Genomic DNA, 127,343 nt, shown 5'->3' with positions numbered 1-127,343 from the left:
CATCTGGGCTTTACTCTATAAATAGTTTTTGCCATTGGCTTCTGAGCAACTGCATTTGAAAGCTGATGGTTGTGGCTGATTGACAGGTGTGGCTGTGTTTTGAGCCTAGGATCCTTTCCAAGAATGATCTGGTCGGAAATATCCTTAAAGGCCAGCTTCTCAACACTTAGGAAAATAACCTGTCTTAATATAGAGGAAAGAGTATGGACATTTCTGTTTTCACCACTAAATTAGAGATTCGTGTGATATATAAGGTTAAACTATAGGAGTTGATAAAATGTTTCAGAAAAGGCTTTCTCTTTTGCTAGTTGAAAAATGAATGGGGCCTTGGGCAGGTATGTCAGTTTGTAGAGTGACATCCTGATATGTAAAGGTCATAGGCTCCACCTCCAGTCAGGTCACATATAAGAAACAACCAATGAATGCATAAATAAGTGGAACAGCAAGTCAGTGTTTCTCTCTCTCTCTCTCTCTCTCTCTCTCTCTCTCCCCCCTCCCTCTCTCTTGTTCTCTAAAATCAATAAACACAAAAAATATATAAGTGGGTTTCCAACCTTCCTGAAATTTGTACAGTATACAAATGTGGTTTGTGGAGAACTGAAACAATGTTTAATGAAACATTGAACATAACATCGAACATGTTTAATGAAACATTGAAACAATGAACATAAATTTAATGAGTTCATTTTTATTTTAGAAGTATTTGGCCTTAGTATTTCAAATAAAAACCTCATGTCCTCTTCCTTTTGTTTCTCCAGAAAATAAAGAAACAGTGAAAGAAAAAAAAATCATGAGTTCTGAAGAATTCATGAAAAACTTAAACACTTGCGATCCAATTTTCCTTTTACAGAAAAGTGAAATAGCCTTAGCCTCCAGATAAAAAGGTAATAATAACAATTGGCCTGGGGGTTAATCCCTCCCATTGACATGCCAAAAGTTATCAAGGTCCAACTACAACAGAAGAGTGCACACAGCCTACATGTGTATGGGGGGGTGCACCCAGAGTGCCCAGCTTGGGTGACCAGTGAGGTTGTACTGCTGGGCCCTATAGGATGACAGCTACTCTACCAAGACTGGGAGACATAGCATACCTATCTAGTACCTAGAAACAAACACAGGGAGGCAGTCAGAATGAGGAAACAAAGAAACATGTACAAAATGAAAGAACAGGAGACATCTTCCAGAATAAGAACAAAATAAATGGAGTCAAAGAAATTACCAAATACCAAGTTCAAAGCAATGGTTATAAGATTGCTCAAGGAACCTAGTGAGAACTTCAACAGCATGAAAAAGGACATAGAACAGTTGTTTAAAAACCATTCATAAATGAAGAATACCATAACTGAAATGAAGAATTCAGTAGAAGGAATCAACTGTAGATTAGAAGAAACAGATGATCAAATCTGCAACTTGGAAGGCAAGATAGCAGAAAGCAACCAGTCAGAGCAGCAAAAAGAGAAAAAAATCCAAAAACATGAGGATAGTTTAAGGGACCTCTGGGACATCATCAAGTGTAACATCTGTAGAAGGAGAAAAGAGACAATAAAGAATTGAGAAACTATTAAGAAATAATGACTGAAAAAAGTCCTGAACATTGTAAAGAAAAAAGACCACACAAGTCCAAGATGTGCAGAGTCCCAAACAAAACAAACCCAAAGAGGTTCATACCAAGGCACATAATTAAAATGCTGTCAACTTATGGTCATTGGTGCCAAATCAATACCAACAGGAATTCCCAATTTTGGATGCAGTGAAGAAGCAAACTTTATTCAGTGTAAAACAGTTCTATTGTGATACAATAGCATGGCTATGAGGCGATCCTGGGGACAGGCCACTCTGTAGCCAGATTGCTGTGCTCTGCTCTATTCTTGTCTACCTTGCACTGTGTTGGTCTGCTCCCCTCTCTTCTGGTGAGACATCTTCAGTGTTCCAATTCAGCCAGGGAGACACAGTCTTCAATCTTCCGTGGAAAGTGCACTCTCTGAACCAGAGAAGAGCTGGCTTATATAGACAGAGAGGACTCCAAATTCTCACTGTTTGATTGGTCCAAACTGCACTGTTTTGATTGGTTAGAATAAACCACTCTGATTGGTCAGAGTTGTGCAGCTCTGATTGAATGTGGAAAGCCTCAGTCCTGTTGGTTGAAATACATTCTAGGAATTCCTTATTAAGGACTGGCTCAGATGGCAGAAACACAGTACAGGCAACTGACTGCAGAAGTAGGCAGTCCAGCACCAGCTTTTCCATGAAGTGCAGTTTGTGTGGGAGAATCCTGGGCAGAAATGGCTGGTAGGCTCAGTTTTCTAAAAATTTGAGCCTAGTTAGCCACTAGGGGCCCTTCTTAGTAGGTGTATTTTTTTCCTCAGGGTTCACAAAGATTAAAGACAAAGAAAGAATCTTAAAAGTAGCAAGAGAAAGGCAGTTAGCTACCTACAGGGGAGCTCCCATAAGAATGTCAGCTGATTTCTCAACAGAAATTTTGCAGGCCAGAGGGGACTGGCATGAAATATTCAAAGTCATGAGAAACAAAGACTTACAGTCAAGAATACTCTGCCCATAAAACCATCATTTAGAATCAAAGGACAGATAAAGAGCTTCCCTGACAAGAAAAATCTAAGGAAGTTTATCACCACCAAACCTGTATTACAAGGAATGCTATGTGTCTCCTTTAAAAAAGGAAAAAAAAAGATAAAAGGTATGAATAATAAAATGGCAACAATACAAATCTATCAACAATTACTTTAAATGCAAATGGACTAAATGCTCCAACAAAAAGATATAGGGTGGCTGAATGGATAATATAACAAGACCTTTACATGTGCTGCCCACAAGAGACTGAATTCAAATGGAAAGACACACACAGACTGAAAGTAAAGGGATACAAAAATATAATTCATAAAAATGAAGAAAAAACTGGAGTAGCAATACTTATACCAGACAAAATAAACTTTAAAACATAGGCTACAACAAGAGACAAAGAAAGACCCACCAATTCCACTTCTTGATATTTATCCAAAGAAACTCAAAACACTAAATTGAAAAGACAAATACATCCATATATTTATTGCAACATTATTTACAATAGGAAAGATATGGAAGCAACCTAAGTGGCAATCAGTAGATGAATGGATAATGAAGTAGTGCATATATGCAAAGGAATATGATTCATCCATAAAAAAGAATGAAATCTTGCCATCTGCAACAACATAGATGGAACTGGAGGGTACTACACTGAATGACATTAGCCAGACAGGGAAAGACAAATACCATTTGATTTCACCTACCTTCTGCAGAATCTTAAAAATGAAATAAATGAACAAGCAAAATAAAAACAGACTCATAGAAACACAGAACGTTTTGATGATTTCCAAATGGGAGGGGAATTGGGGGGATGGGTGAAAAAGGTGAAGGAATTAAGAAGTTTACGTTGGTAGATATAGGAGTTCCAGCCAGGATGGAGGCATAGGCAGAAACCCTTCACTTCCTTGCACAAATAAAAGGAGGATAACAACCAATCTAAAAATCAATAAACAACCAGAAGTGCCAGAAAAGTCAAACTGCATGGAACTCTGACAACCACGGAATTAAAAAAAAAAGTCAACCAGAACAACCAGATTGGTAAAGCTGTGGACAAAGAGAAACTATGGTAAGGTGGCAGACTGTGGGGCAGGGCGGGCTATAGCAAGGTGGCAGGATGTCAGGAAGGGGCTGACTCAAAGGGAAACTGAGACTCAGAAGTGGCTGTGGGCTACAGCAGTTGCCATGGAGGGAGATACTTCCAGTCTCACAGGAGAGTTCATTGAAAAGAGCGAGAGACCAGCAGGCAAGCTGCATTGTTCCCTCTCTGGCCCCTCCTCTACAGGCAGCACTGCAGTGCAGCAAGGAGAGTGGCCCTGCTGGGCGAATACCTAAGTCCCCACCCCCTTACAATTTACCAGAGGCCCTGAACAAAGAAATAGGGGCAAAATGAAAAATAGAGCAAAACCTCAGAAAGAGAGCTGAGTGAGGAGGACACAGCCAATCTAGCTGATGGAGAATTTAAAGCCCTGGTAATCCAAATGCTCACACAACTTATTGAGCTTTGTCAAAAAAGTGAAAGAACAAATGAAAGATACCAAAAATGAAATAAAGCAAAATATCCAGGGAACCAACAGTGACAGGAAGGAAACCCAGACTCAAATCAATGGCTTGGAACAAAAGGAAGAAATAAACATTCAACTGGAACAGAATGAAGAAACAAGAATTCAAAAAAGTGAAGAGAGTCTTACAAACCTCTGGGACAACCTGAAATGTTCTGATATTTAAAATATAGGGGTGCCAGAAAAGGAAGAACAACAGCAAGAAATTGAAAACTTATTTGAACAAATAATGAAGGAAAACTTCCCTAATCTGGTGAAGGAAATAGACTTCCAGGAAGGCCAGGAGGGCCAGAGAATCCCAAAGAAGTTGGACCCAAAGAGGAACACACTGAGGTACATCATCACTAAGTTACCAAGATTAAAGACAAAGAGAGAATCTTAAAAGCAGCAAGAGGAAAGGAGAGAGTTACCTACAAAGGAGTTCCCATCAGACTGTCAAGCTGATTTCTCAAAAGAAACCTTACAGGCAAGAAGAGGCTGGAAAGAAGCATTTGAAGCCATGAAAGGCAAGGACCTACATCCAAGATTGCTTTATCCAGCAAAGCTATCATTTAGAATGGAAGGGCAGACAAGGTGCTTCCCAGATAAGGTCAAGTTAAAGGAGTTTACCATCACCCAGCCCTTATTATATGAAATGTTAAAGGAACTTATCTAAGAAAAGAAAGATCAAAACTATGAACAGTAAAATGAAAACAAACTCACAACTATCAACAAATGAACCTAAAAATAAGAAAGAAAAACAACAAAAACAAGAACTAAGCAAACAATCAGAACAGAAACAATCAGAGAAATAGATATCACATGGAAGGTTTTCTGTGGGGACGGGGAGGGGAGGAATAAGGGTGATAAGATACAGGAAAGAAGAAGTATAATTGGTAGGCATTAAATAGATGGGGAGAGGTAAGACATGGTGTAGGAAACAGAACTTAAAGAACTTAAATATACAACCCACGGACATGAACTAAGGCAGGGGGATGCTGGAGGGTTGGGGAAGCAGTAAGGAGGGGGGATAAAGAAAGAAAATTAGGAAAACTGTAATAGCATAATCAATAAAATATACTTTAAAAAATAAATAAATTGGTAGTTACAGAATAGTCACAGGAATGTAAAGTACAGATAGGGAATGTAGCCAATAATGTTGCAGTAATTATGTATGGTGATGGATGCATGCTGGAAATATCGAGGTGATCATTTCGTAGGTTATATAAATGTCTAATCACTAGGTTGGACTCCTGAAACTAACATAATATTCTACATCAACTTTAATTGAACAATAAAAAGGTATTTTTAAAAAGATAATAATAAAGTAGAGAACTAGAAATAAAACCATTTTTGCAACCTTGATTTTTAACAAAGGAGCATTGAGGACTGGTGGGGATGAGGATGGACTTTTAATAAGTGGTGTTCAGAGTGGTAGTTATCCACATAAATATTAATTTTGGATTCTTACCTTACATCATAAACAGAAATCAATTTATGTATATTAAAGACTTAAATGCAAAGAAAGCAGTGTAAAAAAATTGTGAAACATCTTTGGAGAATCCTATGCTTTGGGGTAAGGGATATTTCTTAAACCAGACACAAAAAGCACACTCTATAAAAAAATAGATTGATAACTTCAATTATGTTAAAATTAGAAATTTCTCTTCATTAAAAGAAATAATAAACCATAAGAAAAATAAAACTATCCAGACACTGAGAAAAAGTTTTGTAACACATATAACTGATAATATTAGTATCTAGAACACTTTCTCAACTTTGGTACTATTAATTTGTTGGACCAGATAATTTTTTGTTTTGGTCCCTATCCTTTGTATTGTAGGATGTTTTAGCATCACCTCTGGCCTTTACCTTTTAGATGTCAGTAGCTCTCTCCTACCCAGTTGTGACCATTAAATATATCTCCGGACATTGCCAAATATTTTGTAAGAGGCAAAGTACCCACCTGTTGAGAACCACTGATTTAAAGTAGGTGAAACACTCTTAAAAATTAAAAGAAAAACACAATGCAATTCTAAAAAATGGCCAAAGGCTTAAGCAGGCACTTCACAGAAAAGAATCCGAAGTGTATGAAAAGGTGTGAAACACACTGGTAATTAAGAACACCTGAATCAAAACCACAATCATAGCATTTTATGCATACAATTTGCAAACTTTTTAAAAATATTTTATTTCTTTTTAAAATTTTTTAGAGAGAGGGGAAGGGAAGGAGAAAGAGAGTGAGAGAAACATCAGTGTGTGGTTGCCTCTCACATGGCCCCCAGTGGGAACCTGGCCCGCAACCCAGGCATATATATCTGGGAATCGAACCACAACCCTTTGGTCCACAGCCTGCACTCAATCCACTGAGCTACACCAGCCAGGGCTGCAAACTTTTAAAAATACCACAATAACATGTTGGTGAGAATGTGGAGCAACAGGAGGACATATACACTGTTTGGTAGTATAAATTAGCACAACCACTTTAGAAAACAATTAATATAACTTCTAAAATTTGAAGTTGTACATGCTTCATGGCAAACAATTCCTCTCTGAAATAGTATCCTAGAATTTTTTTACCAGGATATATATATATATATATATATATATATATATATATATACACACACACACATATGTATATATATACACATATATAAATGTTCATTAACACTTTTAAGAGCAGACAAAATGAGAAAGAAACTAAATCTATCAACAATAAAATAGATCAATTTTTTGTATAGTCATTTAATAAAACATTATACAGCAGTGAAATGAATTACAGCTGTGCAATACCATGGACAAGTCTCAGGAACATAGTGTTGTGGGATAAAAAGCAAACCAAAGAACATAATATATAACATAATTCCTTGATACAAATTACAAAAACAGTATTAAATAATATATTGTGTAGGGAGATAAACATATGGTTAAACTACAAATAAAAGCAAGAATGTTATAAACACAAAATTCTGAGGGAAGGGAAGAAATGGGGCAAGGGCATATAGGAATTCACAGTTATTGGTAATATCCTATTTTCATAAATCAGGTGGTATGTTTTATATCCTTTTTTTCATAAAAAGTTTATAAGGGTGCATTATATCCTTTTACATAGATGTTAAAACTACTTAATAAAACAAAAGATCAAAATAACACTCTTCTAATAACACAGATTAAAAATATACCATCTTCACTCTCTAACATTTTTGTACCCACTAAAGATACTGAGAAGTATAGTTTCTTCAGTTTACAGAAGATAACTCTTATGCCGGCTGATACATGAGGTAAAGATTTAACATTCTCTCCTAATAACTAGAAATTATGATTTTACTGTCATCAAGATAAAAGCAAATGAAAAATATCATTTCATTTTATGCAGTGTGACAAAAATCCAGATTTTAGATGATGTGCAAGGAGTTTTTGAAGTCTATTTTGCAGAATATTTCTTTTAGCTCTCATAATTTAGGAAAAGATTTCTATAGAAGCCTCCTACGGAAACCAAAAACATGACTTTGGATGAAAACCAGAAAGCTACCCAAGAAAGCACATAGAAACTTATATAATGCTGCAAGTACTGGAACATAAATTGGGACACCAGGTGATTTAATTTTTTCACCCAGGACAGCGTAGAAGTAAAAAATCTTCCTCCTCAAAATTTGAAAGAATAGATGAAGAAAAAAAATAAATAAAACAAAATAAAAATAAAAAGCTACCATATTTTTAGGACTATAAGACGTACCCCCATTTTCCTTCCAAATTTGGGGGGAGGAAGGTGGGTCTTATAGTACAAGAAATACGGTAATAAAAAACTTGCCTTTAGAAATGCAAATGTTTTTACTGGGGTTTTATAGATTCTGATATTTGAATCTAGAAAAAAACAGGGCATGTTTAGAGAATGTAATAGCTAACATTACTGAGCACTTAGCAGCTAAGTAGTGTTCTGGGTGCTTTTCACGTATGAACTAATTTTGTCCTCACGGTAAACTGGAAAGTGATAAAATCTATGGCTGAGACCTTAATCTGATCATAATCAATTAGAGAGACTGTAAAAAAAGATCGTTTACCCTGTGTCTGGAAAAGCCCTATGTATAGGAAGAAATCTACGTTTACAACAGAACTCTATCACCATGGCAGCCCCTTCCGTTACACTCCTCTTTCCCTCTATGAAGTACCTTCTTCTTCCTTATCCCACAGTGGCCCACCCTAGCTGTGGGCACTGGATTGCAATCTTTTCTAGTTCCTAAATAAATTATTTTTGGTAGTGCAATATCTAATCAATTCCCTTTTATGGTCAACAGAAGTAAGTGCTGCTTTGCAAATGAGTAAATGACCACAGACAGGTTAAGTAACTTGCCTAAGGTCTTTCTACTGATAAAGGTAGAGCCAGGTTTCTAAGGCAAGCAATCCGGCTCTATCTGCAGTTTGAGGTACAAGATAAGAAGATTCTCGTTCAGAGAAACTCTCACTGGGGAAGATAAATAATTAGAGAAGGAGCCTGTAATGACTATTCTGAGATGCCACTTGCACTGGGTAGAGAAAGACAAGGAAAGCTAAGAGAAAGACAATGGGAGTCTTGGTGTTACAGAACAGATGGCGGGGTGTGGTGAATGATATACTACTACTGAAAGAAGCCCCCTTTTTCTCTGGGGGTTCCCCCACACCGTACTAGGTTCGCTTTGCCCATCACCAGAGGAAAGACATCTCTCAATGCCAGAGATTGGTGAAAAGGAAAGGAATCATTTATTTAAAAGTTATAGAAACAAGGGGACAGTGACCAGAGGGGAGAGGGAATGAAATTTAAGGGGAAAAAGGGGGAGGGATTTGGAGGAACAAGTATGAAGGACACAAGGACAGGAACTAAGGGGGGTGGAAATGGGAGGGAGGTGGGGTGCATGGGGGAGGGGTGAGCTGGAATGGGAGAAATAGACAGAAAAATGTACTTGAAAAATAAGTAAATAAAAAATTTTTTAAAGTTATACAGACTTAGAGTAGTGACTTAATGATCTCATTAATATACTAAAGTCCTTTAGAATACCCACAAGTGCTCACAGTCCTTCCTTCTCCCCTTTACCCAGTCCAGGGTACTGTAACTCAGGAAAAGAAGTAGAAGTCCGTGATAAGGCTCCCAGCACCATCAGTTGTGCCACTGCCACGATCTCCAGCTAATCCAAAGCCATGTGGCACCTTCTCATGGGCCATCAGCAAGGGTTTTAACCCCTTTTCTTCCAGGCAAAGTCTCTCCTGCTTCCTAAGCCATGTGGCAAAAGGGAGCACCCCAGAGCCTCCTGGTCCTAACTCCTCCACAGCCACGTGGTCCTGACCTCTGCCTGACCCACATGGTGATTCCAGTCATGGCTGCCACATCTGGGTTTAATTCCCTGTGCCAGTCTTCCTCTGCAGCCCCATTTCCAACTGCTCCTACAATCAGTTACACCTGCCAGAATTCCTGTATCCTTCCAGCCTTACTGGGCAGCCATAGTAAGTCCTAGCAGGCATGGACCCAAGGCATGGAGCCAATCATCTCCAAGCTCTCACGCAGGGGCTGTAACCAAGAAGAGTTGCTTCCCAGTTACATCCTGGGTTCAAGTCACTCCCATCCCCCTGGCTCAAAGTATAGCCACAGTTATTCAACATCTGTGAAACCACTTTAAGGTTATAAATATGTTAAGACCATGCCAGAGGTTAGCTGCAAAGCTGTTGGTGTACAAAACAGCTCTCAATGGCCCTGCTCCATGTGTCCCATCCCCCAGCTCAGACTGGTGGGGATGAGGACATCATATATATATTTTTTTCTCTAATATTTCCTGAACACCCTGAGTTCTGGGCCCCATTACAAATCCCTATTTGGGTACCCCTTCCCAGCCTGCTTGGCTGCATCCTGTTACATTGGCACTCAGTAAGAAGACTAGTTGTACTCAGAACAGTCGCAGGTCCCAAAGTGCCTGCAGCAATTCTTGTTTATCCCTGTTTTTCCAGTGCCATTATTAGTAGCTCCCCTTTTTTCAAACTTCCAGGTTTGGCTAGCATATTATATGGCCAACCTACTTACAGAGTAGTTCATCTTGAATTTAAGAAAGATTTCTAATTTCCCAAAGTCTTTCAGATACAGATAAAATGCAGACCCCCCCCAGCCAAATTTGATAAGCATCCATTATTTTAAAATTGGTTAATCTGTTTCTAAAAACATAGAGGTGATGTTACCAAACAGGGGTCCAAGGGGGCAATATTTGGCTCACCCAGGGATGCCAAAAAAACTGTTACAGAACAGATACACCTCCCGGACTCCAGAGGATGGTATACTAACACCGTCCAGACCCCTTACTGCCGCCAATTGGAAAGACATCTCTCAATGCCAGCGATTTGTGAAAAGGAAACAAAATGTTTATTTAATGCTATTCAGACTTAACGTCTTCATTAAAATATTAAAGTCCTTCAGAATATCTACCTACGCACACAGTGCTCCCTTCTCCCCCTGTCTTAAGTCCGGGTACCATAAGTCAGGAAAAGGGCACAAATCAGTATTTAACCATACTTAGAAAAGCTAAGATACACCTTTTGCCTTTTCCACTTGTTTCAAGTTAGATGGAAAAAAATGAAACTTGACTTAAATCTTACATCATATATAACAACTAATTCAAGAGTGGATATATATAAATGTAAAACTAAAATTTTAATTCTCGTAGAGACAAGACGACATGAGATTATCTTCCCTACCTAGATATATGAGACAAAGATTAGTTTCATAGGACATAAAGTACACTAAACATAAATAAATAAGAAATTGATAAATTGGCTTTTTAAGAATTTAAAAATTATGCCCTTCAAAAGAGTGTTAATAAAATGAAAAGGTAATCCATAGACTGGGAGAAAATATAACAGATAACCTGAGAAAATTATACAACCAGGGGTATAAAGCACTCCTATGAATCGTTAAGAAGAAGATAGCTCACTTTTAAAATGGGCAAAATACTTTAACAGATACTTTACAAAGTAAGATAGATAAATGACCAGTACATCATTAGCCATCATGGAAATGCAAATTTAAACTATAATGTGATAATACTACACACCAATTAGAATGAATAAAATATAAAAGTCTTTATAAAGTGTTAGGATGTGCAGCAATCAAACCCACATACACTGCTAGTAGGAATGTAAAATGGTAAAATCACTTTGGAAAACTTTTAGTTTCTTAAATGTTGAGCATACACATCTAATATCTAGCAATCCATCCCTAGCTTTTTACCCAGGAGCAAGGAAAGTGTGCATCCATGGGAAGACTTGCTCCAGAATATCCATAGTGTCTTTCTTTATAATAGTCCCAAATTCAACATGACCCAAATGTCCAATAAGCGATTAGACAAGCAAATTGCATAATATTCATATTATTCAGCAATCAAAGTCAAAGGATTATTGGTACACATAGCAACATATGTGAATTTCCAAAACCTTGCATTGAAAGGAAGAAGCCTGACAGGAAAGGTACATACCGAATATGATTCTAATTATAGGATATTCTAAAACAGGCAAAGAAAATGAAGGAACTTTTTGAAAATGTACCATATCTTGATAGGGATGAATTTATACACATTTCATAAACTCATCAGACTGCACATTTAAGATCTGTGCATTTTTAATTATTACCTCCTTTGAACAGCAATGCAAGAAGGCACAAAATAGAAGAAAATAAGTTTAAAAAGTACAAGAATTAAAAAGTAAGCTGGCCAAACTTAGAATGAAAGCTAGAGTAAAAGTCTTTAAAAAACTGTTTTCAAAAATCACATGATCATATGAATAAATGCCAAAAAGGCATTTGACAAAATCCAATGTCCACTCATGATAAAAACTGTCAGTAAACTAGGAACAGAGAGGGACTCCCTCAACTTGATAAGGAATGATCAATTCCTTATTAAGGAAATGGCAAAACCCTACAGTTAACCATATACTTAATAGTGAGGAACTCTAAGCTTTCCCACTAAGATCAGGTAGAAGGCAAGGATGATCCATTCTTTTTCAACACATTAGCTAGAAGTTCTAGCTAATGCATTAAGACAAGAAAAGGAAACAAAAGGTATTGAAATGAGGAGGTAGAAATAAAGCTGTCTTTGTTCACAGATGACATGACCATCTATGTAGAAAAACCAAAACAATTGACCAAAAAACCCCCAAAACCCCAACCTGGAACTAATAAGTAATAAATACTTATTTGCCATAAAGGCAAAGGTGTAGGACACAAGGCTGATATACGAAGGTCAATTACTGTCCCATGCACCAAAATGAAGAAGAGGAATTTAAAATCATAAACATAAAACCCTGTATATTACTCCCCTCCATAAAATACTTAGATATAAATCAAACAAAACATGTACAAAATCTATATGACGAAAACTGTAAAACTGTAATGAGTGAAACCAAACAAGTAAATAAATGGAGAGAAACTAAGACAAAATATTGGTTGTAAGCTGTAATTGAAAAATCAAAGTTAAAAAATGAATAAATGGAGAGATATCCCATGTTTGTGGATAGGAAGCTCCATGTTGTCAAGTTGTCAGTTATTCTCAACTAGATCTATGGGTTCAATGCAATTCCAACCAAAATCTCAGCAAGTTACTCTGTGGATATCAACAAACTGACTCTAAAATGTATGTGGGGGGCCGAAAGACCCGGAACAGCCAACACAATATTGAAGAACAAGTGGGAGGACTGACGTCACTCAGCCTTCCACTTTCTACAAAGCTACAGGAATCAACACAGTGTGGCACTAACAAAAGAACAAACAGAAAAATGCAGAAGTAGACCCACATACATAATTAGCTGATCATCCACAAACAAGCAAAGGTAATACAATGGAGCAAAGATAGTCCTTTCAATAAATGGTGCTGGAACAACTGGACGTACACATGCAGAGAAAATTAATCCTAACACATAGTGTATACCCTTCACAAAAATTAACTCAAAATGTAATACAGACATAAATGTAAAACACGACACTATAAAATTCCAGATGACTTTGGGTGTTTTGATTTTTTTTAGATAACAACACTAAAGTCGCAATCCATGAATGATAGAAAGGATAAACTAGATTTCATTAAAGGTAAAGCTGCTGTTCTGTGAAAGACAATTTCGAGAGAGTAAGAAAATGAACCATAGACTTGAAAAATATGTTTATAAAAGACATTTGATAAAGGACTGTTATCCAAAATCTAAAAAGAATTCTTAAAACTCAACAATAAGAAAATGAACAACTTGGTCAAAAAATGAGCCAAACGCCTTAACAGACCCCTCACCAAAGAAGGTAAAGAGAAGGCAAATAAGCATATGAAGAGATTCCACATCACTTGTCATCAGGGAAATTAAACAATTAAAACAATGATCAGGTACCAGTACACACCTACTGGAATGGCCAAAAATACCTGCAGCTCTAACCCTGGGGAGGATGTGGAGCAACAGGAATTCTCCTCCCTTGCTGGTGGGGATGAAAAATGGTGCAGCAGTTTGGAGCACTGTTTGGCAGTTTCTTACAAAACTCAACATCCTCTTACTATGTGATCCCCAAATGATGCCCGTTGGTATTTGACCAAAGGGGTTGAAAACTTATATCCGTGCTACAACTTGTACATGGCTGTTTATAGCAGCTTTATTCATAATTGCCAAAACTTGGAAGCAACCAAGATGTACTTCAATAGGGGAGTGGATAAATAAACTGTGGTACATCCAAACAATAGAATATTATTCAGCACTAAAGAAATGAGATATAAAGTCAGGAAAAGACATAGAGGAAACTTAATAAGTGAAAAAGCCAATTTAAAATTTCTCACTTAAATTACATAACATTCTGGAAAAGGTAACACTATAGAAACACTACAGAGATCTGTGGTTGCTAAGAATTCTGAGGGGAGGACGGATGGACTAGAGAATTGTTAGGACAGTGAAAATACTCTGTGTGGTACCATAGTGACAGACACAGGTCATTACACTTGTTTTAAAAACCATAGAATGAGCTGTAGTGTAAAAATGGTTTTGGGTAATAACAATGTGTCAATGTAGTCTTATCAGTTGTAACAAACATATCACTCTGGTGGGGGATGTCAATACCAGAGGAGGCTCTCCATGTGTCGGAGCAGGGTGTACGTGAGAAATTTTTGTACCTTTCCCTCAATTTTGCTGTGAACCCAAAACTGCTCTAAAAAATAAGGTAAATTATAAAGAATGAAAATACATCAAAATTTTAAAAACTGTACCCATTCTAGCTTTGGTAATAAAATGTGCGCTGGAAACTTACCTATTTTTGTAAGTTTGTAGCCTTACATTTCCTCCAAGGGGTTAATTATGTAATTTGGAGTAACTGAATCTATAAGATTCTTTGAAAGTTATAAACTGAGAATATGAAATAATTGGCACATTTAGCAATGACGGAACACCCAACAGTCTTTAGTTTGGAGGATTACACTAGGTCTGTTTCACTGCAGTCAATACAAATGTGTGCAATAGCCCTGGCTGGTATGGCTCACTTGGTTGGAGTGTTGTCCTATAAGCTGAAAGGTCAGGGTTTTGTCCCTGCTCTGGGCACATGCCTGGGTTGCCAGTTTGATTCCCCATTGGGACTCAGCAGCTAATCAACGATTCTCTCTCAGATTGATGTTTCTCTCTCTCTCTCTCTGTCTCCCTCCCTTTCTCTCTCTCTAAAATCAATGAACATGTCCTCAGGTAAGGATAAAAAAATAAAACTATGGCGCTGGCTGGCATAGCTCAGTGGATTGACTGCAGGCTGCAAACCAAAGGGTTGCAGGTTCGATTCCCAGTCAGGGCACGTGCCTGGGTTGTGGGCCAGGTCCCCAGTAGGGGCCACATGAGAGGCAACCACACATTGATGTTTCTTTCTCTCTCTTTCTCCTTCCCTTCCCCTCTCTAAAAATAAATAAATAAAAATCTTTAAAATTTTTTAAATGAATAAAACTATGTGGAATAAATAAATGAATGAACATGCATTTTTATAGGGCTATATTTGCAGATAAAGCCTGTAAAGAGGTAATTAAGTTAAAATGGGGTCATCAAGGGTGGTACTTAGTCCAGTATGACTGGGAGTCCCTACAAGAAGAGATTAGGACGAAGAAATACACAGACCAAGGGGCAACCACATGAAGATGCAGAAAAAAGAGAGCCATCTGCAGGACCAAGGAACAAGGCCTCAGAAGAAACCAACCCTGTAGACACCTTCATCTTGAACTTCAATGAGAAAATAAATTACTGTTGTTTACGCCACCCAGCGTGTGGTATTTTATTATGCCAGCCCTAGCAAACCAATGCAGACATATTGTATTTGACAAGCCTAGAAACTGAATTCAACATTTATTTATTTATTTATTTAAATCTTCACCCAAGGACTTTTTTTTCAATACACAGCTTTTATTGCATCTTTAAAATTACACAAATAAATGTAAGGAATATCTCAAGTAAGTGTGAGAAATTATTCGGCATCTTGCTGTTTCTGTAGCTGGACAACTTAGATCTTATTCATCAGCCTGCTGAACTGTTCCTTTTTCAGAAACATAGATACCAGCCATAAATGTTCTGATACCCTTGTTTTTAACTGCTGTGGCTTGCTGAGTCAAAGCAGCTGAATTTGATACAAGTTCAATGTCATTTCCTTCTAGGATCAACTCGTCTTTCTGGGCCTGAGATACTGAACAAGCAACACCTGATCTCATCTGAACCCTGCGGATATATTTTTTGCCCAAGAAATTTCTGATTTCAACAAGAGAACCATTCTCCTAAATAATGACATTGATGGGAAGGGTGGAGGCAGACAGACCTCATCTGGCAACAGAAGCCCAGTGTAACACCCTGGATCACATTCTGTACTTGACTGCAGACTGTGCGAGCAGCAGCCAGATCCTTTCTATTTCCCCACCATCTGTCAACTCAGAGCCCCTTCTTTTTCTTTCCAAGGAGACTGAGCTCTATGCTGATGCGGTTGAAGTCCCTCCGCAGGGTGCCTCTGGGGCCCTTCACAATAACTGTGCACCCCTTCAGAGCGACGTTGACATTTTCAGGGATGTTGACAGTCTGATTGCTGAGAATGGTCTTCATCCTCGCAGTAGAAGTGGCAAAGAGCTCAAGGACTATTGTTTCATTGCTTTTTGAGAGAGGAAGTGAGAGAAACACCAATGTAGGAGAGAAACATCGATTGGTTGCCTCCTGTATACCTCTAGATAGGCCAGGGATCGTATGTACCTGGACCCGGGATCAAATCCACAACCTAGGTATATGCCCTGACCAGGAATCGAACTTACAACCTTTCGGTTATGGGACAGTGCTCCAACCAGCTGAGCCACACCAGCCAGTGGAACAATTATTTATTGAACATCTGCTATACCACTGTACCGTACTAGATGATAGCTGGATGATTAAGTGACCTCTAGTGAGGCAGACAAGCATGATGCTGAGGAATGATTTCTGCATAGGCTCAGAAATGTATATGCACTATTGTTTACATTCCTCTACATATTTTCCCTAACAGAACGCTATTTTTGGCACAAATGTAGTACCTGGTCAAAGTATCATTGTTTTAACAAAGGCTTTTTAGTTGCAAGTAAGAGAAATCAGCACAAAGTAGCTCCAAGTAAAAAAAGTATAAGGAGGGTGATTTTTTAATTATTTTTTAATTTTTTAATTTTTATTTTTAGAGATCACAGAGCAGTCTCTTGGTAATGCAGCCGGGCCACATAAGCTCTGAGACCAAGAGAATCTGATGATTCTCAAAGAATCATCAGAATCAAAATTACTCCTCTCGTGACTGCCACCCCCTGTGGTTTCTCATCTTCAGTCTCTACAGGTTTGTTTTCTCCTCATTTTCTGCAGCCCAGCATTCTGTGCTTCTCTGTGGACGTGGTAGAAACTGACATTACTCCAGCCGTGGGTCCACACTACTTCCCCAGTCCCAGCACCACTTATCTTCTGGCTAGTGACCTATTGTCCTGAGTTCAAGTTCTAGGAGAGAGTCTAGTGGTCCACCTGGACTGAATTCCGTGTCCATCCCTTGTCCTGCGGCTTTGGTCAGAGATGGTGAGATAAAAGGACACACACAGCTACTGGAGCTGGAGAAAAGAGTTCTCCAGCACAGGGAGTGTCAGTTGTGCAGATATTCCAACAGTTTCCTTTTATAAGCATCAAAACAGAATTTAATAATAATTGAAGGAAGGGAAATGTATTCCATTCATCTACAAGAGAGTCTATCTGCATTGATTTAAACTTGTGGTTTTCACACCTAGCTGCATATCAGAGTCACCCGTGAAGTTTAAGAAATATGCCTGGTGTCCACCTTATATCATAACATCAGAATCTGTGGAGGTGGAGCCCAGGTAATTTTTTTAAAGGTTTTTGAACATTCAAGATGATCCTAATGTTCTGTTAGGATTACAAATTACTTGTTTAGACATCATATCAGTATAACTTGAAACTTAAGATTTTATGATTTTGTATCTTATTGTTTTTTAAATATATAATCTTTATTATATTTTTTCCATTACCATTTCATCCCCTTGTAACTCCCTTCTCCCAGCAGTCACCACACTGCTGTCCATGTTGTATCTTATTCTTTAAAAATGTGATCATTCCCTGGCTGGTGTGGCTCAGTGCACTGTATGCTGGCCTGTGAACCAAAGGGTCACAGTTCAATTCCCAGTCAGGATACAGGCCTGGGTTACAGGCCCAGTGGGGGGCGTGCTAAAGGCAACCACACATTGATATTTCTTTCCCTCTCTTCCTTCCTGTCCCTCTGTCTAAAAATAAATAAATTGTTGTTAAAAATGTGATCAAATTAGGAATCATGTTCCTTTGCAAAAATTTATGGCAAAATCATCACTATCATTGAGTATTTTGAAGAGAGAAGAGCTTCCTTCAAGAGGAATAGTATTAATTTGAAAATAGCCATATATATATATATATATATATATATATATATATATATATATATATATATGGTCATCTAAGGTTCTGAAAAAATTGATCATCAGGATCCTTAGAAAGTAATGTCTTCTAGAGAAATAAGAAACTTGGAAGCTCTCCTAAGTCTCTGCTGTCTCTGCAGTGGGCACCTCGATGATCTTCCCAGGTCTCCTCAGACCCCTCACAGTGTTTCTGTGCTCCCTCTCTAGGCTTCCGTGTATGGTGGCTTACAAAGGCTTACACTTACAGTTGTTCTTCTGGGCTACTAAAAGTTTTGCCTACCCAGGTAAAGAGCAGAAAATGGCTGAAAATTCATTACCTGCCACCCTGCCCCTGACAGGTATGAGTGAGGGTATGACAGCCAGGCTCCCTTCACTGATAACAAACTCTTAGTAAAGGTTTCACTGTCAAGTTGCCTTCAGGGTTAGGCTAAAACCATTTTTTTTCTTGGCTTTTTTTTTTTTTTTTAGCCCTTCTACAAAAAGCACGCATACACAAATCCTTATCTCAGGTATGCTTCAGAAAAACTGGGTCTAAGACAGTCAACTTTCTGGAATTTTATTTCTATCTAATACTAAAATTCTACGTGGATTTTAATAATATTGTTTATTACTTTTCAGAGGTGGACAACCAAGGCTTTATTTATTGTCGCTCTTAGGGAAAGAGTGGAGCAGATAGCCCCTGAGAAGTTGCTCAGTCACTGGGAAACTTGGGAGACCCTGCGGACAAAGAGTTTGGAAGAACGAGAGTAAGAAGTAAGCAGGGAGGCAGTTACTGACAGTTGTGAGCAGAGGAGAGGTAAAGCAGGCTGGTTGATGAGTTGGTGTTGGGGAACCTGAGGACGGGTATTTAGAACAAAGAAAAAAGAGTGGTGATATGAACGGAGGCATGACACGACTTTCAAGTCATGTGAAAGTGCACAATATAATACAGCGATTTTCACCTTTTTCATCTCATGGCACACATAAACTAAGTACTAAAACTCTGACACTTACCAAAAACCACATTTTTGCCAATCTGAGGAAAAAAATAGGTATAATTTTGATTCCTTTACATCAAACGGCTATTGTTGTGTTGACTGTTGTTATTTTTTAATTTGACAATCTAAGGGGAAAGAGGTCAGTTCTCCTGACTAAATAGCCAGGTATGGCATGCTTTAAAAATTCTGGAAAATCACTGCTATAATAAAATGTAAAATAGGTTGGAGTTTTCTGGAGCTGCAGGCATGACAGCTGTCACAAGGTGGCGCTCTGATTACATTCACTTTTGTTTCCACTGAACTTTCCATTTCCCGGCTCTTTGCGGGTAGTCTTGAAGGGCTCTAACTAGAGGTCTGTCACACTCCAGCCATAGTCGGCCAACCTGTTATTAGTGCCATGCCTTCCTCCTGGAGCAATGACAGTGTAAATCTCAGCAATGGCAGAAAGGGGACAAATACAGCTGTTGTGCATTTTAGAATAATTGCTGCAAGCATTTGGAGATTGCTTTACAATTGCAGCACATACGCAAACTTACACAACATTTTTCATTGTATTTTCCTCAACACTTAGTTACTCAACACTTGTTAATCCACTCAACTCTTGTTAATCTAGAGTCATCTGCACAAACCCTCCTCCCACTCCCCCCTACCCCCTCCTACACCTTTAAAAAGTGATGCTTGCCAGCCTCCTGGAAGGTCCTAGGCTCTCTCATCTCACCTTCCTGCCTTTTCACATGCTATTTCTTCTGCTGGGAGCTCCATTCCTCCTCCTCACCTAGTTTACTGTCTTTACCAGGACAAATGCTGTCTGTGAAAACTCCTCCTCATCCCACCCCAAGTCTGGGCTCATTTTCTTTTATCTTCATCTTCCTCAGTTCACTCACCTGCTGGCATTTATTATAAGTGTTTCCTATCTGTCACCTCCGCCCCAAGTTCCTCGAGCTTCCTTATCATTATGTATCCCCAGTGTCTACCACAATTCTCCACATAGTGAGCAGACGAATGCATAAATACATTAAACAGGCTCAAAAAGATCTAAAACCTTGCCCCATCTTGAGTCCACAGTACACATGGAAATACTCCAGAACTTTAGAATTGAACCAGAATATTTTCCCTCCGATTTTATTTGTTTTTAGAGAGAGGGGAATGGTGGGGAGAAAGAGAGAGAGAAACATCAATGTGTGGTTACCTTTTGTGCACCCCCAACTGGGGACCTGGCCTGCAACCCAGGCATGTGCCCTGACTGGGAATCAAACCAGTGATCCTTTAGTTCACAGCAAGACTTCAAGGCCCGTAAGCTGTACAAAAGGCCTGGATGGACAGCATGGTTTACTGTGTAAGACTACTGGCCTTGGGTTGCAGCCTCAGCACTTTGCTGGAACTGGTACGTAGCTGTGGGCATACATAGAAGCAGCAAGCCCACAGTTCTATGTTCCTCTGCATTTTAGGAGGGACACCTCACTCCTGGTAACTGAGACTGCTGAATTTTAGGTACCCTCTGAGAAAATTAAAGAGAGGCGTGAACTACCTGTAGCTGGGTCCCAAGTTTATCGTTTGCATTGTTTGCTAGCTGGGTTTGCAACAAACCATAAAAATATAAAGCAATCTCTCTCTGAATCCAGCTTGTCGTTCTCACTCAGCCTTTGTAAGATGGGTTGTGAAAGGAAAGCATATTGTATGTGGTTGTGACAAAACTAGACCCTCCTTGCTGTCATCTTTCATGCATAAACCAAAGTTCTTTTCTGCCCACTTAATTATTCCATCCCTCTCTTCTATTCTTCTCAAATATTCAATGAGCTCTCATGAACTACCAAGCTCTGTGCTGCAGATACCAAGATGAAGAAGATACATTGCTCTGCCCCGGCTGGTGTGGCTCTGTTGGTTGGAGCATTGTCCTATAAACCAAAAGGTTGCCAGTTTGATTTGTCAGGGCACATGCTTGAGTTGTATCTTCGGTCCCCAGTTGGCACACATGTAACTTTGGTCCCTGGTCGGGATGCATGTGAGAGGCAACTGATGGATGTTTCCCATATCACTGTTTCTCTCTCTCTCTCCCCACTGTCCCTTCCCCTTCTCTCTAAAATCAATAAGCATGTCCTCAGGTAAAGATAAAAAAAGGTACACGGCTCTATCTTTAAGGAATTCACAGAACTGTGGAAGAGATGGGAAGGTAAATAGTCACAATACAGTTGAGTAAGTGTGATCACCACCGTGGTTTCTGCCTTGGGAGGTCCTGTGCAGGGAACCCACCTACGCTGCTCCCTGGCTTCTGACCTACAGAACTCTTAGCTCATACTTGAGTTTTGTTTCAAGCTGCTAAGTGTGTGGTAATTTGTTATGCAGTCATAGAAAACTAAACAGAGCTTTTGGCACTCTTGTTACAGACGTGAAAACTAAGGCTTTGAAACAGTAAGCGATTTGTCCAAGGCCATGAGCATCTATCTAACAGTGAGCTGGGAGGCAAAATAAGGTGTGTCTGATTTTAAAGCCTGTAACCATAGCTTATGTGTTCTGTGAATTCCCATAAAAAACATGTCATGTAAATCATTAGGGCCAGACTCATGGGCAACGGGCATTCTGTCTCTTTGTTTACTTTTATTTTTTCAGGGACCAGAAAAATGTGCATTGTTGTTATTAATGAAATTCTGAGCCAAAAGAAAATCAAATATTGAGTGTGGCTTTGGATTGAAGTGGTGCCCCACTGGTTACCTTGATAATTATTTCAGAGGGCAATGCTTTAGAGTAAAAGAAATTTCACACTGGAATCTCCTCATTAAATAGCTGAGTTTGGCCAGAGTGTCCATTTCTGCTTTTCTCCTCTAGCCTGACCAGATGTGCTCAGAAAATTTGGTTCCCTCTGAATATATACATTTGTCAAAATTGCTGTCACTTTTAGCAAAACTGCCAAGGGAGCAAACAAAGAGAGTTGGTGATTAACTTCAAAGAACTTTGTTGGAGAGGAATAAAGATATTTAAAGGCCTATTTTGTGAACTAATTGCATTTGCATATTTATGGGATTTACTGATATAGCAGTAATTAAAAACTATTTAGTAGTCTTAAAGGACACGTAACTCAGTTGCTGTTTGCATAATAAACACTTCCTTATTATATTTGCATAATAAACCCTCTTCCCCTGCTTCCTCAAAAAGATACTTGTCCATCTAAAAGGTGCCATACCTTATGTGGAAATAATGGAGAAACAAGTACCCAGGCTCCTGGGAATGTGGAGAGGAGAGCTCAGAAAGAAGAGGATTTCTACAGACCCTCTTAATAATAGGCCTGTCCTGAACTGCTGTCAGAGAATGGCAGATTCAGACCTCAGATTAAAGTCTTTCTTTCTCCCAGGTGATATTTAAGAAACCTGAATGCTTAGCCCCTGACAATTCTGATATTTGATTTAAACACTAATCTGCTTGAAGGGCCTGAATAAAATTCCCCCTACCCCAAATATTCATCCTTCCTAAGGAGATATGAAAGTGGGGTGAAATCCTTGACTAATGGATTATAAGAAATAGTGTGAGTAAAAAGTACAGTATTTAAGAAGCGAGAAGCAATTTCTTTTTTTATTCAAATTACAGGTTGGGCAGAGGAGAGATAGCAAATCGAAAGGCACCAAGTAAACAAACTAAATGTAGACAGGGCAGTAGAGTTGGAAAAAAGAAATATCTAAGCTGCCTGGGTGTGCAGGGCAGAGCGGTCAAGGAGCATCTGTATATGAACAGCTTAGAAGACAAGTCGCTCACACAAAACCTTTCCCATCTTGCCAGAATTCATCAGCCAATAAAGAGCTGTAATGGGCAGGATCACCAGACTATTGTTAAATTAGCTAATGAAGGTCGTAATGTACCCGTATTATACATCATTAGCAAAGTCCTTCCAGTAACAGATGGGTATATCAGAAAATGAGAAGAAAAGGGAGAGGTAGCATGTCCCAGAAGGTCTGACTTAGAGTCATGGCTACTACTGTAAAATGTGGGGTAAAATATAATGTCAATCATCATCTCAATTAAATCATTTCATAAAAGGCAAGGTTTCTGTGTTCATTTCTTATAAAAAGCGCTACCTACATAGATATGCGGCCTGCAGCTTGCCTTCCTCTTGTCCAAATTCATCTCGTAGGTAAAAGATGACAATTCGGAGAACTGATGGGAAGTGCTGGGACTTTCAAGGCCGGAGCAATTTGTGATGATCTTGTCTCTCAATGAAGCTTCATTTTTCTGGTCACTAGATAAATAAATCTACAGATAAATATCTCTGAAGAATATTTCTCCAATAAACTTTCTGTAACTTTGTATCAGAATTCCTCTATCAGTTAACATGTCATTATTTTTTCCCACAAAAGTATTTTCAAATGCATGGCAAATTGGAAGAATAGTAGAAACCCCCCAACCCCCTGCCACCCATTTAAGGCTAAGTTGCCAACATGATGTCTTTTTACCTCTGATTACTTAGTGTTTTATTCTTGCAAAGAAGAATATTCTTTTTTAAAATATATTTTATTGATTATGCTATCAGAGTTGTCCCATTAATTCCTCCTCTTTATTCCCCTCCACTATGCACCCCTTCTTCCACCAGCATTCCCCGACCTTAGTCCATGTCCATGGGTCATACATATAAGTTCTTTGGCTTCTCCATTTCCCTGTCTATTTTGTACCTACCATTTATGCTTCTTGTTCCCTGTACATTTTCCCCACTCCCCCTCCCCACTGATAACCCTCCACATAATCTCCATTTCTGTGATTCCATTACTGTTCCAGTTGTTTGCTTAATTTGTTTTTTAGGTTCAGTTGTTGATAGTTGTGATTTTTTGTCATTTTACTGTTCATATTTTTTATCATCTTATTTTTCTTAGATAAGTCCCTTGAACATTTCATATAATAAGGGCTTGGTGATCATGAACTCCTTGAACTTGACCTTAACTGGGAAGCACTTTATTTGCCCTTGCATTCTAAATGATAGCTTTGCTGGATAGAGTAATTTTGGATGTAGATCCTTGCCTTTCATGACTTGGAATATTTTCTTCCAGCCCCTTCTTTACTGAAATGTTTCTTTTGAGAAATCAGCTGCTAGACTTTTGGGAACTCCTTTGTAGGCAACTGTCTCCTTTCTCTTGCTGCTTTTAAGATTCTCTTCTCTTTAATCTTGGCTAATATAATTATGATGTGCCTTGGTGTGTTCCTCCTTGGGTCCAACTTCTTTGGGACTCTCTTGAGCTTCCTGGACTTCCTGGAAGTCTATTTCCTTCACCATATTGGGGAAGTTTTTCTTCATTATTTGTTCAAATAAGTTTTCAATTTCTTGCTGTTCCTCTTCTCCTTCTGGCACCTTTATGATTCAGATGTTGGAATGTTTAGAGTTGTCCTGGAGGTTCCTAAGCCTCTCTTCATTTTTTTTTTTTGAATTCTTGTTTCTTCATTCTGTTCTGGTTGAATGTTTATTTCTTCCTTCTACTCCAAATCATTGATTTGAGTCCCGGTTTCCTTGCCTTCACTGTTGGTTCCCTATATATTTTTCTCTATTTCACTGTGTAGAGCCTTCACTTTTCCCTCTATTTTGTGACCATACTCAACCATTTCTGTCAGCATCTTGATTACTAGTGTTTTGAATTGTGCATGTGATAGGTTAACTATGTCTTCATCCTTGGTTCCATTTTTGGAGCTTTGATCTGTTCTTTCATTTGAGCCATATTTTTTGTCTCGGTGTGCCAATTACATTGTAAGGGGCAGAACCTTAGGTATTTTCCAGGGCAGGGCAACCATGTCTCTGTGTTGTGGCACTGTATGTAAAGGAGGGGTCTGAGAGGGGACAATGCTGCTTGCTGGGCTCTCAGCTGGCTTTCAGTCACTTCCCCCAGTACCCACAAGCAACTGGGCCCTCCTGGTGCCAATTTCCAGGTGGGTGGATTTACGTACATTCTAGGACCCTGTGGGTTTCTCCAATGGACTCTCCTGTGAGTCTGGAAGTTTCCCCAACTGCTGCAACCCCCACAGATTTTGACATTTAGAGATTTTGAGGCTTTGTTTCCCCATGCTAGAACCCTGGGTTGTGCAGTCTGTCTCACTCCCCAGTTTATCCTCACACAAATGTGGGACTGCCCAGTCCACTAGCTACTGCCTCACCCACCCTGGTTCCTCCAGCCACTGCCTTGCCACGAATCCTCTCTGCCCTGGCTGCCCATCTCTACCCTCCCACCAGTCTGGGTGAATATTTCTTCTTTAACTCCTTGGCTGTCAGACTCCCATACAGTTTGATTTTCTGGCAGTTCTGGTTATTTTTTTGTTTTTAAATTTGTTGTTGTCCTTTTGGTTGTGCAATGAGGCAAAGTATACCTACCTGTGCCTCCATCTTGGCCAGAAGTCTGAGGGTCAAGAATATTTTTTATATAATCTCAAATAATCAAAATCAGAATACCAACATTAGTACATTACTACTATCTCATCCACAGACTTCATCTGAGTTTCACCAATTCTCCCCAAAATGTTCTTTATAATGAAAGGATCGAATTCAGGATTACACATTGCATTGACTTATCATGTACCTTTAATCTGATTTTGTTTGATGCAGTTTCTTTGTTTGTTTGTTCCCTTCATCCTCACCCAAAAACATTTTTTTCATTGCTTTTTAGCAAGAGAGAGAAAGGGAGAGAGAGAAACATTGATGCAAGAGAGACACACTGATCAGTTACCCCTCCTGAGCTCCCTGGCTGGAACTGAACTGGCAACCCAGGCATGTACCCTGACCGAGAATTGAACCCACAACCTTTTGGTCACAGGACAACACCACAACTAACTGAGCCATACCAGCCAGGGCTGATGCAGTTTCTCAGTCTTTCCTTGACTTTCATAACTTTGATTCTTTTGAAGATTACGTACCTGCTATTTTGTAGAATGTCCCACAATATGGGGTTGTCTGGTATTTCTTTTTGGGTAGATTCAAGTAGTGGATTTTTGGCAGGATAACAGAAATAATGCTATGTCTTCCACCTGGTGGCACACAGTTCTCATGATTGGTGATGTTAACTTTCACTACTTGATTTAGGCACTGTGTGCCAGGTTTCCACACTGGAAGTTTTTTTTCAATCTTTGTAATTACTATCTGGTATAAATAGTAATACTATTGTGTTCCTTATCAAACTTTCACTGACTAGTTTTTAACACCCATTGATGTGTCTTGGGTGAATTACTCCTATGAAGATTCCATCAGTCCTTCTACACTTATTAGTTGGCATTCTAATTTAGAATGAAAAAGGGAAGAAAAGCCTTTCATTTATTTATTTACATCAGTAGGACATGTGAATTATGACTTATGTAGTGGGTCATAATTTTTCACAACCATTATTGATTTTGATGCTTGACTTGCTCCAGATTTGACAACAGGGAGCCCCGTCAAGATGGCTTCTAGGTCCTTTTATCATGTCCCCATTATTATTCCAGCATTTCTTTACTTTATGATACAGCAAGATGTTCTAGGCTCTTATGCCATCTCAGCCCTGGCATTTGTCATTTCTTCAGTTCTTCCTCTTAGGCGATGCAGTATTTATAAACTAAGATCTGGGTACTGGATACACTCATTGATATCGGGGTGACCCTACTTCCAGTCCATCTAGTAGACAAAGCTAGAGATATGGCTGTGTACAATCATGTGTACACACACATTTACATTTGTATTGATTTCGATATTGAGCTACATATATTGAAAATCCTGAGTTCACACTGATATCCCCCAAACCAACTTAACACCACAGGGGTCATCTTCATTTCCTCTTTTTCCACATTTGTTACTCTCTTCACCAAGAGTAAGAAACCAATCCTGGCTACATTTTATTGGTAGATAAAAATTAGGAAGCGAACTTCATGGATTCTAAACAAAAGGACTGGATAATTAGGAGAACAGGAATCAGGTATATACTTTTCCCCTCTCAATTTGCTTTGTGAAAACTTATCTCACAATTGTGCCTCTATAATCCAATTTACAGTAAAAAAGAAGGGAGTTATTGGAAATGGTACGCAATGTAGTTTTTGTTTCTAGAGCATATGGGAGTCTACCAATGGAAGATAGAGTTATTATACAAAATTGTGCATTTTTTAAAAATATGGAATGCTTCACGAATTTGCGTGTCATCCTTGCTCAGGATTGGCCATGCCAATCTTCCCTGTATCATTCCAATTTTAGTATATGTGCTGCCAAAGCGAGCACATGCATCTTTTTTTAAATAATGAAGAGTGAATGGGTACTCAATGAAAAAGTGAAAAAAATTACTACATGATGTTAAACATTGGTAGTTCTCATGTTCAGTAAGTGTGGAGGATCCTCTCTTGTGTAGTTTTTATTGTCCCCAATAAAAATTTAAAAAGCCCTCCTGTTTATCAAAAATCACTGTTTCTTTTCATTAGAGGGGCTTAGGAAAAACAAAAAAGCACTTTTACCACTGTGTTGTTAGCAGTTGTTCTTTGTTAGGCAATACCAGGTTTCCATTTGCTTTGTCTAATTCAAGTCCAATAACCATTGTGAAATGCTGGAGATGTTACTGCATATTTAGGACAGCTATTTGGATCTCAATTATTAATGAAATTAGTGTCCTGAATGTTAGCAAGAGTATTGCCTTAGGTAAAGGCTATAAAGGAAATCATATTAGTGTGGAATTTCCTCTCCTTGAGGGCGCCTCTTAGATTACATTATTTACTTAGATATCTCCTGTCAGGAAAATTGAAATGTTGGCCATAATCTGACCCTGGGGCAGAACCAAATGCAGAAGTTAAGGGACATTGAGATGGTATGAATTCCAAAACACTTCTCTAGTGTTGGTATTGCCTTAGGTTTCCATTTAGTGCTCACAAAATAGCACTAGCAAGAACATAAACTGGCAAACAGAGAAGAACCAAGTGAAGATAATACAAGCCCTTTTAGAAAAAATTAAGTGGCATTCCATCTGATAGGCAAGTTTGCATTTCTCCTTTTTGTTCAGAAACATTGGCAAGTGCAATGGCTCCTCTGTGGCCCTTCATCCTGGTGGCTGCCTCAGGTGAGTTCTCTAAATGATTTCACTAGACATTGAATATTAACTCTTAGGAAGTAGAGACAATATTTTTTCTACAGTATGCTATATATATAACTAACTCCTCGTGAGTGTTCGTGTTTACTCATCTGTACAATGCCGGTCCTGTGAAGCTTACAAGGAGATCAATGATTTGTTATGACTTTGCTCCTACAATTACAGATACATACACATACTACACAGTGAAGCTTTTATGCATAGCTGAAAATAGGTTCTGAAATGTTATCATTGTTTGCTAAATCTCTGCTGTTCTAGGAACCACTCTCGTTGTTGTGATTTTCATTGAGAGTATGAGCATTCTTTTTCAGGTTTGCTTTTGTGTCTGAATTATATATTTTTTATTATCAAAAAATAGTCTTGGCTTGATCATAAGCTTTTGGTAATCCAGAGAAAGAGTCCCTTGGATGCATCATGGCTAGAGACACCTGAATACTGTTTTGGCATTAGGAGCTTTACATCAAGCCACAGTCTGTGTAGGTGAATATTTCTCTAAAAACCAGTATTGTCAACTTGCATGTTCTGGGTATACAATTCTTCTAAAAAATACTTTATAAGCCAATATATTTTTCTTTAATTTTTGGAACTAAATTGCTGGTATTAAGTCTACTGAATTGAACCATTTAAGATACAATTGATTCTTAGAAAACACGCACAAATCAAGAATCTATCTTTACGCTGGTATTCCTCAATATCCCCCTTTCTCTAGGGTTCTCCTAGAGCCCATATCTGACTATCCATGTTTTAAAATATAACTGGAAATGAAATGAGTCAATTATGGAGATGAGGAAGGAATTCAGTAGTCAGGAAACTGAATTTTTTTCTCTTAAATTTTATTTATTTATTTTAGAGAGAGGGGAAGAGAGAAGGGAGGGTAAGAAACATCAATGTGTGGTTGCCTCTTGCATACCCCCTACTGGGGACCTGGCCTGAAACCCAGGCAAGTGCCCTAAATGGAAATTGAACCAAGGACCCTTTGGCTTTGGAGGCCAGCACTCATTCCACTGAGCCACACAAACCAGGGCTGAAAATGATTTTTTATTTGAGTGAAGGAAAAAATAGCCACTTAACATTAAAATATAAAAATTCTGGGTATTGAACATAAAGGATAAAAGCCTATCTTAATTATAAAAATGAAAACAGAGGAAATTTCATTAAATGCCAAATGGGTTCCTTAGGAGAAAATAATTATGAACATTAAACTAAGATAAAATAGATAAATGAAGGTAAGGAAACAGAAGAAATTCTTCTTAACAACATCTCTCTATTGTTTTGTATTATGCTTGATTTTTATTTTAAATGTGGCAGAAAAAGTATTTTTAAAAGTTTCTAGTAATCTGTGCCTAGAGGTAAATTGTATTGAATACATGTGTTGCAGAAAAATCCATCCTTTGGAATTTTACCTGGGTTAGTACCAAATCGATATGTAAATATAAGATCACTGAACTGACCCAGTCCATGGCTGCTCTAGGGAGACAGTGTGCTGGGGTGGAAAGCCTGGATTAAGAGCACCATTTAGTTCCTGCTCCACTACTGCCAGGCAGGTGACCCTGGACGAGTCAATTAATCTCTCAGAGATTCAGTTTCTCTGTAAGTTAACTATTTTGTACACCCAGGAAGATCAAATAAGCATGGTGAAATTGTAAGGTGCAATACAAATATAACATATGCTTATTATTGACCTGAAAGTACATATACTCAGAAAATAATGATGAACTATTTCTGCCCAGTAATGTACAGCATATGATGTGTCAATATTTCTTTTGAAAGGTTACTCACTGCTGTTCCTAATATTTTCAGGGAGCCAGGTCACAGATCACTCGTGTTTACGTTCCAGCCTCTTTACTTACAAGCTGTATGACGTTAGGTGGTACTAACCTCATTAAGTCTATAGTCCTTCACCTATAATAATAGTGACTCATAGGACTGTAGAGTGTCTATCTCATAGGCTGTAGTAAAAGTTAAATGAGTTAATTCATGTAAAGGGCTTTTAGCCTATTGCCTGACATATGGCAAGTTTTCATCAGTAGTACCACATGCTTAAACTTATATTTCTTTGTAACCTCTTAGATGTATGTATAACTCTCTTAATCCTAAAGATAGATAGTATATTCACTGAAGCCAGAGGAGCTCTTTTAATCAAAGTGCTCAGAACATTTTAAGATGGGTGTGTGAAGAGAAACTTATTTAAATAAGGAAAACAAAGGAATAATTCTATTGCATTCTTATCTTTTCTAAAAAAATCTCTCTTCACCTAATAGTGATTCATATCTCAGGTCCTAACACATTCTACTTTCCAGAAATTTTACGAGTGAATCATTTGAAGCTGATTATCAGAGGGCAGTGCTAGTGAGGAATGTTCCCTGGGTCTGTTGATAGCTTCCATCAGTGTCTGTTGAAACATCACTTAACTGTGAGTCATTTAGTGCTTGTGTGAATGTCACATTAGCTTTCAAGGGGCATAATTTACTGCTAATTAATGGTCACTTAAATCCTTAATCTCTCTCCTATAATAGATCTGTCTCTTCAGGCAAATTTGCATTCATAGTAGAAATGTAATTTATTATTTCTTCCCATTTTAAACAAAGAACTCTTTCCCCCTATAGTTTAACTTAAGCCTACTTCTTTTTGCTTTTTATTTTCTCCTATCATTGCTTGATTTTTTTTTGTTCCTAGTTCTAGCTTCCAGAACTTTCTCTGTTAACCCAAAGACTTTGACATGTTCTAGGAAATATGTGTTTATCCATAGGGTACTTATCAATTGTTTCCTAGAAAAGATAGTAGAGGGGAATCTGTGTCTTTATGAGCAGAGGGTATAGGGAACACAGGTTCATTTCTCAGAATTAAGTTTTAACTCTGTCTGAGGCAGTTTCTGGTATTGAAACATGAAGTTTCAGCATTTCCCCAACTGGGACTTGAATTGGGAGCTTCCAAGCGAAGTAAAAGCAAAGTTGCCCGAAGCAAGTTGCAGAGAAAGCACCAGACAAGCTTTGCTTTGTGCTTCTGACTTCTCACCCCTGGGGTACACCAGCAAGAAGTGATCTCAGGTAGAGAGATTTACAGCACATTTTCTGACAATCATCGTTCACAAAACACCCTAAAAATGATGCCTGATTCAAGCCACCCACCTTAGTCTTGCACGCCTGAATAGCTGATGCCACTTTAGGCATCTTCTCGGGTGAACAGTTAGGAAGTTAATATTCTCATTAGGCTCCCAGTTTTGATGGTAATGAAAGTGAATATTCCACTGCCCACAATGAGTCTGGAATTGCTACTCCAGCATTGTTGTTAGCATTTTGGTCACAATGACATTGATAAATCATAGAAATTGCTGCCTGTGGCGGCAAGTGACATGACATCATTCATAAAGAAATGGGTATAAACAGGATTGTCGCAGAGGGAGAAGATATCTCATTTACAGTTTCCTGCTGAATCCTGCATACCTTCAGCAGCTCATCAAAATAACCATCAAAACCACTGAGAGCCCCGATGAATTCATGCACAGGATACCACAGACAGATTTCACTCATGCACTGTGGCAGGAGGTGTGCAATTTGCTTCAGTCCAATGACTTAGCGAAGCTTTGAATTCCCCAAGGGCTGGCAAAGCTTGTGAACAAAATATCTTTTTGCAACTCAGAGAAAACGCTCACAAATTTGTCACTTCCAATTGTTGATGCTCATTTCTCTTGCTTCTTTCCCCCTGGCCTCCCCTCCCTCAACACCTATCACTGCTCCTCTACAAATCAAGATTCCTGGATCTGAGGAAATGGTTGTTCCCTGGAACCAAAAAGAATTTTCCCAAAATGAAGATCTCATTTTTCTGACAAGTGTATTTTATGTAAAGATATACCAAGTGAGAAAATTGATTTTTTTAGGAGAAAAGTAAGAATTGGAATCTCATTAACCCCATTATTTAGAAATCCACAAAGATCTTTGCTTTTGTTGGTTTGTCCATGTTTTTGCCTGGGTTTTCTATTTAACTGTTGAATTACAAATGGGAAATCAAAAGAAAAATTCAATGGGAAAGTTAAGTTTGGCTAAGTGGGTAGGAAGGTTTCTCCATGTACCAGGAGAAGGTGATATAGGAACAAAGAAAGGATCTGTCCTCCAGATGCATGGTTGCTGCAAAAATGAAATCGTGGGTGTAGTTTGGCATCCTTAGAGATGGGGGTGATTTATTTATTTTTGCAGTGAGATGGCTCTTTTGGGCACTTGGGCCATCAGTTTATTTACATCAGTTATTTAAAACTGCTGAAAACCCTACCAGCTAGCTGTGAACTTAAGCAAATTAGAGTAAGCCACCAAGTCTGGAAGAGTCCGAAATCTCCTAAAGATGCTAAGTTCCTCTTATTTTCATCTTCACGATGATAGTTTCCTTTTCCAGGAATCCTAGCCATAGATACACCTCATCCCAGGAATTCTGCTCTGTATCATCTCACCAAGCAGCTATTACAGAAATATCACAAGGAAGTGAGGCCAGTTCATGATTGGACAGAGGCCACCACTGTGCACCTGGACGTATCTCTCCGTGCTGTACTGGATGTGGTAAGGACCATCTTACCCTTTTGTAACACTACCTGCTGTTACATAGGAGCTTAAGAGTAGTTTTCTTTTTCAGATTCTAGTTGAGATGGTAGGGAAGTTGTACTAGGCTCATTTTAGCAGTGAGCAGGGGGTAGAATATTTATTAGGCAAACCATGCTTTCTAGCCCCCAATTTATATTGTGAGGGGCACATAGTCTAGTAATATGAATTTCACAGAATTAAAATGTTTTGATAATTCTAGTCATAGATTTGGGGCATATTTTATGAGTATTACTGAAACAAAAAAAAAAGGTAATAGTCATTTTTTCCCTATGGTTCACTTTTCTTAGTGGTAGTAGATTTAAGAAAACATCTGCCAATTATTGCTTGAAAATTTAAAGAGAGAAGAAAGTGGTATTGAGTTTATAAAGAACCTTCTACCTAAGTTTTTAGCTAAGGATAGTGAGGGGGAACATTTGTTTACCAAAGCATGTTTTTCCTACTGTATCTGAAAAGTAGGTCATTGTGGAAATTAAATGAGAAATATTCATGTGAAGCAGTTAGCAGAGATTTTAGTAAGCCCTCAATAAACAATGGCCCTGATGACCATCCCTGCTTCCTCTTTCTCCTTTTTCTTAATTACAAAGTCTTCAATACCAATAATAGGTCCCAGATTTATTTTGACTTCTCTTATTTTAGTTTATTTTTCAACACAGTTGACATACAGTATTATACTAGTTCCAAGGGTATAACGTAGTGATTAGGCATTTGTATACCTTATAAAGTGTTCTCCCTACCATAAATCACCATACCCATCTGGCAGCATACATTGATTTTTCTTATAAGCAGACTTTACTGAACTTGTTTTGTTAAAGTAGTTTAATGATTATTTTTCAATTTACTTCTCAAAACTATTTTTTTCTAATTGAGGTACACAGTACATATATAGAAATGCATGGATAAAGTTTTATAAGTGTGTAATACATATAACCCATTCTTATCAATATATCAAACATTTTCATCACCCTAGTAGGAGTTCTCATTTCCTTCCAAGTCAATCCCATCCCATCCATCCATAGATACAACCCCTGTCCTGATTTCTTTCATCATAGATTATGTTTGCCAATTCTAGAATTATATGAATGAAATTTTATTGTATGTCCTCTACAGTGTCTGGATTTTCACTCAGTATAATGTATCTGAGGTTCACTCATGTCGTTGAATGTGTCAGTAACTTTTTTTTTTTTTACAATAAGTAGTATTTATTTAGCTATGGCTATATCACGATTTCTTTGTCCACTCTCCTTTTGATAAGATTTGGGTTGTTTCCAGTTTTAGGATTTATTAATAAAGCTGGTATGGATATTTCTGTCCAAGTCTTTTGTGTATACATGTTTTCATTTTTCTTAGGTAAAACCTAGAGGTGGAATAACTGAGAAACTGCTAGACTGATTTACCCAGTGGTTGTAATTGTACACTCCCACCAGCCAGCTATGCGGGTTCCCACTGCTCCACATCCTCATCAGCATTTGACATTATCAGATTTGTAACTTTTAGCCATTCTGGTAAGGGTGTAGTGGTATATTATCGTGGTTCTACTTTACACTTCCTCGATGGCTAATGATTTGGAGCCCTTTGTTGTGTGCTTATTGGCTACTAACGTAGCTTCTTTGTGAAGTAGCTATTTAAGTATTTTCCTTTTAAAAAAAATTGGGTGTCGGTCTTTTGATTATAGATTTATGAGTTGCTTATATACAAGTCTTTTGTCAGATATGTATTGTGAATGTTTACTCCCAGTCTGTAGTTTGTCTGCTCATCTCTTAGTAGGTTTTATGATGATCAGAAAGTTTTAAATTTAGTGAAATCCATTTTTATCAATTCTTCATTCATGGTTAGTGCTTTCTGGGTACTAAGAAACCTTTGTTATTCCAAGTTCACAAAAATATTTTCCAGTATTTTCTGTTAGAAGATTTATAGTTTTTAGTTCCTTAGATTTAGTTCTGTGATCTATTCAGAATTAATTTTTTTGATGGTATGAGTTATGGGTCAAGGTTTTTGTTGTTGTTTTTGTGGGGGGACTGTTTTTTTGTTTGTTAATTTTTTTGAAAAGGTTTTTCTCTCTCCATCGAATTGCTTTGGTGCCTTGGTTGAAAATTAAATTAACTGATAGCTGTTGGTTTATTTCTTTTGAAATGAGGCAGTATAAACTCTTGGATTTTCTTCTTCATTTTTAGGATAGTTGGGCTTTTTATGACCTTAGTATTTCTTCATATGTTCTATGATCATCTTGTCTATTTCTATTTTTATCTTTTTTATTTTTTTTAATAAGAGAAAGTTTATTTAGAAAATCACAGAGAGGTAATAAAGGTGAGTCAGTTGGATTGCATGGACTTAGGAAATGAGTTACAGAGGCAAAAGAAGGGTCCTTGGAGCTTAGGAGAAAAAATGGCTCCTCAGAAGAAAATGAGCCTGGGGAAGGAAAGGGGGAAAGGCCTGAGCATGTGAGAGAGAGAGTAGGAGAGAGAGAGAGGAGAGGAGAGAGCTACAGTCCATTTCTATTTTTAAAAGGACTGCTCAGAGGTTTTTTTTAAATATTGTGGGATCTATAGAGATATTTGGGGGAGATTGACATCTTAACAATATTGAGTTTTCTAGTTCTTGAATGTGGTATGTGTCTCCATTTATTTGGGCCTTCAGTAGTGTTTTATAACCTTAATGTAGAAGTTTTATACACATTCCTATTAAATTTATCTCAAAGTATTTTAGATGTTACTATAAATATCATTTTAAATTTTTTACTTAATTTTTTCTTTTCTAGTTGTTTGTTGTTATTATAGAGAAATATGATTAATTTTGTATATTGATGCTGTGATTCTACAGCCTTAGTAAATTCACTTATTCATTCTAGTAGCTTTTTTTGTAGGTTAATATTATCTACATACACAATCATGTCATTTGCAAAGAGTTTTACTTCTTCCTTTCCAATCTCTATGCTCTGTATTTATTTATTTATTTTGTCTTATTGTCTTGCTTAAGATCTGTCCTGCAATGTCAATACAAGTAGAGAGAGCTACTATCGTTATTTGTTCCCATTCTTAGGGGAAAATCTTTCATGATCAAGTATGATGCTAGCTGTTGGGTTGTTTTTTTTAATATGGTCTTTATCAGGTTGAAAAAGTTTTCTCTATTTTTTGTATAATGAGAGATTATTCTAAATTATGAATTGATGTTGAATTACATCAGATTTTTAAAAATCTATTTAGATGATCACATGATTTTTTCTGTTTATGCAGTTGATAGAGTAAATTATTTTGATTTATTTTCAAATGTTAAACTACCTCTGAATTCTTAGGATAAACTTCATTTGATCTTGATATAGTATCCTTTTTATGTATTTCTAGATTTCAATCTCTACTTGATACAGATTACATTTATGTTGATGAGGGGTTTCAGGCTATAGTTTTCATTTCTTGTAATGTATGTCTGGTTTTGGTATTAGAGTTGTGTTGACCTTATAAAATTAGTTAAAAGTGTTCCTCACTTCCAAATAGAAATTTTTTGAAGGAGTTGTGTAATGTGAATATTTTCCTTCCTTAATATTTGATGGAATTCACCAGTAAAACCATCTGAGACTGGACTTTTCTTTGTGGGAAGATATTAAAATGTAAATTTTATTTCATTAACATATAGGAATGTTCAAATTTTCTGTTCCTTCTTGTTTCAGCTTTGGTATTCTGTATTTTTCAAGGGATTTGTATATTTCATCCAAGTTGTCAAATTTATTTGTTCATAATATTGCTTTTTAAATTTTTTTTAGTGTCCAGAGGATCTCTAGTGATACTGTCTTTTACGTTACGTTTCTAATATCAGTACTTTGTGTCTTCCCTTATTTTCCCTTGGCTAATATTGCCAAGGTTTATCAATTTTCTCTATTTTTTTCATAATATCAAATATTGATTTTTAAATTCTCTCTATTCTTTTATTTCACTGATATCTTGTCAGACTTTTCTTCTCTTTGCATTTAATTTTTCTTCTTTATGTATTTTATAGAGCAGAAATTTACATTATTGATTTTTATTTTTCTTTTCTAATTATAGCATAAAAAGTTATAAATTCTCCTTTAAGCACCGCTTTTGCTTCATCTTACAAAACTTTGAGACATTTTTTAAATTGGGGTATAAATTACACAAAATGAAATTCTTCTTTCTTAAGCCAATCTCTTCCTTCTATCCTCACTGGAAGCCACTGAGCTTATTTTTCTTACCATAACTTTGACTTACAAGAATGCTGTATAAGGGAAATCATATAGTATTTTGCCCTTAGTTTTTGGCTTCTTTCACTTAGCTTAATGCTGTTGAGATTCATCCCTGTTCAGTGGTGGTATTCCACTGTAGAGATGGACTGCAGTTTGTTCATGTATTTAACAGTTGTGGGATATGTGGGTTGGATGTCGGTTATTGGATGTGTTTTTACTTTGTGTCTATTATGAATATACCCACTATAAACATTTGCACATATTTTCACTTCTCTAGGATAAATCTCAGTATGGGATTGCTGAGTTGCGTGTTTAACTTTATAAAGGACTGAAAACTGTTTCCCAAAGTTACTTTACCATTTCGAATTCCACCTGCAATGTATTAAAGTTTCAGTTCCTCAACATGATCATGTTACATCCCATCCTTGCGAGCAAGAAGGTCGGAGACTGCTGGGTAGTCAGAGGTGTTTTATTGGCCAAAGTTTCAAAGTTTTACCTGCGCAGGGGCGAACTCTCGGGGTGCCTCCGGAGACACACGAGTGCCAAAATGGCTGCAAATGAGAGTCGCGCCTGGCGCTTACAGCCTGGGGTTTTTATTGGGGTGAGCAAGCAAGCAAGCAAGCAATACAGAAGCAGAGGTAGCTGTTAGCAATTGGCTATTTTGAGAGGACACACACACATCTCTGCTTATTACAATGGATACTTTTCTTCAAAGACAAGGCCATGTCTTGAGATACTTCAAGGCCTTGGCTAAACTCCCTGGAACATCTGCCCACGGCCAGGTGTGGTTTTCTGCCTAAGTCTAAAAATAAACATCTAGTTTAAGCAAACATCTCGGCTCTTCTCCTCACCCCCTAACAATCACCCGCATTAGATATTGTCATATTTTAAAATTTTAACCATTCTAGTAGATTTGTGGTGGTGGCTCACTTGGTTCTTAACTTTTATTTTACTGCAGACTAATAATACTGAACATCTTTTTGTGAGCTAATTTGCCAATTGTGTGTCTTTTGGAGTAAAATATTTATTAAATTTTTTTACCCATTTAAAAAATAGGATTCTCTACTATCTTACTGAGTCGCCAGAGTTTGCATATACTGTGAGTTTATTTCTGAACTGTACTCCATCCAACAGTTCAACATTTCTCCTTACACCAGTACACTGTCTCAATTACTATAGTATTATGGAAGTCTTGAAATTAGATAGTGTGTCTTCCAACCTTGTTCTTCTGTTTCAAAATTCTTTTCACTCTTCTAGATCCTTTGTATTTCTATATAAACTTTGGAATCAATTTATCAATTTCCAGTAGGAAAAATCTGATGAAATTTTTATTGGAATTACATTAAATTTACAGATTAATTTGAGAATTGACATCTTAATAGTGTTTCAATCTATGAATGCAGTGCATCCATCAATTTGTTTAGTTCTATAATATCTGGTAGTATTGTGCATTTTTAAGGGTTTTGCATGTATTTTGTTAAGTTTATCACTAAGCACTTCACATATTTGATGCTATTATAATCAGTATTTTAAACAGAATGCCTGTGCATGGCTAGCACACAAAAATGCAATTGATCTGTACCTATTAGCCTTGGATCCTGTGAATTCTACCATTTCTTATTAGTTTCAGGGGCTTTTTTGTAGATCCTTTTAAATTTTCTATGTAGAAGATCATGTTGTCTGTGAATAAAGATAGATTTACATCTTTATTTCCACTCTTTTCCTTTACTTTTTTTTATTGCCTATTGTGCTGGCTTGAACCTCCAGTATAGTGCTGAATAAAAGTGTATACTGTTGTATAAATTTCAATTTGGTATGTTTTATTGTGTTGTTAAAAATCTTCCCTAACTTTTTATATTTTTTGTTGTTTGATTAGTTTTATAGTGAGGAGTGTAACTGTGGTTTGTCTGTTTCTCAGCTCTGCTGTTAGGTGCATACCCGTACAGGATTTCACGTGTTCTTGATGAACAGATCCTTTTATCATTATGAAATGCCCCTATTCATCTCTAGTAATATTCCTTTTTCTTCAAGTTTTTTTTATGCTACCTTTATACGTGGTATATATATTGCCATTCTTTTATTTTCCATCTTTCTGTGGTGTATTCAAATTCATTTCTTGGAGACAACATGTCTCCAAGACTCCAACTTGTAGTTGGGTCTTGATTTTTTCCAACTTTTTAATTTTCAAATAATTATAAATTTACAGGAAGTTACAAATAAATTTACAGGGTGATTCTGTGCACCCTTCACCCAATGTCTCTCAATATTAACATCTTACATTAATATAGTAAAGTATTGATACTATAAAAATAACATTGGTGCAGTCCACAGAGTTCATCCAGGTTTCTTTAGTTCGACATGTATTCAGATTTGTCTGTGAGCTTCCATGCGATTTTGTCATATATGTAGCTTTGTGTAACCACCGCCACCAGCATGTCAAGCTATCTGGTGATCACCACAAGGCTTCCTGGTATTGCTGCTTTTCAGCTATGACTGTTTCTCCTCCCAATCCTTAACTACTGGCAACCCATCAATCACATCTCCGCTTTGTAGTTGTACTTTCAAGACTATTTTTTAAATTATATTTTACTGATTATGCTATTACAATAGTCCTGATTGGTCCCCCTTTGTCCCTCCTCCACACAGCATCCCCCCACTCCCTCAGGCACTCCCAGCACCATTGTTCCACCCATGGGTCATGCATATAAGTTCTTTGGCTACTCCATTTCCTATAATGCACCTTACATCCCTGTGGCTATTCTATAACTACCTATTTTCACTTCTTGATCCCCTCACCTCTTCACCCATTCCTCCACAGCCCCCTCCCATCCGGCAACCATCAAAATGCTCTCTGTATCCATGACTCTGTCCCTTTTTTCTTGTTTGCTTGGTTGGTTTTTAGATTCCTTTGTTGATAGATGTGTATTTTTGCCATTTTATTGTTCATAATTTTGATCTTCTTTTTCTAAAATAAGTCTCTTTAACATTTTATATAATAATGGAGGAGTAAGGGGAAGCCACACTAACCTCCTCCTAGGATCAATCTGGGATTACAACTAAATTGTAGAGAAATCATCCAGAATAACCAACTGAACACTACCTGGAGAGAAGCATTATAACCAAGGACAGACAGAAGGAACCATTTCACCACAACATGACTGGTAGCCAGTGCAAAGGAGGTGCAAGAGGGCTGGCTAGGCTCCCATGGGTGACTGCTAAAGTCCTGGAGGGATATTTCAGTGGCCAGGGTTTCCCTCGAGAAGTGTGGGGTCTAAAACCAGAGCTGGGCTCCTCAGCCTACAGCACCAGAGCTGGAAAAAAAAACCCAGATAACATTTAGCTGTGAAAAGCAGCAGGGTTTCTGTCTATCAGAGTGAGATGGCTGGAGAATCAGAGAGACTCTTAAGGGACCCACACACAAAATTCTGTTTGTAGCCACTGGCATAGGGAAGGCAGAGTGGAATAAAGACACTTGAGGAGAGCCTGCGGGGTGGGGGTGTTATGTGGCTCTGGGCAGAGACCTGAAGGAACAGTTACCAGGATCCCTATACTGAATCATTTCCCGTACTGCAGAAGCCATTTTGTTCAGGCGCAGCACTCCCCTCCAAATGGAATCAGCCTGAGGGGAAGCAATAGCACCACCCACAGGAATTGCCCTGCTGCGCCCTGTGGTGCTTGAAACAGGCTATGGATTACAGCTTGATTAAGTTAAAAGCTGAGCAGGTGAGTGGCTGATTAACTTAACATCTGGGGCAGAAAATACAAAGCAGCCAAAATGGGAAGACAAAGAAACAGACCTTAAGTGAAAGAACAAGAGAATTCTCCAGAAGAACTAGATGAAATGCACACAAGCAATTTATCAGATAGTTTAAAGTAATGATTATAAGGATACCCAACAGCATAAAAAAAAAGTCCTAGAAACCATAAAAAATGACCAATCAGAAATAAAGAATAAAATATCTGAAAAAAATAATACACTGGAAGGAAAAAAAGAAGGTTACATGAAGCAGAATGTAGAATCAGTGTTTTGGAAGGCAAGGTAGGAAAAAAAAAAACCCACCCAGACAGAGCAGAAAAAAAGAAAAAAGAATTTTTAAAAAAGGAAGAGAGCTTGTGAAACATTTTGGACAACTTGAAGCATAACTACATCCACATTATGGGAATATTAGAAGGACAAGAAAGTGAGCAAGGGATCAAGACCCATTTGAAGAAATAATGACCAAAAACTTTCCTAATATAGTTAAAGAAAAAGTGATACATGTCCAGAGAGCTCAGAGAGTCCCAAACAAGTTGGATCCAGTGAGGCCTACAGTGAGACACATCATAATTAAAATGACAAGGCTTAAAGACAAGGAGAAAATTCTAAAAGCTGCAAGAGAAAAGCAGGTAGTTACACACACAAGAGCACCAATTAGACTGGCATCTGGTTACTCAACAGAAACATTTCCAGCCAGAAGGGAGTGACATGAAATATTCAAGGTGATGAAAAGCAAAGACCTACAACCAAGGTGATTTTACCCAGCAAGGCTATCATTTGAAATCAAAGGAGAAACAAGTAGCTTCCCAGACCAGAAAAAGCTAAAGGAGTTTGTTAACATGAAACCAGTGTTAACAAATTGACCAGAAATATTACAGGGTTTGTAGTAAGAAGGACAAGGAGGAGAAGAAGAGGAAGTACAACAACAACAGTGACAATGAGGAGGAGGAGGAGGAGAACAAGAAGAAAGAAAGAAAGAAAGAAAGAAAGAAAGAAAGAAAGAAAGAAAGAAAGAAAGAAAGAAAGAAAGAAAGAAAGAAAGAAAGAAAGAAAGAAAACAGTCTAATAATAAAATAGCACTACATATGCACCTATCAACAATCACTTTAAATGTAAATGGTTTAAATGCTCCAAGCAAAAGATACAAGGTAGCTGAATGGGTAAGGAAACAAGACCCATATATATACTGTCTCCAAGAGACCATTCTCAGATCAAAAGATACACAGAGACTAAAAGTAAAGGGTTGGAAAAAAGACATTTCATGCAAATGGAAAAGAAAAAAGCTGGGGTAGCAGTTTTTATATCTGACAAAATAGACTTTAAAACCAAGGTTACAGTAAGAGACCTGAACTTCCTGGAGTCTATTCCTTTACCAGATTGGGGCAGTTCTCCTTCATTATGTTTTCAAATAAGTTTTTAATTTCTTGCTCTTCCTAACCTCCTTCTGGTGCCTATTTGATCCCAACATTGGAATGTTTAAAGTTGTCCCAGAGGTTCCTCAGCAGGCTTTCAGTCACTTCCCCTGCTACCCTCAAGCAAATTGGACCCTTGTGGTGCTGATTACTGTATGGGTGTGTTTGTGCACATTCTAGGATCCCACTGGTTTCTCCAACAAACTCTCCAGTGAGGCTGAGAGTTTCTCTTCTGGCCTTAACCCCCACAGGTTTTTTCAGTCAGAGGTTTGAGGCTTTATTTTCTGTGTTAGAAACCTGGGTGCATGGTGTGTCTCACTCCCTAGTTTTTCCTGCTGGTTTACTTGCATGCAAATGTGGGACTTCCTGGTCCGCCAGCTGCTGCCTCCTCCCGCCCCTGCAGTCCATTTCTCAGCCACTGCCTTGCTGCAAGCCTTCTCCACCCAGGCTGCCCATCTCCACCCCTCCTACCAGTCTCAATGAATGGTTTGGTTTTTTTTTTTTAACTTTTTCATTGTCAGATTTCCATACACTTCAATCTTCTGGCAGTTGTGGTTATTTTTTGCTTTTAAATTTGTTGTTGACCTTCTTTTGGTTGTGTGAGGAGGCAAAGTGTATCTACCTTTGCCTCCATCTTGTCTGGAAGTCTAAAAATTCACATGGAACCACGAAAGGTCTCACATAGCAATAGTGATCCTGGGAAACAAGAACAAAATTGGAGGAATGACAGTGCTTAATATCAAACTACACTACAAGGCGATGGTAATCAAAACAGCTTGGTACTAGCCTAAAAACAGACACATAGATCAATGGAACAGAGTAGAGAGAGCTCAGAAATAAACCCACACATTTATAGTCAATTAGTATTAGACAGGAGCAAACACATAAAATGGGCTAAAGATAGTTTTAGCTAATAAATGGTGTTGGGAAAATGGGATAGATAAGTGCAGAAAAATGAATACATCACCCATAAGAATTAATTCAAAATGGATTAAAAACTTAAATGTTAGACCCAAAACCATAAAAATCCTAGGAGAAAACATACGAAGCAAAATCTCACATTGCTCAGAACAATATTTTATCACAAATATCTTTCAAAGTAAGGGAAACAAAAGAAAAATAAACAAATGGGTCTACATCAAAATAAACAGTTTTTGCATAGCAAGGAAATAATCAATAAAATAAAAAGATAACCCACAGAATGGGAGAACATATTTGCTGATAATTTCAATAAGGGGTTAAAATCCAAAATTTATAAAATACTTATAAAACTCAGCACCAAAAAAACAAACAATCCAATTAAAAAATGGGCAAAAGACCTGACTAGAGACTTCCCCATAGAGGACATAGAGATGGCCAATAAACAGATGAAAAGATGCTCAATGTCACTAATCATCAGAGAAATGCAAATTAAAACCATAATGAGATACCATCTGACACCTGCCAGAATGACTATCATCATAAACCAATAAACAACCAGTGCTGGTGAGAGTGTGGAGAAAGGAGATCCCTTTTGCAATTTTGGTGGGGATGTAGACTAGTGCAGCCACTAATGGAAAGCAGTATGGAGATACCTCAAAAAATTAAAAATGGATCTGCTGAGTTCCAGCCAAGATTGAGGCATAGGTAGAAACCCTTTGCTTCCTTTTACAACCAAAGAGAGGATAACAACAAATTTAAAATCAATAAACAACCAGAAGTGCCAGAAAATCAAACTGTATGGAACTCTGGCAACAAAAGAATTAAAGAAACAGTCAACCAGAACAACCAGAGTAACCAGACCAGTAAGATGGGCTGATGGAGAGAACCTGGGGCAAGGTGGGGGGCCATGCAGGCGGGGCTGTCTGAATAGGAAACTGAGACTCAGAGCTGACTGTGGGTGACAATGGGGGTTGCCATGGAGGGAGAAATCCCCAGTCACACGAGGGTTCATTGGAAAGTGGGGCTAGAGCCAAGCAGGCAAGCTGCATTGTTCCCTCTCTGACCCACCCCCTACAGACAGCACTGCAGCACAGCAAGAAGGGTTGCCCTGCCCTGGTGAGTACCTAAGGCCCCACCCCCTTACAACTTAACAGGTGCATGGAGACAAAGAACTATGCCCCAAATGAAAAAACAGAGCAAACCTTCAGAAAGAGAGCTAAGTTATGAGGAGATGTCCAACCTATCCAATAGAGAGTTCAAAGCCCTGGTAATCAAAATGCTCACATAACTTATTGAGCTTGATTGAAAAATGAAAAAACAAATGAAGGATACCCAAAGTGAAATAAAGCAGAATATTCAGGGAACCGTCAGTGACAGGAAGGAAACCAGGACTCAAAGCAACAATGTGTAACAAAAGGAAGAAATAAACACCCAACTGAAACAGAATGAAGAAATGAGTTCAAAAAACTGAAAAGAAGCTTAGAAAACTCTGGGACAACCTGAAATGTTCCAATATCAAAATTATAGGCATGCCGGAAGGAGAAGAACAACAGTAAGACATTGAGAACTTACTTGAACAAATAATGAAGGAAAACTTCCCTAATCTGGTGAGGGAAATAGACTTCTAGGAAGTTAAGGAAGCTCAAGAGAGTCCGAAGGAAGTTGAATCCAAAGAACACACAAAGGCACATCACGATTAAGTCATCCAAGATTACAGCTAAAGAAAAAATCTTAAAAACAGCAAGAGGAAAGGAGACAGTTGCCTACAAAGGAGAGCCCATAAGACTATCAGCTGATTTCTCAAAAGAAACCTTGCAGGCAAGAAGGGGCTGGAAAGAAGTATTCCAACTCATGAAAGGCAAGGACCTGCATCCAAGATGACTCTATCCAGCAAAGCTTTCATTTAGGATGCAAGGGCAGATAAAGTGCTTCCTAGATAAGGTCAAGTTAAAGGAGTTCATCATTGCCAAGCCTTTATTATATGAAATGTTAAAAGAGTTTATCCAAGAAAAAGAAAATGATCAAAACTATGATCCGTAAAATGATGACAAACTCACAACTGTCAACAACTGAACCTAAAAAACAAAAAGTAAAACTAAGCAAACAACTAGAACAGGAACAGAACCAGAGAAATGGAGATCACACTGAGGATTTTCAGTGGGGGTGGGAGGGGAAGAATGGGGGAGAAAGATACAGGGACTAAGAAGCAAAATTGGTAGGCATAAAATAGATGAGGAGAGGCCAAAAATTGTATAGGAAACAGATAATTCAAAGAACTTATGTGTACAACCCATGGACATGAACTAAGGGTGGGAAATGCTGGAGGGGGGATAAAGGAGGAAAAATTGGTACAACTGTAATAGCATAATCAATAAAATGTACTTTAAAAATAAATGAAGAATGAATAAATAAATAAATGCGTTTTTAAAAATTTCAAAAAAAAAAAAAAGATTTGCCTTTTGATCCAGCTATCCCACTTCTGGAATGTATCCAAAGGAACCCAAAATATGAATTCAAAAGAACATAAGCATACCTATGTTCATTGCAGCATTATTTACAATTGCCAAGATATGGAAGCTGCCCAAATGTCCACCAGTACAATTATGAGACAATTACACAATGGAATACTATCCTGCCATAAAAAAGAAGAAAAGTTTACCCTTCATGTCAGTATGGATGGACCTGAAGAAAATTATGCTAAGTGAAATAAGCCAGTCAGAGAAAGACAAATATCATAAGATTTCACTCACATGTGGAATCTAATGAACAAACTGAACTAACAAGCAGAACAGAGACAGACTCGTAAATGGAGAACAGATGGCAGCTCTTGGGGGAGGGGGACTAGAAGGTGGAGAGATTGAGCAAAAAGGAAAAAAGACTCATGGGTATGGACAAAAGTGTAGTGATTTCTTGGGGGAGTACAATATAAGGGAACTAAATGGTAATGGAAAAAATACAATAAGGATCAAATATAAATACATACATACATACATAAATATATAATTATTTGGTCATGATTAACTCTTTTAGTTTTCTTTGTCTGGTAAGCTCTTTATCTGTCCTTCCATTCTAAATGATATCCTTTTTGGGGTAGAGCAATCTTGGCTGTAGGTACCTGCTTTGTGACTTGAAATATTTCTTTTCGATCCCTTCTAGCCTGGAATGTTTCTTTTCAGAAATCAGCTCATAGTCTTATGGCAACTCCTCTGTAGGTACCTAACTTCTTTTCTCTTGCTGCTTTTAAGATTCTTTATTTTAACCTTTGCATTTTATTGTGATGTGTCGTGGTGTGGACCTCTTTGTATCATCCTGTTTGGGATTCTTTGGGCTCACTTGACTTGCATGTTTATTTCCTTCACCAAATTAGGGAAGTTTTCTTTCATTATTTTTTCAAATATATTTCCAATTTCTTGCTCTTTCTCTTCTCCTTTTGGCATGCCTATGATGCGAGTGTTGGACCTCTTGAAGTTGTCCCAGAGGCTGATATACTATCCTCATTTTTTGTATTCTTGTTGTTCTGCATGGTTGTTTTTTGCTTCCTTGTGTTTCAAATCATTGATTTGATTCTTGGCTTCATCCACTCTACTGTTGTTTCCCTGTAAATTGTTCTTTATTGCAATCAGTGTATTCTTCATTTCTGACTGGATCTTTTTTATACTGCTGAGGTCCTTACTAAATTCTCTGAGCATCCTGATAACCCATGCTTTAAACTCTGTATCTGATAGATTGCTTATTTCCATTTTCTGTATAGCTCTTTTTCTGGAGTTTTGATGTGTACTTTCATTTGGGTCATGTTTCTTTGTCTCCTCTTTTTGACAGCCTTCCTGTATTTGTTTCTATGTATTAGGTAGAGCTGCTTTTACTCTGTGTCTTGCTAGTATGGCCTAATGTAGTACATGTCCTGTAGGGTCCAGTGGCACAGCTTCCTCTATCCCCCAAACTGGGTACTAGATGTGCACCCTCTGTGTGGGCTGAGCACACCCTCCTCTTGTAGCTGAGCCTTGGTTCTTATTGGCAGATCAGTGGAAGGGATTTACCCAGGCCAGTCAGCTGTGCAAGGATTGGCTGTTACTACCAACCATCAACCTCCACCACTATGGAGGATCAGTGGCGCAGTGGCAGAGTAGTGGTGCTCTGACGTGGTTTTTAGCCATACACTGGTGTGCTGGCTCTGGGGTTTCCCAGGTGATGGAGGCCAAGGTCAGCTCCCACCTGTGTTTTGCCCAGGGTTACCCTTCCTGAGCTATAAAGCAATCTGAGATGGCTGCTACTTGTGCTGGGCTTGGTAGCAAGATTCCCAAGCTGTGAATCTAGGCTGGCTGCTGCTAATTCCAGGCCTGGGGCTCAATGAAGCCAGCTGCTGCTTGTTTAGTAGGATTTGGGAAGTTGTGAAGCATGAGCCAAAACCAGTCATTCATATGTAAAAGCAGCTTCAGACTGTAAGTTGGGTGGGGCACAGTCTTTGAGTATCTCCAAAGTGGGTCAAACAGTGTTAGCCAGGTTGATGGAATGTCAGATATGGCACTAGCTTGCCAGATCTGTGGGGGTTGGGTTTAGCAAAGGGAGAGTGGCCTTTACTCACCTTGATGGCAGACACTTCAGCTCTTCTCTGTGTGCCACTGGTGCCTTACAAGGTGCTGCCACAGTGTCAAGGCTCAGAGGGAGTGAGTCTGAGTAGACAAGTTCATGTGTGGGTTCTTTAAGAAGAACACCTTGGGACTAGAGGTTTCTTCCACTGATTCAATTCCTGCTGGTTTTTGCAGCCAGAACTTGTGAGGACTTATCTTCCTGGCACTGGAACCTTGGGCTGGGGGCCCAGGTATGGGGCTGGGACTCCTGGCTCCCAGATATCCCTCCCAAATTTTTATATTCTACCCATGGGTATGGGGCTAGCAGATTTCTGCCGGTGCACCTCCTACCAATCTGGATGGGTGTGGTTTCTTTAATTCCATAGTTGTCAGACTTTCAGTCAACTTAATTCTTGATGGTTCTGAGTGATGGCTATTCTATACTTTAGTTGTAATTTTGATGTAGTTGTGTAAAGAGGTGAGCCATGTCTGCTTACACCACCATCTTGACCAGAAGTCCTCAAGACTATTTTATGATCTCATCTAAAAGTGGAACCTAATCAATAAAACAAACATGCAAGGAAAATATAACCAGAGACATTGAAATAAAGAACAAACTGACAGTAATCAGAGAGTAGGGAGGGGCATAATGGGGGGGAAAAGGAGAAGGGTTGTCAAACAATATGTATAAAGGATACATGGACAAAGCCAAAGGCAGGTAGGAATGAAAGTGGAAGGTGGTGATGGGTAGGGTAGGGGAGGAGTGGGGGTGGAAGTGGAGACAATTGTATTTGAACAACAACAGAAAAAAAGCTAGGGTGAGGGGGTGGTCAGGGGAAAATACAGACAACTGTACTTGAACAACAATAAAAATGTGAAAAAAAGAAAGAAAAATCACTATTTTATAAATGGAACCATTCAGTATGAAACTTTTGAGATAGATCATTTTTCATTTAGTAAAATTCCCTTCTTGTTCCTCAAAGCTGTTATGTATATGAACAGTTCATTCTTTTTTGTTGCAGAGCAGTAGTCCAGGGTATTGCTTTTTAGACCAGACAATCTATGCATTTTAATTAAAGTTTTTTGTCCATTTACTAATACCATCTTCTTATTTATTTCCTAGTTGCCCCATTTGTTTTGCATTCTTCTTTTCCTCTTATTTTAGGTAAATTAAATTTTTTAACATTTACTTTTAGTTCTTTTAATGGCTTTTAACATCCCCCTGTATATTTTTTTAATGTTGTTTTAGGGATTTCCCTATCCATTATTCAATTAATACAATGTACTTAGAATTCACATTATTATACTTCACATAAAATGTATGAATCTTACAGCAGTAAAATTTCATTTACCTGCTCCTCATCCTTTGTACTACTTTTGTCCTCAATTTTAAATTTACATACCTAATATATCCCACAAAACAATGTTATTATTTTAATGTACTTAAATTGAATTAAGTTAAAATAACAATAATTTCACTATAATTTATTTTAATGTGTTTTTCTTCCTTTTTTAAATTTTATTTTTCAATTATAGTTTACATTTAATATTATTTTGTACGAGTTTCAAGTGTAACAGCATAGTGGTTAGACAATCATATACTCTGCAGAGGTTCCCCTGATATTTCCAGCCTCTACCTGACACCATACATAGTTATTACAATATTAATAACAATTTTAATGTATTCCCTATGCATTACTTCCCATTCTGATGACTATTCCATATCCACCAGTTCATACTTCATAATCCCTTCACCTTTTTCATCCAATCCTCCAACAGTCCCCCTTTCCTCAGTCAACCATTAATCTGTTCTCTGTGAGTATGTCTTTCTTTTGTATGTTCATCTATTTTGCTCCCTAGATTCCACTTATAAATGAAATCGTGTGGTATTTGTCTTTCTTTGTCTGGCTCATTTCATTTGGCACAATACCCTCCAGGTCTATCCATTCATCTATTGACAGGCACTTGGGTTGCTTCCATATCTTGGCTATTGTAAATAATGCTACAATGAACATAAGTTCATATATTCTTTCAAATTAGTGTTCTGGAATTCTTCATATATATTCTGAGAAGTGGGGTTGCTGAATCATAAAGCAGTTCCATTTTTAATTTTTTGAGGAACCAGTAAAGGTGTTTTTCTATATTGATATCTTATAACTATGCTATGAATCATAGACTCTGATTTTCTGATTAAGAATTAGGCATTGAGTATTTCTGGCCAAGATGGAGGCATAGGTAGACATGTTTTGCCCCCTCATACAACCATAATAAGGTTTACAACTAACCTCGAAACAAAATGCAACCAGAACTGCCAGAAAATCAAACTGTATGGAAGTCCTACAACCAAGGATTTAAAGAAGAAATATTCATTCAGGCAAGTAGGAGGGGCAGAGATAGGGAACCAGGGTGAAGAGGACGTTGTGGCAGAACAGGTGATTCCACATTCATGTATGGTGGATAAAATCAGGAGGAGCACTTGGAGAGCAAGCCAAGACATCCCAGCCCCAGGCCAGACCACTTGCAACCCAGGGTTCCAGCACTGGGAAAATAAAACCTCACAACTTCTGGCTGTAAAAACCAGTGGAGGTTGGGGCAGTGGAATAAATTGCCAGTCTCTCAGAAGAGTCCATTTAAAGGAACTGTACAGCACTAGGGTATATGTAAACCCACCCACTCTGGGATTCAGAAGCAGCAGCTAGAAGAGTGCTGGTTGCACACCAGAAGTGGTGTAAGTGACAGGAAATAGGGCAAGAGCCTAGCAAGTGGCATTGTTCTTTTTCTGACCCCTCCCCCACATACAGTGCCACAAAGCACCAAAGTAGGTTTTCCCACCCTGGCAAATACCTAAGGCTTCACCCCTTACAATGTAACAAGTGGTCCAAGATGGAGTCAAAGAAGCTATACCTAATACACAGAAACAAATACCAGGAGGACTGCCAAACACCAGGAGACAAAGAAATATGGCCCAAATGAAAAAAAAAACAAAACAGATCAAAACTCCAGAAAAGAACTAAGAAATAAAGAGCTAGCCAACCTATCAGATGCAGAGATCAAAACGCTGATGATAAGAATGCCTAGAGATCTCACTGAGTACAGCAAATGCATAAGAGAAGACATGAAGACTACACTAAGTGAATTAAAGAAAAATCCACAGGGAACCAACAGTGAAGAGAACGAAGCCAGAGTTCAAATCAACAATTTGGAACATAAGGAAGAAATAAAGAGTCAACCAGTACAGAATTTTTTTTAAAAGAATTTTTAAAAAATGAGGAGACTATAAGAAGACTCTGGGACATCTCCAAAACTGCCAATATCCAAATCATAGGGATGCCAGAAGGAGAAGAGAAAGATCAGGAAGTTGAAAACTTATTTGAAAAAATAATGAAAGAAAACTTCCCCAATTTGGCAAAGGAAATAGACATCCAAGTCCAGGAAGCTCAGAAAGTCCCAAAGGAGTTGAACCCAAGGAGGACCACACCAAGGCACATGATTTGAATTTCCCTTAGAACAACTATATGATAAAGAGAGAATCTTAAAAGCAGCGAGAGAAAGGAAGAGAGTCACCTACAAAGAAGTTCCCATAAGACTATCAGCTGATTTCTCAAAAGAAACCTTGCAGGCAACAAGGGACTGGAAAGAAGTATTCAAAGTGATAAAAATCAAGGACTTACAATCAAGATTACTCTATCCAGCAAAGCTGTCATTTAGAATGGAAGGACAGATAAAGTGCTTCCCAGACAAGGTAAAGCTAATGGAGTTCATTATCACCAAGCCATTTTTATATGAAATGTTAAAGGAACTTATTAAAGAATAAGATCAAAACCATGAAAAGTAAAATGACAACAAACTCAACTATCAACAAATGAATCTAAAGCAAAAGCAAACTAAGCAAACAACTAGAACAGGAACAGAATCGCAGAAATGGAGATCATATGGAGGGTATCAGCAAGGAAGGGGAAGGAGAAAATGAGGGAAAAGGTACAGGGAATAAGAAGCCTGATTGGTATATACAAAATAGACAGGGGGATTTAAAAATAGCATAGGAAATGGAGAAGCCAAAGAAATTATATTCATTACCCATGGACATGAACTAAACAAAGGGCAGGGGGAGTATCAGGTGGAGAGGGGCAAAGGGGAAAAAACTGGGAAAAGTATAATAGCATAATCAATAAAATATACTTAAAAAAATTAGACATTGAAATTTATTTAAAAATTTAAAAGTGAAATATAATTGATATTTATAACAAGGTTTAAATTGATTTTTTGTCTGATATGTTATTTTATAATGATTTTTCTTCAGCTTAAATAAATCCCTAATCATTATATTTTTGTAAACAGGAAAACTTAAATAATAACCAAAAATTCCTCTTTTAGTAATCAACTTTACTCTTCCCAGTTTTGTTTTCTCACTCACACCAGTAAAAATACTAGATCTAAGATTCTAGAAAATATCGTTTAATTAAATGCTAGGAAATACCCACCTCTACTCCAAAAAGCTTACTTTTACACAACACTCCAATAGAAAACTCCTTTAAGTCTCTTTTCTAATGGGATATGAAACTAGAATTTTGGAGGCAATTTCCTGTGTCTGTGTCTTTACCTACTTAAGATATGCGAGTCCTTGATGCTTAGTTGTCAGTGAGTTATTAGCAGACACGGTAAAATGGAAAGAGCATGATTTGAATAAAGACACATTGTATGAACCATGTCATGTGGTTCCTCAGGGCAGAGGAATAATCAGCCTTGAGTAAGGGATTAAGACTTCCTTTTAGGTGTCTCCTCATCCTTCCACTGTTTAACTTCAAATTGATTAATATAAACCATAATTGTTTAGGCTTTCATTTAGAGGCCTTTTGGAGATAACTATAGAAAAGAAGTGAGGTCTTTACATCAGTATTTTCCCTTAGAACAAGTACATCAAGTTGAAAACCTTTATCTAACTCTTTCTTCCTACCTTAATAAAAAAATAAATACAATTAGACTCCTTATGGTAAGTAAGGAGAACACTATTTTTTCCAAAGGTATGCTCTTTTTACTGTTGTGGAATATCCTAATTTTTACTAGAATATGTGAGACATATTATATTATTGGATCAAACTTTCCTTGAGAAATCTGCAAACATCTTATATTCCATTCCTCTTTTTTAATCTCTATCTGCTGTCTTAACATGTCTTATTGTCTATGTGTGCCCAATACTCCACTGCAATGGAACCCCTTGTTGTTTTCCTTCTTGTATGTCATTCATTCTGCCCTTTCCTCCACTGAATATCTTCCTTTTCATTCCCCATGTGCAAAATATTATAGTCCTTTACATCCCAGCTCGTAGTATAATTCCCCTCAATTTTCCAAGCTGACAGCAATGTCACCTTTCTTTAAATACACTGAAGTCTATATATTTCTCAATGCATGTAATTATATGTTAAAATGTCACATACCCTAATTTATTAATAAGCTACTTGAGGGAATGACTTTATTACTCATATTTCTCTCAATATGTAACACACTATGTCTTGCTTCAAAGATATTCGTGTAACAAACGAATTAGTTAATTAAAATACATAACTCCAAATCATAGGATTATCTTTATGAGTAACTTAGTCTAATATGCTTTGTGAAAGTAATACATTCAGGTGAGCCAAACCTAAAGTTCTTTCCAGAGGCAAGGCCAGTGTTGAAAGTCTTGATCAAATCACTCATAGACTCTACTCAGACAAGGACACTCCCAATGTGAATAAATAACTTGTTGGATTCATTTGCCAGCAGCTTGTGTTGGTGACTTTTGTTTGGGGCGAAGAGCTTCCAGTCCAGCGTTCATCACTGCACCTCACTTCCATTATAATGTTTTGCCTCTTGTTTTGTTTATACAAAAGACTACAGTCTTGTCTTAGAATTTCTGGGTATTATGAGTACCTTAGGGAAATCTGATTATAGAGATAATCTACTCAACAGTGAAAAGTTTCAATTTGTTCCTCGTCAGTTTTGTCAATTTGGAATCCTAGATACCTTTGTATTCCAGTACATTGACTAGAGCCTCCCAGCCAGACGTTGAGGCATCTGTTTCTATAGTTTTCAGAAATGGGAGAGATAAACAAGAATGTACGGGAATTATCTGTGTATTTGCTAACCACCAATTTAGATCTAAATAGACTCCCTCTGTTAGGAAGACTAATGAATTCCAATTCTCTGAAATATCCTTTGCTTTTAACAAGCAAGATGGAAGGTATCTAAAGAAAAAACAGGGGGAGAGAGATATACACAGAGAGAAAAGCTGTGAATAATGCCACTAGAGAACCAATTATGTTTGCCAGCTGGCATTGAGAAACTTGCTTCCCTTGACAAGAAAAAAAAAGATTTCAGTTTTAGCCTCAGACTCCTTCTTGACGTTGTGTTCTTTAGGGCTGAATAACGAATCCTCCCAGACACCCCCATAAGACATTAGAAAAGAAATTCTTAACATTATTATCACATATAATATCACGAAGCAATGGGTAAGAAGAGAAAAATGAGCTACGGCTTCAACATGCCACTTAATAAGAACCAGTTGGTAACAACCCAGAGGTCATTTTCCAATCTTTATTTTTTTAAATTATTTTATTGTTTTAATTTTTTCACTGAGATTTACCTCTTTTTGTTATACTTTAAGGGTTATAAAATAAATAAGAATAAATATATTGAAAAAGAAAAAAGAATCGACTGAATAAAAATGAAGTGAAAATAAAGCATTATAACAAAGAGACCTTCTCCCAGCCACACGACTGAGTCGACAAGATACATTCCTGACTTGGCATGGTGGTGACAAAGAAACTGGTCAAGGCATTTCCTAGATGTAAGAAGTATATCTGTTGTGAAAGAGTAGTGAACACCTATATTTCCTGGTAACATAAACTGCAACTGGACTTGTTTTTTTTCCCCCTATTTGTGGGGAACTCTCATTGATTGCAGCTAAACCTGGAACCAAAGCTTTTGTGCTCTTGTGGGGAGACATGACTTATTTCAGCAACTCTCAGCTGCTACCTTGAAAGTAAGTGGTGTCACCTATCCTGGCGCTCTCAGTAGAGGCCTTTTCCCACTGCATTGCTGATCTTGGCTGGGCATCCCCTCTGATCCCCTCTGATCCCCATGCAGGAAATACTTGTGAACTCAGTCTTTTCACTTTGAATACTACTTTAAAACCCGCCTTTCCCACACGTTCATGAGAAGTCCACAGAAATCTGTAATTCAAGTTCACTCCAACTAGCCCCTGTCGAGCCACTGACACATAACTGTTTACAATCCGTTTTTATTTTTTAAGTATATTTTATTGATTGTGTTATTACAGTTGTCCCAATTTTTCCCCTTTTGTCACCCTCTGCCTGGTACCCCCATTCCCTCCAGTAATCCCCCCCTTGGTTCATGTCCATTGGTTGTACATATAAGTTCTTTGGCTCCTCCATTTCCTATACTGTTCTTACCCCCACCCTGTCTAATTTGTACCTACCAATTATGTTTCTTATTCCTTATAACTTTCCCCCCTTTCTCCCCTTTTTCAGTGATCACGATTTCTCTGATTCTGTTCCTGCCGTTCGCTTAGTCGGTTGTTTGTTTTTTTAGATTCAGTGGTTGGTAGTTGTGAGTTTGTTGTCATTTTACTGTTCATGGTTTTGATCTTCTCTATCTTAGATAAATCCCTTTAACATTTCAGTTAGTAAGGGCTTGGTGATGATGAACTCCTTCAGCTTTACCTTGTCTGGGAAGTCTTTTATCTGCCCTTCAATTCTAAATGGATCCTCTTTGGGTCCAACTTGTTTGGAAATCTCTGAACTCCCTGAACTTGTATGTCTATTTCCTTTGCCAAATTGGGGAAGTTTTCTTTAATTATTTTTTCAAATAAGTTTTCAATTTCTTGCTCTTTCTCTTCTCTTTCTAGCACTCCTATGATTTGGACATTGGTATGTTTAAAATTGTCCCAGAGGTTCCTAAGCGTCTTATCATTTTTTTTGGATTCTTATTTCTTCTTTTTATTCAGAGTGAATATTTATTTCTTCCTTTTGTTATAAATCATTGATTTGAGTCTCAGCTTCCTTTTATTCACTGTTGGTTGCCTATGTATTTTTTTTAAATTTCACTTTGTATAGCCTTCACTTGTTCCTTTGTTTTGATGTCATGCTCAATCATTTCTCTGAGCATCTTGATTACCAGTGTTCCAAACTCTCCATCTAATAGGTTGGCCATCTCTTCCATTATTTAGTTCACTTTCTGGAGTTTTGATCTGTTCTTTCATTTGGGCCATATTTCTTTGTCTCCTCTATTTGTCAGTGTACTTGTTACATTGTAAGGGGCAGAGCCTTATGTATTCACCAGGGTGGGGCAACCCACTACATGGCATTGTGTCACTGTATGTAGGAGAGGGGTTAGAGAGGGCATAGTGCCTCTTGCTCTGCTCTTGCCCCACTTTCAGTCACTTCCCCACTTCCCCTAAGTGACTGGCACCCTTCCAGCTGCTGCCTTGTTGATGATTTCCCCAGTGAGTGGGCTTGTGTATGTTCTGGGACCCTGTGGGCCCCTCAGACTCTCCTGAGAGACCAGCAGTTTTTTCACCACTGCAGCTCCCACAGTTTTTATAGCCAGAGGTTATAAGGTTGTTTTTTTGGTTTTTTTTTCCTCCTGCTCTGGAACCCTGAGTTGTGTGGTCTGTCCTGGGGCTGGAAATGCTTGCTCCCCAGTTGCCCCTCCCAGGTTCTATCTGCATGTGAATGTGGGATCACCCATTCTGCTGGCCATCTTTCTGCATTTTCTCTCCTCCCTGGCTGCCCATCTCTGCCCCTCCTACTCCTCTGGATGAATGTTTCTTCTTTAACTCCTTGTAAGACTTCCATACAGTTCAATTTTCTGGCAGATCTTGTTGATTTTATTTTTGGATTGGTTGTTACTTTCTTATGGCTATGTGAGAGGCAAAGCATCCTATCTATACCTCAAACTTAGCCAGAAGTCCACTTATTCTTTCTCAAGAAACCTGAAATGCTTATTCACTCATGACTTGCTTTCTTGATTACAAAAAGAAAGAGCTTTAATCTAAACAGTTTATTGTTATTCTTTCAAATGATATCATCATGTGCATGTCTGTGTACTGCACAATTCCAGGTGAACCATCCAAATGGACTAAGTACCAAGAGTATCTCTTTACCCCCCCACCCAACCTGGATTGAAGAGAGGGGTAGTCTTGACCTAATGTAGAAAAATGATACATTTTTGATGTTGTTGAGTAATTGACTGGATAATTAATTTAACATACCTTGTTCTGGAAGGAAAATGGAGTTGTGATTTGCTTTCATACCTTCAACTCCCCAAACTATATTATTTTATTAGTCATCAAGGCATACATTTTACATATTCTATTTGACATGTCTTCATCTTAAATTTCCCATTTCTTTTTTTCTTCTTCCAAGGATGCAATTTTTATACATGGAAAAGAATAGAAAATATGAGTTTAAGGTGATGTCATTAACAGTTTGTGTCAGCTTTCTTACTTACAAATTCCCTGGAAATGTCTTAAAAAGGGTTTCCTTTGTCTTTATTAATATAATTTAGCAGCTGTTAAAATTAGCAGCTTTACAATTCAGGGGTTTTTAATATATTTAGAGTTGAATAACTATCATCACCAATTTCAGAATATTTTATCACTTCAGAAAGAACAATATACCATTAGCAGTCACACCCCATGCCCCACCCCTACCAGGCATAGGCAAATACTAGCCTATTTTCTATCTATATAGCTTTGCCTGTCATAAACATTTTATTTAGATTTGCCTATATTAGACATTCATATAAATGGAATCATACAATCAATGTTTTTTTGTGACTGACTTCTTTTACTTAGCATGTCTTTTTTCTTACTTTAAATCACTTTTTTTTTATTACAGTTGACATACAACACTCTATTGTTGCATCCGCCGTCACGAGAAACAGAGGTTCGGAGACTTTCAGCATTTTCAAGATGTCACTTTATTGGCCAAGTTTTACCTGCGCAGGGGCGAGCTCTCTGAGTGTCCGAGGACACTATGCTCAGGAGAGCTGCAGATGAGAGCCGCACCCTGGCACTTACAGCTATGTCCTTATATAGGGGTATGCAAGCAAGCTTTGAACAGAAGCAGATGTGGCTGTTAGCTATTGGCTAGCTCTAAACAGCTGATTGCCATTGGCTCATTAGGGATATTCAAAAGGCTCTTTGTGCAGTTGGCGGTTAGCCCTTTTAGGAAGTAAAAATTTCCCTGTTCCTGGTCAGCCTAACTTTATCCGGGGCTCGTTTGGGATTGTCCCTTTTCAACATCTGTTTTGGACCTCAACATATTAGTTTCAGGTACACAACTCAATAATTAGACATATAACTTACTAGGCTATCACTTTGATTAGTCTAGTACCCATCTAGCACCTTGCACAGTTATTATATTATTGATTATATTCCCTATGCTGTACTTTACATCCCCATGACTATTCTGTAACTACCAATTTCATTTTTTAAAAGACTTTATTTATCTTTAGACAGAGGGGAAGGGAGAGAGGGAGAGAAATATCAATGTGCAATTGCCTCTCACATGATCCCTACTGGGGACCTTGGCCCACAAGCCAAGCATGCACCCTGACTTGGGATCAAACCTGCAACCCTTTGGTTTACAAGCCAGTGCTCAATCCACTGAGCCACACCAGCCAGGGCCCAATTTCATTTTTTAAACATTTTTAAAAATCCTCACCTGAGAACATGTTTATTGATTTTAGAGAGAGAGGAAAGGGGTGGAGGGAGAGAGAAAGAGAGAGAGAGAGGTGAGAGAGATAAACATTGATTGGTTGCCTCCCATCCTTCCATACTTGCCTGAGCCTGCAACCTAGGTATGTGCCCTGACTGGAAATCAAACTCACAACATTTTCTGTATGGGATGATGCTCCAACCAGCTAAGCCACCCAGCCAGGACACGTAACTACCAATCTGCACTTCTTAATCCTTTCATGTTTTCCACCCATGCCCCCTTCCATTTTAAGATTCTTTAATATTTCTTGTAATACTGGTTACGTAGTGATGAACTCCTTTAGCTTTTTCTTCTCTGGGAAACTCTTTACCTGTCCTTTCATTGTAAATGATAGTTTTGCTGGGTAGAGTAATCTTAGTTGTAGGTCCTTGCTTTTCATCACTTTGAATATTTCTTTCTAATCCCTCTTGGCTGCAAAGAATCTGTTGAGGAATGAGACTTACGGGAGCTCCCTTGTAGATAGCTAACCGCATTTCTTTTGCTGCTTTTAAGATTCTCTCTTTGTCTTTAACCTTTGACATTTTAATTATGATGTGTCTTGGTGTGGGTCTTTTTGGGTTTATGTTGTTTGAGACTTTTTGCACTTCCTGGACTTGTATGTCTGTTTTCTTCAGCAGGTTAAGGAAGTTTTTGTCATTATTTTTTCACATAGGTTTTCAATTCTTTGCTCTCTCTCCTCCTGTCACCCCTATAATGCAAACGTTGCTATACTTGAAGTTACCCCAGAAGCTCCTAATACTATCTTCATTTAAATTTTTTTTTTTTGCTATTCTGATTGGGTGTTTTTTGCTTGTTCATCTTCCAAGTCTCTCATTTGATCCTCTACTTCATCTACTCCACTGTTGATTGCCTGTAATATAGTCTTACTTTTAGTCAAAGTACTCTTCATTTTTGATTGGCTCTTTTTTTTAAGTTTTCTAATTCTGTCTTTATGTTTCCTATCTTTTGCTAATGTTCTCATATCTACTCTTCTTCTAAATTCATTGAGCATCCTTATAACTAGTGCCTTAAACCCTGCATCTAGTAGATTTCTCGTATCCATTTTGTTTAGTTTGGGGGGGATTTTGTTCTGTTCTTTCATTTGGGACATGTTTCTTTGTCTCCTTATTTTGCCAGCCTCCCTGTGTTGGTGTATACATATTAGGTAGAGTTGCTATATCTCCCAGACTTGGTAAAGTGGCTTTATGTAATAGGTATTCTGTAGGTCCCAAGGTAGAGCCTCTCCAATCACTTAGCCTGGACACTCTAGGTGTACCCCCTGTGTATGTTGTATACTTTTCTGTTGTAGTCAAGCCTTGATTGCTTTCAAGAGGGATTTACCCTCAGGCTGATCAGCTATAAGGAATGGCTGCAACCACTGTGGAGTTTCAGCTGTGCAGGGGCCCACCCACAGAGCAGGACTTAACTTCAGCAAGGCTCTGGTGTCCACTGAGTACACCTCTTGAGTGTGTCCTTTGTGGAGGTGGTTCTAGAGCCTCCCAGGCAGTGCATGCCACGGTCAGCCACCATCTGTGTGGCTGCTTGGCCTCCTGAGCTACAAAGCAACGGCTGCTACTTCTGCTGGGCTTGGAGGTGCCTTAGCAAGGTCAAGCTACGAACCAAGGCCAGCTGCTGCTAGTATTGGGCCTAGTGTCACTTAGCAAGAAGAACACAATTTGGTTCATAACAGTGATGTTGAACATCTTTTCATGTGCTTGTTAGGTATTTGTATAGTCACACACTGCATAACAATGTTTTGGTCAATGATGAAATGCATTTGTGGTGGTGGTCCTATAAGATTATAATGGGTGCTGAAAGCTTTCTATCTCCTAGTAACATCATAGCACAACCTCATGTGCTTGTGGTGATGCTGATGTAAATACACCTACTGAGCTGAATCCTATAGAAGTATAGCACATACAATTATGCATAGTACATAATACTTAATAATGACAACAAACAACTATGTTGTTGGTTTAGGTATCTACAATGTATACTTTTTATCATTATTTTAGAGTATCATTACTCTTTCTACTTATAAAAAAGTTTGCTTTTAAACAGCATTCTATGATACACTGGCAGCAGCCTTATACATCTTGTGTTTACTGCATTTCTTCAATGTACAATATTATTTTCCTTTGTGCTTGATTTGACCTCTTATTATTTGGTGTAGTAACACATTGTACAGGCTTGTAGCCTAGAAGCAGTAGGCTGTACCATAAGCCTAGGTGTGCAGTAGCCTATACCATCTATGTTTGTGTAAGTGCACTCTGTGATGTTTGCACAATGATAAAATCACTCTTCAGAGACCATATCAAGTTGTTAAGTGGTACATGAGTATATCTCCTTAGGAGAAGTGTCTATTTTCTCTTTTGTCCATTTTTTTCTGCATAGGATTTTCTAATAGAGAAATTAAATTCTGTCCTTACATTTAAAAAGAAATCAACTGGAGTTGTGTATTTAACCATAAAGCCAATAAACATTATATAAAGCACATAACCTTCAAAGCCTTTGTAGATATTCTTTTGAGTGTTTTATTTTAAATACTATGATTTTCTTACGAAATACAAAATTTTAAATTATTTTTACTATAATTCTTTTGGTTCAAATTTAATTATCATTTGGAAAGCTAATGCTGTATAGTAAGTGGCTGCTTACAATCAATAAGACTTATAGTGCTTTCCAAAGCTTTTAAACCTTCATTATGATTGCAAATCCAGTTGTTCTTTTGTTTTCTTTAAAAATATTTTAAAATTTAACTTAACTATAAAAAAAAACCCACTTTACCCATTTCTCTCACTCCCCATCTCTTGCAACCACCAATCTCTTCAATCTATGAGCTTGGATTTTTTTTTAATCCTCACCTGAGGACATGTTTATTGATTTTAAAGAAAGGGAGAGAAATATCTATGTGAGAGAGAAACATCAATCTTGCCTCTTTTACTGGGCTGACTGGGGACAAACACACAACCTAGGTATGCACCCCGACTGGGGTTAAAACCTGTGATCTTTCTGTTTACATAATGATGCTCCAGCCAAGTGAGCCATACCAGCCAGGGCTGAGCTTGGATATTTTTGTTGTTGCTATTGTTTTTAAAGATTGTATTTATTTATTTTTAGAGAGAGGGGAAGGAAGAGAGAGAGAGAAGGTGACAAACATTGATGTGAGAGAGAAACATCAATTGGTTACTTTTCATATACACCCTGACCAGGGACCAAACCCAAACCCAAGCATATGCCCTGATGGGGGACTGAAGTGGTGACCTTTAGCTTTGTGGTACAATGACCAACCAACTGAACTGAGTCACATTAGTCAGGGCATGGTTTCATTTTTTTGTGTGACTGAACAATATTCCATGGTATATGTGTACCACAAATCTTTTATCCATTCATCCACTGATGAACACTTAACTGTTTCCATACCTTGGCTGTTGCACATAGTGCTGCATTGAACATGGGGATGCATATATCTTTTTGAATTAGTGTTTTATTTTATTTGAATAATTACCTAGAAATAGAATTGCTGGGTCATGTATGGTTCAATTTTTAATTTTTTGAGGAACCTCCATAGTGTTTTGGATAGTGGCTGCCCCGATTTACAGTCCCATCACCAGCGCACAACAGTTCCCTTTTTTCCACATCTTGTCAACACTCATTATTTCTTGTCTGTTGGCATTAGACATTCAGACAGATGTGAAGTGATATTTCATTGTGGTATGATTTGCATTTCCCTGACAATTAATAATGTTCAGCGTCTTTTCATGTACCTATGTGTGTCTTCTTAGGAAAAATGTCTATTCAGACCTTCTGCCCATTTTTAATTAGATTTATTGTTATTGAGTTGTGTGAGTTCTCCATATATTTCAGATATTTGCCCCTTAACAGTTATGTGATTTTTAATTATATTCTCCCTTTCAGTAGTTTGCCTTTTCATTTTATTAATGGTTTCTTTTGCTGTGCAGGAGGATTTTAGCTTCATGTTATCCCACTTATTTATTTTTGTTTTTGTTGCCTTTGCTTTTGGTGTCAGATTGAAAGAATCATCATAAGAACTATGTCGAGGAGCTTACCAACTATGTTTTCTTTTTTTTAAAGTTTTATTTACTTATTTATTTATTTATAAAGATTTTACTTATTTATTTTTAGAGAGAGGGGAAAGGATGGAAGAAAAGAGAGAGAGAAACATCAATGTGTGGTTTCCTCTTGCACACCCCCTACTAGGGACCTGGCCCGAAACTCAGACATGTGCTCTGACTTGGAATCAAACCCATGAACTTTTGGATCACAGGTTGGCACTCAGTCCACTGAGCCACACCAGCCAGGGCCTGACTATGTTTTCTTATAGGAGTTTTATGGCTTCAGGTTTAACATTCTTTAACCCATTTTGAGTTCATTTTTGTGACTGGTGTAGGATCGTGGTCACGTTTCATTCTTTTGCATGTGGCTGTCCAATTTTCCCAACACTATTATTGAAGAAACTATCCTCTCCCCACTGTATATTCTTGGCTCCTTTGTTGTAAATTAATTGATCATATATGTATGGGTTTATTTCTGGGCCCTCTACTCTGTTTCATTGATCTATGTTTCTATTTTTATGCCAATACCATACTGCTTTGATTACCATATCTTTGTAATGTAGTTTGAAATCAGGGAATATGATCCCTCCAGCTTTATTTTTCTTTCTTAAGATTGCTTTGGTACTTTGTCCATTTTTAACTTGAGTTGTTTGGTTTTTTTGTTTTTGAGTTATGAGTTATTTATGTATTCTAGATACAAAGTCTGTACCAGATAAATGCTCTGCAGATATGTTCTCCCATTCTGTGAGCTGACTTTTCACTTCTTGATGATGTACTTTAGAACACAAAAGTTTTTAATTTTGATAAAGTCCCATTTATTTTTTCTTTTGTTGCTTGTTGTGGTGTCATATCTAAGAAGCCATTGCCTAATTCAGAGTCATGTAGATTTACTTCTGTATATTTTCTACAAGTTTTACAGTTTTAGCTCTCACACTTAGATTTATGATTCCTTTACAATTAATTTTTGTATGATATAAGATTTCTCTTTTAATTCCTAAGAACATAGTAGTTTTAGAATGTTCTTTGCTAGATTAGAGATAAAAATTAGGAGTTTTTTAGGGTTGTTTTGTGGGTCTTTTAAAAAATCACTGACTCTTTGCAGACATGATAAATCACATCTATTTACATAATAAAAATATATCTCATTTACATAAGCTCATTTAGTCTGTTTCGTAAGAAGAGAAATCCAAACATAAGGTAATTTAAGAATGACTGCCAATAGCAGCCAAGGTAACACTTCATTGAAAGAGTATGAATAATGTCTTGATTACAAATAAAAGCTTGGTCTCATCCTTTAGCCCAGAATTAGCTATGGTTACATATCATTTTTTAGTTTGATTAATGGTAGAGTAACTAATTAGAGTGGAAAAGAGATTAGCAAATCATTCAAGATGTCAAGTGCAGTCGTTGTGTCATAGATAATATAGTAAATCTCATAGTGACAAGTGTGTGTAATAAACAGGAGCTGAAAATACTCAGATCTTGAAAAGTCAAAATAATCCAGACTTGTAGCCTAACCTTCAATAGAATTCTGCACACAGGCTTTTCAAATCAGTGTTATTTATTTACATTGGATTTTCTTCTGAATTGACATATTGTTGAATTGGGCTTTGATTTACTGACATGCTAATATTTTGTATGTATTTTCTTTTTGCTTTGCAGGATGTACAGAACCAAAAATTAAAGACAAATGTATGGTACCGTGAGGTAAATGATTCTTTCCTTCCATGCATTCCTTCCAACACTCCTGATCTTGATGTGTTAAACATTATTATTATTCTAGGGAATAGATATTATCTTAATGTTTATAGTTCATTAGGTCTGCAGCTAACCCAATTTATTTGAATCCATGTAAGTGTATGGCCATGGTTTATGGTTGGGGTTACTCTCCTCAAGAGTTGGATGGGAAGTCCTCTACCCTAATGGATAGTACCAACAGGCTGATCAGTTGGATAATTTACCCAAATATCTCTTCAATTCCTTGGTTAGGTTGATATTGCCTCTTTTTGATAAGTTGACTTGTTGGTTACTCCTAACAGGTTTGGGATGATGAGTTTTTATCATGGAACTCCAGCATCTTTGACAATATTAGAGAGATCTCCCTACCTCTAAGTGCCATCTGGGCCCCTGATATCATCATTAATGAATTGTAAGTATGTTGGCTGTATTTCTTTGGGGTTTAGACTGCTTAGAATATTCAAGCCAGTTTCTGTTTACTTTCATTCATTGTTGCTATTTTTTGTTTCTCAACTTGAAGAGGAACTTATTCTTGGAATATTCAGGTTAAAAGTACCATGAGTTCATTATTAATGCTTGAGGTGACTCATGGATTATCTTTGTCTCATAATAGTAGCATTAATAGTAGAAATAACAGTAACTGTACATAATAGCAGAGTCAGTTTATGAGGTTGTCATAACTGAACCCATCTTTGCAAAGGTGAATTATCTCAGGGAAAAGTGATTTTGTCTGCACTTCTGGGCTAGTCCTGGGTGTCATGGTCATTACCACCTTGTAATCCATTGTATGTATTGAAACAACTAAAGCTGTCCCTGTAACAACAAGGTCTTTTTTGTTTCTTATAGTGTGGACATTGAAAGATTACCTGACCTCCCCTACGTTTATGTGAACTCATCTGGGACCATTAAGAACTCTAAGTCCATGCAAGTGGTCTCAGCATGCAGTTTAGAGACATATGCTTTTCCATTTGATATCCAGAATTGCAGCCTAACCTTCAGTAGCATTCTGCACACAGGTAAACTATGAGAGGTACTGTCTTCTAGGGGGAATATAGGTGTACTGGGTTGTTGGCACGCATATGTGTAATTATATTATGCCATTCTCATGTCTGTTTCATTCTTGTATATAATTGACTTTTTCAAAACCTGAATACCTTCCTGTAGTTATTTGGCTCCTCCTGTAATTTAGACTAAAGGCAGTTTGTGCCCGGATGTACAGCCCAATTGCTGCTGTTGCTTTGGGAATACAGTATTAGGCCTTTGCTGCCACTGAAAATATTATAGAAGTCGCAGGGGCAGCTCCATTTATGAATTCATGCAGTCTATGAATAGTGGAACCCAAATGCTAGATTCATAGTATTTTTCATGGCTAGAAAGATTTTATGCCACACCTCTACCCCTAATTTAAAATGGTTATGTTGAACCCCCCTGCCATCTCAATAAGACTGTGTTATACACATAGGGGCAGGAATAAAATGAAGGATTTGGTGTTGGCACCTCTCCCTCTAAGGGTAAGTCAATTGTTTCTATTGTTTTTAGTGGAAGATGTAGACCTGGCCTTCCTGAGAAGCAGAGAAGACATTAAGCATGACAAAAAAGCATTTTCAAATGACAGTGAGTGGGAACTTCTTTCTGTGTCCTCAGCATACAACATCCTGCAGAGCAGCGCTGGAGATTTCGCACAGATTCAGTTTCATGTAGGTCCTTCTGCTTCCTCTCCCTGTTGCCCACTTTTCTGCAATCTTTGGCCTTCTGTGCTGGGCCGAGAAATCTCTGCTCTGTTGCATATTCTCATTCATTATCATTCAAGAACAGCTAATTCAGATGACTCTGGACATCATTTTACCCTCTGGCATTTCAGAGACCAGAGGTTCAGTCACAGATCCCAGAATCCTGCTGTAGATGCTCCACATGTGAATAGAAAGAGAATGGTTTTTAGACACTAGAGACATGAACCACCCACCAGAGCAGGAACCCTCAGCCCTTTAGCATATACTAACACCTTTGCTTCCAATTCCTATGGAGAGAAAAACATACAAAAACAATAAAGAATTGGGAGGGTGGTTCTTTAACATTACTGTCCTGTTTTTAGTTGGGTAAATTAATAATTAATTCCAGGTGTAGATGCATAAAATTACCATATTATTAACTGGAATATCTTGAGGGATTAGTTAACAAATCACCTGCAGGATCCTCCGAGACCACTGGTGTTTTTGGATCAGAGAGAACAACTGCCATAAAAACATGTCATGAAAACCTGAACTGCTTAGATGTGCCACCCAGAATGCTCCTGGAGGAGGGGGGACAACGGGTACAGGAGAGTGGAGCCTATTGCTTTGCACTGCATAGACAGCCATTGTCCCTTCCCTGGCCCTCCTGGCAAACCACCCTGAGATGTGGGCCACATGCAGCCAATGGACTCACATCACTAGCATTCAGCTCTGCTTTGTTGCACAAAGTCAGCTAGTGATAGTAGTTTTGGGGAGTGGTAGGAGGGAGCATCCTTTATGCCAGGTAATGGACTCTATTGAAAAATAGAGACAGCAGACAGATCAGTATTGTACACAAGATGAATTATCCTGGAAATAAACCATTTGTATAACAAGGAAAATTCAGAGTAGACTAAGGTACAAAAGTTACATTGGATAATTATGTGCCAAGGGATAGCGGTGATGAAATAAGCTGTTATTGAGGATATAGCTGCCCCTCCAGTGGTTAAAAAGTATTGTATGCATCTTTCAAGGAAATCTCATGTTAAATTGGAGGCTCTTAGAAAGCACTGTGGTTTTAACCTGGCTAATGTATAACCTTGGGTACTAGCTAATCACAACTCATACTTTCCTGGTGGTGCAGTTTGGGTTCTTGCCTATTCTGCTTGGTGTTTAGCAAAGCTTGTATTGTGGCTTGTTTGTCCACTTTTTTTTTTAGTGAGGGAAAGGGAGGAGAAAAAAGAAAGCTTTTTTAATTTCAATGAGTTTCTTGGCTAAGAGTAAACACCTCATTAATTTTAAAGATATCGGCCTGCAAACATTATTAATGCAGCCCAAATAATGGAGAGCATTAAAGGGAAATGTGAGGGAGTAGCACGTGCAAGGTGGAACACAGTCACCTACCAAGCACTGCAGAGAATGCTGCACACTCCATTACCTACACTGTGTGGAAAGAGATGAGCAAAAGCAAGAGATGGGATAAGTAAATGCACACACTCTCTCCACAGGTCAGCTATTATTTGTAGGTAAATGTCACCCTTCACCCTAAATATTAATTTGTCTTCTCAACAGTGGTGAAAGATTTTCTATGTACTATAATGAACAGAGGTGTAAAAGATTGTTTAAGGAAGGAGAGGCCTCCCTGGACATCAGGAGCCATGGTCCTGATACCCTGTGTTCTTCACTGCCATGCTGCTTCTCCATTCACAGCATTTACATTGAAGTGTACTGTAATGGAGGCGGGCAGACCTATGATTGCATGTTCTCAGAGCTCTTCCCTGGGTCTCTTTGTTCTGGGGGCTAAGGTGGGTTATCTAGCAGGGCTGGCTTCTACCCTGGCCCTCTGTAAGAGAATAGGGAATGAGTAGAGTCATGAATCATTTTTAGTAAGGCGGGGAGCCAGACACAGGAGCTTAAAGGAGATTTTGTAACTATCCCAATTTTCTGTCTCCCTTGACCTCCCTCAGCCTCCCTGCCTCTCCATTCCTACTATGTGCTCTGTGCCTGGACCCATGTTCTCCTCTTCTGTACCAGACATCCTGCTCTGAATTAAGCAACCGAGGCACCCGTGTTTTTCGGCAGTCTTTGGCCAATGATGTGAAATTCAGAGCCCAGTTCCATTCAAACATTGGGTCTGCTAGGGTCCTGACAGGAAAGAGTCATCTCCCTCTTAATCCAATCACCTGCTGTGTCCCAGTCCAGGCTGCCCAGCAGCGGGTTGGGGACGGGTGGGGCAGGCAGGAAGTACAACGACCTATTCTAAATACATCATCACCCTGGGTCTGATATTCACTGTTGCACTGAAATGAAATCCAATGTTCCAGATGCCCCACTAGTTCCAGCCAATGTACAATCATACCTGCCAGCTCCAGGACACGTCTTGTTTCTTAGAGTGCACTGCTGAAACTTTGGTGTCGGGCTGCTTCCCACAAGGGGCCCAGAGCACAGGCACTTCCTCCTGCGAGAATGTCTGTGTGCAGCCAGGCACCAGATCCAGCCACAGGAGGGGAGGTTTCCTCCAACACACTATCGGAGGTACTTGTTCTCAGAAACAGCAGGGTAAGCATTCAATTTCTGTATGGCAGTATTTTTTTTAAGAATGAGGGTAGAAATGGAAGGAGTTAGGAATAAAATTTAGGAACTCATTTTGGATAGAAAGGGTAGACAGCTGTGGGAACTAAAGTGAGTCCAACCACAGATCTTCACACTAGTAAAGTGTCCATTCAGGCAGGAGTTGGGGATCCACAGGGCGCTTCTAGGAAAATGCAGAGGGGCATTTGGAAGGTGCCTCATTTATCTTCTTTTTCTGACTTAATTTTTTTTAAGTTTAGTGTAGAGTTCTCTTGTTGAGATATCTAATGAATGCAGTTCATAAACTTGATAGAAGATCCTTCTGAGCACCAGCAGATCAGGGTGGGGTTGGGGGGGAGAGAGGGAGAGAGAGAATGACTTCAGAGCCCTGGAAATCATTCCAGGGTCACTCAAGTAATCCTAGAATCACAGACTCTGCTAATCCAGAAAGTCATGGTCCAGATTTAAGAAACTCTTAGCTGGTGGAAGGATCTTACTTAAATGCCAGCAACTTTCCCATTCTTTCTGAATTAGTAATGTTGGGAGGGGCTTGGGAGAAGAGGAAAATGGGCTTCTGTATGAAGCGTGAGCCTGGGCGTCAAAATTCCAACTATGTCATAAAGACGGTCATGCAAAATTGAGTACTGGTGGGGTCTACCATCAAGGAGGCAATTAGAGGCTAACCTTGGGGCCTATTCCATCTCCAAGGAGCTCTCCACACACACATTCTGAATTAGATTGATCTCTTTCATTAACAACAATAGGTTCCAAATACCTTTGTGTACTTATTATTACCTGGCTTTAATGGATAATGAAATTGTAGCATAATATTGCTAACACCTGAAGGGTGTCTAATGGAGAACGCAGAATGAAACTAAAGTGCTTTTTCTTCCCTTTCTGTGAAATTTAAAGGCACCAGCTCCTTTAGTCCATTAGAAATGCTGGGCTTTAGATAGGGGCAGTCTGCAGAGAGCAAGCAGTGTGTCACTGAGCTGGTGACATACATTCCCCACAGAATAAGCAGAGGTTTCTTCCCCTGGTGTAACCCACGGAGAGGTAGCCCTCAGAGGGGGCTGAGTTCAGTCAGAGAACCCCCATTTGGGCTAACTCCATGATCCCACCCCACTGAATTCAAAATAGCATTATTAATAGACTACAACTCAGCAAATACCTTGTGAGCTCTTATTTGTGCCAGGCTCAGTGGTAAGACCTGAGGACACAAACATGAATAAAAGAAGGCTCCCAATACCTATCACAGACCCCAAAATCTCCCCAAGAAGATACAATAACAATAACCACAAAATGGAGCATTTACTCTATGTCAGGAACTATTTTAAGAGTTTATACATGTAATGCTCACATCTCTATGAGATGGGTGCTCTAAGTATCTGCATTGTAATGAATGGGTGACTTGGGGTACAGAGAAGTTAAGAAATTTACCCCAGGTTATAGGGTGACTGGTGGAGCCGGGACTCAAACCCAGGCAATCTGACTCGAGAAACTCTGTGCCTGATTCTATATGATGATGACACAACTAAATGTGATGCAGTATATTCCAGTCCATTCTGTGCCATCTGTTCACCATGTGTTACTGGGCAAGTCGCTCTAGTTTTCTAGAGTTGCCATGACAAAGTACCGCAACCTGTGTGACTTGAAACAACAGAAATTAATTCTCTCACAGTTCTGGAAGCTAGAAGCCTGAAGTCAAGGTGTTGGCAGGGTTGCTTCCTTCTGAGCACTCCAAGGGAGAATCTGTTCCATGCCTCTCGCCCAGCTTTTGGTGGTTGCCAGCAGTCTTTGGCTCGTAGATGTATTACTCCAATCTCTGCCTTCATCTTGACACGAACTTCTGCTTTGTGTGTCTCTTCTTAAAAGGAAGGATGACACTCCAATCATATTGAATGAAGGATACATCTTCTCCAGTGAGACCTCATCTTAACTAATCATCATTTCCAAATAAGGTCAAATTCTGAACTTCCAGGAAGGGCATGAATTCAGCCTACTACTCTCCAGCTCCTGAAAATTCATGTCTGTCCCACATGCAAAATATGCTCACCCTGTCCCAACAACCCCAAACATCGTAACCCATCCCTACTCCAACTCTAAGATCAAAGTATCAACTAAATACAAACTCAAAAGAACCCAAATCTCATCATCGAAATCAGGCATAGACTCTGGGTATGGTCTATTCTGGAACAAACTTCCTCTTCATCTGTAGATTTGTGGAGCATCTAACCACCAGAACCTAGACTTGATCCCATTAGACAAGAGACATTTCGCTTCATGTTGCAGCAGAAGCTGCCATAATTGCCTATTTCTGTTCTACTGTTTCCCCTCTTCTTTCAGCTGCTTTTGATCCAGTGAGGAATGGCCTCCTGACGGGACCAGCTACATAATTTGTGGGGCCTAGTGGAAAGTGAAAATGCAGGACCCCTTGTAAAAATGTATTAAAATTTTCAAAATGGCACCAGCAGAGCACTAAACCAAACACAGGGCCCATGTAAATGTGGGGCTTTGTGCAACTGAGCAGGGTCCATGTCATATAGCCAGCCTACCTCCCAACCTCCTAGCTCTTGCCACAACTCTCCCTTGGCAACTGCACTTTCTTGGGCATCCAGAGCCCTGAGAAGTCCCACTTCCCATTCTTGGTTGTGACCCAGATTTACAGCCATTCTTTGCATCAGCCTCTATGGGGAGAGGAGTCATCTCAGCATCTGCTATTTACATAGAAACTTTATTTAAAGAGTACAACAGCTAATCTCAATTGTACCCAAGATGTTTGGCAAGGCAAAAGTAAATTGCTGTTTTAAAGAGGGAAAAATCAGGCAGGGAGAGGTTAAATACCTCATTTGGGACCACTGAAACTAGCACATGTAGGCACTTAGAGCCAAGAGGCTCTGGAACCCTGTGCCCTTGACTACATCTGGACTCTTTCTGCTTAACTAATGTGCCTACCTGTACTTTTCTTTATGGTGTAGTATTCTTATACTTTTCATCCTCCTCATGTAATAACCACCACAAAGTCTCTAGGGAGTCTTCTGCCTCTACCCTTCAGAGACAGCAGGCTTGGTTTCCCACCCCACAACCCCACCAACCACCATCCCACATGTCCAGATCACCAATAGTTTAGCCTGGGTCCACAATCCGGGACCCCCGTGGGCTCTGACCACTTGACTCCCTGATATTGCCCCCCCGAGCCTAACCACAGCCAGCTCAGTCACAGCATTGTGAAGGGACCTAGAGAGGTGCAGGTTGATGACAGTTCATTTTGTCAGTTGTTTTCCCTGTTGACTGCACTTTGGTAGAAATGTTTTTTAACCAAATTGTTGCAAAGCAGTGAGTGTTGCTCTGGTTTAGATATCTGCAGCCAATTATGTTTAATATGAAAGACAATAGCCAGACTACAATCTGCCAACCTGTCAAATGTGTCTGGCCTTTCAAGCTCCTCCAAGATGTAATATGCTCTCAGACCCAATGGCTTGAGTTGGGGAGTCCCTGCTCTCATCAGTATGGTGATATCTGGTCTCACCCAGTCAAGTTCTTTCCCTGCCACCATCTGCACCATTCCTGGCCTGTGTCTTGGCTGATTTCTTTGTGATTCCCTTCCATAGCCGGAGACAGGGTTGAGGGAGAAGAACCCTGAACTGAACTCAGAGGTCTGGTCAGATCAAGAGCTGTAGCCCTGTTATATGAAAAAGAACACTGGGCTTGAAATCACAGCTCTGCCACTTACCTTACTAAAAGGCACTGAGTTTTATTTGTTAAAATGTATAAAATGGGTATATTATATATTACCTGCCAACAAACTTACAATGAGGATTAACTAAATCACACCACATGCATAAAACTATCAAGTGTACTCTCTAACATATAGACAACCTAAAATTGCTTTATGAATCAGAGAAACGGAACATTTCAGACATTTTTCCCAAATCCAAAAGTAAGGCCTAGACCATTCATTTGATCAGTAAACATTTATTGAATACTCACACCTGGCTGGTGTAGCTCAGTGGATTGAGCGCGGGCCTGCCAACCAGACAATCGCGGTTCGATTCCCAGTCAGGGCACATGCCTTGGTTGCAGACCAGTTCCCTGCAGGCCAGTGCCCAGCAGGGGACGTACGAAAGGCAACCATACATTGATGTTTCTCTCCCTCTCTCCTTCCCTTCCCCTCTAAAGATAAATAAATAAAAATTTAAATTAAAAAAAAAAGAATACTCACTATAAAATAGGTATTATTTCTGGTACTGTGAGAGATTTTTAAAAGTGGTTGCTTTCACCCCCAAAGGGCCTACTGTCTGGTGGGAAAAGCAGCCCTGTCGTTCCCTCATTTCTCTCCAGGAAGAATGAAAATAATTTGTGTTTACTAAAGACACTTCCAGTCACTATCCCAGAGAAACTAAAAAATTGCAACAAAAATCATGATATTTCTTTTTAACTATTTTATTGTTGTTCTATTACAATTGTCCCAATTTTTCCCCTGTTGCCCTTCTCTACCCCACCCACCCCACTTCCACATACAATCCCCACACCATTGTCATTCATGGGTTCCTTGACTAGTCCCTTCCCCTTCTTTCCATCCTTATCCCCTTCCCCCTCCCCTCTGGTCGCCGTCAGTCTGTTCCTTATTTCCATGCCTCTGGTTCTCATTTTGCTCATTTGTTTGTTTATAAAACTCAAATTCCCAGCTACAAAACCCACTCACCAGCTCGGTACACCTGCCACACTGCAGACCATGATGGGTATCTTCAGTCGGACCCCACACAGATTCATGTTCCCCTTCTCCCTGTGCTCTGTGCTCTAGGAGACTGAGCTATGTATGGCCTGCAGAGTTGGAATCCCTGGTCATGACTGGCCAATAGGGGGCACTGGCAGAAGATTGGAGTGAGTAGGGTGCTTGCTTATCTCTCCATTTTCCTCTCTGTGGAGTCACTGCCAGGCTGGCTTTGTCCCTAAGAGGAAGCCACAACTGTCCACAGTCCTCCTCACACAGCTTTCTCCTCAGGTCCCTTAAGGGTAGGAATAACTTGGTTACCCCAAATCCCTGGGGCACTGCCCTCTTTCTTGTGGTTTTCCTGTAACCTGCTCACACCTTCTCAACAGCCTCGTTATTAAGTCCTCCTCAGATTTTCCAATTTAATTATGCTTTGTTCCTGCCCAGGCTCCAACAGATACACTCACAGGTGCTAAGAAGCTCTCATTCCAGTAAGAAGATAGACTAAACCCAAGACAATGCAATATGTTGCATAAGAGAGGTTTAAGAAAAAAGATTTTATGTAAGACCTGGTTTTAAAACAGTTTTGTACTTACCAGCTATGTGAGTTTAGACAAGCAATTACATCTCTATGAACCTAGGTTTCCTTGTTTGTAAAATGGAATTAATAATATGCAGCCCTTAGAGTTGTTGTGAGGAGGATTAACTAAGACAAAACACATGAAATGCTTAGTCTGGTGCCTAGCAAACAGAAAGTGGTAAATAAATTATAGATTATTATTATTATTATTATTATTATTATTATTAATTGTATGTACAAACTTAAAAGATTGCTTTCTACTCTCTAAACCACAAAATAGTCTCCTATTTCTAAACTACATAGACTTTTCACATTATGCAAACATGTTGGGACTTTAGGGCATGTTCTTGGCTATGGGTTTGGTTAAATACTTGTCCATCAGCTTAGACCCTCCTTTCAACAGATTTCTTGTCCCCGGCCAGGTGGTGATTCGCAGGCGCCCACTGATCTATGTTGTGAGCCTACTGATCCCCAGCATCTTTCTCATGCTTGTGGACCTGGGGAGCTTCTACATACCACCCACTTGCAGTGCCAGGATTGTGTTTAAGACCAGTGTGCTGGTGGGCTACACCGTCTTTAGGGTCAACATGTCTGACGACATTCCACAGAGCACCGTGAGCACCCCTCTGATTGGTACGCAGCCTTGGGGGTGCCAGACACCCATCTTGCATGACTTCTGAAAGAGACCTGCGGTTGCATTTCAGATCTGGGGAGGGAGAGGCCCCTGTGACTCCAGCCAACTTCACCTCCTCTGATTCCTTTCCTCAGGGGTCTTCTTCACAGTTTGCATGGCCTTCTTGGTTCTCAGCTTATCGAAGTCCATCTTGCTGGTCAAATTCCTTCATGATGAGCAGCGCAGCGGGCAGGAGCAGCCCCTCTTGTGCCTTCAAGGGGACACCGATGCTGATGGACGTAGAATGGATCCCAGGGCTCAGATTGTTGGAGTGACAGGTTTGTGAGAATCCTTGAGCTCCCTACCCTGTCTTTCTTTCTCACCCTCAGTACCAGTTCCCATTGGTGAAACACCAGGCTATGTGTTGGGCTTTGTGAAAAAAAAGTGAAACATCTACTTCTTAGCCTCTGTGCTGTATTTTAAACATTACTTCTCTGGGGACTGAAGGCTACCTCTTGCTGGCGTCCAAGAAGGTCTCATTTTAACTTGATGGTCAGGTCCTCAATTGCCTTAGTTCATTCTATTTTAATACACATACAAACAGTGTGTGTGTAACTTTGGGTTGTAGTTGCTTAATGTGCAAAGGTTTAAGAATCATCTCATCAGTGAAGCTCCGACTGAGTCAACAGAGGAATGCCCCTACCTCAGAAAATTCCTGGAGGGATCTAGCCTAGACACCCTACTTACACAACAGAATTCTGCCATGTTCTCCAGGGCAGTCTTGCCTCCCCTCAGCAGGTAGGGAGAGAGTCCTCAACTCCAAGACAACTCACTTCCCAGTTTTGCCCACAACCTTCCCTTCCCATCAGCCTCAGTGAGAAGTCCAGGAGGAAGAGGCCTTGGTAGTCCCAGGTTGACCTAGGCTGTTTTCCTCTCTTACACAGAGTCCCCTGTCTGTCAAGAGCACCAGGCCTGCTCAGGGACCCTGAATGAAGTCTTGTCCCAGCTTCACTCTATCAGCAGCTACTTCCAAACCCAGGACCAGATGGACCAACAGGAGGTTGGGTGGCTGGCCCTCCTGGAACGCTTTGACCAACTGCTCTTTCGAGGCTACCTTGTGGTGTTGGGACTCTACACCATCACCCTGTGTTCACTCTGGGCACTGTGGAGCCGCTTGTGAAGACTGAAGCTGGCTGTTCTCCATCAATGCGCTCTCACAACACTTTGGGAAGGCTGAGCATTTCCTGTGGGGAGATTACAGGAGAGGAATGGGAGGTTAAAAGGTTCTCCAGCCCCTGTGCCCTTTTCATTCAGTCCAGTTAAGACCACCTAATCAGCTATTACATGACCCAGGAGTAATGTAGTCATGAAGAAAATGCATAAATAGTATGGGGCATATGGGGAAAGTAAGCCTGCCCTTATCCCAGTTCATTCCACAAAGTGACCAATGATAGTAGTCTTTTTTAGCAAATTTCTAGGTATGTACATGCATATGATGTATTTTTAGCAGGGGTTTTTTTTTTCAGTGTAAGATCCCTTCATCTCCCAGCCCTGTCTTGGTCACTTACTCAGTCAGTCATTCAATTAAGCTCTAGGCATTGTGTTAAGCACACCAAAAAATACAAAACAGGCTAGTCATGTATAATTCTTTGCTTGACTTGATGCCTAAAGTCAACCTTGTATCAACCAGGGCACAAAATTTCTGCCATGTCTGTGTCCTGAAGCTCTTGTTCACCTATCCTAGTTGAGTCCATCTTCCCCCACATCACCTCAGCAGTCAGTGCATTGCTATTGGAGGGAATCCACATGCCAAGGCTTCCAGGCTCAACCTAGTACAATGTTTAGTCAGCACACACCACATGTAAGGCACTGAACTGGGGGATAGGCTTAATGCATGGCCCTTGGCTTCAAGAAATTTATAATCTGCTATTCTGTATTAGTTAGCTTGGCCTGCCATAACAAAATACCACAGATTATGTGGCTTAAACAAAGCTTTATTTTCTCACAGCTCTGGAGGCCGGAAGTTCAAGATTGAGGTGCTGGCAGGGTCAGTTTCTTCTGAAGCCTCTCTTTGGCTTGTAGTTGACAGCCTTCTCCATGTGTTTTTATATGGTCTTTTCTGTGTGTGTGTGTCTGTCCAAATTTCTTCTTCTTATAAGGAAACTAGTCATATTGGAATAGGACCTACACTAATGACTTCATTTAACTCTCATTACTTTTTTAAAGACCCTGTGTCCAAATACAATCACACTGTAAAATATTGGGGGTTGGGACTTGAACATATAAATTTTGGAGAGACACAATTCAGCCCACAACACTGATGTGATTATGGAGGCTGGCAAATCTAAAATCTGCAGGTTAGGCCAGCAGGCTTGAAACAACAGGCAAGAGTTCCAGTTTGAGTCTAAAGGTGCCCTGCCAGCAGGATTTCCTTTTCTGGGTAGGCCAGTCTTTTCCTATTAAGACCTTCAAATGATTGGATGAAGCCCACTCACTTTCTGGAGAATAATCTGTTTTATTCAAAGTCTACCAATTTAGAATATGGAGGCATAGGCAGAAACCCTTTGCTTCTTTGTACAACCAAAAGGAGGATAACAACAAATCTAAAATCAATAAATAACCAGAAGTGCCAGAAAATCAAACTGCATGGAACTCCAATAATCAAGAAATTAAAGAAAAAGTCATCCAGCACAACCATACCAGTGAAACCCCATAGTGTGGGCAGGATGGGCTGAGAAAAATTGTAGCAAGGCAGCGGACTGTGCGGGCAGGGCTGGCTGTAGCAAGATGGGGACTGCACAGGCAGGGCTGGCTGCAGGAGAAACTGAAACTCAGAGCTGACTGTGGACTATGGTGGTGGTTGCCACAGTGGGAGAAACTCCCAGTCTCACATGAGAATTTCTTGGAAAGTGGCTAGAGATAAGAAAGAGAGCTGCATTGTTTCCTCTCTGGCCCCTCCCCCATAGCAGCAAGGAGGGTTGCCCAGCTCTGGTGAATAGCTAAGGCTCTGACCCCCTACAACTTATCAGGTGTACCAAGACAAAGAAATATGGCTCAAATGAAAGAACAGAACAAAGCTTCAGAAAGAGAACTAAGTGATGAGGAGCTAGCCAGCCTATCTGATGGAGAATTTAAAGCCCTGGTAGTCAAAATGCTCACAGAACTGATTGAGCTTGGTCGAAAAATGAAAGATACGCAAAATGAAATAAAGCAAAATATTCAGGGAACCAACAGTGACAGGAAGGAAATCAGGGATCAAAGCAACAATTTGGAACAAAAGGAAGAAATAAACATCCAACTGGAACAGAATGAAGAAACAAGAACTCAAAAAACTAAAGAGAGGCTTAGAAAACTCTGGGACAACCTGAAATATTCTGATATTCAAACCATAGGTGTGCCAGAAGGAGAATAACAACAGCAAGAAGCTGAAAAGTTATTTGAACAAATAATGAAGGAAAACTTGCCCAATCTGGCAAAGGAAATAGACTTCCAGGAAGTCCAGGAAGCCTGGAGAGTCCCAAAGGAGTTGGACCCAAAGCAGAACACACTGAGGCACATCATCATTAAGTTACCCAAGATTAAAGATAAAAAGAGAATCCTAAAAGCAGCAAGAGAAAAGGAGACAGTTACAAACAGAGTGCCCATAAGACTATCAGCTGATTTCTTAAAAGAGACCTTACAGCCAAGAAGGGGCTGGAAAGAAGTATTCAAAGTCATGAAAAGCAAGGACCTCCATCCAAGATTACTCTATCCAGCAAAGCTTTCATTTAGAATGCAAGGGCAGATAAAGTGCTTTCCAGATAAGGTCAAGTTAAAGGACGTCATCATCACCAAGTCATTGTTATATGAATTGTTAAAGGGACTTATCTAAGAAAAGGAAGATAAAAAATACGAACAGTAAAATAACAACAAACTCACAACTATCAACAAATGAACCTAAAAGAAAAGAAAAACAATGAAAACAAAAACTAAGCAAACAACTAGAACAGGAACACAATCAGAGAAATGAATGGACATCAGATGGTGGGGTTTCAGTGGGGAGGGAGAAGGAAGGAATAGAGGGGGAAAGGTACAGGGAGAAAGAAGCATAATTGGTAGGTACAAAATAGACAGGGAGAGATAAAAATGGTATAGGAAACAGAGAACTCGAAAAAATCTTAAATGTACAACTCATGGACATGAACTAAGGGGAGGATGCTGGAGGGTTGGGGGGTTCAGGGTGGAGGGAGGATAAGGGGGAAAATTGTAACAGCATAATCAATAAAATATGCTTTAAAAACAGTCTACTGATTTAAATGTTAATCTCACGTAAAAAAAATACCTTCACAGAAACAACTAGAATGTTTAACCAAATATTTTGGTATTGTGGTCGAGCCAAGTTGACACACAAAATTAACCATCAGAGTCCCAATGGCCCCTCAGCTTCTTATATATGCCCACAGCTACTCATCTTAAACAAAAGAGCCCAGGTCACCTGACACTTGGGTAACTAATCAATTTCTAGATCATCTCTTTCATAGCCACATCTGCGTTGATTAGCCTATCGTATGGCAGTTTCTGTGGCTTCATATCCTGAATCCTAAGATTGGAATTCAAGTCTTCCACAAAATGTCCCTCCCCTTATACTTGGCTTTCTTCATTTTTTATTGTTTCCTATTACCAAGTCTTTAATCCAGCCAAGCCAACTTGCTTGCCAATCTCATCAGTAAGGGCTTTATTTCCATGTAGGCTTCCACTTTTAGTTGACATAGTCTTTTGTCTCACCAGCCTGTATGTCACAAATTTCTTCCCCCAACCTTTTTTACTTTATCACTTCATACCTCTATCCTCTTTTCTATCTTTAGTCTTACATTACCTTTTAGTCTTTTCCCTTTGAATGCTTGTGGCTGTGTGTGTGTGTACATCACTTGTCAAGTAGATCACACACTCCTAGAATAGTAATCCTGTTTGCTGTTTCTAGTTTATCTCTCCTCTCTGCCCAGATCCATACAGAGTTTTGCTTATGGTGATTCCATAATAACTATCACAGAACCGTTCATTCCAGCTCAGAGATGGTAGACATATTTGTAGTGCGTCTTCCAAAGTCTGAAGGACAAAATCTACCCAAGGTCATACACCCAGCTCCTCAGCATCCCTCACTAGGGCAGCCACCAAGAGTTGGTGGGTAGATGAACACATCAGTTGGTGGGACTGAATGACAGTTATCACTCCTAATACTGCTACAGAGGACATAAAAGTCCAAAGCTGTTTGCTAGAAACTTTTCCAGCTCTAAAATTGCTTTTAAAAAAATCTGTCACCCTCCGTCCTCCCCACCTCCTGGAAGAAAAAGAATTTAAATTCAAACAGCATTTACCTGCATCCCTTCCCTCCCATTACCTCCCAGTTAGTGCTCAATGCCAATTGTCCATGAAATTCCACTGCTGCTGTTAATGAAATGAGGAATATAAGAAGTTTGTGAAGAGGAAGTGTCCACACAAACCTCCACCTGTTTCCCTCCTTACTTCCTACTTTCTACAACTGGCTTCCTCTGCCTCTACCTGCTCAGTTAGCCTCTACATTGATTCCTAAATCTTTCTTCACTTCCTCAGTTAGTAGAGGAGGAAAAAGCCTGCAGTGAACTCGCCACTATGGAGTCTCCTTCCTTCCCAACCATGTCTTGGAGAAAGCACTTGATTTTGGTCCTGGCTCTAACACTGTATAGCTAGGGGACTTTGAGCTTAAATTCTCAGGGCTTCGGCTTACCCTATTTGACACTGGGGCTGCTTATACTTACTCTACCCATATTGCAGAGTTTTGAAGATCAGAATAAAGCAATGTATTTAACATCACTTTTAAAAGTAAATAATACATCTCAAAATAAAAATAAGGCCTGCCTGCTTTAACAGATGCATTTCAGTTTTGAGTCCTTGGTGCACATGTGAGGTACCATTTCCAGCTCCTTCCATCAGAATCCAGTAATAGGCTCTGGTGCTCCCCAGAAGTGCATTTATCCCAGGATCCTGAGGCCAAGGGCAGAAGCCATCACCTGCCTTCTGGTAGGGGACTTGTGTTGTGGGGGCTGCCAAAGGGACCCTCTATTCCACTTCCATTACAGCTCCTTCCTTTGCTCCCTTTCCAGAGAATGTGTCTCAAGTTCTTTATGTCGGCCTTTAAGAGCCAGCCTTTCAGGAGTGGAGACTGGCCAATAAGCTGGTCTTTCCTCTGTTCCTGCACCAAGTGTCCCTGATCTCAACATGGCAACCAGGAACTCATTCTAAGTCCTGGAGTCAGATCTATTGTACATCCAAAAGAAATGCCATTATTAACAAATGGCACTAGAGACCTGCTCCTGGGATGGTGTGCCTCTGCTGTGTGAGGAAGATAAGGTCCCAACAGCCCTTATTTACACAGCAGTTTTAGCTCAGTCCCTCCAAATGTTTATTAATTTCGTGATTCCTTTCTCATAGGGGAAGGAAACTCATGAACAGAGCAAAGATGGGATTTTCCAAGCTGTGAATGCCTCTATCACCTGCTGTCCCCCAGAATCTCTAAGGTAGTTTTAGCACTCACCAAGAAATCATAGTTTCAGTGCTGGGGACTTCGCTGACTTCTAGAATAGAGAGTTAGTTAAGCACAGCCCCAGGCTAGATAAGCAGCCCTCTGTTTGTCATTACATCTTGGAATAAACCTCCAAATACTGCTGTTATGTTTTCTCATAGCCTTTGCAGCCTTTTGCATGGCCATTAGTTAGGTGCCAGTGTGGGTCTACCTCTCTTCCCAAGACATCCCCCTCTCCTTCTTAAGATGTGCTAGAGGAGAGGAGCTGTTGTGGTTAAGGAAGCTGAGCCCTCACCTCTTACATGTCTAAGTCCCTGTCATCTCCAGTTCTCTGGTTTTAAGCCTGGACAGGTCAGACCAGGAAGCAAACCAAAAAGCTGCTAGCATGAGATCATCCCTGACAGAATTAGCCCTCCTCTCAGCATAGCCTCCAGGGTTCCCAGATCCTCTCTCCCCTTAGGGAGCTAATTATACATCTAAAAGCAAGGTTAGTAGCAGGAGGTGGAACTCACATTTTTACCCTACCCTGTGGCTCTGAGATGTCTAGAAAACTTCAGGTCTTCGGTTTGCAGGTAAGGCATTCCTCCATCAATTCCTGGATGGTGGATGACTGGTCACCTCAGGGCAGAAACCTCTGTTCCCATGTTCCCTCCAGGAAGGCTGTACCTCCCTCCCTGCAACTCCAGCTGTGCCCTGAGGTCCATCATAGGCATCTCCCTGTCCTGTTCCCTGGCTCACGCTCCATCTCAGCAGTCAGAACCTCTCAGTTCTGAGTTATTTACCTGCCGAGACAGTAAGAGCTTCATAATTAGCTGAGCAACAGCATGGAGGCTTTTATGGGCAGCAACACCCCCACCACACTCTGGTGTCTATAATTGAAATGACCCACACCAGTGATTAGATTGGGGGACTGCGCAGTGCCCTCCCCTGTCCTGTCAGGGGGGTGATGTAGTTAAGTTTGTGCTTCATTTGGCAGAGTCTGTAAAGCAGGAATTGCAGGGAGGGTGTCTGCAGGGGTGGGAAGGGACTGCTGGGCAGTGGGCAAGCTCTGTGACAGACAACAGACTCCAGGTCTGGAGGTAGAGGGAGTCCCCTGCTCCCCCTCATTCACCTTGAGCTTGCTGCCTCTCCCTGAGCCTAGTGTCAGGCTCCAAAGACCTGACACTAGTGGAATTATCAGTCCTACTCAGTGTCACTAGGGACCAAGCGGCATGTGGACAGCCAGCCCTTAATGAGACCACACTTCAGGTCACCCTGCTAATCCTCTCAGGAGAGCTCCAAGCCCAGAGCACGGAAATGGAGGGGCTGTTGACCATTATTTTTCTTTCCACCTCTCCGCCAATCTTGTCTTCTCAGCTCTTCCCCACACAAGCCTCCTTGTCCACCCCAATTCCATCCTCCCATTGCCTCCTCCTACCTCCCAGCTCCTTGAGCACCAAGACTAAATTTGGTAGTTTTGCAATAACTGAAGTTTGCCTAAATTTTGATCTGCTCCCTACTCTTCCTCTGCTGCACTTACCTAGGGACCTATGTCACCACACTGACCAAAAAACCTCTTACTGCTATGCTCTTCCTAAGTCTACCTTCCCCAACATCATGCACAAAACCAATCAAAATCCCTCCATTTATGCCCATTCCTAGAGAGTTGTTTAAAACTCTGCTATCCCCAAGTACTAGTTGATGAAAGGGGTCATGCCAAATTCTCAACAGGGGCACGTGTATCCCCAGAGGGGCACAGCAATGTGCCAGGTGTACTCAAAGGCCCAGAATGAACAAGGCCCATCTTCTAGATCATCAGTTTCACTCAATATGGTGTTGTTAGGAAAATTATTTACTTTCTGATAAAAACAAATTCTGATGTATTTTGGTGAAGAAGCAAAAAATTAGAATTAAGACAAAACTTAAGACTTCAAGGAAGTGGGGTAGGGACTCCTTTGGTTATGCTCCTGCTTTAAAATATAGTATATTAATAGAAAATCTGAGGTATACTAAAGACAACAGATCAGGAGACAATTGCCAGTGAAAAATCAGTTTATTACTCACAGCTCCTAGGGGCATGCCATGGGAGGGCCAGGGCAGAGAAGGGGGACCCACACAAGAAAACACCAATGTTGATTGTAGGCAGAGAGAGGGAAAGGGGAAGTTTGAGCCAGAGTTTTCACTGCAGTTTCCCCAGAAGAAACAGGTGAGGCAGGGGAAGCAAGCTTAAGAATGCCTATTTTGAATAATTTCTGCAGGCTCTGGGGCACAGGACTGTCCCTAGCTATCCAGTACCTGACCCCTAGGGTGGTCAGGGCAGGTGGATAGTGTGGCCTGGAGTAGAGAACCCCATAAAAGAGGTGTTTGGAACATGAGCTCTGGATTGGTTGGTTTGCACATGAGGAATGAACAGATGGGTGAGTTGTTGCTGTCTCTAGTAGCTGTCTAGGACCAGCAAGGCCCCAAATGTCATAGCCTCAGAATATGGAAAATAACAGAAATGGTAACACAGCCCCTCTGAGTAACCCAGCAATATGCAATTGATTTTTTTCCCTGGGTACTTCTTTGAAAAGAGGCAATACAAGTCAATGGACTGATTCTAAAGGTAAAACTGCTGGGTCTGGTGTTAGAAGATATGAATTTGAATTTCAACTCCAGTGCTCATTCAAATTGTGACGTGAGCAAGTTACTGAGTTATCCTTGAACCTCATTTTTTTTTCTCACCTGTAACTTCTGAAAAAGAGCTCTTTCACCGAGGTGCTATGAAGACAGAATGAGATAGTTTATGAAGTGCCCAGCACAGTGCCTTGTACTAGAAACATTGAGACCTCAACAATTATTATTGTTATTACTCAACACCTTGTTACTCAACAGGGCTATTCCAAGGGCCCAGAGAGATGACATATGTGGAAAAGCTATGTCAATGCTAAATCTCCAAATCTGGTCCTTAGAAAAGCAGCATCAGCACCTCCTGGGAATTGGTTAGAAACACAGAAGCTTGGGCCCTACTGGATCAAATGAATGGGAATTGGAATTCTAACCAGGTCCCAGGGGTTCACATTTGCATGTTACAGTTAGGTAAGCATGAATCTAAAGAATGATGGAGAGGGAGAGAGTGGGAGCTCTGGGAGGGAGCCCCACAGCAAGCCCGGGAGCTAGGGGTTCAGGGACAATACAGGGCCATGTGGGCCTGCCTCTGCTCCCAGGGCAGCTGGGCCGGCCAGTCTCCTGCCAATCACTGCAATCGCTCAGTAATCTGTCCTCCTCACAATCAGAGTAGTCAACCACTCAGTGCAGCTGGGCAGCTGAATTATAGGTTGTGGGCAGGTGGTGGCAATGGCTCTGTGTGTGCCGTCCAAAGAGAGAGGGAGTGAAGATAAAGGAAGGTCCCTTCCACTGCCCTCCTACCCCTGACAGCAGACACCCTCTTTTCTGGTGAACTAAGCTGCCAGCACCAGCAGTCAGACAAGCCCTTTTTTCCCCCCAGAACCCACTCACTGCAGAGGGCAAACCCCTGAGCCTTCTTGCCTGCTGTGTCATGGCCTTAGGATCTCCAGGGACCTCAGTGTGTGAATCCTTCGCCTTGTGTGATGTACAGATGCAGTCCCTTAGTTCACCCAAACCAGCTCCACTGCATAGAGCTTCACACTGAGAACATCAGGTGGAGGTATACCTGAGACTGGAAGAAGCACGCCAAAATCATCCTTCTGGTATCTTTGGCACCTAGTACCAGCCTGGCCCAGAGAATGGGCGCAGGGGGTTCTAGATGAAGGAACATGCACTCCAATCTCTCTGAAAGGAGACCAGCCAAGCTGCAGCAGGGGAAGTACCTTGCTGCCAACTCATATTAAAGCACTGGGTACTGGGGGTATGGAGAGGAAGAATCCCAAGTGACCAGATAGGCTGTGCTGCTGTCACCAAATTTATTACTCTGCCTCCAGCAGTACCAGTGTTGGCAGGAAGTGCCACTCAAGTACAGCCGACATCCTGTCTCTCCATCAGGTCCCCAAGGCTGCCCAGTGGCCTTTTCTCCCCGCCACCTTGTCTCAGCCCCAGTCCCTGGGAGGGATAAAAGCTGTCTCCATGTCAGACCTGCCCCTGCTGGTGAGATTTCAAACACCCATTAGGTTTTATGGGCACTGCCTCCAGGGCTACAGAAGGAGATGGTTCTGGGGCTGCAGTGCCAGTCATCAGGTCTCCCTACTGCCTGCTGACCCTTCTGGCCATTAAGACCATCTCCCCCATCAGCCACTGCCCTCCTGCATTTCATCTACCATGATACTCACCCTGACACCTGGACTTGACACTGAGGATTTCTGTGTAGAGCCCAGGCTTGTCACTGTGGCTTTGTAGGCCTGGGGTCCCCTGCATTGCCTCTTTGGGCAGTGGGGTGTGTGTGTGCACATGTATTTGAAGTGGTAACTTGAAGTTGAAAAGGAACTATATCAGCTTGTTCAAAGCTCTCATTTTGTAGATGAGGCTGAAAAAGGATAACAATAAACCCAAGGTAGTGGTGAGAACAATGGGAACGTTGCTGACTACTGATAGCTAACACCTATGGGACATCTATGGAACACTTGTTGTGTATAGTACATTGCATGAGGACTTCTCATATTGTATCTAAATTAGTTCTATGGTAGGGTAAATGTATATATACAGACACCAAGGCCCAGAGTTAAGTAACTTGCCCATCATACAATGAGTAAGTAGAAGAGTAGAATTTTAACTCAAGATTATCTGATGTACTATCTAGTAGCTTTGTTGGTATGTAGATATCTCTATCATCTAGTATCTCTAGTGTTTAGAGAGGGGATGATAATAACAAGGGCCCCCTCAGTCACAGGGAGCTGTGGCAGTTAAATGAACTCCTGTGAGGGGTGTGGAAGGTGCAAAGGTAAGGAATTAGTACTCTCAATTGCAGAGCATGAAGGAGAGCTGGGGTTTTCTGCTTCCCGGTGCAGTGTGCTTCCCTTGAGGTTTATCCTGCTGGAAAAGAGGCCCCTGCTCCAGTGTGCTCAAGTAAAAGACATACACACTGTCCTGGACCGGAATCTGAAGACCCCATCCACTCCCTGCCCAGGCTAAAGAGAAGCAACCTCAGTTTGATGGAATGACAGCTCAAGCTGTAAAATTCAGAATGTTACCATGATATAAGAGAACATGCTTTGCAAAGTGCTGCTGCTCTCTGTGCTCATGAAAACACCTGGAGGGGAACCAGAGGGGAAGGAACGTTTCCAGGATGACAATAACTGGCAACAGCAAAGGTGCAAATGTGATTATGTCAGCAAATGGGCCAAATGCTGGACGCTTCTGGAGAACTCTTCATTTAGGACTAATTAAATACTTGGAATCAGGAAGAAGGTCCTCTTGGGGAAGCTACTCAAGGCCAGCAGGACACTTCAGGGCCTCTTTATAGTGTTTGGAAAGCCCCAGAGGAGGAGGAAGTGGGTGGCTCAGCTTGGAACCGCACTCAAGGAGGAGCACGAGGCTCGAGGAGGAGCACGAGGATTTCACTCCAGGGATTGCAGGGCCCTTTCACCCCAAACTTGGTCTCTGAAGGTCTGAGATTTTATATGATATGAGAAAACATACCTGGGTTTGTGCTAGTGGTTGTGAAGAGAAAGCTGAGGTATGGCATGTATTAGTTTCCTATGGCTGCTGTAACAAATTATCACAAACTTCGTGGCTTAAAGCCACTCAGATATACAGTATTCTCTTAGAACTCTGGAAGTCAGAAATCCAAAATCAGTTTCATTGGATTAAACTCAAGGAATTGATAGGACTGCTTCCTTCTGAAGGCTCTGAGGGGAGAATTCATTTTCTAGCCCTTTTTAGCTTCTAGTGGTCACTTGCATTTCTTAGTTTGTGGCCCCTTCCTCTGCCTTCAAGACTCATCACTCCTGATTCTGCTTCTATCATCACATGGACTGTTCTGTCATCAAGTTTCCTTCTGCCTCGTTCTTTTTAGGACACAGTGCTATAGACTGACAAAGATATGTCATGTAACCAATCCATCTATCTATTAACAAATGTATGTTCAGCACCTACTGTGTCCTGTGGTAGGTGATTCAGAACAGGAGACCTGCTGTGTTCTTTGAGTAGGGAGATTCATTCAGCAAATATTTATTGAGCCCCTTCTAGGTATCATTCTCTGTTCTAGATACTTGGGATACATCAGTAGACAAAGCCCCCAAATCTCTCTGCTCTCATGGAGCTAGCATTCTATTATGGAAACAGAGAATAAAGAATCAAAATAAGTCAATCATGTGTAATGTTAGGAGTTGATGGGTTCATGGACAAAAGAAAAGAGTAGAGCAGGGTAAGAGGGATCAGGAAGGCTGAGGTGGGACAGGGCAGGTGAGGGGATTAATGGAGTAGTCAGGGTAGCCTTCACTGAGTAGGTAAGATTTAGGAGAGGATTTGAAGGAGGTAAGGGGAATTACACAAGTGGCCATCTGTGAGGAGTGAGCTCTGGACAGAGGGAAGAGCTAGAGCAAAGGCTGTAAGGCAGAAGATGTCTGGTATTATTAAGAGCAGGAAGAAGGCTGATGGGCTAGGAGGGCCTCTGTGGAGCCAACCAGGCCAAACCTAAAAAGGAAAAGAGGGGACAAAACAATGCCAAGTCTCTAAACACTCTGGTATGTATGGAAATCTAAAAAATCCTCTGAACTACGAACTAGTGCTGGGCTAGCAATTGGGTGACCTTGCTGTTGTCACTGATCCTTACTGAGATTCACTTTCCTCAGTTATAAATTGCACCAGGTTCTTCCCCTCATCCATTCATTCAATGCACTCTGTTAAGCACCAGTGGGGTCCCAGACACATGGCACAATGCTGCAGGCTCCAAGGTGGATTATGCACAATGTCTGCCCTCCCTGTCCAGAGTCTTTCCTGCTCTAATTCTTTGTGCTGGCAGAATTGAAGGGCTTGGGTCTATGGACAAGAAGGCATGATGATGGAAGGACTTTGCATTGACACAGAAGTAGAATACTTCTTAATAGTCCCAAAGAATAGCACTGTATGGGTAAAAGTTTTAGAGAAATAGATCTGAGGAACAACATAAGACAGATATCTGCAAAAACACTTCCAGCCAAGATGGAGGCATAGGTAGATACACTATGCCTTCTCACACAAGCAAAAGCAGGACAACAACAAATTTAAAAACAAAAAATAACCAGAACTGCCAGAAAATCAAACTATATGGAAGTCCCACTACCAAGGAGTTAAAGAAGAATATTCATCCAGACCAGTAGGAGGGCAGAGAGGACTGGGCAAGATGGCCATTGGAGGACCAGGTAGCTGAGGTGGTGAACCGAGTGGTCCCATATTTGCGTGTGGATAAACCAGGAAGAACCGGGCAGTGAGACACACTGCATAACCCAGGATTCCAGTACAGGCAAATAAAGCCTCAAAATCTCTGGCTATAAAAATCTGTGGGGGTTGTGGCAGAAGGAGAAACTCCCAGCCTCACAGGAGAGTTCATTGGAGAGACCCACATGGTCCTAGAATGTACACAAACCCACACACCTGGAAATCAGCACCAGAAGGGCCCAATTTGCTTGTGGGTAGCAGTGGAAGTGACTGAAAGTCTGCTGAGAGCTGAGCAAGCAGGATTGTTTTCTCTGTGATCCCTCCCCCACGTAAAGCACATTTCAGCGATGTGGGCTGCCCTGCCTTGGTGAATATCTAAGGCTCTGGCCCTTACAACATAACAGGCACACTGAGACAAAAAAATATAGACTAAATGAAAAAACAGATCAAAATTCCAAAAATAGCCCTGGCTGGTGTGGCTCAGTGGATTGAGTGCTGGCCTGTGAATGAAAACATTGACGGTTCAATTCCCAGTCAGGGCACATGCCTGGGTTGTGGGCCAGGTCCCCACTTGAGGATAAACCCACAAGGGGCAACCACATATTGATGTTTCTTTTCTTCTCTTTTTCCCTCCATTCTCCTCTCTCTAAAAATTAATAAGTAAACATTTTTTAAAATTTCAAAACTAGAACTAGGCGATGAAGAGATAGCCAACCTATCAGATGCACAGTTCAAAACACTGGTAATCAGTTTGCTCACAGATGATTGAGTATCATCACTTTTTCACTAGGAAAAAGTGAAGGTTATACAAAGGGAAATAAAGAAAAATATATAGGGAACCAACAATGATGGGAAGGAAACTGGGACTCAAATCAATGATTTGGACCAGAAGGAAGAAATAACATTCTACCAGAACAAAATGAAGAAATGAGAATTCAAAAAAAAGGGAGAGGCTTAAGAACCTGCAGGACAACTTTAAATATTCCAACATCTGAATCACAGGGGTGCCAGAAGAAGAAGAGGAAGAGCAGGAAATTAAAAACTTATTTGAAAAAATAATGGAGCGACTTCCACCAAAATGGAAGCATGGGTGGAGATGCCGTGTTTTCTCATACAACCAAGTTTAGAGACAACTGAATATTAGCAATAGAAAACACAGCCAGAACACAGAAAATTGAACTTTTCGGAAGTCTGATAACAACAAATTCTTCAGCCTGACTGGTAAGAGGGGAGAAACCAGCAGCTGGCGGAGCGGGTTGCACAGGAAAACTCAGCCAGACAGTCTCAGGTGCGCAGAACCCAGGCACAGGGTTGGACCTGGTGAGTGACCCAGCAAGCGACCGTGGGGAAACAGCAAGGGAGCAGGGCTGCGGGTTGACTGTGGTCACACATTCGTGCGCAGATAGACAAGCGAAGGAGTGGGCGATTAGACGGGACCCAGCAGGCCCCAGCGGCAAGACGCAGCAGAGGGTGCCACCATTTCCCCGCTCTGACCCCGCCCTCACATACAGCGTCACAACCCAGCAACCTGGTAGTCCAAGGCTCCGCTCCTCACACTTAAAGGGCCAGAACAGACCAAAAACGGCTCAAGAAGATCTCAAAGCCCCACAGCCTATAAATCTAAGTGATGAAGAAATAGCGAAACTCAGACGCACAGTTTAAAACACTGGTCATCAGGATCCTCACAGAACTGGTTGATTATAGCCACAAATTAGAGAAACATATGAAGGAGAAACTAATTGAAATGAATGGAATTGCACAGGAAACCAATAGTGATGAAAAGTAAACTGGGACTCAAATTAATGGAGTGGACCAGAAGAAAGCAAATAATGGCCAAACAGAAAAGAGTCAAGAAGCAAGAATTCAAAGAAATGAGGAGAGTCTTAGGAACCTCCAGGACATCTTTAAATGTTCCAACATCTGAATTATAGGGGTACCAGAAGGGGGAAAGGCACAGCCACCAGTGGAAAACTTATTTGAACAAATAATAAAGGAGAATTTCTCCAATCTGGCAAAGGAAATAGACTTCCAGGAAATCCAGGGACCTCAGAGAGTCCCAAAGAAGTTGGACCCAAGAAGAAACACACCAAGGCACATCATCATTACATTAGCCAAGATTAAAATGAAGGAGAGAATCCTAGAAGCAGCAAGAGCTAAGGGGACAGTCACCTACAAAGGAGTTCCCATCAGACTGTCAGCGGATTTCTCAAAAGAGACCTTCCAGTCAAGAAGGGGCTGGAAAGAGGATTCCAAGTCATGAAATCCAAAGACCTACAACCAAGATTGCTCTATCCAGCAAAACTTTCATTTAGAATGGAAGGACAGATAAAGTGCTTCTCAGATAAGATCAAATTCAAGGAGTTCATCATCACCAAGCCCTTATTATATGAAATGTTAAAGGAACTTATTGAAGAAAAAGAAGTTAAAAAAACATGAACAGTGAAAGGACAGCAAACTCACAGTTATTAACAACCACACCTAAAACAAAAGCATACTAAAAGGACAGCTAGATCAGGAGTGGAAACATAGAAATGAAGATCTCAAGGAGGGTTAGCAACAGGGGAATGAGAGGAGGAGAAGGGGGAGAAGGTACAGAAAATAAGTAGCATAGACAGTAGATAGAAAATAGATGGGAGGGCAAGAATAGCATGGGAAATACAGAATCTAAAGAACTTGAGACACATGGACATAAACTAAAGGGGGGGTAATGGTGGGGATGGGGGGTAGGGTGGAGGGGAATGAAGGGGGAATAGAACAATTGTAATGGCATAATCAATAAAAAAATTAAAATTAAAAAAAGATAGTAATAGCATTAAAAAGATTGTTAGTAAAATATTATCAATACTAATAACAATGAGAATGCAAATCTTTAACCTCTCAAATGCTTATTAGTATCACAAAACAATCATTGTACTTGCTCTCAGATAATAGTCATTACAAAGATTATTTGCCCATAAGATCCTCAGAAATTACAAATAAAATATCAATTTAAATAGGAAACAAAAGAGCAAATGTAACTGACAGCTAATTGTCTTGTGTCAAATGAGTTTTTAAGTAGCTTTTAAAAACTTAAATTTTAATTTGTTTTCTTACTAATAAAAGAATTTATACCAAAAGAAAAAAGAAAAACTAATGAAGGAGAACTTCCTCACTCTGGCAAAGGAAATAGACTTCCAGGAAGCCCAAGAAGCTCAGAGAGTCCCAAAGAAGTTGGAGTCATGAGGAAGCAATACCAAGGCACATCATAATTACATTACCCAAGATTAAAGATAAGGAGAGAGTCTTAAAACCAGCAAGAGAAAAGGAAACAGTTACCTACAAAGGAATTCTTATAAGTCTAGCAGCTGATTTCTCAAAAGAAACCTTGCAGGCAAGAAGGGGCTGGAAAGAAGTATTCCAAGTCATGAAAGGCAAGGATCTCCATCTAAGATTACTCTATCCAGCAAAGCTTTCATTTAGAATGGGAGGGCAGATAAAGTGCTTCCCAGTTAAGGTCAAGTTAAAGGAGTTCATCATTGCCAAGCACTTACTATATGAAATGTTCAAAGAATTTATTTAAGAAAAAGAAAATGATCAAACTATGAACAATAAGATGATGACAAACTCACAACTGTCAACAACTGAAACTAAAATAAAAATGGAAAACTAAGCAAATAATAAGAACAGGAACAGAATCATAGAAACGTAGATCACTGGAAAATGGGGAGAAAGGGGGAAAAGGTACAGGGAATAAGAAGCATAAGTGGACCCTGACTGGCATGGCTCAGTGAACTGAACACCAGCCTGTGAACAAAAGGGTCATTGGTTCGATTTCCAGTCAGGGACCATTCCTGAGTTGCAGCGGGCCAGGTCCCCAGTAGGGGGTGCACGAGAGGCAACCACACATTGATGTTTCTCTCCCTCTCTTTCTCCCTCTCTTCCCTTCTCTCTAAAAATAAATAAAATATATTTTTTAAAAAGAAATATAATTGGTAGGTACAAAATAGACAGGGGGACGTTAAGAATAGTATAGGAATTGGAGAAGCCAAAGAACTTACAGGTATGACCCATGGACATGAACTACGGGATGGGGAATGCTGGTAACACAGACAGTTTTTGATGGAACCAGGACTACAACTGGCTTGTATTTACCATTCTTCCCATTACTTCTTTTAAAAATAAATTTAATTTTTTGGCATAGGTTATAGATTTACATGCTATAAAATTTAAAGCCATAATTAGTATCCCCCATATTCACATCCCACCACCCCCAAGAGGCAATGACCATTAAGTTTTTTGTTCTCTCTTCTTCATGTCTTACCCTAGTGGAAAAGGTAGAAGACAGAATCAGGTTTTCATGGTGCTGCCCTTGCTTGGCTTAGGGTTCTAACCAGGCTTAGTCACCTATTAACTGAGTGGCCTTGGACAAGTCACTAAACATCTCAGCATCCTAGTTTATTCATCTATAAGATGGAGGTAATGTCACCTACCTTAGCATTTCAAAGTACAAAAGAGAACATGCATGGAAGTTCATTGTAAACCATGCAGAAATGCCCAAAGGTTGGTGAATGTTATTGTTCTCTACCTGCTCTCTTTTCTCTGGAAGAGCCCAGAAATGACCACTATGTTCTCATTGCCTCTGAGAGGCAGTGGAGAGGATAGATGAGATGGGAGTCATTTCTACAGGATAAAAGGAAATGATTCAAATTTTACCAAGTGCAATTAAAGTTAGATATTAGAAGAAACTTTGTTTTGGAATCCCAAAGGGGTTTGCGAGGTTTTTTTTCCTTTGAAATTTTCTCAGAAAGTTCTAATAACAGTATATTAAGACACTAATGTCCTGGAATGGGTGGGGCCAGTGGGAGGGGAAGGACGGAAAGACCTTTCCAGTCCTTTTGTGTCTGAATTGGAATTTAAGTGAGAGAGAAATTTAAGCCAATTCATCTTCTGCCCCCCAGGTCCAGCTCTGGAGTGACCAGATGGACTAACAGCCACTCATCACGAATAAGATGGTCTCTCTGGTCCCTTCCTGAATTTAGCAATTCTCTTAAGTTAAAGAGAAATTTAAGCCAGATGTCTTCCAAACCCAGTTCTAACTTTGGGTTAACCAGATGGGCTAATGACTCATCACTAGCACCATGAAGGCCTGGTCATTGCCATCAGCTTGCTAATCTCAGAAGCACTTTCCAGGCTCACCCACTCTAGAGACCACCCTGGGATTGGCCCTGTTGTTTAGGGCAGACAGAAGAAGTTTCCACCCTCATAAAGATGAAAAGGCTAGAATTTTATAGAGATTTGGGAAAAGGGGTAGGGGAAAGTGTCACCTTATTGGACATACTCAGGAGGCTTGGGTATGTGCAAGGACTAGTGTGAGACCGTCATCCCTCCATGCCAGACAGGAGGGAAAGAGAGGGAAGAGAGGATAGGTCCTGCCTGCTCTGCTGTTTCTCACACCCGTCATTCCCTTATGACTTGTGTGAAGGATCACCACCTCCCATATGAAAATAAGTCCCCAAATCTCCAAAGCTTAAAGCAGGAAGATCTTCAGGCAGGAGGGACAGTGAGACCAAGCAGTCCACTGTGGTCCCTTGGGTTTCACTATGCTTTGGTGCTTGTCTCTCTCAGACTGCTACAACACTGGTCTACTCAGGAAACAAGTCCCCTTCCTGTCTCCTCTTAGTGTGAAGGATGAAGGCTACAAGACAGGGGACGTAAGCAAAGCCATGTGCAAAGATGGAAAGAGTCTGTCTTGTACAACACAAAGTGCTCAATTCTTCTAGAATTGTCACATCCTTCCCAGAGTCCCCAAACAGTTTCATGGAGTTCCAAAAGATCAGCACAACTTCACAGGCCCTTGCTTTGTTTTCTCCATTCTTTCACCTTGCCTGTCTGCATGTGGAATGTGGCAACATAAACACTCACCTCCCAAAAACAAACTCTCAGTCATTTTGACCTTTTGGGGTTGGTACTAAGGGAAGAAATCCCACAATGTTGTTTACTTCCTGATCTTAGCCTGTCTGATAGGAAAGCTAGCAAAGGCCTCTTCCCTAAGTGACAGAAGATAAGAAATAACCCCCTTCTAAGGAGGCCGCAGCCCATGCATCTGGACTCACCACTGCCATTCCACAAGGAGGGGCTGCAGAAGTCACCAGTCCAAAATAGACCACAGCACTCCATAGATGACATTTGTAGAAACTGGTTTTGCTGGGACCAGGATGGTAGAGTGCAGCACTGCTAAATGCACTTTGTACTGAGAAAACCAGTAAACTTAATGGTCCATTAAGTTGTGTATTTTTATTTATGACACTCTTCAATAAAAATTAATTAGCAGTTTCCTGTAAGGCCAGCAGAATGAGTCTGCCCTTACAACGAGAGCAATCAAAGCAAGAAGGAGGACCCCATCTGTTCCCATGACTGGAGCCAGGGTCCGATCAGCCTGGGTCTAATCCAAGATAATCCTCTGTGACTCCGTGTGACCAAGTGGTTGGGAGTCCAGGCTTTTAAGTCACAAGACCTAATACCACAACCTTCACATCTCAGCTCTGTAATTCTCCACAGATCACCCCACTTCCCTGTGCCTCAATTTTCTCATGTACAATATGAGAACTATAATATTTTCTTCACAGGAAATAAAGATTCAATATGATAAAGAGCTTAGCACAGTGTCTGGCATGCAGTATGTGCTCAGTAAATGACAAGTACTGTTGGGGGAGTGGTACAGAACCAGGCCATTCTGAGGACAAGGACCTTAATAGAGAAAAGGCCATGATTGGGGTATGGTGGGATATCAAGGAAAGAAAGACAGCAGGCAAGAAACCCTTTTATATCTTTTGAGGACATCACTGCTTTGCTTTTCTTTCTGTAAAAGCCACTACTGTTCCTTTGTTGGAGGAACTAGGAAAACTGAATCAAGCATCTTCTCATCCTGCTAGATTCCACCCTCTCCACGGGTAGACAACCCCTAAATCTTTTAACCTCTATGCTGAGATGTATCACAGCCAAGGAACTGGGGTGGAGGAAAGGCTACACCTGTCCTGTCTGTCCTCCTGAGCAGAGAGAGGTGGTTCTCTTAGGCATGCTGAGCAAGTGCCAAGCCTGGGTATCCAACCAGTGGGGCTTCAGGGAGCCCTCTCCTCAAGGTGATGGGGATGATGAAGATTTATCTTTCATTTAGCACCATGATGATAAACCTTAAACCTCCCCAGTTCTTCCCTAGAAGGTGGGTCCCTTGTAGGGCCAGATGTTACTACACCTGCAGAGTTTTTGTAAGTTTATAGGTTTTAAAAGGTCATGTTCTTTGGTGGTAAAAAGTTTTACAGACCATTAAAAATTTACTGCAGAAGATGGGAAACACAGCTGTAATGGAAAAGGCTGGAACCAGGAGTCTAGAGGATCTCAGCTCCATCCATAATTACCTGTGGGAATTGAGGCATGCCAGGAAGGCTCTCTGGGCTCTGTGTTTTAACCTGAAAAATAGGAGCAAGAAAAGTGATACAGATGGATAGGTGGAAGGCTCTTGGCGCATGTGTGAGAACAGTGTTCCTTTCCAGGGTGCCGGGAGCAGCCAGACACAAAGGGAGGCCCAGGCCTGTGGGCCCATGCAGTCTTGAGCTTTTCATTACCCACCCTGGATCGCTGCCAGCTGCGTGTCTGCCTCCACTCCCTGGGAGGAGCCTGGCCGTCTGCACTCCGAGCATGGGAATCAAATTAGCCCTGCCTCTGCTTTTCCCTGATCCCCACCGGCCAACAGGAGTTCATGGAGGCCTCAAACTAATTCTTATCTTATTTAAAAGGGGCAAAAGTGACTCCAAAGTTTCACTGGAGGCAATTTACACCTGGCCACTGGCCACAGCTCCAACTACCCGCATCTGTTGTGCCATTACATCCATTAATAGGAAATTTCTTCAGGGGAAACTTGATTGCTGCTCCATCAGAGAAGCTCACAGGCAATACATCTCCATCTGAGGCTGTGGCCTTCCCGGCTCGCTCTAATCCTGTTACCGAAGAAGCTAATTCTGTAATGTACACACTGTGCCGAAGACATCCTCTTCCTTCTCTAACACAATTGGGCAGTCCCAGGGGGTTCCAGGAGCTCATTGCAGAAGTGAAGGCATGGGGCCCATGGGACAGGGTGTCCAGGCTTTCTCACTGCCCCTAGACAGGTCTTAGCACATGCCCATGGCTGGCACTCCACTCTACAGTATGGAGAGTCCACTTTCCAGAGTCCCACAGTGGGGAGGAGTGAGCCCCTCTAGCCGCTTTCACCTCCTCCTTTCCTCTCCTCTTCTTCCTTTCCTTTTCCTTGCAGGATTTTCCTCTTTTTTTTCTCTCCCCTTCCTCCTTGCCTTTTCTACTCCTGTCTTCCTCTTCCTCCTCAGTTTCCTACCAATTTTCCTTCTTTTCTCATTTTCCTTTTTTTTACTTCTCTCCCTTTTCCTCTTCAGAGGCCCCATTTTCTATGGTTTTTCCTTCATTTCTGTTTCCCATCTCTTCTTGCCCCTTTCTCTCCTGCTTTGTCATTGTCCCTTTCAGAACAGGCGCAGTGCCTGATGCCTCTTGCTGCCTTCTGACTCCATATGGCTCCGCTCTGTGAAAGGACTGGGTGCCATGGCACACTGGCCTTGGCTTGAAGCAAGAGATGGGAAAATTTTAGGGGTAGTGGTTGTGTGTGGAGGGTGGGAAGAGTGGTTAATTATCTGTTTGTTCTTTGATGATAAAACAACTAATGAAATCCTAAGTGGGTTTGTTACTGCCATATGAAGGGACCTCATCAATAAATAGCAAAATGCTACATGTAGATTTCATCATGCAAACAAACAAGAGGAGAAAGCCTTCTAGAAATATGCAGCAGATTTCTAAGTGGCATTGGAGCTGAGCGTGAGCCTGAGAATTGTGTTCATCACTCCAGATGTTGTGCTCCAGGCTGCACTGAGGAATCCAAAGGAGCCCTCCTGAGTCTGAGCCTCTTTAAGACCTCAATCTGCCTGGAGGCGCACGGCATCCTGCCTCTTCCTGCCTTGCCTAGTCCTGCTCTCAAGCCTGGAGTCTGTATCTTCTTTCAGGGCAGTAGGATTTCACTTCTAAATTCTCTCAAAGTTTAGGGTCCCTTATTTTCTCCTGTTCTAACACTTCTCTTCATCTTCACTCCCCTAAAAGGAACTCTTAGAACTGATTTTCCTTGTTTTTCTAGATTGTGCAGTGACAGAACACATGACCTAAAAGAATAGTAGCCCAGGCTTGAGCTTAACTAAGTATCCCTAGGCCAAACCCTGGCTAATGGCCAAGCAAAGGGACCCCATCAACGAAAGGTATAATGCTATATGACTATCTCATCGTGCACATGAATAGGAGGAAAAATCCAGACAGAACCAAGAAGGACTTATCTCTGACCAAGGGCTTTTTAAACAACCAAAATTCAGAAAATTCTTTCTTGTAGTGTTTTCAGCCTACTGTACATTGGAAAGGGGGTTAAAAGGAATGAAAATGTTCTGTGGTTGAAGTTCACCATGACTGCACTTTAGTACAGGTGCATCTCACCTTGAAAACACTTGAGACAGAAAGTCCACATCTATTCAAATGCTGAAGTAGGGGTGGGATGCCTCCAAGTATAAATCTACAGCAACTCTGTTCTCAGACAATTTGGTGGCACATGGTTGGGTATATGAGGGATAGATACATGCCTACTTAACTTAATTTTTTAAAAAAGAAAGTAACAATGCTTTCAAGAAAACCAGATTTAAAAGAAAAAATGTGTGATTGCACATGATATGATATTAAGCAAAAAAAGGGTCCAGATACAAATTTATATGTATGGTATATTTACTTCATTATATATATACTACAGAAGGAAATTATAGAAGAATATACACCAAAATATGATCAGTGGCTGTTTCCAGGGTATAAGCAAGTCTATAGATGATTTTAAATTTTCTCCTTTTTTTCTACAGTGAGCCTGTATTGCTATTCTATTTTAACTATACATATTAACTTTGCATAATAAAAATATACATGATAGTTATATAGTATATAAAATGATTGTGTATGTATATAAATATATATGTATGTATATTATTTCTTGAATATTTAAACACAGACACTTAGATGAAGACAAAAAGGCAGACATGTAGTGACTCCAGGTCCCCTTTTTCTGTCTGAGGGATGCCCAGTCAACTGCTTAGCTAAGAGCACTCTGTCACCCTATAGCACAAGAGAGTGTCCCTCCTGCTCTTCCTCCTCACCCCACCCAGCCCCAGCCCAATGCTAGGAAATATATGCCATGGGATATAAAGCAAGGCAGTGGTCTGGAGCACCTCTCAGAAGACAGTCTGTGCTCTTGCTCCAGGGGCTCCTGCAGCCGACTGACCCCCCACCTGGCAGAATGGGTGGACTGAGCTTCAGGGGAGTGACATCAACAGGGAAGGCTCCTCCCTCAGTGGTTCCGTCCCCTTCCCTCCCACCCTGAAACCTGATTCAGCTGAAGAATGGATTACAGGAAAACTTGGCAGCTTCCCAACACTGGTGGCCCAGGCAGCGTGAGGATGCAGCCTCAGAAGGTGCTGAGAGCAGCCAGGAGAGGCAGGCTGGCTGGGACATGAGGTTGGCCAAGTGAAAACATCCTGGCCTTCAGCGGGACTCACCCTGAACACCAGTCCACTCCGAGGTCCCCACATTGTGAGAGCTCACCATGTTGCTGAAGGTGCCACAGGCACTACTGGCCTTACTTCTGCCCATGCTCCTGACACAGGGTGAAGGTAAGGCAGGGATGGAAGACAAGTAGAACTGGCTGTCTATCTACAGAGGGGTGGTAGGGGGTGCTTGATTCCTCCCAGGCTTGAGGGAAGTTGGGTTTTGGAGTGGGGACAGCTGAAGGAAAGTCAGGAATCTTACAGCAATCTTACCACATGAGTATAAGAGCATTTTGAGGTACGATGGTCCAGCTAGAAAGTTGAGGAGGTTGAGCCCTGGGTGAGAGCAGGGCTTTCTGAGAGGGGTGTGAAGCAGCCTGCTGTATTGGAAATGCATAGACACATGCAGGAGAGGGGGTTCTCTCCTCTTTACCCTGGCCCAAGCTCATCAAAAGGCAGCTCATTTGATCTACCGCATCTTGTCATAAATGGGAATGCTGTGTTCCAGACAGGGGAATGATTTATTCAAGGTCACACAGCTTGTTAGCAGCAGAGTGGAGACCAGAACTAATGTAGTGATCTTTCCTCAGCCTCACCGGTTTTGTTGCATGGGTTCTCTGGGTCTTTGTTTCCCAGTGTTTCCTTCCAGAGCTCAACTCCAGTAACTCAAAACCTTTCTCTGCATTCCTGCCCCTCCTTCCTGCCTCTAAGGTGGATACAGGGTGTTTTAGTTATCCAAAGATCTGTTTCCTTTGCTGCAGACAGTATTTATTCTCCATTTTAAAAGGTTTTCTTCTCATCCAGAGTTGGGTTGAACTGGGGTTGGGGTACAATTAGGCTGGACATGGGGCTGGGCAGATATGAAGGGCTTACAGGCACGATGCTTTTTAGGCCCTGTGAGTTACTAGGGAAGCTCAGCGGAGCAATCAAGCCCAGGCTACAAAGTTATGACTGTCCTGGCACTTCCCTCTGAAAAATGGCCCCTTCCTCCAAGGCTCTCTTCAAGTGGTCTGAATCCCAGGCAATCGTATCTGGGCTGTTGCTGCTATAGTGAAGATACACAGGGCTCTGGGTTTTAATCTCAGTTCCTCCACTTGTTGGGTACAATACTCACCTTTCTCAACCTTGGGAATTCTTATCTGTGAAGTGAGCTATCATGACAGACACCTCAGGGAGCTCTTCTAAGACTGAAATGAATAACGTTAACTGACATTACTCCAAAGGAAATGCTCAGTAAATGCTCTCTTATCTTTACTCTCTGTCTACTCTTCCCTGTCCTGAGGGAAGCGGGAAGTTCATCAGGGCTAGGCGGAGTGAGAGGTGGGAAGGGGACTCTGTGGGACCAGTATGCTGCACAGGCTGCATACATGCCAGACAAGATGGGAGAAGAGGCAGTACTCTTTATTTTTTTAAGATTTTATTCATTTATTTTTAGAGAGGAAGGGAAGGAGAGCAAGAGAGAAACATTAATGTGTGGTTGCCTCTCGTGTGTCCCCTACTGGGAACTGGCCTGCAATCCAGGCATGTGCCCTGACTGGGAATCGAACTGCAATTGTGTAGTTCGCAGGCCCGCGCTCAATCCACTGATCTACACCAGCCAGGGCAAGGCAGTGCTCTTTAGAGAAAGCCAGGCCTGCTGGTCTCACCCTGCCAGTCCCCTCAAGGCCTTGTGGCCCATACCCTGGTCTTCTAGGGTGCTCCTCTCCCCGACAAATGCCTTTCACTTTCATATTTCTTGTTACCTTTCAGGAAGTGCTTCTAGTATTTTCCAGAAGGACATCTGAGGTGCACGTGAAATCCCCAGAGAATTGGGTTAGGGCCTAGGAGGTCAGTTTTCTCGTCACAGTTTTGTCCTTGCAGGTCTCTTGCTCTGGGAAAAATTTGGTCTCTCCTTGCTTCCTCCACACCTCACCCCAACCCTGTTCCTAACCTCATCAAATTTCCCACCCAACAAGGAAACTGGCAAATATGTATGTATATTTCCCACCCAACTGGCAAACCCTCTCCCAGGACTTTGTGTATATGTGGATACAGGAGAGAGGAGATTCTTGGAGTGGATTTTGCAAGTAGGAGAGGAGATGTCATTTTTCACTGGATGCCCACCCTTCTTTTTTTGTCAGCTGCAAGCTGAGGTCAAGAAGACAACAAGCTGTGTGGACACTGAGATTGACCTTGACTGAGGCAAATCCTCCTGCAGATCTCTGGGGTTAGAAATTGTGTACTTGGGACCACTTTTTTGGTACCCCTCTCACCTTCCAGTATCACATACGCAGGGCCAGCTCCTCTTTATTTCCCCAGAGCCCCTCAACCGGGGCCCCACAGGATGACCTCCTCTGTGCAGGTTCCTTCTCTCAACATTTCTTGGCCCTTGGCCTACTTCAGACCTCACCTGTCTTGCAATCCATCTCTGCAATCCATCTCTTTCTCTTGCAATCCATCTCTGTCTCTCGTGTAAATTAATATGTAGGTTACACTTATGAGATAATACTTTTGAATTTTAGAGGAATCTCTGCAGATAAAGTGGAAATTTCAGTTTGTGAGGTTATCTGGAAATCTTGTGAGGCGACTCAAGGATCTGATGTCCACTGTGAACTGTTCTTCCCAGCCAGGCATAGACGGGGCCTCCAGGCCCATAACACCTCCAGGCCCGCTCTGCACAGGCTGTCAGATCACCTCCTGACCAACTACAAGAAGAGTGTGAGACCAGTACGGGACTGGAGGAAGCCAACCACCGTATCCATTGATGTCATTGTCTATGCCATCCTCAGCGTGGTGAGTGCTCAGCCCCAATATGTCCCAGCTCAGAGGTGGCAGATTGAGGTGGGAGGCCATGTGAAACCAAGTCATCCAGTGGGCAGCATGGTGGACATTCAAGTACCCATAGTACCTGTGGCCTGGCATCATGCATGGCTCAGGACAGACTGCAGCACTCACCTCCGACAGAGATACCCAAACCAGAAAACTGGAGTCACCTATGTGACTGCCTCTCCCACCCTCCTACAGCCAGCAGGTCGCTTGCTACATGTGGATCTTCACACATTGCACCACGTCTCCCTTTGTAAGCTGTGTAAGGGTTTGGACCGCCCTACTCACCTCTGTGCCCTGCATTACACAGGTCCCTGGTACATGGTGGGTGTTATTCAATAGTTGTAGAGTGAGTTAATCATAAATCAATTAATTGTTGATTCTTTCATCAATTACACTAGTAGGATGGGGTGCACTGCCAAGTACAGGAGGTCGGACATTGGGCAGAGATGAACAAGAAGGCAATTGCAGAGAAGCAGGCTATTGTGTTGGATTAGGGTGAGCAGAAGCTGACGTCACAGTCCCCATTGCAGTCCATGTGGCTGTTTTGGAAAGGGAAGCTGCTAATTGAATGGGAGAGAAGGAGAGTGATGAATTTTTTACTCTGTGTGGTTTTGTACCCCATGACTTCATACTAGGGCAGGAGATAGATATAAATTTGTGTATGTATAGTATTGTTATATGTGCTTTGAATTATTATCTTCTATTACTTTGTACATATCATATATGTAAAATATAGTAGAAGATAATAAAAGGTATATATAACTGCATGTCTATGTGGATGAAGAAAGAATCATTGTATTTCTTTCTATATGTATCCTAGTAAAAGACCAACTTTTCCTGGCTGGCCCTTCTCCTGCCCCTTTTCTTCACTCTCACTTCTCAAGTAATCGTGGACACAAAGTAGCAGCTTTTCCTGGGGTTCATGTGTGTAGGGTGGACCCCAGCCCACAAGGCCACCTATGCCAAGCTCCCTTTCCTTTCCCAGGATGAGAAGAATCAGGTACTGACCACCTACATCTGGTACCGGCAGGTGAGCAGGCCAGCCCTTTGCCCTCCACCTCATTTCCTGGGACAGGACTTACCCTTCCAAGAGGGATTGCTCCACTTCGGGGTGTTGGGAACTTCAGAGGCCTTGATGAGGGAAGGTGGGGGGAGGTTCATGGGCGTATTCAGCATGAGATCCAGAAGGCTGGGCTCCCCTAACTCAGGACTGGGAGTGGAAGGGAACTGAAAGATCAGTGCAGAAAAAATCCTCTGAATCCCCTCTGGGTCCTACAGTTCTTCATGGCATCCCAAACCAGTGCGTGTCCAACCTTTGCTGAATGAACACCTTCAGTGACTGGGGACCCAGAGGCAGCTACTTTACTTTCAAGCAGCTCTAATTGCTAGGAAGTCTTCTTTCTATTAAGCCAAACTGGACAACAACCAAACTGGGCGATTGAAACAGGATAAACCATCCACTCAGTCTTCATGTCCTTGGCCATTTCCCAGTCTTCCAGCAACTGATGGTCATTGGTTAGGTAGTGATGTGTGGAATTTCTGAGGCCTTGGCAGCAATTCTGGCTTGGAGCTGGTGAGGAGGGCAGGCAAACAATGGTGGCTGCAGTCCACAGGTGTGTCGTGCTCTGGTAGTAACTGGGCATGTGGGGCAGGTGTCAGAACAGAGGGAAAGCCAAAACAGCTCAAGGCAGGGGCAGAAGAGGGTAGGCAGGGAGAGAGGGCAGTTCATAGAGGTCAAGCCTGAGAGAGACTCTGAGTACATGCCTGACATACAAGGGTTTCTGTTAAATCTCTCCCTGCCCTTCCTGGACACACTGCACCACAACCAGCTTATGGGACAGAAAGTGGGGCAAAAGAAGAATCCAGAAACTGATTCCTGACACACTGCTCCCTTTCTGTCTCAGAGAGATCTGAGCATGCCCTGCCACAGGTGAAGGGACCCAAGCAAGAATAGGCATCCTGGGACTCTTTTCCTGGGACACAGTGCCTAGATACCACCTCTGGGCCTCTAGAGTCACTTGTCTGCCCCTGCAGTGAGGGGATGCCAGTCTCTACAGGCTAAGGGACTGGAATTAGAGACACTAACCAGACCCACAATGAGCTCACAGACTAGTGCAGACCACAGATGCATGAACAGACAATTACATGCAGCCACCCCAAGACAACAAGGCAAGATGTCAAGTATGAAAGCACAGAGGAAGCTCATAAGCCTGCCTTGGGAGTAAATAGACAGTGCCTTAAGCCTAGAAAGGTGAGTAAGACTCACCTTGATAAAGAAAACAGAGATTATAGTATGGGAGAGGGGCCAGGGTATTTAGAGACGTGGAGGTTTCCACAGCATTTAATTCCATGTGGCTGGAGTGTAGACTTCACAGAGAAGCATGGCAAAAAAAAAAAAAAAAAAAAGGTAGAGACAGATATGTAAGTCTTCGTTGACCACAGGTTTAACTTCATGTTATTGCCAATGAGGTACCACTGAGGAATTTTAAGCAAAAGTGCAACATGATAGAATTTACATTGTATGTTTCTATAATGGTATTATGCATTATATTCTGTTTTATAACCTTTACGATGTTTGTTCTCTGCTTTTTTCCTAGTGATTTGAAAGATATCCTTATTTTAATCTAGTCATGCTTGTATTCACTTCACACTATTTTGTCTAGTTATCAATGATAATAAATAAATATAGTCTATATGCTTCTGAACCATACACCCAATATTTAGTAGGCCAGTCCTCATAGACCACTTCCACTGACCCACCATCCTTTTCCCATGTTTTCAAATAGAATGTGAAATAATCAAATACAGATCTATTTTAGGTCAGTTATTCTGGCAGGATAGTGGAGAAAGCATTGACCAAACTTAGCAGTAACCTTCTCTGCCCTGTGAGGTGCTTGCTATTATCCCCATTTATGTATGTGCAGACCATGACCCAAGAAAGTATTTGTTTAAGATCCCTCAGTTGGTGGCAGGGGATTCAAGACATTAGAAATGACTGAATGCTTTCACTGGGAGAGGATACAGCTATCTTGTGTTTGCATATAGGGAGTGCATGAGTGCAGATGTGGGAGGCTCTCAGGTACCCGAGTGTTTTGGGTGCCAGTGACACCCAGATTTCTCCAAGAAGATACCTACCTGTCTCCTGGCACTGAGTGGTGAAGTTAGCCTGAGCTGGGGACAAGTCCCGACCAAGACAGAGAGGGCTGCCCCTGACCATTCCTGCTCCTTCTCTAGTACTGGACTGATGAATTTCTCCGGTGGAACCCCGAGGACTTCAACAATATCACCAAGCTGTCCATCCCCACAGACAGCATTTGGGTCCCGGACATTCTCATCAATGAGTTGTGAGTACTGCCCTCAGATGCTAGCGGCCAGGTAGCTCCCAGCTGGGGAAGGCTGGAGCAGGGAGACCAGGTCACTATTGCTGCGTTAGGGATGTCCCACCCAGACTTGTAGAGCAGTAGGTCAATTAGCTTGGGTCCAAATTCCCTGTTGTCGTTCTCTTTTCTTTTTGAAAACTCCTCTTTTTTCTACGATTAATGTTGAAACCCCACACTTCTTGATCTATGGGCCCCTTCGTAGGGAAAGGAAGCCAGTGAAAGAATTCACACTTATAATAGCCAATGAGGAACAGCTGCATTTTTAAAGGGACAGTAATGTTACTGAAAAGAATGAAGTGCTGGTGGTGGCCACTGCTCCTGGCCACAAGGGAGATGCGGGGTTAGGAGACAGTGACATCTCTCAAGTCACACATGTGCCTGACCAGCCATGAATTGCACCTTCAATCTGAAGTGGGTCCCACTAGCCTTTATTCTCAGCAGCCAGACACTGTATCTTTGGTCCCAGCCAACATTCCTTCTCCCCATCCTTCAGGTTCCTTCAGGTTTCAGTGCCCAGGCTTCTGGGGCCAGTGCAGAGAACATGGCTGGGGGAGACAGATGGAAGGAGAAGGTGGTAGGGTCAGCAGTCATCTCCCACCCAGGACCCACTGCATTGCCTAACTCCGGGGGTGCCACTCACACTGTTTTTCATGAGAGGCAGTTGACCTACAGCCTGTGCCCTGCATAGTTCAGGCCAGAGAGATTCAGGGAGATTCCAGTTTCTGGCCACAGTGAAGCAGCTTTAGTCTTCAGTTCTCATCTCTCAACCCAATTCCACAGAAGGCTGCAGGCTCAGGACCCCCGGTTCAGACCACTGCATGCAACAGTGGTCACTTGGGAGACCCTGGGGGTCAGGAATCTGCTGAGAAAGCAGAACAAAGTCTCTACCTTGCCCCAATTCTTCTCAATGATTTTTCTAGTTCCTTTTCCTCCAGAGATAATTAGTCTCATTTCACAGGACTTCTAGCAATGGGAGGTCAGGACAAGCCCAAGTCAGGGTGAAACCCACCAACCTGCCCGTTGCCACAGGACTGGTCACCCTGGGAGTGGAGCTCTGTGCAGGATAGAGGGGGGCAGCATAAGGACAGCTGAGCGTACTCCTTGGAGTCTGTGGCATTTGGGGTCCATGGATCATGCCTGCATTTTGTGGCTAGGTTGCCAGAGGGATAAAGGAGAAATGCCTTTATTCAGGAATACATGACAAGTAGCCATGCATTATCTAAGATAGGTAAGAAGGTTAGAAAAACAGAGTCCGGGCAAAACTGTCCTGCTGCCTTGGCCCTTCCTGAATTTCTTTCCCTGCTGGGTGTCTTGGAGACGTTCAGACTCCCAGGGCTTGATCTGCTTTTAAGCCCCAAACTAACCCTTCGTTTTTGGCCAGTGTGGACGTGGGGAAGTCTCCAGATATCCCATATGTATATGTCCAACATCACGGTGAGGTCCAGAACTACAAGCCCCTCCAGGTGGTGACTGCCTGCAGCCTCGACATCTACAACTTTCCCTTCGATGTGCAGAACTGCTCCCTGACATTCACCAGCTGGCTGCACACCAGTGAGTACAGGGGTGCCTTCTACAGGCGCAGAGGGGGCCAGGGGCACCTGAGCAAGGAGCCCACCCTGGATGCAGTCTCCCTCACCCAACTTACTTACTTATCACTTATTTCTTTTTATCACTCTCTCTCTCTCTCTTTTTTTTTTTAGTTTCATTGATTCCTAGAGATGGGACATTGTACACTGTGTAAGAATATATTCAAACAGTTATTAAATTCTATACATGGGGCTCAAGAACAATACCAATAAGTTCCCTGATGAACTGGAACTGTTCCTGTACTTTCTTCACATTTTGTTTCTCTTTGCTGTTGTTGTGTAATATTTTCAAGAAAAGCAGCAAAATACCGATGAAAAAGCAGTCACAGCTACCACCCTGGTGTTTGGGAGACCTGGGTTCTGGTCCTGGCTCCACCCTGTTCCCACCCACTGTGTGACTTGAGTAATATCTGCTCTGAACGTCACTTCCCTCATCAGTAAAATGAGTTTTAAGCCAGCCATGCAATTTTTAATGGTACTCAGGAGACTACAAGGGTGCTTTACCGGTTTTTACAAATACCCAGTATTAATCTCACAGGTTCTAGGGCTTAAATATCCATCCATATGCACCATCAAAGTTTCCTTTTTTGCTTATTTAAATAGTTTTATTGTCCTCAGTGACTGACATTATAATCTTCTCTGTTTTTTTAATGTTACTCAATTTCATACTTAATATATCAAGATGAGGATTTCTTTCTTTTTTCTTTTTTTTAACCCACTTGCAATTTACTGGGTTTCTTCTATCTGAGGATTGGAATCTTTCAATGATCCGGGAAAGTTCTCAGCCTTTATGTCTTCAAATATTTGTCCTTCTTCTATCATGTCCTTCTGAAATTCCAAATAGATACAGGTTAGACTGTCTTTTTCTCTCCTCCGTGTCTCTCATTCCCTCTGGCACAGATTCCACCTCTATGCATCTCTGGACTGCATTCCAAACAGGGCCTTCAGGTCTACTTTCTAGCTTACCGGCTCTTCATCTGAGTGCGATCTGCTGTTTAGTCAGTCCACGGAGCTTTAATCTCAGTAATGCATTTTTCATTCCTAGGTAGTCTATTTGGATCTTTTTAAAATCCATTTGTTCTTTGTCCACATTTTCAGTCTCTTCAGAACTGTAACCAAATGTATTAAACTCAGTTAATTTTTAAGCGATTGATTTATTTGTTTTTATTGAGGTAAAATATACCTAACATAAGATTTATCATTTTAACCACTTTAAGCGCACAGCTCTGTGGCATTCAGTCCATTCACATTGCTGTGCAATCATCAGCACCATCCCTCTCCAGAATTTTTTATTTTTTAAATATATAATCTTTATTATGTTTTTCCCATTAAAATTTAGTCCCCTTATACCCTCCTCCCCCCAGCAATCACCACCCTGTTGCCCATGTCCTTGAGTCCTTTTTCCTTTTTTTTCTTTTTTTTAAAATTTTTTTATTGATTATGCTGTTACAGTTGTTCTATTCCCCCCTTCATTCCCCTCCACCCTACCCCCCATCCCCACCATTACCCCCCCTTTAGTTTATGTCCATGTGTCTCAAGTTCTTTAGATTCTATATTTCCCATGCTATTCTTGCCCCCCCCCATTTATTTTCTATCTACTGTCTATGCTACTTATTTTCTGTACCTTCTCTCCCCTTCTCCTCCTCCCACTCCCCTGTTGCTAACCCTCCTTGAGATCTTCATTTCTATGTTTCCACTGCTGATCTAGCTGTCCTTTTAGTTTGCTTTTGTTTTAGGTGTGGTTGTTAATAACTGTGAGTTTGCTGTCCTTTCACTGTTCATATTTTTATCTTCTTTTTCTTAGATAAGTCCCTTTAATATTTCATATAATAAGGGCTTGGTGATGATGAACTCCTTGAATTTGATCTTATCTGAGAAGCACTTTATCTGTCCTTCCATTCTAAATGAAAGTTTTGCTGGATAGAGTAATCTTGGTTGTAGGTCTTTGGATTTCATGACTTGGAATACCTCTTTCCAGCCCCTTCTTGACTGGAAGGTCTCTTTTGAGAAATGCGCTGACAGTCTGATGGGGACTCCTTTGTAGGTGACTGTCCCTTTAGCTCTTGCTGCTTCTAGGATTCTCTCCTTCATTTTAATCTTGGCTAATGTAATGATGATGTGCCTTGGTGTGTTCCTTCTTGGGTCCAACTTCTTTGGGACTCTCTGAGGTCCCTGGATTTCCTGGAAGTCTATTTCCTTTTCCGGATTGGAGAAATTCTCCTTTATTATTTGTTCAAATAAGTTTTCCACTGGTGGCTGTGCCTTTCCCCCTTCTGGTACCCCTACAATTCGGATGTTGGAGCGTTTAAAGATGTCCTGGAGGTTCCTAAGACTCTCCTCATTTCTTTGAATTCTTGCTTCTTCACTCTTTTCTGTTTGGCCATTATTTGCTTTCTTCTGGTCCACTCCATTGATTTGAGTCCCAGTTTCCTTTTCATTGCTATTGGTTTCCTGTGCAATTCCATTCATTTCAATTTGTTTCTCCTTCATATATTTGTCTAATTTGTGGCTATAATCAACCAGTTCTGTGAGGATCCTGATGACCAGTGTTTTAAACTGTGCGTCTGAGAGTTTTGCTATTTCTTCATCACTTAGATTTATAGGCTGTGGGGCTTTGAGATCTTCTTGAGCCGTTTTTGGTCTGTTTGCACCCTTTAAGTGTGAGGAGAGGAGCGTTGGACTACCAGGTCGCTGGGTTGTGACGCTGTATGTGGGGGCGTGGTCAGAGCCGGGAAATGGCGGCACCTTCTGCTGTTTCGCACCGCTGGGTGAGGAGCAGAGGCTTAGGTGGTTCACCTGGGCCGGGCCACTCAGAGTCGCTGGGTTATGTCGCTGTATGTGGAGGTGGGGTCAGAGCAGGGAAATGGCAGCGCCCTCCCTGCCACTTGCCCTGGGGACCGGCTGGGTCCCGGTCCAATCGCCCACTTTCTTGCTTGTCTATCCTCGAACCAATGCGCAACCACAGTCAACCCGCAGCCCTGCTTCCTCGCTGTTTCCCCCGAGGTCGCTCACTCGGTCACTCACTAGGTCCAACCCTGTGCCTGGATTCCGTGCGCCTGAGTCCGTCTGACCGAGTTTGCCTGTGCAATCCTGCTCCACCAGCTGCTGGTTTCGCCCCTTTCTGGTCAGGCTGAAGAATTTGTTGTTAACAGACTTCCAAAAAGTTCAATTTTCTGTGTTCTGGCTGCGTTTTCTGTTGCTAATATTTAGTTGTCTCTAAACTTGGTTGTGTGAGAAGGCACGGCGTCTCCACCTATGCCTCCATCTTGGCGGAAGTCCCCTTTTTCCTTTTTGCTCAATCCCTCCCCCTGAACTAGCTAACATCTACGAGTCTGTCTCTGTTTTGCATGTTAATTCAGTTTGTTCATTAGATCCCACATATGAGTGAAATCATATGGTATTTGTCTTTCTCTGACTGGCTTATTTCACTTAGTGTAATGTTCTCCAGGTCCATCCATGCTGTCGAAAAAGGTAAGGTTTTCTTTTTTATGGCTGAGTAGAATTCCATTGTGTGAATTTCCCATAGTTGTTTTATTTTTTTAAGGTTTTGTTTATTTTTACAGAGATGGGAAGAGAAGGCGATAGGGAGAGAAATGTGTGGTTGCCTCTCATGTGCTCCCTACAGGTGACCTGGTCTGCAACCCAGGCATATGCCTGAGTGGGAATCAAACCGGCAACCCTTTGGTTCACAGTCCCACACTCAATCCACTGAGCTGCACCAGCCAAGGCCCATAGTTGTTTTATCAATTCATCTGTTGATGGACACTTGGGCTGCTTCCATATCTTGGTGATTGTAAATAACAGTGCAATAAACGTAGGGGTGCTTATGTTCTTTCAAATTAGTGTTTTGGGTTCTTCAGTTATAGTCCCATCACTTATTTTCTTAATACACTAAGCCACTACTTCCTTGTCCTCCAAATGGGATTAATATGGTTGCCCTATGTTTCCTTCAGTCATTATGCTGGTTGAATGAGACCATTTGAACTGACTGAAGACACTCAGTAAGGACCAATTCTTTCCCAGTATCACTAACAGAATCTGGCACTCAGTGTTTCCCAAAGCCACCCACTTCTCCTCTCCACTGATGGATGCACCCTCCCCTAATGCTTTCTTATCTTTCCTCTCTCTCTGATCTTCCCTGTCCTGAGGGAAGTGGGAAGTTTGTCAGGGATAGGCCAGTGAGAGGTGGGAAGGGGACTCTGTGGGACCAGTGTGCTGCACAGGCTGCATACATGCCAGACAAGATAGGAGAAGAGGCAGTGCTCTTTAGAGAAAGCCAGGCCTGCTGGTCTCACCCTGTCAGTCCCCTCAAGGCCTTGTGGCCCATACCCTGCTCTTCTAGGGTGCTCCTCTCCCCAACAAATGCCTTTCACTTTCATATTTCTTGTTACCTTTCAGGAAGTGCTTCTAGTATTTTCCAGAAGGACATCTGAGGTGCACATGAAATCCCCAGAGAATTGGGTTAGGGCTTCCTTGTGGGTCCCCTCCTTCATTCTTGTCCACTCCAATTCATGCTCCTCAGAGCAAGTGGAGATCTTAATTAAAATATAGATCTCATCATATCTCTCTGTGCTTAAAACCCTCAAGAGCTTCCCAGCACTGCTGAAACCAAAACCTCCACCTAGCCAACAGGGCCCTGCAAAGTCTGGACAGGCCCACAGTCCATTCCTCTAGGCCTCATTTCACTCCCCGAGATCTGCTCCAGGCCAGCTGCCTCCTTCCCAAGCCCACCACACCTCTTCTTTCCCTTTATCGCATGTGCTTCATATCCTAGGCCACCTTGTCCCTACTACTCCCTCTCCTGCTTCCTTCTTGTTCCATTCCTGCCCCCACCACACTTGGACTGGCCAACTCCTTCACTCACCTTTGAATCACAGCCTCAGCGTCAGTTCCTTGGGGAAGCTCCCTGTCAGTCCCGAGATTAGACATCCCAATGCCCAAATTTAGAGCCTCCTGTTTGTCTTCCACTTCTATTGCATTTGTGAGTACTTGTTCAATGTCTACTTCTCTACCAGATATAAACAGAGAGAGGGCAGGGCCATGATTCTTTTCCACCATTAGATGCCCGTCACAGTACCTAGCACAGGCAGGGTCCCGAGAGACTTATATTGAATGGACAAACACGAGCTGCTCATTAAGGTCTGTGGAAGTGAGTGTCACACTACTGCAAAAAGACCCCCTCCATTTCTATTCTTATTTTATTACATTTACTGTGAGTTGCAAAAGTGTTATGTAACTTCCTTGAACAAAACCCAAAATTACAAATGATCTTTGAACTTTGACTTTTACCCTCATTTCCAAACTCTCCACAACTCCCCACACCGAGGCTTCACTGTCAGCAGTGTAAATGTCAGATCCTTCTCCATCCTTTGCACGTACACACATACAACACATGTATGGAAAGTACATGGAAATGATAGGTTTTTACATAAATGTATCATTTAAGCTACCGCTACTTGTTTCTTTTTCTCAACAAGAGACGTGGGACATTTTTCCAAGCTAATGCATATTTAGATATCCCTCACAAACTCTCACTGCTGTGGAATGCCCCATGGTTTGGAGTTTATTAGGTATTTTCTTGATTGGTGGACTTTTAGGTCTTTCCCATTATCTTACTGAAATGGATATTACTGTCCTAGTGTGTGTATATATCTGTTTCTTTAGTATAGATACAGAGACACTAAACCATTGTTCTGGAAGTGGGGGTTTTGCTTGTTTCCTTATCCAGGCAGCTCTATGAAGGCAAAAAGGGGAACAGTATTGACTTTTTTTCATTTTCCAAAAGGATAAATCTAGCAGGAAAACCCAGAAATATGAGCAAAAAGTGTGTGTGTTGGTGGGGAGGGCTTTTTAAGAAATGGTTTGTTTGGTCCGTTGCATTTTGCTATGTGTTTCATTCAAGACTTCATTTCCCTCACCACAGCCCTATTACACAGATGGGTACAGTATGCACAACTACTTCAGTTTATAGCTGAAGAAACTGAGGCTGCAGATTAAGAGCTGAAACATACTAAGCTGTGTGGTTGCTCCAGACACCAGATTCCACAGCTGGCTTATTTCTTCCCTCTCAGTCCAGGACATCAACATCTCCCTGTTGCGCTCACCAGAAAAAGTGAAGTTTGACAAGAGTGTCTTCATGAACCAGGGCGAGTGGGAGCTTCTAGGGGTGCTGACCCAGTTCCGGGAGTTCAGTATGGAAAGCAGTGACTGCTATGCAGAAATGAAGTTCTATGTGAGTGGAATAGGGAGTGGATGTGGGGAAAATAATGACCAGAACTACTGGATTATCATACCCAGGTAGCCTTAAGGAGGCACAAGTGGAGGAACCCATGGGTCAGGAATGTGACCCTGACCTTTGCCCAAGTCCAGGCTCCCATTCATCTCACAATCACTTCAATGAGGGAGATGGACAACAACCGAATTGTTCCTCATTTATCCTGAACAGCCACAAGCCTGTATCCAGAGGCATGATATGGGGGTCCATGTCCTTCTCTGAACAAATCAGGTTGAAAGCTTTACCAAGCAAGGGGGTCAGGGATGAGGTGGTGGTTCCTGGCCACCACCCCATCCCTGGGGTGGTTCCTGCCCCAGACTCCCCCCAGACCTCTTTCCTGGTCCCAGGTGGTCATCCGCCGGCGGCCCCTATTCTATGTGGTCAGCCTGCTGCTGCCTAGTATCTTCCTCATGGTCATGGACATTGTGGGCTTCTACCTGCCCCCAGAGAGTGGTGAGAGGGTCTCCTTCAAGATCACACTCCTTTTGGGCTACTCTGTCTTCCTGATCATTGTGTCTGATACGCTGCCAGCCACTGCCATTGGCACTCCACTCATTGGTAAGGCCTGCTCCTGGGGAAGATCTTGGTGTGGCTGAGGACGCAAGGAATGGACCACTCCCACCTCCTGTATGTGTTTTCCCCTCTCTCCCCCATGCTGGGGCACACAGGTGTCTACTTTGTTGTGTGCATGGCTCTCCTGGTGATAAGCTTGGCTGAGACCATCTTCATCGTGCGGCTGGTGCACAAGCAAGACCTGCAGCAGCCTGTGCCTGCCTGGCTGCGGCACCTGGTTCTCGAGAAAGTCGCCCTGCTGTTTTGCCTAGGGGAGCAGCCAACTTCCCATAGGTACCACTCCCAAGCCTCCAAGACTGACGATTGCTCAGGTGAGAGGGAATGGGAGAGTCCTATATGAAGGGGCCACTTCTGACCTGGATGCAAGGACATGGTGGAGGGTCTCTGGAGGATATACCATGCCCAAGAGGCTGGGCAGGGCCTGGGAATCAGGCAGTGCCCTGCACATGGCATCCCACACACAACCTCACTGGGAGGGGGCAGCCCAAAGTGTCAATCTTTCTGCCCCTTCATGTGCTCTTATCAGTCCTGGTGTGTGGACAGGGTAAGAGTAGGAGTCCAAGAGGCCAAGCTGAGATTTCCAGGCTGAGAGTGGCTTCTCTCTGAGGACCCAAAATTGGATCAAATAGATGCCCCTCAGGTAGTTATCTGCCTTCTTGCACCACGTGGTTAAATATTGCAGCCAGGATCTCTAAAATGCTCTAAATCTTTTAAAAATTTTTCTTATTTATTTACTTTTTTAGATAAAGGGGGGGAGGGAGAAAGAGAGGGAGAGAAACATCGATGTGCAAGATTGATTGGTTGCCTCTCCCACACCCCCAACTGGGGACCTGGCCTGCAACCCAGACATGTGCCCTGACTGGGAATCAAACCAATGACCTTGATTCACAGGCCCAACCCTCAACCCACCGAGCCACACCAGCCAGGGCTAAAACTCTCTAATTCTAATCAGCTCAAAGAACCTTAGAATTTTAACTACCTATGAGGCGGAGAGACAGGGGTGCAGAGGGACACTAAGTGTGGAGCTCATACCCCCTGAGGAATTCTTACAGTAAGCAGCCATTTGCTGGTGGTCGTGGGGGGTGGTTTGTTGGTTTATTTTGAGCATTTGGGACCAGGCACGTGCCAAGCATTTTCTGTGCCTTACCCCAGTGGTGGCCCACTAGGATTCTCATCCTCATTTTTCAAATGAGGACACAGGGGTACATAAAGGCCAAATAATTGCTCTAAGTCACAGAGCCAGGAACTGGTAACGTGTGATTTGAAATCAGGCCCACCTGACTCGAAGCTAGTGTTTTAAACCACTTTACCCCACCCCATTCCTTTTTGTCCCTTCCTCTGGCAAGAAGGCCAGGCCTTCTGCAGAAGATGTTCCATTAACCTAAGACCATCTCATCATGATCTACTGAGCTACAGCAATAATTTTCCTCTCATGGCACATATAAACTAATTACTAAAATTCTGCAGCACACCGAAATATATGGTATATTTTTTAGCAGACCTGACAAAAGAATAGGTATAAGTTTGATTCATCCATACTGGATGTTTATTGTTGTTTTGGCAGTTATCATTTTTTTGTATTTCACAATCTAGGGGTAAAGAGGTCAGTGCCCCGACTCAATAGTCAGGTATTGCATGTTTTAAAAATTCTTGCAGTGCACCAGTGGGTCTCAGCACACCTGCTGAAAATTGCTGAATTCGGGCACCAGCCTAAGGCCCAGTCTCCCTTGGCAAAGGCAGTCACGTCTGAAGGTGTGTTTTCTGGCGCAGGAGGACTCAGAGTCATGGAGATAAGGGGGCCGAGGCACTATGGCATCATGGAGAGAGCAGTGGGTTCAGGCGCTAGATATCTAGGCCCTGGTGACCACACTATTAAATATTGCTCCAGCTTTGTGACCACATGCTAGTCACTTAACCTCTCTGAGCTTTAGCACATTCATACAAAGAGTGTAGATAATTATTTACCCTACTCTGCTCTTTCATGGGACTGTTGTAAAGTTCACGTGAAATAATGAAAATCAAATTGCTGGGGAAAGCCCATGAGTTGTTTTTTTTTTTTAAGGTGCATGGGGGCCTGTGAACCAGAGAATTGTGGTTCGATTCCCAGTCAGGGCACATGCCTTGGTTGCAGGCCAGTTCCCAGCAGGGGACACGCAAGAGGCAACCATACATTGATATTTCTCTCCCTCTCTCCTTCCCTTCCCTTCTAAAGATAAATGAATGAAATCTTTAAAAAAACATTTTTTTAAAGGTGCATGGGAAAAATAAACACCAAATTCATGATGCTGGTGACTTGGGGAGGGGAGAGAGGACGTGACTAAGGAGGGAATACAGGAATCTTCAGTTGTATTGGCCTTCTTAATTTGCTTAAGTTGGATGGTGGGTAGATAAACATGTCAGTTATTAACGATACTCTTTATGCCTGAAGTTGTTCATAATAAAAATTTCTGTAGGCTAAAGAAACCTAAGGGACAAGCCATCTGGCTGGGGGTCCCTTCCTTGCCAATACTCTTCTCCTTCTAGACATGGGAAACCACTGCAGCCATGTGGGCGGACCCAGGGATGTGGACAAAACCCTGAGGGGCAGAGGCAGCCCTCCCCCACCGCCACGAGAGACCTCCCTGGCTGTGCGTGGGCTGCTCCAGGAGCTGGCCTCCATCAGGCACTTCCTAGAGAAGCGTGAGGAGAGTCGAGAGGTGGCCCGGGACTGGCTGCGCGTGGGCTCCGTGCTGGACAGGCTGCTCTTCCGCGTGTACCTGCTGGCAGTGCTGGCCTACAGTGTCACCCTGGTCACACTCTGGTCCATCTGGCAGTATTCCTGATAGGCACAGCCCAGCAGGGGGAAGGTACGACTTAGGGTGGGGATGGGGGTTTTCAGGGCTCAGGGAATGCCAGGGGTATTCTCAAAACACATACACAGTTCCATCGCCATTTCCAATGCCAATTTGCCTCAGCAATCCCAAACCAGGGCCTTAAACGAGGGCCTCCCCCAAAACCTTAGTGTTCAAGACCCTTACAATCTCCCCCACACCCACCTGTCCATCATGGCTTTAAAACAAGTTGCCTTAGAACAGAAGGAACCCATGCATCCCCTAACTTCACTCTATGTACCTATGCATTAAGCCCTGGTCTTTCCACTGGCACCTTCCTAAATAAGGCACTTTGGAATTCTGCTCACCTCCCTCAATGTTGTTTTTAGATTGAAGGCGCCAATGGAAACCAATCTACTACTCGGGCGTGATAACTACATTAGGTTCATCCAACTCTAACTTCTCCTTCTTCACCTCACCTGTGACCACTTCTCTGAACACTCATGTGTCATCAGATGGTGGGGGTGGGGGAAATAAAATGTGATAAATCCCCTCTTGTTGACCATTTGTCAGGATCTGGGTGTGTGGATGAAGAAATTTAGAGTTACTGGTGAAAATGAGGTTGGAGGATTAGCTGTGGTTTCCATTGTTTGGTGCTTCCTGCCCCTAAGGAGTCGGGCGGTGACCAATGATGGCTGTTGTAAAGAAGAAACAGCCCTGACTGGTGTGGCTCAGTGGGTTGCGCATTGTCCTGCAAATCAAAAGATCACTGGCTGGATTCCTGGTCGGGGCACATGCCTGGGATGTGGGCCAGGTTCCTAGTTGGAGGCAACCAACTGATGTTTCTCACCCTCTCTTTCTCCTTCTCTTCTCCTCTCTCTAAAAATAAATTAATTAAAAAAAAGAAAAAGAAGAAACAATTGGAGGTGGGATTTAAGGCGGGAGGGTCAGGACCATGAACACCCAGCAATGGATAGGTGGGGAGGGGGCAACTCAGTTCTGCGATTTCTGGAAAGATGCGGGAAGGATCCACAGTCCTCCTGCAAGAGAATCCTACAGAGGCCATAAGAGCATCAGCACCATGGCCAGCACCAGCAGGTTTGGCCTTCGAAAGATGGAGGCAGCAGTGGTTTGATTTTTTTTTTTTTAATATCCTTTGGGAACCCTCAACAGCCAGCCCCTAGCACATCTGCCAGCAGGCAGGACCATGAGAGAGGCAGGAGGCAGCATCAGGGGCATGGTCTTTCATCTCACTTGTCACTTCTGACTCCCTCTCCCAGATGTCAGGGTTTGAGACAGGCTGAGCAGCCTCCCAACTCAGTGCATCCCCTTAACAAGCATTCAGAGGGAAGGAATGCTAAAACGCACCAGGAGTGGCCATTTCAGTGTCCTCCGTGTTTGTCTGAGGCTTGCTCTGATTCTCCCTTTCTCCTGCCAGCCATGTCCCTCCCCCTTGTGTCGGGCTGCTTGTCACTCAGAGAAAAACATACACAGGGACTGAACACACCAGGCTAAAGGGAAGGGACCCCCAAGTAATATCTGGAATGATTTGCTCCAGGTTGGCCAATTTTAAAGGATTCAGAGTGAAACACCTGAAGCTACATCTTCCCTTGATCACAAAGTTTGCAGTTCCACTTGGTAGACGATCCTGGGCAGAACTCTGGGCCCTTGGGAGCTTCATGTCTGAAAGAGCCTAGCGGCTGAGGAAGGGGGCCTCTCTGGTTCAGCTTCTGTCAGCTTCCTGTCACCCAGGTTCCTGAGCATGCTGCAAAAGCTCATTACACATTTCTAGCTGGCTGTTGGTTCCTAAGGTGAATGCCCATGAGGTATCAGGTGCTATGTTCACCCCAGAGATATGTGCTTTTGGTAGTAGTTAAGAATTTTATATTTATCTTGGTTTTGTTGGTGGTAGATATCAGGGTCTCCCAGCAAAAAGCAGTGTCTTGTGGGGCTGTAGAGTAGCCCTCATTCACAACTCTTGCTTCATACTGAGTAGAGATTGTTCATCCAATGCTCTCAGAATGGTCTCTGTGGCACATACTTTGGGGCCTGGTCTTGGGACTGGGAGCTGCCCCACTTCACTTGAACTTACTGGGCCAGTGATGCTGTGTGGAGTCTCATGTCTCAGGCCAAAGAGAGAGAAAGTTAGATAGTCTGGTGCTGTGGATGCACCACTGGCCAGGTCAGTAAGTGGGCAGCTATTGACAAAGTGTCCAACCAGATAGCTAGTAGGACACTAATCAACCTATTAATTCCTCATCTCCCCCTCCCCACCCTTCACCCACAATCATTGGGGCAACAGAGCCCAGCACTGAGGCAGCCAATTAACCACCTCAGGGATGAGCTGCCACGTGTAACATCTTCTGCTTCGCTAACCACAGCCAATCAGTTCATCAACCCACATCCAGGCTCCACTGCCCAGGGATGGGAAACTTAGGCTACAGCCAGGGAATCCCCATTGTAGTAACTCTTGTCATCAGTACTGACCTCGGTCTTCTCCCAAGGAGACCTTTAACCTGCCTGGGATATGAGAAGACCCAAAATCTTCCTCTCAACTGTATTTTTCCCAGAATCCGCTTCCTTCCCTCCCCCTGCCACTTTAGGCCATTCCTTCTCCTCTCTCCTAATCGGAGAGAGAAAATCAGACACCACCCACGTCTTTCTCAAAGCTTCTGTATCTTATCTCTACTCCTTTCTATTCACCTACGAATATTCCCAGTTCTAACCTCCCTTTCCCATCTACTCACTTTCCAAAACCTGTCACTTCTACCCAGAAGATCCCATCAAAAGTCTTGAAAGCGCCCAGCCCTCCGGAGGGCTCCACGCGCTGGAGACTGTGTAGGCATCTCAGGAGGCTGCCTTTCCTGCTGGAAGACGGCATCCCTGCTCCCTCCGGACCTCAGGGCCTGTGGCTGGATTGGACGTTCTGCAGCTTTCAGGATAGTCCAGGGAGAGTAGCTGAGCTCAGAGTCAGTAGATGGGCTTAAGGACAATTTCCCTGAGAGACTAGGAGGAGGACAAACTGCCTGGTGGGGTAAAGGAGGGGGAGGGAGAGCATGTGGAGAGGTGTTTCAGCATTCCCCAGCCAGATTCTCCTCCCTCCCCCACCTCCCCCTAGTCTCTGAATCAATACGTTTGGAATCTAATCTAATAACAGAGATTTAACGAGGGGATAATGCGTGTGCAGAGGCCTGGCGCTTTGTCTCTTCTTTCAAGCAGCAGCTGGGGCCCATTATCTGGGGACAATGCCCCATGCTAATCACTCCTCTCTCCTCCCAAGTGCTGGGGAGGGGTGGTGGGCAACAGAGGGCAGCTCCTCCCCTGATTGGAGGGGAGGGCGGGGTGGATGGGGCGGAGGGAGACAGTTGAGAAGGGCCTGGACAGGGCCCCACAATTTTGCGGACCTGACACCAACTCACGGGCCTTCTCCCCCAGCCCACACCGTCCGCCGTGCCAGGCAGAGTAGGGAGCCCCACAGTGCACACAAACAGTAGATAATTACCTTTCAGCTGCAGCACCAGTGGCTGGGAGTTGGGTGGGTTTTGCTGGGTTTTTTTCTTTCTTCTAACTCGGCCCTCTATAATTTAAGCTCTCCCATTAAGGACTGTGATTGGCCAGCCCTGCCTGCCATGGCTTGAGAATCAAACCCTGCTTCTAAAGACCATGAATACCACTCTGAAACAGAAGCCTGCTTCCACATCCTCTATCTCTTCTATCTGGGAACTGACCAAAAAAACCCCGAGCTGTTCTAAATTAAAATTACAGCGGCCAGAGAGTTGAAGAAAAGGAAAGAACAGTTAGCCTGTTAAAAGCTGTGGGTTGCTCTGACAAAAGACTGCTCACACTCTTTAGTGTATGTTGAAACTTCCGATTAATTTCCAGGTGGCTATTTCCACGATTATTCTAAAGAGAGAATAACCAGGCACCTTCGAACCGCAGGACCCTCTCCTTCTGACTTACAGATGAACTTTCCAGACTTGCCTACAACCTATCCAAGAAACCAAACTCTTCTTCCTTGGATTCTGCACCTACCCCAGCAATGCCCTCGCTCAGCTTCTGTCATCCATCCCCTTTGTCTACAGTTAATGTAAACCCTTTCAGAAAGGCTTACATCTCTCTTCCCCCCACTTGGTGGGTAGATATGCAAAACTCCTGGCAATGCACTGTTGTCTTTCCCACTTAGCCACACTGCTGGGGAAACAGATGCCAAGCCTCAAGACCAAGAGCCACACTCCCCCCCTCCCCCTCCCACTTTTCTTTTTCTGCTAGCAATGGCCTAATAAACCCTTTCTTTTAAAAAGGTGTTTTCAAGGCTGCAGTCATGAAAGTTCAAAATTTTCGTTTAACAAACTTTATAAGTGGAATTGACCTGCAGGAGGAGGCGTGGAGGTTGGACTATAGGAAGAACTTGCTGATAATCTAATTCTTCACATGAATTAGATTGGGGCTCTGAAAGGGACAGAGTGGAGACTCATTTCCTAGAAGCCTTTAAAGAGAGACTTTTATTTAGGTAGGGGAGGGGCAGCCCAGGGAGAGAAGCCTTGCTGCAGTTACCACCATCAGACCTGCACCCGGAGGGGCACCCAGAGCCAGCGCCTTGAAGCCTGCTCACTCTCATTCTTCTCTGCAACATGCTTATCAGGGACAATGTGAGTGGGCTGTCCAAAATGTGAGCTTTTGTCCCATCGTGTCCTAGCTGTGAAACCTTGGACGAGCATGAACTCCTCTCATCTGTCAGACGACCAGCATGTTAGGACCTGGCTCCTGGGTGTTACAGGGCATCACACTCCTGGTGGGGGCAAAAGTCCAAAGCAGTCATGAGGCTGGAGCAAGTGACTTCCTTGGCCTGCTCACTCACGTTCCTCATGGGTGCAAACTTCTCCTGGAGGAGAGTGGAGGGAAGGCCTTTATCCTTCTGGTCCCCCTTTCAGATATTGACCAGGGGGGGTTGGGAGGGAGTTAAAGTTCTTGCTGCCACCAGGCTAGATTCAGGCCTCTGCATCCAATACTTCTGCGTCCCTCTTTGTCCCATTCCTTTCCCCACCCCTCGCCCCAGCACATGTTCATCTCCTTTGCAAAGAGCTCTTCCATAAAACCACCAGAGTTCCTGCTGTAGGAAAGTGTATAGGTACTGGCAAAACTCGGGTAGCCTATCCTTACCTCTGTTGGGTCTCCTATTCAGTTCCACCCCCTGGCTCCTGGTCTGCTCCATCTTTGGCCAAGGGCAGCCACAACCCTGTCCTTCTAAGCTATGTCCACAGGGTGGCAGCAAAGTCCAGAAGTTCTATGGAAAGGACCTTATGTATTATTTTATTGCCCCCTACTTCCCACATGTCCTTATGTCTCTGCAGGGAGGGGTCTGAAGCCCCCTTCTTTCTAAGGCAGCCCTTTTCCTCTGGCCAGCACTAAGGATCATGTTCCAGAGTGCTTGGCGCCCCGTTCCCATACTCTGGGCAGAGCCTGGCCCATTGCCCCCTCCCCTCATCCAAGCAACTGCCCTCTTGCTTATATGTTCAGGCATGGACCCCACCCCTAGCCACATGCTTAGTTGCTCTTCTACTTTCTGTTTGTGCTGGGAAGATTTTGATGCCTTAGGGTGAAGCTGTTTTACCCAAAACCCATACCATATATACAGGCCCATGAGGACCCTCAGCCTTTAATTCTGCTCACATCTCTAGAGCCCCAACTACAGTTTATCCCACACTGGCTCTGAGATGGACATCAGTGGTCCTTACACGAGAAGGGTGAGAGTAAGGTGCTGCCCAGACCAGAAGCTGGGGAGGTAGGCAGGGCAGCAGTTAGACAGGGAGGCTGGGTCACTGGGAGATACTCACCCAGTGGCTCCAGGGTAAGGACCAAAGAGGTAAAGTTGCTTTCAGACAGGGTGAAATGACATGATTTTTTACCCATTCCAGGGCAATGCCCATAACTTTGCTGTTGCCGCATGCTAGCTGTGTGTTTCCAGCTGCTGCTGTAACAAATTACCAATTTAAAACACAATTTTTTTGCATTATAGTCTGGAAGTCAAAATTCCAAAATGAATTGGCAGAGCTATGTTCTTTCTGGAAGCTCCTTGCTTCTGCCGGGTTCTAGGGGCTGCCTGTACTCCACCGCTCAGGACCCCTCCCCCATCTTCAAAGCCAGGGTGTGACGTCTTCAGCTTTTCCACGATGTCTCATCTCCTCAGCTGATTCTCCTGCTTCCCTCTTTCCCTTACAAAGATTATAATGGGCCCACCCAGGTAACCAGCACAGTGTCTCTCTCTCGAGATCCTGAAATCAGTCACATTTACAAAGTTCCTTTCACAGTGTAATGAAACATAGTCACAAGTTCCAGGATTTGGAAGTGGATAACTTTGGGGGGGGGGGGTGCATCATTCTCTCTACCACTCTGAGATTTGGAGCAAGTTACTTAACTTCTCTTTGCCTCAGTTTGCTTATCTGTAAAATAGATACAATAAGAGCTCCTATTTTTATTCACAGAGCACCGGATGAGGACATCAAACACTTGGGAATGTTGTAAGAAGCAGCACAAGCACCTACTTAAGGTTCTAGCACAAAGTAAATGCTTGATGAATTTCAACTATGGTTTCTCAGTTGCTGGCACCTATTCAAGACCAATAGGAATACCCAATTTGGGGAGTGGTGAAAAAGGAAACTTTGTTCAATGCAAAACACTCAACTGTGATACAGCACAGGGCCACGCCCTTCTCTGGCTAGACAACTCTGCTCTGCTCCATGCTGGCATGAGGCTCTGTTGTTGTAACATCTTTGGTACCTCAGCTCCAGCTGGAAAAACAGTCTTGGGTGGAAAGGGAAAACAGACTCTTAGAGCTAGAGGGGAGCTGACTTATACAGACAGAAGCCCCTGCCCCTAGACCCTGACTGGCCTGTCCCCATGCAAACAAGGGTTCCAAATCCTCATAGTTTGTTTGGTCCAAAAGGCACTGTCCTAATTGGTCAGAATGGAGCTGCTCTGATTGCTTAGTGAGGAAGCTGATGGGGATAGAGCTGCACAGCTCTGACTGGATGGGGAAAGTCTCAATCCTCATGGTTGAAATAGGATTCCAGGAACCCCTTTATGAGAGCAGGCTCAGACGGCAGAAACACAGTGCAGGCAGGCCAGCGCAGGCTTCTCCCTGAAGTGCAGTTTGCATGAGAGGCTCCTATTCAGAAATGACTCTGGGTTTTTATCTGTTTGTTTGTTTTTTAATCGGAGCCCAGTTAGCTACCAGGAGCCCTTTTTCATAGGTGTCTTCCTCAGGGTCCACAGGTTTTATTACTGATCTTATTCATAAATCTAGAAACTTTCTGCCCAGGCCCCTGCACAGCAAAATGGAGAGGTGGTCCATCTCAGAGCCATTTAATTAATACCGTGTAAAACAATAGTTTCTATTAGGCAACATTAATTTGTGCAGTGGTGTCAGGGTGATGAATACTGAGTTACCACATAAACTGAAGAGATATGAAAGCAGAAGGCTGGAGGTGATGAGTCCAAGACTCCAGTCTGGGAGGAGGAAGAGAGCATCCGGCTAGCGGTGGCCTCACTCTTTCCTCTCCCTGACCCACACCCAGGGGTTGCTCACTCTTCTTCGGAGAGAGGCGCCCTTCGGTAAGGGCTTCTTGAGGCACGAGGTGGTGACGCAGAAGGGGGTGCAGAATCACTTCCCCCAGAAGCCCTTAACAGAGACACCTCCCCTTCTCCTGATTCACCCTCTTTGTCTGAGAAAGTAGTACAGGCAGGAGTGTGGGCAGCAAAAACCCTCCAGGACCTTCCCAGCTTAAGGTCCAGGAAATCTTGCCAGTCCATCTAGGGGACACTCAATCATGGAGCAAGGTGCCAGCTCCGGGCTCTGTCCTTTTCTCTTTGCTGACATATTCACCCCCTGCTCTTCTCACCCAAGGACTCGTTTTTCTGGTTCTCACTAATGAAACTCAAATCTGTCTGCCATATGCATTTGTCACTCTGCTTAAAATTCCCACTAAGGGGTTCATTCCTCAAAAGTCTTCTGAAAGTGAGTAGTGTGTCTGCTACTACTCTAGCCTCACATGGTATGCACTCACTAAGCACCCTCCCCAACTTCTTACTCTCACAACAATTTTTAATTCATGTATTTATTGCCGGATGATTTGCTTAGTATTTGTCCTGACTCCCAGCCTGAAAGTTCCCGAAGGCAGGTATTTCTCGTCCCAGTCACCACTCACACAGCGCCTGACACTTAGTCCATGCTTTGCATTTAATGAGCAAATCCAGAGATAGCTTCTATGCAGAAGAAAAACCTTATCTGAGATCCTTTCTCTATGCTTTAATTCTTTTTTTTTTTTTTTTTTTTTTTTTTTTTTTTTTTTTGTTTTTCTCTTCCCCCTCCTCCCCCCCCCCCCCCCTACCCCCCTTTAGTTTATGTCCATGTGTCTCAAGTCCTTTAGGTTCTATATTTCCCAAACTATTCTTGCCCCCCCATCTATTTTCTATCTACTGTCTATGCTACCTGTTTTCTGTACCTTCTCCCCCCCTCTCCTCCTCCCATTCCCCTGTTGCTAACCCTCCTTGAGATCTTCATTTCTGTTTCCACTCCTGCTCTAGCTGTCCTTTTAGTTTGCTTTCGTTTTAGGTGTGGTTGTTAATAACTGTGGGTTTGTTGTCCTTTCACTGTTCATGTTTCTTTATCTTCTTTTTCTTAGATAAGTCCCTTTAACATTTCATATAATAAGGGCTTGGTGATGATGAACTCCTTGAATTTGGTCTTATCTGAGAAGCACCTTATCTGTCCTTCCGTTCTAAATGAAAGTTTTGCTGGGTAGAGCAATCTTGGTTGTAGGTTTTTAGATTTCATGACTTGGAATATTTCTTTCCAGCCCCTTCTTGCCTGTAAGGTCTCTTTTGAGAAATCTGCTGACAGCCTGATGGGGACTCCTTTGTAGGTGACTGTCCCCTTAGCTCTTGCTGCTTCCAGGATTCTTTCCTTCATTTTAATTTTGGCTAATGTAATTATAATATGCCTTGGTGTGTTTCTTCTTGAGTCCAACTTTTTGGTACTCTCTGGGCTTCTTGGATTTCTTGGAAGTCTATTTCCTTTGCCAGATTGGGGAAATTTTCTTTTATTATTTGTTCAAATAGTTTTTCCACTGGTGGTTGTGTCTTTCCCCCTTCTGGTACCCCTATAATTCGGATATTGGAGCGTTTAAAGATGTCCTGGAGGTTCCTAAGACTCTCCTCATTTCTTTGAATTCTTGCTCCTTGACTCTTTTCTGCTTGTCCATTATTTGCTTTCTTCTGGACCCTTGCATTGATTTGAGTCCCAGTTTCCTTTTCATCTCTATGGGATTCCTGTGGAATTCCATTCATTTCCCTTAATTTAGCCTCCATATGTTTCTCTAATTTGTGGCTGTAATCCACCAAATCTGTGAGAAAGGTGATGACCAGTGTTTTAAACTGTGCATCTGATTTTTTTTTCTTCTTTTTTTGGGTTCCTTGTTTTTTGGGCGCTGCTGTGTTGGGGTGGGGGCGCGCCGCCGCGGCGGCGCGTCCCCCTCCCGCCAGCGTCAGTGTCCGCCTCCCCCCCGTCGCCGCCCCGCGGCCGGGCGGCTCCGGCATCGGTTTGGGCCCGCTAACATCGGCCGCCCGCCGCCGGTCCCCAGGGCGCCCTACCGACGCTTTGGCCCCGCGGCGGAATGTTTTGGGTCCGCAAAGGCTTGTTCCCGTTCTGTTTTTTTTTTGGTTGCATTTTTTTCCCTAACCTTGTTTGGTTGGGGGCGCACATCCAGCTAAACCTCCATCTTGGCGGAAGTCTCTCTATGCTATTCTTCAGCTCCCACTGACACTGCCTGTTTGGGCCAGGAACAGGGAGTGAGGCATAACAGAGAAAACCTGGCAGCCAAAGGCACTGGGGAGCAGGCTTGAGAAGGCCTTTAGGAAGCTGGGTGGCCACCAAAGCCCCTGATGTCACCTCCTCAGTGAACCTTCTCTGAAACACTTTAAAAGAACAAATAACCGCCCCCCCCCCAACTGCCACATCGTGCTGTAACTGTTTGGGAGCTGACTCCACTGAAATCATGAGCTCGAGCTCCAGGGCAGGGACTAACTGCTTCTTACAAAGCCACGTCTCCAGGGCCAGATGAGTGCCTGGGACATGGGTGAGACTTCCTATTTGCTGAAAGAAAAGGGCAGTGGTGCAGATTCTGGGTGAGTCCCTTTTTGCTGAGATTACCATATAATTGGTTATCCAGACCACATCATTTCTGTCCTGGGAATGGAGGCACTACTAATAATCGCTCGTGAAGAGCTGCACTATGGCGTGGTCCCAGACCAGCAGGGTGTATGGCCACCACTCCTCTTTAGGGTCTCTCCCTGGCCCCTTCCATGGCTGACTCCCTACTCCACTCAGTCAAGCCAAGAGTGCTTCTGCCCTACAGATTCTAGAGTCAAGAGATCTCAGGCTGGGGGAGGGGAGGGGAGCCCTCAGCACTGCCCTTTGTCCACTGCGGGGTCATGGTTTTCCTCCTGAGCTTCACCTCAGAGGCTGGAAGAATTTCCTGTGAGGTCACAGGTCAAACACCGCATGTCCTCAGCAGAGCTACAAGGAGCCCCAGCTGGGCCTCTGCCCTCTGGCCCCCAGGAAGAAGGATGAGCTGATTCTGGAGCAGGAAGCCAGCTGGGCAGGCTGAGGCCGGCAGGGCTCCCAAGGCCCCACCTCCATTCCAGGAAGGGCATGGCTGTGGTGACTCTCTCCGGTGGGAGATGGTGGGGGAGGGGGTGGGGTGGAGTGCAGTGTGGAGGGGTCTCCACTGATAGAAGAGATAGGCCCCATGGAGTTGAAGGCTGGTCAACCTGGGGTGGACTGACGAGGAATCCCCACGTAAACCACTGCCGTAAAAGTGTGCTTTTCATTAGCAATGCCTTTCGTGGAGGGGGAAGCCCCTATGTTCTCCTGCTGAGTAAGGAGAAAGCGCAATTGCGTTGCTAGAGAGTGAAATGGACTTGGGTCTATCTCTAGCTTCCTGACTCCCCCCCGGGAATTCCGCACAGACTGGGAGTAGAGCAGAAACACCCTGGGGCCAGGTCACATCTAAGCAGTAACCCCATAAGATGGGAAGTGGGGGGGGGGATAGGAGGGCCACCCTGAACGGTAGTTGTAAGGTGGGGTTTGGGATCTGCCTCACCATCCCTGCGTGCGCTGGGTGCCAG

General features: G+C 41.8%; 2 protein-coding genes, 1 non-coding gene and 1 pseudogene across 3 annotated transcripts; 2 read left to right on the top strand and 2 right to left on the bottom strand.

Moving 5' to 3' along the window:
- Window positions 1-15,596: 15,596 nt before the first annotated feature.
- LOC119053689 (60S ribosomal protein L9-like) lies at window positions 15,597-16,235 on the bottom strand (annotated as a pseudogene).
- Window positions 16,236-18,365: 2,130 nt separating this feature from the next.
- HTR3B (5-hydroxytryptamine receptor 3B) lies at window positions 18,366-75,476 on the top strand. Its single transcript, XM_037151314.2, has 10 exons — window positions 18,366-18,405; window positions 28,011-28,067; window positions 32,484-32,644; window positions 64,035-64,079; window positions 64,412-64,521; window positions 64,956-65,125; window positions 65,649-65,806; window positions 74,106-74,316; window positions 74,452-74,634; window positions 75,241-75,476. Exons 1-10 carry the CDS (start codon window positions 18,366-18,368, stop codon window positions 75,474-75,476), a joined length of 1,371 nt encoding a protein of 456 aa, XP_037007209.2.
- On the bottom strand, window positions 27,132-27,241 carry LOC119053691 (U6 spliceosomal RNA). Its single transcript, XR_005083350.2, has one exon. It is a non-coding gene; the product is annotated as a U6 spliceosomal RNA (small nuclear RNA).
- A 23,218-nt stretch (window positions 75,477-98,694) lies between the features above and the next one.
- On the top strand, window positions 98,695-116,573 carry HTR3A (5-hydroxytryptamine receptor 3A). Its single transcript, XM_037151326.2, has 10 exons — window positions 98,695-98,854; window positions 101,334-101,500; window positions 102,522-102,566; window positions 104,771-104,880; window positions 106,298-106,467; window positions 112,574-112,734; window positions 113,124-113,334; window positions 113,445-113,660; window positions 115,873-116,195; window positions 116,549-116,573. The coding sequence occupies exons 1-9, from the start codon at window positions 98,788-98,790 to the stop codon at window positions 116,169-116,171; spliced, it is 1,446 nt and encodes a 481-aa protein (XP_037007221.2). The 5' UTR covers window positions 98,695-98,787; the 3' UTR covers window positions 116,172-116,195; window positions 116,549-116,573.
- The last annotated feature ends 10,770 nt before the right edge of the window (window positions 116,574-127,343 follow it).

The sequence above is a fragment of the Artibeus jamaicensis genome, unplaced genomic scaffold (assembly GCF_021234435.1).
Source record: "Artibeus jamaicensis isolate MK-2021 breed Jamaican fruit bat unplaced genomic scaffold, CSHL_Jam_final contig_585, whole genome shotgun sequence".
Classification (NCBI taxonomy): Eukaryota; Metazoa; Chordata; class Mammalia; order Chiroptera; family Phyllostomidae; genus Artibeus; species Artibeus jamaicensis.
The sequence above is the reverse complement of the archived record's forward strand: the minus strand, read 5'-3'. Positions and strand labels throughout refer to the sequence as shown.

Bases quoted from the DNA above. Each gene is read 5' to 3' on its own strand.
- HTR3A (XM_037151326.2), top strand. From the start codon at position 98,788: ATGTTGCTGAAGGTGCCACAGGCACTACTGGCCTTACTTCTGCCCATG. The intron at 102,567-104,770 runs GTGAGCAGGCCA...CTCCTTCTCTAG, and splicing joins CCTACATCTGGTACCGGCAG to TACTGGACTGATGAATTTCT. The intron at 106,468-112,573 runs GTGAGTACAGGG...CTTCCCTCTCAG, and splicing joins CACCAGCTGGCTGCACACCA to TCCAGGACATCAACATCTCC.
- HTR3B (XM_037151314.2), top strand. From the start codon at position 18,366: ATGGCTGAAAATTCATTACCTGCCACCCTGCCCCTGACAG. The intron at 32,645-64,034 runs GTAAGGACCATC...TTTGCTTTGCAG, and splicing joins TCCGTGCTGTACTGGATGTG to GATGTACAGAACCAAAAATT. The intron at 74,317-74,451 runs GTACGCAGCCTT...TCCTTTCCTCAG, and splicing joins CGTGAGCACCCCTCTGATTG to GGGTCTTCTTCACAGTTTGC.